Here is a 144,179-nt window from a genome sequence, read left to right on the forward strand (position 1 = left end):
TGCGTGTGTGCAGGTGTGTGTAAGGGGGGCCACGCAGAAATGACTAAGGGCTCTTCTACCAGCCCCAGAAGACACCTGCCTCCCCGCTTCCTCGCATCTCCACCTGAAAGTAAAGTGAGCCAGGTATGCCTGCCTCTCGTTTTCTCTGAAACAATGCTGAACAATTTCAGGGACACTCCCTATTTTTCAAATGTCTTTGGATCTTACAGTTCAGATGAGAAAGGCAGAGAGGGCAGAACATAAGCTACTCATAACATATGTGAAACCAGGTCTCATCAGACAATTGAAAACCTGTTGAGTTACAGCCTGTGAATTCCCAGAGCCAAAAAATCACTTATAAGTAAAGCTGAAATTCTGACTTCAGCCTCAAGGCATTTTACATTGTACCTGAAACAGAAGTGATTTTACCAGTGTTTCGGCTTCAGAAGAAAGGTTAGTAGTTCAATGATTTTCTAAGTTCCAGACAAGGAAAGGTATTAGCTCCATCCTATTTTTACCTACCTTCAACACGGGGTCTGGCCCGAGTCTTAGGTTTATAGTGCTGATCGTAATTCCAGGAATTAAAAACAGTTTTAAAATTACTAGATCCCAGGGGCCTCTGGACTTTTCAATGAAGTTTAGCAAGAATTTGTAGAGTTCCTCACTAGAATTTGAAGTAGCAAAAGGAGAAAAAAAAAGGTGCCAAAAAGATCACTGAAGCTAGGTTCTTATGACACCTGTAACAAAATATTGTCTGCAAACAGCATTTGAAATACCGTAAATGTTGGTGACTTAATTGGAGATGCCATTTCAAAACACAGGTATAGCAGCAGTGTAGACTTGACTTTGAAGGGAGCCAATGCCTTTGAATGTGCCTGCTACTTCAGTGGTTTATAACAATTTCTTTTAACTCAGGAAGTTTAGCATAAAGGTCAAAGTATAATAAATTTTAACAGACTTCACCAGGTAAATATTTATTAGTTATAGAGGCTATGCTATTCTTTGGAATTAATTAAATCAGATAGCATAAACCAGTTTTTAGATAAAATGCATGGATACCCTTGATATCTATTCCTAGAAAGAAAAGAGACAAACAACTTAAATAGTTTAAATACACTGAGAGAGTTTAGTGTGCCAATTTAAATATTTTGATGAACTGAACCACATTCAAACTGCTAAAAGAACTAAGTGTTGCCCTAGTAGGTTTTGCTCAGTGGTTAGAGTGTTGGCCCACATACTGAAGGGTCTCAGGTTCGATTCCGGTCAAGGGCATGGACCTCGGTGGCAGGCTCAATCCCCGGTCAGGGCACGTGCAGGAGGCAACCAATCGATGTGTCTCTCACACTGATGTTTCTCTCTCTCTCTCCCTTCCACTCTTTCTGAAAAGCAATGGAAAAAACATCCTCAGGTGAGGATTAAAAAAAACCAAAAAACTAGTGTTGACTCATTTAAGTAGAAAGTCCAGTGGGAGGAGAGGTCTCAGACTTGGGAGGGGGTAGGGCAGAGTGTGGTGACTTATGTTACCCACCCCCATCTCACTGTCACCCAGTGTCAGTTTCATCCTCAGGCTGACTCTAGTCATGATTCTGTGACAGCTGTGAGAGTGATAGAGGCCAAGGGCTTCGTCTTCCATATCCAGAGTGCATGTTCTGCCCAGCATCCTGATCTGGAACCCGAGCATGTCTGATTGGAGCAGCTTACATTCCACGCCAATGCCCAGTGAGTGACTGTGGCCAGGGAAATGGTTATGTCTACTGGCCTGCACCAATCGGTGCAGTTTGGAGCTTGGGATACAGTCATTTTCCAAGAAGGACATAGATTATGTGGAGGACAGGTAGATACTAGTAAAAAAAACAAATAGGGGAAGGGAAGAAAGAATACTGGGTGTTCACTACAGGAAAATCTGGTCTCAAAGATAATAGTAAGCCCCAATTTTACTGAAAATTACTGTTGGAATTACTAACAATAGTAGCCTCATTACAAACTAACAACAGCAGCAACAACAAAATTCCAAGGCCAGTATGTTTCTTTTATTATGATTATTTTTATGTTTGACTTAAGATGGTTGAATGATTTCATTTTCATTTATAAACATTACATTAATTCCCATGCAAAACCCCAGGACCACCACATATGCCTGATTTCAATCGAACCTGTAAGTCTGGACATTCAAGATCAAAACCACAATGTTGCTTGACTTTCCCAATAGTAGACATCGAGGTCATTGTTTGAGAGATCAGCAGGCCCCTGACCTCTCAACCACCACAGCTGGCAGTGAGTCCGTACCAAAACGGAGCCAATGCTTTGTGGCACCTACGCATGGCAGGAAATTTTATTCATGAAGATGGGATAGCTCTACACCATGGCTGCTGCCCACAGAGACATCCTGGTTTCTGCTCTATAGCCGACCTGCTTTTGAACAGGCATATCTTCTATTTGGGGATTGTAAATTCTTCCTGCCAGTTTTCCTCAAAACTCTCAGTAGAAGCAAAGAGACTTTACAAAAAAAGCTTACCCTTATAACCCCAAAAGAAATACATACAAAGACACCTATTCTATCAAGTATATATTTTCCCAGCTTCAGGTAAAGTCACTCAGCAGGTATAAAGCTTTAAAAAGTTCTCTCAGTAAGACAGGAACCAGGACTATCAGAGAGGGCAAAACAGGAGCCCACAATTAAAGAAGTAAACAAATGTAAAGAATCCCTCCACTGATTGAGAGAAATGGGCTAAAAACAAAAAAGATAGCATTTCAACAGAGAATGTCAATTTATACTGAAACACACACATGGGAACTCTGACAATGGCAATGGTTTCATTAGTGCAAATAACAATTATAATGGTATGTTCTTTAATAAGGTTTAAATAAGGCTTCAAATAATTACACACACTAAAACTACCATTTGGGAACCTTAATTCTGTTTGGAAAGCTGTCAAACACACCCTCCAAACCATCCAAAGTTCTGATTTGAGGACAATTACATTCAATGAAGTTGCTCCAAAACAGAATTGTAGCATTATCAGTTTCGAAGTCGACAGTGTTTGGTGGAAAGGGGAAACTACTCTGGCCACTGGTGAAAAGAATTCGATCCGCCTAGCACACCAGGTAGTTCCCAGGTTCAGGAGATTCTCAGATAGCTGTAGTGATGACAGCTCATTAAAAAAAATAAAGACAAATAAACCAAAACAAAAAATAATAGAATCCTTATGTGTCAGAAAGAGGTCTATTTCCCCATTCCCATTAACAAATTCGCAGAAAGTATGAAACAGGACAAAGCAAGAGAATTCATGGGCATCTTCGTCTATGGCTCAAGTTCTTCTTTAAAAAAAAAACCAAAAAACTATGTGACAATAACTATAAACAGTAAACAAAACCAGAGGCAGAATAAGAAATAGTAATATACTGTTTCAGAGCCTGCACCGTCCTGCAGAAACAGGAGACTTCAACTGTGTCCTTCACATCCAATCGGGGCTGGATGTGTAAAAACGGAAAGACAGCGGAGCGGCACAAACCACATGACACAGGATGTGAGTTTCAGAACCAGGAGGGGGAAAAGGCAGCAAAATGCTCAGAAAAATTTATCATCAATTCTGAAATGGGGCCTTGTGACGTCATCGGGGTTAATAAAGACAGAGATGGACTTCCCCGGGTTCTCAGTCACCAGCTGCTGCAGTTTTTTGGCCAAACGGTCGTCGGGCTGGTTGGGGTCCCCTCCGTCCGACTGCGGGGAGGGGATGCTGGTGGTGCTCCCTCGCCTCTGGAGCTCCAGCGTCAGCCGGTTGGCTGCCTTGACGTGCTCGATGGCCGTGCGCAGGTGCTCCGCGGGGTCTGAGCGCACGGACGACAGCTTCCGCGCCTGGAGCACCACGGTCTCCTCCGACAGGTGCTCCAGCATGTTGCACTGAGGGATGAAGTAGTTGGGGCACATCTTGTTGACCAGACAGTGCTGCAGGTCATCAATGAGGCCCAGCAAAAAGTGGGCTGCATAGTCTTCTTGAGCCAAGTAGTTGGCGGGCAGTCTGTCGCAGGCCCAGAGCATCATGCTCCGCAGGTGATAGGGGCTGATAGCCTTGGGCCGGGACAGCAGTTTAATGATGATGGCTTTGCACGCCTGGTAGGCCTGCATGAGGCTGCTGGAGATGCACTTCTTCAGCTGCACCTCGCTCCTGGCAAAGGACAGCCGCCATTCGTTGTCCTTTTTCCCCTTGTAGGAGCAAGCAGGCACCAAGTAAAACCCACTGATGACCTCTTCCTCCGTGATCTTCCCATCCCAGAAGTGGTTCTCCATGAGCCAGCTCTGGGCCACCGCAGGCCAGCCTTTGAAGGACACCACCGGGACAATGTCGTACAACATGCGACTGCTCCCCACACCCAGAATGATGGAGATGATGGTCCCGTTCTTCTCCACCTTCTCCACCTTTGGCATCCCGCGCTGGGGTTTCTTCTGGATCTCCGACAGGACGATGCTGATGGAGTCATAGAACCAGTCAGCCACTCTGGTTGGGGAGAAGAAGTAGTTGGTGGCACCGTTGATATGATCCACGATGGTGCAGCAGTCTTTCCATTTACTGATCGTCCCCTCGTCGAAGAGCCGGAGGCTCAGCCAAGAGTGGCACAAGGCTGAGTGGCGCATATCGAGTGTCACAGGCTGATTACGGTCATGCAGCTTAAGGGCTGGCACCAGAAGGGTAAAGTCCATATCGTAGTCAGTACCCCGGGCATAGATATTAAGCTCATCTAAGTCCAGGTCCACCACGCCTTCCCGGACTCCTCCAGAGAGCAACAGGTACTCATTGGCCACTGGAAGCTTTTGGTCCAGCTTTTGCACCATTCCTAGAATCAGAAAGAGAAAGTACTATTACAGGAAGCAGACACGAGAGCCACGCATTAATACAGAATGTGCGGAGCCTCCAAAAGCCACCACTCGTCATCAGTGCAAAACCAGACCTTAGGCTCCAGCACCGGCCCAGCTTGAATCCACCCTTTTCCAACTGGGAGAATTATAATAGATTTCTCTCAGTGACAGCAGAAGCACTTCCAATCATAAACCAGGGCTCCTCTTCCCCAGTCATCACCTCGGTTAATGGTATCGCCATTCACTTAGTCGCTCAGGCTGAAAACCCCAGTAAGCTTCAATCCTTCCTTCCCGGGTCTCTCTCGGCTGCCGTCAAACAAAGCCAGGCTCTCTGGTCTCTTGCCAAAGCAGCCTCCCCCCCCAGGCTCTCCCTGCTGAAAACGGTCCTCTACACCAGCAAAAGTCAACCTGGGCTCCGAACGCACTGGAAGTGGGACACTTTCAGGGGGCAGTGAAGTCACAATTCTCTTCATAATACTAATGTAGTGTTTGCCTTTTCACTGTGTTGACACTTGAACTGATGGCACAAAAGCAATGGGAAAGCAAAGCTGCTGACACCTTAGCACTAGTCACGGCGGTGGAACCAAACCGTTCGAGCAGTCACCGGATTCTGTGCTACTGACATGCCCTGGCATGAAAAAAAATCCAGTTTCACTTCAGAAAATCCTTAATGGGGAAAAAGAAAAAAAAAGATTAGTTTTAGTTTTGTTAGATGCCAACTCTTGAGCCACCTTTCGTATATCCTGATACCCTGTGTGAGAAATGGGAAGGAACCACAAAGCACTTCCTCTTCATACTGAAACACAAAAGCTGTCTCTAAGAAAAGTACCCATGTGCTCTGGCCGGGTAACTCAGCTGGTTAGAGAGCCATCCCAATACACCAAGGCGCAGGTTCAATCCCCGGTCAGGGCACCTACGGAATCAACCCATGAATGCATAAATAAGTGGAACAAAAAGTCTATGTGTTTCTCTCTCTCCCCCTCACATCCTTTCTCTCTAAAAATCAATCAATAAGTTTAAAAAAACATGTGACTCTGAGCTGTGGCCTAAATTAGCTGCTTTTCTCCAGGACCATTTTTACTTTAAAAACAATTGATAAAATATGGGTATTCAGATGGGTATTTGATAGACATTTTCATTTTTAAAAATTACCACAATGAGCCTGTCTTCATGAAAACAACTGAAATGTTTATTGCCGATGTAAAAACTGGAGCTTTCAATAAAAAATAATAATTTTTAGAAAACTGATCTTCATCATGAACCTAACATTTTCTCAAATAGTATACTCTTCTGATGAGACTGGTGGTAACGTTACAAATGTGATTTTTAAAAGATATTCTGAGCTCTTTGAGAGTGAGAACCACATCTCATTAAGCAGGCATAGGGGTCCGGATGCAGGAGGCACACAAGTGAAGCTACTATGACTGAATGACAAATGGCTAGATGGAATTAACAGAGCTTAAACATGAAGTGCTGAAATAAAGACTAGACATAAGTGACGGTTCCATGAACAGCATACAAACCTACCATCCCTGCCTCCTGTGCTTTACTATCGGACAGACGACCAGCATCACTTTCTGTGATTTATTCAACAACTTTTGCCCATCGATTGCAAAGAACTACCACAAACTACAATGCCATTATTCTCTGAAATTACATTTAATCAACATAGTTTGTTATTCATAGGACAACACCGATGCAAATAAATAAACCATATATACGTATCTGTGCTACCACTATATATTTCAGAATTTAACACTTACTTATAAATAAAAAAAATTCTCATTTTCATTCTTTAAAATCCTATTTTTCAAACCACATTAACCATGAAAAAGTCTCTTATTTAGTACCATCTCCTTCCCTACAGATTGGAATATAGCAAGCTATCAATTTCTTTTTAAAGCAATCAGTAAGTTATCCAATGGTAAAGAGGCAACAATTTATCAAAAAGAAAATCCAAAGTACCTAATTTTGGGAGCTCTTTCTCACCCAACCTGTGCTAGATGAGCCACCTTCTTCAATAAAGGACAGCTTGTCCCAGCTCCTGGGGGTGCTGTAACCCCTTAATGACTGTGTGAGCTGTAAAGAGCCACCTCAACCAAGGCCCTGTCCCGTGATTGGGGTGGGGGTGGAGGGTACACATCCAATAACTGATTGGCGTGGGAGGGCTCCAGTTCAGGGTACTCTGAGGAGTCATGTGAATGCAGAGTTCCCGGTGGGGAGCTAAGGCTGACCCTGGGCCCTCGGGGAAATCAAACTCCCTCTGCCTGACCCTGCTTCCTTCCCCTCCCTGCTCCTTCCACAGGTGCAGGGCCAGGGCTGCTCCTCAGGAAATATCCCACGTCCATTATAGGGGCTGCTTCCTGGGGAACCCAATCTAAGTCACTATATCATACTAAGGAAGAAAAGAAAGAAAGAGAGAGAGGGAGAGAGAGAGAGAGAAAGAGGTCAGGAAAAAAGAAAGATACAACATAGTACCCCAAGCAAAAACAGCCTTCCCTACAAATCAGTGTGGAAAATTTATGTTCCTTTTAAAAGTGTTTTTAAAATCCAAAGATTAATAAGCAGGATTTAAAATTATATAAACACCAAGACAAAGGCTCATTTCTTTTTTTTAATCCTCACCTGAGGATATTTTTTCCACGCTTTTCAGAGAGAATGGAAGGAGGGGAAAAGAGAGAGAGAGGGAGGGAGGGAGAGGGAAACACCAATGTCAGAGAGACACGTCTACTGGTTGCCTCCTGCACGGACCCTGACCGGAGCTGGGGATCGAGCCTGCAACTGAGGTACGTGCCCTTGGCAGGAATTGAACCTGGGACCCTGCAGTACGCAGGCCAGGGCTAATTTCTTAATTGTCATCATGTTTCAGTATTAACCTCATCTGACACTGGCACCAACACTGCCGCCCCAAGTTGCAGCTTAGTGGTAAGAGGGTAATATTGACTTCTCAGAAGCCAGAGTAGGTTGTGAAAACCATTTTCACTATTTTATAGAGTTACATGTAGGTACTGTTACATTAAAAGAGAAACATCTGATAATGAAATAATTTCCTCACCTTTGTTTCAAATATTCTTTCACTGCACTATTTGGAGTGCCACAAACATAAATGGGGGAAAACTGCAAACTGCCGTACTGTGGTTAGTAATCAAGATCTGAATCAATGGAGAGCGGTGCTATTATTTGGGTACAACGCCATTGTCCCCTTTTAGGCATAAAGAACTCAGTCTTCCGTGCATCCTTTTATAGACAGGATCACACTGGCTCTGAGCACAGTAACTAGAGCCTGTCTTTACAACCAGAATAACTCAGGCAGTAACGGGCTGGGCAATCATCTGTTTACAAACATGTCCCTGAATTTTGCCTGGGATTGTCACAAATTTGGATAGTCATAGGTGAGAAAAAGCTAAAACTCCCTTCTGCCCTCTGCTGGACTAAAGGAATATTTTTCTACCTATTATCCACTAGATGACTCCTTTTTCCTCCCAACTGCTGCTTAGGCACCCAGGGAAAATGTTGGCCCTTCTTTCAAAAACAGGCATATCAAGTATTTGGCTAAATGCTAATATTGAGGAGTTAGGGTAATTTTGAACACTTCTTATTCCTTTAAAGCACAGAGAGAACTTCAGCAGCAAATAGAATATGGCTGAGGCTCATTTGCTAAGCTCCTAAAAAGTTAGAAACGAAGTCCCTAAGGCCACACTGTTCTGAAAGCTAATCCCCTGTGATCCGCATTTACATTTCCCCTGCCAGAGACCATTAGTCTGCAGTTTTATGATTTGGTAACATAAACCGGAGCCTTCCCCCAGCATTATGCAAACTCAAGTGCCCATCTTGAAAACTTTCCTGGGCCAAGTTTAAGTGAAAATGAGCTGACATCAGCTATCACAGCAGATGGGTTGCCACGCAACTAAAACACAGCCAGGGGCTGGGAAGGAAAAAGGGGGGGAAATGCAGTTGTACGCTTTGGCTGTAGGCATCAGTTCCAGCCAGTGCCACCCCTGAACTGATCCAAGGATGTTTGCGCAACTGCAGGGGGGTAAGATTGAGAGCCTCTGGCTGTTTAGGTACCAGTAAGTTATCCAACAAAAGGAAGACGCTCGCAGACCACCGAGCTTGTTGGAAGCAAAGAAAAGGTGGGATGGAGAAAGAGCTTATTCCTCTCGGTGGGTCTTTTCGTGGAAGTATTACCATAGGTCTGCTCTTAAACCACAAAGTAAAACTGCCTCAGTTCCTATCACTGACTCCTCGACTTCAGTTTATTTCATAGTTTCTGCTTAAGAAGGCCTTAATATTACTGGGGCCTTGAAGGAATGAGTTCCCTGTCACCCACTGTGTTTTTTGCTGATTTTCTTTAGAATATAGGGTACAAAATGGAACTCTGTCCCTGACTCCCTTGTACTCTCATGAATAAAACTTTAGCACATTCCATTGAATTCAAATTACTAACCTGCATCCCTCAAACACAAAATGCCAGAATACTAATAACAGGGCACAGGAACTAGGCATCATTTGAAATCAGACAGGTAGCTTAATAAATACCAAGTAGCTGAGAGAAATTAGTACTTGTATAGATTCCTTAAAAAAAAACACACAAAAAACCTGTTACATATGGTGAGCAGAGAAAAATCTATCAGAGGAGTAAAAGGTTTATGTCTTATCATTAAAGCACAGAACCAGATACATTTTATCTCTTTATCTTTGCCCATATATATAAAAAGGTTTCTATGTAGTTAAAAAGGACTTGAATACCTCCATATTATTTGTTGTTTTGTAAGAAAGTGTTATTCCTTTTGCCCCAACTGTGGCACCAACAACAGCGCCTTCTCCTGGCAATGACTCTTCATGGGGGGAGGGTGCAGAATGGGACCATGTTGACAAAAGTCCTTCTGTGATTCTGATACACTCCCAGGGGAGCAGTTTCCTTGGTTGTTAATCAACAAAGTAAAACCTTCCTATAAAAATATTATGATTTATGATTCAAAGGGGTAAATATCCTTGCCAAGCTTCCCTGACATTCTGAGAAGTAGGCATGGCCACCTTCTTCTAACAGAGTCACCCATCTATGGGATTTTTAATGTCCTCAATTTGGGGAATATTTTAACATTTCCCTCATTCATAACCAGAAATCATATATATGAAGTTCCTCATTTTAACAAAGCATGTTTGTAAAAAAAACACTAAGGTTTGAAGAGGAAAAATAACAAATTCAAGGTCACACAGCCCTAATGACAGATTAACAATGTTGTCTTCTTTCCACATTTGTGGCAAAGGTCAAAATGCCACATACATACTGTTCTCCCAAGACAATGACCCAACTTGCCATGAATGCAGAGTGGCCCTGAAGGGGAGTAGCAGAGGTCACAAGGCAAAGTGCCAGCTTTATGCTTTCGTTGGTCAAAGCTGGAATATAACCTTGGACAGGCAGAACACATCTGACCACCCACATTAATTATAGGAAAGAATGGACCTGACCCGGCTTGCAAGAAGCTATTAGTACTGTACTCTGATATAAATATACTATTAGACACAAGCAATACAGAAGACAGACACCAATAGAGATTCCCAGCTTTTCAATAATATGCTGAGTGGTCATTAATATTAATAATTATAGTAATATGTTCATAAATCAAAGAATCAGTTTTATTTGGCATGATTTCTGAGATAACTGAATGTTATTTTATTTAAATCCAAAATTGATTAATTCACATATGGTAATGACCTACTGACCAAATTATATATAGTAACAGAAATGATTCAAAAAATGCCTCTTCAAAGAAGTCCTCCTTGATCTTTCCTCATTTTGACACTAATATGTGTGCAAGAGCCTGTCAGAGTAAGACAGGCTTGGGTTTGAATCCTAGGTTTCTCATTTACTACTTAAGTCTGACATGTTATTTAACCTCTCTGAGCTTCCAATTCCTCATCTATTTAAAACAAACAAAAACCCTATAAAATTGCCCTTTTCGGGTTGATATGAAATGTCTAAGCAGATAGTAGATATTGCATTAATTTCCCCATATGTTCTTCTCTTTCTCTACCACCTATAAAACTGGATTAACCAAATAACACCTATTCCCCAGAGTTGTTTTGAAGATTTACCTGAACAAGATAATCTACCGAAAGCCTCTAGCACACGTAAGGCATACAAAGCATGTTAGAGAAAAGGAAAGGAGCGGGCAAGCTCTCCCTCGGCCGCCCCAGCCGGCTGCTGGCCTGGGATCGCCTGCTCTGCCGGAGGCCACGGCGGAGGCCAGGCGGGTTCCAGCCCCTCCTTGCTCCCTGAGGGCCACTGCCCTGTGCAACACGTAACCCGTCCCCTCTGGGAGGGTCTTGATCTGAATTCTTACATCAGCACATTCTACACCTACTATCACAGGGGGCTGTGCTCACGGTTTATTTTCCCTCCTACACGAGATAACAGTGTAAAACATTTGGCACAGTAACTGGCAAAGAGGCTCGGCAAATGAAAGATATGATGATCATAGTCAACAGCCTAGAAGCCCGGGTAGTCAAGGTTTCATCACTGCCGCGGCTAACCCGCGGCTAACCCAGGCCGTGGGGGTAGACGGCAACTGCTTGTTGAATGTGCGGTTTGTTTCCTTCAACTCGTATACCTCACTAACCAGAACCCTGGGATCATGACACTTGCTACAGGATATAACATGAAATATAGTCAGCATATGTCTAAGAAAATCACTTATTAATAATCCAAGTCAGGTGGAGGAAAAAAGCCTGATTTCTCATTATTTTCATTCTTAAAGTTAACACTCAAGTTCTAAAGACTGGCCGGCGTTTTGGAAGTCTACTAAACCACTGTGCAGAGAGCGCACACGTGGGTTAGGCCTGGATTCAAGTCCAGTTCATCTATGGCCAACATAATCAACACCCTGGGCCTGTTTCCTAAATGAAGTTGTGGCACAGGAACAAGGGGAGGCACACCCAGTCACTGTGTGGTCAGGTGCTTAGCTGGCGGTCAGTGAGCGGGGGGCTCAGCACGTGCCCACACACGTTATCAATATATTCTCCCCATCCCTAAGGCCTGCCCTCTCCTTTCTTTTTAGTTCTTAGAATCATTTCAAAGCTCACGGTTTCTGCCAATCAGAACTTACTGTGAAGACGCAAAGGGGAGTCTAATTGGCCCCACTTAGCAGTTTCCCGCAGTCATCCCAGGGCACAAACGCTAGATTTTCCATTTACAAGGAGTGCTCACTTCAGAAGGCTCATCCTTGACAGATAAAAACAATAGCAGGTGAAAAGCAAGAGTGCTGCCAATATGGCATCAAGGGGCTACAGAAGGATACAGAACGTATCAATGATGACAGACTACCTTTCTCAGGAACAGAGAAGCAATAAACTTGTGATGGAGATGTTCTGAATTAGGTCAACTGTATCACAATCACCTCTGCCTGGGACCCAGCCCAGGGGGGTTTCCATTTTGCATTCCTTTCTCGTTTGATAATGTATATGCACTACTCTAATATGTAAACAAAATTAATAGTAACTCCCTATTATTATATAGGCTTCCCTTGATTTTACCGTTTCCTCCTACATGTGAACACATGAGTATGTTTCGGTGTGTGTGGAGGAGACACTGTTGATGCCCTGCCCTGCGTCCCCAGACTGCTCTTGATTTCACTTGCAGCTTCATAGGTAGTTTCCTGCACCTGGCAGCTTCCCTCCTCAAGGCCAGTGGTTCTACTCCAGGATCTACCAGGATGTGCAGGGGAGTCAATGCAGTAGAACTGGTGTCACTGGGGCAACCCTCAGCCAACAGAGGACAGGAGTCAGTGGGCAAATGCCCCAGCTTCTCCAGACTCTGGTGGGAAAATTCTAAGGTGGAAAAAAAGGAAAAGAAAAATTCTAAGATGGGTTCTACACAAATTACCAGGGGGTCTGTACACTTAGCTCATGAACAGACCCCCTTTGTTGACTTTTCCTGCTTCTCCGTTTCAACTGCTCTGCTCTCTCACCTCCCAAATGAGCTACCACACCATGGCGGTTCTTTCTAAAACTGGGCGGGGAGGGGGGGGCAGGCTCATCTCTGCTAATAATTCTGGATCAAATCACACCTCAGATGTATAATTGGCCAAAAGAACAGAAGCATAAGCCGATGATACTGAATTACTTGCTTTCCCACATCAAGCCTCAGATCTAGTACATGAATCTTATAAAACTAGATCTGAGCACTGCTCTCAAAAAGAGCTCATCAGCTGCCTCCAAAAAGCAAATGTGTTTTCCGGTGCATTGAGAGGTAGCACCTTGCCTATTCATTTTCTGCCTTGCTGATAACCCAGTTTTTCTCATTTCCCAAGGGACATTCCAAAACCTCTTCCAGGTCTGGAGAACTTTGGAGAGATGTAACTTCATACATTACTTCGAGACAGGCCTTCTTCCTCATACTACAAAGAAAACAATGGGGAGCAAGGTTTGAGGAGAAAAAGTTGAAACACAGGTGAGTGCAGCTTCCCAGTTTATTGCAGGAACCAACCTTTAGAGTGGAGACTGTTCAAATGGACCCCCTTCATTCAGATGTAAATGTCTCAAGCTGTATACAAAGACCGAAGTACCATTTCTCATTTAGCCTCTGTTTGAGATTATTCTGCCTGTTTCTCTAAATTGTATGGGGAAAAAGTCCAAATGACATATTTAATCTCTCCATTCAATGACCTTTGTCCACACCTTCTTTAGTGTAGTGCATAGACCAACTATCCATCATTTGTTGACCTGTCAGTGTCCCTCTGTCTGATGACCTGTGGACTATCTCCAAACCTAACACAAAAGAAGTTAGTTGGAGGAATGAATGAAGGTATCACCTAAAGATAGAGTTTACGGGAATCATCCAGGATGAAAATGTCAGGGCGACATAGATTGACAGTGTCACTTCCAGACATGATAAGACTTCAGAGCCACTGTATCTGCAAGCAAGGAAATCATACTACCTACTCAGAAGAGATGGAAGGGAGAAGCTAGGAGCCTGTTAATGAGCTGACCACAAACTCTATGGTAACTACACAAAGGCACCTCCTCTTGTTCTCTGAGAATAATTTAACTCTAGGACATTTCCCAAACTACCAATTTTCAGTCAACAATCATAGCCGGAGACTAGGAGAAAAATGACTATATAATTATAGTGTGATCTAAGATCAAAGTCTAATACGGTATTTTTGAAAAAGATTATGACTACACTTTTCCTTTGATGTGCAAGAACAGACAGGAGTAAAGCAAGTCTGTCTTACTAAGCAATTCCCAATAAGTGCCAGGAGATGGCACCCTCACTCCATCCATTCACTGAGAGATTCTAGAAGGGCTCCCAAGTCCTAAAATCCTAGAATGAAAGCTCTGGGGAAACAGAGGCTTAGCAAGGAGTTAAGACTATATTAAAAGCATCACCCCAGGGCCTGTTTGTCTCCAGGTACCACCAGTGACTCACAACTTTGCCTTTTGTTCTCCCACAGGGAATCTAGTCACTCTGGCGCTGACGGGCACCATCTAGGCTGACCCAAGGCTGAAAGCTGCCCTGTCTGGGCAGGCAGTGTGGTTGACAACTGAGTCTCAAAGTGTATTGAAGACTTTGTTGCAAGACACAGAGTTTCAGCTCTCTCATTTGCTGCAGCTGAGGTGAAAAAACAAAAACAAAAGACATGAATAAAGCTTCAGGTGCCAGGAATAAGGGAGAGAAAAGGCAGAAGAAACAGTCCCCGACGTCATGACGATGAGGCACTCCTCTTTCTGCAAAACGTTAGATTCTGACTACAGGTAAATACACTGAAAGATGTAAGGAGCCCAGATGATTAATAAAAAAGTTGATTTTTTTAAAACTTGGTTTCAATCAATGAACTCAAAACAAACATTGCTTTACACTGTATGACGCTCGGCAGTTCCCAGAGAGCGGCCACAGTCATTTTCTCATTGGTTCTCAGCAACAATTCTGGGAAGAGCATTACAGTTCTCATGGCACAGAGGTGGAAACTGAGGCTCTTGGTGGCTGACTGGCCCACACACGTGCACAAAATAGGCATAATGTAGTTCTTTGACTTTACCTAGACTGAAAACTAGTCTGACCATACACTATTATTATGAAGGAAGGAAGCATACCATTTGGATTCTTCACCAGGTTATCAATTTGTTTTTGCAGGATGGACAGAAAGGGATCAAAATGCAAAGCTGCTCTGCCAGGGGCAATCTAGAGATGGTAAACCCAGAGGTCTCAGTCATGCCTACACTGACTGGGTTACTACAAGATGGCCCTCTTTCCTTATCTGCACCAGCAAAATAGACACATACCATGCCTAGAAAATAACTTGTCTTTAAGTGTCAAATCAACAGTTATTAATTTTCCATATGGCTCACTGCTGTAATACCGAATATATTAATAATGGTGACCTATATTGTCTTTATCTTCATTTAAATGTTACTTCAAACACTAATAACCTCAATCAAGTTTCGAAACAACAAAGTAGTAACATCCAAAAATTCTGCTATTTCAAGAAATAACTCCATTAAGAAGTCATATAAGTTTTTCCATTGTATAAAGCTGGAATATTCCACATAACACTTCAGATGAGTACAACTACACCTATACCCAAAATTTAAGGAAGGGCTAAGGTATCAAATAAATGTTTCCAAGGAAAACAGGCAAGAAAAAGAGTACTGACAGCCTGAGAGACCAATGAAGAGCAGAGTCTACTTCTGAGCCACAATTCTCCACCTGGTAATTACTTTCAGTATCCAGGTAAAAACACTTTATCGTTTGAGCTCGAAAAGGTTAACATCAAAAGAAATCAGACTTAAAAAAACACAAACCAACCAAAGCCCTGTGGGGAAGCTGAAATTTGCGGTTTAAAAGCTTGAGTAGAACATTTGAAAGAGGGGCCGATTGTTGCAATGTTTTGAAATCCGAACCTGCACAATGAGGGAGGAAAGTCAAAGGGAAAGTCAAAAAGCAAGTCTCTTCATGCTGAAGTTGGAACTGGTATTTTGAGAAATGGCTTCTTTCTCTCACTTTTCCTCCAACCGTCATAAAACAGAGCACAAATCAGTGGTTTGGGGATATAAGAATGGAAACTCGATATTCTAGCCAGAAATTGTGAACTAAAATGCTGCCTATTTTTTTTTAACTTTATAGTGTTGAAGGATGTTGTTTGAATCAGTGGCCAATTCTGTAAGTCTTGGACTCCAGCAGATGAAGTGTAAGTTGTATGTGCAGGCTCCATCCCCGGCCTGGTCGGGGTGTGTGTGGGAGGCAACCAATCAACGTGTCTCTTGCACATCGATGTTTCTCCACCCCACCCCCACTGAAAAGCAATGGGAAAAATATCCTCGCGTGAGGATTTAAAAAATATATATGTTTTAAATTGAGACTGTCTGCTCCCTCCCCCTCAAATTCAAAGCAGAAAGTTTAATTGCATGGACTCAAGAAAGGCAAAGCTGTCAAGTTAGAGGGAGGGACTCACTGTACAGTAACTCTCTAAAATTTTCAAGAGCTGAGATGACCTATTCTTCAAATCAGGAAAGACAACTTTGGCGGAACTTTTGGAAATGTGACAGTAATTGAGATTCAGGAAAGATAGGATATCTCTCATTCCTCACAAAGGGTGACAGATAAATAGCTGGGAGGTGGGGATATTAATTTTGCTTTGAATGAAAAAGATCTACTTTTTGCTCTGGATATTTTTTCACACCTTCTATCTCCCTCCACCCAGCAGGCAGTGGCTGATTTCTGTCCTCTATTCAATCTTAAGCTTGGAAAAAGCAATTGTATAACAACCAAGACTCCTTAAGGGCTCTTGGCGCACACCAGCCCTCACCTGGGAGCACATATGTGGGTTAGTGCGTATCAGCTGTGGGGCTGCCTTGGCAGTCAAGCAATAAACCGGTGGTGATGGGCACAGTGACAGCCCAGGCCTTGAAACCGGAGATCGCACAGTTTGAATAGAGAAGTATACAATTTCCAAAGCTACCGACTGTCCTGGAAGCAAAGTTAGACACGATCGATTAAATACAAACACCCACATTCAGACAGAGTCCCTTCCAAAAAATCCAGCCAGATTAGGTTTTATACTGGTGAGAAAAAGACTAAATGACAAACATTCTTTTAAAAGATGGAGCCTGTGAGAAAGTCATTAAAGGACTCAAACCCAAGTGCAGTGTGAATCTGAGATGCAGAAATCCCATTTTTAAGGTGGTGACAAAAAATAGCATTTGTGCACAGACCCAAGACTGGTCAGGAGAGTAACGCTCAGATGAAAAATTCTGTAATTCCATTAAAACAGGAAGAGGGGAGTTTGGAGAGAAACGCTCGGACAAAACCACATGGAAGTTCTCAGGGATTCCACTAGAGGTCACGCCTTCCTAATTTTTCTTTCAGTTGCTGCGCAGGCTCTCACAAAAAAAACTAAGGAGAGGAAAAGGGCCTGCAGGTTGGGTACATATTTTTTAAATTCATACCTAATCTTACCGATGTGCTCTCGAAGTGAGTCAGGAATGAATTTGGGTTCCAGAAGCGGTGCTTCTCACCGACACGGCCCAGATGCCCACATGCTGTCTGCAGGGATCCTACTGAAACGGTGGGGTGTCATACAGCCACTGATAAAATACCATTGCTTTGAGATGAAAAAAGGCATATGGAAAAGAAAGCTATCCTAAGAGATAGCATGGATAATGTGATGGAGATATTATGAGTTTAGGATACAGAAAAACTTGAATGAGAACCCCAGCTGCATGATTTTTTAACTAAAAGACATTTGAATTAAGTTGATTTTTTGAAACCTTAGTTTCCTCACTTTTAAAAAAATGAGGGTGATACTACATCTTTCACAAGGCTATTCTGAGATGTGACAGAAACAGGTACATAAAGCTCCCAATACAGTTTCTGGAACTTTACAGGTGCTGAGAAAATGTACTTTTTCATTTCTAAAATAGCATTCTGTTCACACTGCTCCAAGTCAGTTAATAACACTGGTTTTATCTTGCTACTTGGGCATGTGACTTTTTTTTAAAGAAATGGCCCAGTATTTATCTATCCAACCATCTCCCTCCCTCCCTTCTTATTTGTTTTCCTTTGATTTTACTGCCCCCGTGCTTTGTAAGTGTCAAGCAATGGGGGCTGAAAGGACAACTCTACCAGCTTCGCAAGGCACGGAAACCCTTTCAGTGAAAGGTTACCACAAAGTACCTGGTAGGGAGAAGTCACAGAGAGAGTGGAAAGGGTGGGAAGGGAAATAGGGGGGAAAGAAAAGGCAGAGGCACTACTGTTACGGTCAGTTTTATAATACCATCTTTCCTGCTCGCTGATCAGTTTGAAAAATGAGTAAAATGTAGTGAAACCCTGGAGAGTGAACAGATTCCGTACGGTTACCACAGTGGTTCTCTAACCAAATGCAGAACCACCCAGAGAGCTTGTGAAAGCACAGATTGCCGGGCCTCGGCCCCCAGCGTTTCTGGTTCTGTGGGTCTGGGGTGGGCCTGAGAACCTGCATTTCTAACAGGTTCCCAGGTGATTCTGATGCTGCTAGTCCAGGACTACACTCTGAGAACTGCTGGTTTAACACAGTCACAGAATTTACAACTCAGCTGCGGGAAAGAAATGGAATCAGATTGAGAAACCCAGGCTCTAGGGTTTATTAGATGTGTGACAGAGAAAGTCACACCTGCCCTGACTCCATTTGCTTACCTGTAAAGAGGAACAATGCCTGGCTACCAATGAGGTCATATGAGGCTCAAAAGAGGAAATGGGTAAATTAAAACTTTGAAAAATTAGAAAATGCTCTGTAAGAACAAAGTATCATGATCAATAATTCCAAACAGCCTATGACAGTTAATGAGAGTTGTCAGCTTGTCTGCACCAGGGGCACCCCGATTTCTGGTCAAGTATTAATGAGTGTGTCTGTGAGTGTGTTTCTGGGTGAGACTGGCATTTGAATGGTGGGCTCAGCAGTCTGCCCTTCTCAATACAGGTGGGCATCAGCCAATCCTTTGACGGCCTAAATAAAACAAAAAGGTAGAGGAACGAGGAATTCACCCCCACTTTTTCCTGCTATGCTGTTTGAGCTGGGACATCTCATCTCACAATCTCTCTTGCCCTCAGACTGGGACTCACACCATTGGTTCCCAGGTCCTTGGAATCAGATGGATGACACCACTGGCTCTCCGGAGTCTCTAGCCTGCACACAGCAGGTAGTGGGACTTCTCAGCCTCCATAATTATGTGAGCCAATTCCTTGTAATAAATCATCTCTATACACACTATTGATTCTGTCTCTCTTGAGCACTCTAATACAAAGAGATTACTCACAAGATTTTCTCAAGATTAGAAGTGACAGTCCTAGGTTCTAGTCTGGGTTCTGCCTCTGACTTACCCTGGACACACTTGACCTTTTTGGGCGATAGTTTTACATCCAGCAAAGGATTTGGAGATAAGATTATTTCTCCAGTCTTTCCAATTTAAAAATGCTATGGTCCTACAATCAGAACATGACCAGGGATTGGGCTCAGGTGGGCAGGTCTGTCAATAGAGGGAACACCCTCTCCCCTCCCAGAACTGAGGGCAACCTCTTTTACTCTGCCTGCACGGATCACCTAGCCGTAACCTAAGGGTCACAGCTTTGTCCACATTTCAGTACAGACCAACCAGAGTCCAGGTGTGCCGTAGGCCCTGCCAGCCTCAGCATGAGCTCTTATACATTCCAAAACCAAGCTTCCTATTGGCTATCATAAGCAAAACCAGTAAATCTCTCATCGTGAGACAGGTACAAACAGAGCCCTAAACCATCAATTCAGTTGATAAATGCTTGAGATTCTGTCTCTATGATGTTTGTTGCACTGTGCCCTCCCCGCACATCCCGCCGCCACTGTGCGTCATTGTCACAGTTGAGCTGAGGCCCTCACATCTCCCACAGGGACAACTGCAACACCTCTTAATTGAACTCTACTCACCCAGCATAAGCTGCCAAAGGAGCTTCTAAAAGCATGACTCTAATCACATCACTCGTCTGCTCAAAACCCTTTGTAGTCAAGGCCTCCCACATTCTGAGCCAACTACCATTTCAGCCTTTACCTGACATGTCCCTCAGTGGCTCCAGCCCCAACGTGGAGCCCCCATACGACGCTGGTTCCCCCAATACGTCCTGTGCTTTCTGGCTCAGAGCCTTCGCTCACTATCTTCGTTTTTCCCTCCACTCTTGCCTGGTGAAATCCTGCCAATTCTCCTCCTCCTAACATCTTTTGCCTCCTAAACCCCCCACAATCAGATACTGTATAATTTCCTGATTCACCTGATATTTTGTATGATTTACAGTGTGACTTGCATTGCAGAAATCCCATGTCTCACACAAGAATGTGAGTTTTTTGAGGTCAGGGATGGAGCCTAACTCGCCAGTGTCCCCCTGAGTTCTCTGTCTGGGGTTAAGCTCCTGAGATCTAGAACGGTCTATCCTGATACAGAATGTGACACTGTACTAAGAACTGGCTTGTACAGAACTGGCAAATGGTGGAATTACGTCAGCATAATGAAAGTAGTGTCAGCTTATATGCAAGTTTCCCAGAATGGTAATATTTTGTACAACCAAGGAAGAGCAACTAAACCAAATATAATCACTGACCTGGAGAGAGATGATACACACACCCCTCCTGGCTCAGAGGGCATGTGGTCTGTGAAAGAAATGCTGGGTTTTGTTTTTATTGTGTATATATTTATTATGATTTTAGTCCATTTTATTCTTATCTCTAAAATTAAGCACCTGTATCCCTTCTTTACAACCCTTTTTATCGAGCACCTTTAACCTTTTTTTAAAGGTAAAGTCCTACCTTAGAGTAATATTTATTTTTTAGTATTGTCATTGCTTTTCTTAATGTCCTGGTTACAAAGTCAAATGGGTTTCTAGTGATTTGCTCATAACCCTGTTTTTTCCACAATCCCTGTTGTTTCTAGAAGGCAATTTTGCAGAACAGGAAGATGTTAAGGAATGTGTACACTGTATTGTTACATAAATGTCTAGACTAGTCTTCAACCAGGGACAGAAGTCAGCCTGCTGGTCTGAAAAGGAATGATTGCTGATTGTGAAGTCCCTCTGGGCAATTACTGTGAATGTCAATTGCTCAAGCCAGCTCTCATCTAACTGAAAATCAGAGATGCTGGGGGAAGACAGAGCTGACCTGAGCAGACACTAGAATATAAGTGACTCATAGCTTTCCTGGAGAGCTGAGCACGTCCACAGAATGCTAGAGCCAGAGGCCACTGGGCTCCTGAAGAGGGAAAGGACATCTAAGGGGAAAAGGCATAGAAAGGGGGAAGGAAAAGAAAAATATAGAGAGAGGTGGGAGTCAACATTTCCAGAGTGTCTGCTATGAACCAAGCATATTATTTGTTATCTCAATATTTACATGCAAAAACCTTTCAGTTTGTGGCTTTACCCTCAATTGACAGGAAAAGAAAGCCAGGCCCAGTGGTTACAGGATTTGCCTAAGGTAAAAAACACAGGGTTGTCTGAGCTCCAACACTGGCTTTTCACTGCAGTGGTGGCTTCCCAACAAACGCAAGCGCCGAGCCTCTCCTGGAGTCCTGTCATGAGTGGAGGGTGCGGGCAGGTGAGAAGCACAGGGAGTCTGTGTGCCTCCCCCCGGCACCCCAACCAACTTCATTCCTTTCACGTGCTGGGCTTCCTCTGATGCTTCTATTTGAAGTAAGAGTCCTACAGTTTTAAAAGGGAGGGGAGGAAAGGTTTGAAAAACCACTGCATCAAATCTAGCTGGCTATTTCCCAATTCTGCCTGAGGCTGGCCTTCAGCGGAAAAATAAATCAGTGCTTACAAAAGATCTACTCTCTACAGAACACCGCTGTGGGGTCCCCAGCTCCCTGCTCTAATCATTCCAACGCTGTCTAAAAAGGCTCACCTTGTGCCAACTCTCCTGGCTCATTTGACTATCTCTCCCCCTTTCCAGAAATTCCACCACAGCTCAGGAGTCTGTGGAGCTGCAGGCAGCTAGGAGAGCAGACCCTCCATCTGCAGCCCACGCTCCGGGGACAAGCGGTGGATCCCTAGGAGCTCTGAACTTGAAGCAGGATGCCCAGGCCCAGTCCTGGTGCTCCCGAGAGGGTGTCACTTCCCCTCTCCTGGCCACTTCCTCACTACCAGAGAATGGTTGGACTAGATCAGCGATTTCCAACCCATGCACAGCAGTCAGGGGCACTGACCTCAAAAAAAACATGCAAAAGCCAACACAATAGCTGCCCAGTATGAATGTTGTCAGATCAAAAATTTCAGTAATTAGTTTACCTGCGCCACGAGATGAAAAGGTTGAAAATCGCTGAACTAGATGGTCTTTAATGTTCTTTTTGACTTTCAGGAGTCTATGCAGAAAAAGAGTTTGTGTTTCCGTGTTGAGGGGATGGAGGAGGAGATGTATTAAAAGTGAGTGTAGACTGAATCAGAGCTAATAGGTGTAAAGGGCATGCCCACAGACACATACAGAGGCAAACAGACCCCTCAGACGGATTATTTCTCTAAAAGTCATGAGTACTAAAGAACAGATGGGTGAGAAAAGATGATATGAATGCTGATATAGCTCACACAGAATGAAGCAGGATACATCTTTAATCATCCTGAAAGAACAACTCCTAACAACACAAAAGGTAACTGCAGATCTTCACAAAAGACCTTTCGAAGTCCTGAGGTGAGGCTCTGTGCTGCAGGCAAAGGACTTGTGTGGAAGTCTCTTTAAAAGTGGTTACAAAGAAAATAACGGGCACTGGATTTATAGCCAGTCTCTGGGCAATGAATGATTTGTCACTTCTCCTTCTGGTATTGATTCTCGCCCCAGACCTACGGCATTTGACTGTTGATGAAAGTGCGTGCATCTCAGGGCCTGCTCTGCTGGGTTTGCAACCCTCCTCCAGCACCCTGCCTGGCTGTCTGCAAGGGCCCCATGCTCCTCAGAGCAGCTCCGCTGGCCTCATCTGTGTACATCTGGAGGTGCCTACATCGCAGCTTCACCGCTTATTGGCCATTCCCAGAAATCTATGTAAACCAAACAATACTCTGACATTAGCCACCCTTCAAATAACAACATACCTATCACTTATTAGAAAACTCTCTTGGGTGCTGCTGCCTTCCAGATATTGCCAACGCTGCTATCGAACCATTCCTGGCCTCTTAATAAGCTATTAATTGAGCGTCTACTTTAATCAAAGGGTTTTTTATGTACTGTCTTTCATTTTTATGATGCCCCTGAGTAGTGTGAAGAAATTTAACTCTGAGGTTACTTACCAAAGTTATAGTCTGTAGGTCTGATTTTTGAACCCAGACATCTGGCTCAAAAGACAGAGTTGACTTACAAACATCTCACGCAGGTATGTGCTGACAACTCTCCACGTCTGCTTTCCCCCACTCCTCCAATCATCCCCACAACTTCGCTGTTTCCCTGGGAGATGGCAGTGTAACGGGCTTTCAAAGAGGAAATGGAAGAGCTGCAAACACAGGGCGGAGAAGAACTGACCTGGAGACACTTTCAGGCCTGAATTTTCTGTCTTTTCCCTCTCCTCCTGCCTGAAATTCTACCCATCCAATTCATTTTCACAATAAAACAACAACAACAGAAACTGCTTCTTGGAAGTTAAGGCTCTAATTACCATATACTCCTGAGTATAAGTGTGTTCAATCAGCGTGTGACGTTCTCACCACCGTGGAGACCAGCTGCCCTGCCGGAACGGGTGATCTGACTGAGTGGGCTGATTTATAGATTAACAAAGGACCTCGGTGGGCCGCTGGAGTGCAGGAAGGTCCGACAGAGGTCAGAAAGGGGGCCTCAACAGGCAGTGCCACGGAGATGATTTGTTAACTTCAAAACAGTGCTCATCTCTCCTCCGCTTCCTTCCTCCTGGCAGACTCCCACTCCCCAGGCACAAGCTAATAAGATGAGTATTACAGCTGAGCTGCAGGCGGCGTTGAAATGGCACCTGTGAACCTACAAATTCTTTAGAATGTTTTACGTGGAACTATGTGATCTGCTGCTGAGCAATCAAATATATGGGGGGGCAAAAGTAGATTTACAGTTGTGAGTATGCGCAACAGAGTTTATTCTTGTATTCTTATTAATTATTGTATTATTTTCCATATGAACAACTATATACCTACTTTTGCCCCACCCCATATATTCATCATAATCCTAAATGTGCGGCTATCAAGCGACATTCACAGAAAGTCACAAGCTAATCACAAGCCCCACAAGCAAGCTTCACAGTATTAATCCAAAGGAAAACGGGGAGTGGGGAACCTGCTTACATTGGTCATTCCTAGTAGAAGCAGTTTCGGGGAAAGCCTGTAATGCCCTGGGGAGTGGTTTCTTCTGTTCCACTGTAATTATTGGTTTCTCCCCAAAATGAGATTCAATAGAAAAAGTAAGAGAGGTTCATTTAAGGCACCAATTTTGATTGGCATGGTAGGAGAGAATTATTAAAATGGGATCTTGCCAACTTTATTACTCTCACGCCTTTTAAATATCCACCTAGAAGTTATCCTAACAGACATAACAGCAAATGCAAATGACTGGGCTTCGTAAACCATAAAGTCCAATGCCAGGTAGGTGGTATCAGGGTGACTCTGAGGGAGCACGAGATCCAAAGGGATGGGGAGGACCGGACTTAAAAATCTGAAAGAGCCTGACCTATTCCTTTTGAGCTAGTGACACTCTCTGTGGCCACAAGCAGGTCACATATCTTATATGGCTTTTGCTTCTCTGTGTACAAAACAGAAGGAAACATTCCATCACTCATATTCACTCATCTCAAAAGCGCATGGGCCCCAAGAACATCTAGTCTACCCGCTACACTTTATAGATGAGAACTCTGACTGCTAAAACCCACAAAGCTAGTGAGTGTCAGAGCCATGACTAGATCAAGGTCTCCTAACTCTTCACCCACTGCTCTGATGCCCTAAGAGTATAAGAGTCAAGTGTCACCACAGAGAGGTGGTGAGATGGGCTATAAACTATAAACACAAATCCTTTACAGGACAGCCTGACCATGATTAGACTAATGCCAGCAATCAGCTGACATTCACTTTCTACATTTTCCACTACAGACATGCCAGAATATGGTAACATAAAATGATAGAAGTCATGTGGATACATTTATAAGCCAGGATAGTATTCACTCAAAGTTGGTTTGCATCTTCATACATATTTTCACACTGAATAATCTGAGTTATAGTTTATTTATAGATGGCTTTAAGCAAACACATCTTTTTTTTTTTTTTTAAAGCAAACACATTTAAAAGAAAGAAAATCAAGATTACCTATAAGGAAAATCTGTTTAAAATAGGTTTAATTCTAATGAATGCCAAACAAAAACAGATACAATTTGCTTTAAAAACACTCAGTAAATAAACATCGAGAATCTCTAAAATGACTGGCAGCTGGAGAATTCCTAATTATGTCTACTGACAGCTTAAAGAAATGCATTTCTCCAAGGTAAGTCTACTCTTCTGACTGAGAGCTGAACAGACAGGGAAAAGACTGTTCATGGCTGGCTTGGACTTCTAGGTACACATTCGTATAAGTAATTCAAATCCACTTGTTTTTTAATGAAATTGATAGAGAAAAAGGATGAGAAAATATAAAAATCCTGGAAATAATTGGCTCCTATTCCAAAACATAAGAAAAATACTTATACAAGAAGGGTATCCCACAGACAGCCTGATGACCTTCAGGGCAAGACGACAATTAAAAATCACTGCACCTCTGCTCTACGCTGATATACGTTCAGTAGGAATTCATCTGTGTGAGAACTCTGTAAATATAAGTAGCAATCTCTTGTGTTGGCAATATACCCAGCTTTACCTAGTCCCGAAAGGTTCTGATCACTGAGGGACTTAAATCCCAAAGGGAGAGCTTGAGATTTCATTCTTTAAGGCCTGTTATCCATCTCCTCTCTTAGACTGCAAGCTTCTGAGGACAAGAACCATGTCCTCAGTGCCTAAGGCCCCTGATGTAAAAGTCTAATGCACACTGGTCTGATGAAAAAAGAAGAAATTACTGAAGAATGCTGGAAGGTGTAATAAGACCTCAAATATTTTGGCAAAGAATTCAGGTCATTTTTTAAAATGAGGGAAAGTTTAAAGTTGGGGTTTGTTAGAAAATAAGGGGAGGGAGTCAAGTATGAGAGAAAGCGTTGTAAAGGAGGTAATATCTTGAGCAAAATTTTGAAAGAAAGTGGTTTGAGGATGTGGGTGGATTCTAGAGCTGGCTCTGCCAATTAAACGAACTTCTGAAAAAAATAATGAACTTTTCTGGGCATCAGTTGCCTCATGTGAGTATAGACAACTTAAAATACAGGGTGTCCCAAAAAATGTCTACATGCGGTAACAGCTGATGGCTCCACTTTGAAAATGAAATGTATTTTAATAAACACTGCCCTTATAATTATTCAATGTGTGTATATACATTTTTTGGGACACCCTATATTTTTCAGCTCTGGTGATCTGTTTAAAATAGATGACGTTCATAAAGATGTGCTTGACTTCAATTGTGGTCCACAGACTCTATTTAAGGAGGAAATTATAACATCATTTTAAAATTTTCATTTTCATTTAAAATTTTTAAAAAATATGTTTTATTGATTTTAGAGAGAGAGGAAGGGAGAGAAACATCGAGGGAAACATTGATTGGTTGCTTCCCATACACACCCCAACCGGGGACTGAACCTGCCAACCCGGGTATGTGACCGGGAATCAAGCTGACAACCTTTCAGTGCATGGGATGACACTCAACCGAGCCGCACCAGCCAGGGCTCATTTTAAATTTTTAACTTTGAGTGTTAATCTTTTGTCATCCCTTCTCCAAAAATCATTCTTTCTTCTCTCCACACCAAGCACAACCTGTGTTTTATCACATTCTGCCATATACAGAAAAGGTGCTAAAGAGTCCTGGGAGTTACACAGAGGACAGTCCATTTTCTTCCCAATCTTCACCTTATTTTAAGGAGCAACTTAAAATATGAGATCATCAAGTAGCTTTCCTTGAGTATGTCTGACTTAAGGGTCCTCCTATGTGCTTTCAGACTACTGTGGGCTCCCCCTAACATGTCGCTGAAACACTACTTACTTACCTATCTCCCTATTAGAATGTAAACCCTGCAGAGTAAGGGTCTGGTGGTGTTCTGGCCTATTCCCTATTTTATTTCTAGTTCCTAGCACAAAGTCTGACACACAGTAAGCATCCAAAATGATTACTGAATGAGGAAATGAATGGGGAAAATGGAGTTCTCCATCAATGTGTGTGAGGGGAGGGAGGAATGGAATTCATTGCAGGCAAATTCTCTTGCCAAGCAAGTCAAGAAATGGAGCATGCAAGAGACCTCAGAGATCATCTGGTCCAACCCCCTCATGTTCCAGAAGCCAAGGAATCTTGGCATAGTGCCGCATGACATATAAAAGAATGCTTCAGGAAACATATAAAAGAAAATTAGGTAACACAAACATTCTCTCTAATAAATGAAGATAGCAGCCCACATAACCTGCAAGGGGAACTTAAACTCTTCACAGTGGTGATTTTAGTTGGCCTTTATTAGTGCCTTCAACTGTGTCCACCTATTACCCAGGGGTGTCAAGTCTATATCACCCAGGTTCGATTACTTAGCATGTAGATCAGGCAAGTCTTGTCTCTCTCCCTCCCGAGTTTCTCCAGCCTTTCAGCGCTCATTAGCACCTCCAACAGAAGGCTGAGGAAATGAAACTCCAATCTGTCACTGTCAAATGTTGAACCAGCAAGTTGTATCAGTCCCACCCCCACATGGAAGTGTTTGGACAATTCTGAATCAACAAGATGTTGGCAGCTGTGTCCCTACGGTTCAGTAATTGCATTGTTTCCTACTGTGCTCTATGGGTTGTGGAATGAATTTATTAAATAACCTACACAAAGGAAACGAGGTGTGGGCCAGTGAAAACAGCTCTGGGCTGGGTGTTGGAAGACTGTCTTTAAAGGCTCACTTTGACCACTAGCCTGGACTCCAGGTTTTTTGTCCTCAGGCTCCAAACTATTTAAGAGGGTAATAATTCTGCCACGGGCAGTAGGGAAATCTCCGGCACCTAAGCCATGTTTGCTTACACCGCTTTAACATGTATCCAACTCTCTACACGCTGGAACCCACGATGCTTACTCTCAGCCTAAATCATGCCCTTTGAGGAAGACGGCCAGGGCACAAACTGCACCCAGGGCACTGGCATCTCAAAGTCTAACTGGCCACTTCACACTAGAAGACAAGGGTTAGGAAAGCAAAACTGAGCCCAGGTACAAGTGTAAAATGAAGTGATTTAAATACACACAGTATAGAAACCAATTCTATTGTCTTTGGTAAGTTTGCCAATTGATATCTGCCAGGTGTCTTGGGTTATTAAAACTAGTTGGTGTTGCCCTGGCTGGTTTGGCTCAGTGGTTAGAGCGCCGGCCCTTGGACCAAAGGGCTGCAGCTTGGATCCCAGGCCAGGTCGGGGTGCGTGAGGGAGGCAACCAGCCAATGTGTCTCTTTCACATTGATGTTTCTCTCTCTCTCTCCCTCTCTCCATCTCTCTCTCCCCCGCCCTTCCCTCCCTTCTTTCCACTCTCTCTAAAGATCAATGGAAAAAATATCCTTGTGTGAGGATTAAAAAAAAAAAATAGTTGGTATTTTGTAAATCTAGGTTTCTACTGGCTATGTGAAGGAATAAGAAATATTTTCAAGTGAAATGGAAGAAAACTTGCTTGGTGAAGTTTCATAAAATCCACCCTATTTCAGTTAGTGTCAAACTGGCTACTAAATCTCAGAAGGCAGACAGGGTTGGAGATTGCAGAGCATGTCCCCAGAGAGTCACCTGCTGAGGGGCACGTGGAAAGACTCCCTGGCTCTCTGGGGTTAGCCGGGCCTTAGGTAGTACAAGGATTCTTGGATCGTTGGGATATTTTTTTCTGGACAAAGAGAGAGGAGGCTGAGTGAAGATGTGATCGAGGAGGGCGCCTTCTCCTCACCCGGGAGCTTGGCACTCCCTCAGGGCCCTATTGTTGGCCTCAACTGTCTTTCCATTCTTTCCTTAGAAGCAAAAAATATAAAATAATAAATGAACAAAATTGAAATAAAGCTCTCTCTCAAAGTAAGAAGCAGAATTTCACTTCTTTCCAACCTCCCCAATCAATTATTTTATAAATAGAGGTCACTTCAGATTCAGTCCTTTACTGGAATCGACACGTAGCCCAGTGGTTCTGGCCAGGTGGTATGCTCTCTGACCCCTTACCCTGGGTTTGACGTCTCCACAGTGGGGATTACGACTGTTAAGGTTTAGATAGGCATGTGAAGCACACAGCCCAGTCTCAGCAGACTGGAAAAGTCTACCCTAGGTGGGCTAAGTGCTCTATCTCCCAATCTCTGATTTAAACCTCACAAAAACCCTAGGAGGCAGAAACTGTCACTATCTCACCGAGAAGTTAAGTGACTACTTAAGGACCTAAAGTCAGATAGTAAAAGATTTGGGAATTACACCAGGTCCGGCTCTCTTTAGCTCTTGCCTGCTTCTGAGACAAGAAGCTGGTGTCAATTCTGGGGCATGTTGGTTTTTCTATACTAACCTGGTGGCAGTGGCCTACAAGGCACTCTATGAGATAAATTAACGGTACTGTTTTGCCTCTTTTCACCTCTCTCAAGAGGAGGAGAGTGGTCCTGGCCAGTTTGGCTCAGTGGTTAGAGCGTCGGCCCACAGACTGATGGGTTCCAGGTTCAACCCGGCCAAGGGCACGTATCTCAGTTGCAGGCTCAACCCCCAGCCCTGGTTGGGGTGAGTGCGGGAGGCAACCAATCCATGTGTCTCTCTCTTGTCGATGTTTCTCTCTCTCCCTTTTATTCTCTCTGAAAAGCAATGGAAAAAAATATCCTCAGGTGAGGATAAAAGAAGAAAAGAAGGCTGGAATATGGACACAGAAGAGCTCTCCAGCCAAGCGCAGGCCAACAGCCCCACGAGCAGCGCCGCAGTGAGTTGTGAAAAGCCGCCCGCAGCGCCGCGCTGAGTGGGGGATCCGGCCTGGCATGTGCGGGGGCCCAGGACAGGAGGCCAAGGTCTCAGCTCACTTCTGCCTCAGGCCTGGGGCCAAACCTGTCCTCCCAACTCTCACACCTGCTGTGGGAAGTCACTTCCTCGGCTGGGGCCGGTTTCCCTACCTGGAAAGTGGTGGGTTTGAACCCACTGATATATATTTTTTAAAGCCATGTTTTTTTAGGTATGACTTATGTCCTTATGCCCCTGTGCAGTCAACCCCCTCCCTGCTCAGGCCCCAGGCACTGTCCGATCTGATTTCTCACCCCATAGTTTTTCCATTTTCTGAATGGCACAAAAATAAGAGTATGTAGCTTTTCATGGCTGGTTTCTTTTGCTTAGCATGATGTTTTTAAACTTCATCTGTGTCGGTGAATTAATTAAATTAACAGCTTGCTACTTTTTATTGCTGAACAGTATTCCACTGTATCAATGTGACACAGTTTGCTTATCTACTCACCAACTGACACCAACTGGGTTATTTTCAGTTGTTTTGGATTTTTATGGTGTTTTGTTTTGTTCTGTTTCACTAATATGAGTAACTGTTGTAAACACTGTATGTGTGGCCTTTGTGTGTGGACATAAATTTCCTTTTTTCCCCCCAGGTAAATACTCAGGAGTATGGCAGTTGTGCCATTTGTTAAGTGTATGATGTGTGTTTAACTTTCTTATAAACTTTCTTATATCTCCAGCCATGGTGGGAATATCGCACTGGCTGATACTTAATGGGTAGGCTCAGATAATAACTGTAATTCCTGGTAATATGTCATTGATGTATAGACTCTTCTGGAGCAAAGGTCCCATGAAATGCATCCCAGGAACCCCAAGCGCAAAGCAAGTGCATAGACTAAATGCCGAGAGTCCTCCCAGCTCTGATAGGCTCAGTGTCCTCCTCTTCCTTCCCTAGGACAGCTTGTTCGGTAGACACTAAATACCAGCTTTAGGTTAAAACCTGTTGGAGATGGACTGCGAAACCACCACCTACTCGTTGAGTAAGATAAATGCTCTCACCTCTCACAGGCCTGGTTCCCTCCGCAAACTGCAAGTGATCATTACCTTACTCTCAGGTTGCTGGGAGAGTAAACGATGTAATGTATACGCTTGGCACACAGTATATGCTCAGTAAATATCATTCTTAGCTCCTACAGTTATAGACTGGCATGGCTGCTAAAGAAGTGGGAGGTGATAAATTTGATTCCCTTCCAACCGGCCCTAACAACCACTAGGATGTGCAAATGAAGTTCCCTGTGTCCCATAGCAGAGACCTCACTAGGTTATCCAGCTAATTTCACAAGGTTCAAGAGTCCCCCTCTCAACACATTATATTGGTTTATTCATTATTCTATTTATTTATCATGTATACATATGTGTGTGTATTGCAGAGAGAAAGAGAGAGAAAGGAACAAAACAGACACAGTTCCTCTCTTGTTGAGCTTGCAGCCCAGTATGTCCCTCTTAACTGATGCAGAGGAAGGCACAGGGCAGAAGCTGTGCCATGGGTAAGAAGAAAGGCAGAGCGCCAGGGCCAGCACTCCAGATCTCAGCCAAGCAGCTTCAAGTGTGGCAGCAGTTATGGGACTGTGGGTTTAGAATTTTTCTGAGTGTGTGCGTGTGCGTGTGAGAGGAAGAAAGGAGAGAGGCAAGAAAGGAGGAGGGGGGATCCATTGACGGCAGTGAGCTCTGAATAATGCATTGACACGTTTCATTTTAAGCAGTTTGTGTTCCATCCCACCCCCACTCCCTGCAGGCTAATTACCTCCCCATTTTGAGCACCCAGCTGTTGCTGTCTGAAACCTGACCTTCACTGTGAAGCGGCTCCCAGCTAGAGGCTGCCTACCTAAAACTGCATGGACTCTTCTCTGCTTTAACCTCTCCCCGCCTTATCCAACTTAGTGAAGTAGCCGGTTTCCCTAGTTCCTCCTCCCCAAACCATTTGTCTTTCTGCCAAAGCAAACGGGGGAGGCAAGTACCCCTTGAGGAAAAAGGACTTGGTTGCAGTGCAGCCCTGCAGAGAGTGCTGCTGGAGGCCTGCTGGCTCTGTTCATTTTGCTACTCAAAGCCTGGCTCACTGGCCAGAAGAAAGGGCACCATATGGGAGCTTGTTAGAAGGCAGAATCTCAGGCTGCATTCTGGACCTCCTGAACAGGAGACCCAGGGAAGTCGTGGGTACATCAAAGTTTCCAAAGTGTCAGAACAGGATAGAAATCCTAAAGACTTTTCATTCACTCAATTTAAGAACTTGACCTAAGGGTATGCGATGGTCAAGCAAAACTGTACTGGAAAGACAGTGTGGTGAGAAACAGCCAGCCCCCAGTGAGCCTCACTTTCTGATATTCGTGCCCTTGTGTGGTCCCTTTGGACACTGAGTCAGGGTTGGTCTGTGTGGCAAATCAAATGTGTAGAAATGACAGTGTGAGGCTTCTGGAGTCTGGCCATAAAAGGCATTGCATTTTCCTAATGATCACTGACACTGAGCATCTTTTCCTATGTCTATTGGCCATCTGTATGTCCTCTTTAGAGAAGCATCTATTCAGGTCCTCTGCCCATGTTTTAATTGGATTGTTTGTTCTCTTGGTGTTAAAATCACAATGGAATATCACCTCACATGCTATCACCAATAAATCAACAAACAACAAGTGTTGGCGAGGATGTGGAGAAAAGGGAGCCCTCAGGCACTGCTGGTGGGAATGCAGACTGGTGCAGCCACTGTGGAAAACATTTTGGAGGTTCCTCAAAAAATTAAAAATGGAGCTGCCTTATGACCCAGAGATTCTACTTCTGGGTATATATCTAAAGAAACCTAAAATGCTAATTAGAAAGGATATATGAACCCCTATATTCATTGCAGTGTTATTTACAATAGTCAGGACATGGAAGCAACTCAAGTGCCTATCAACAGACAAGTGGATAAAAAAGTTGTGGTACATACATACAATGGAATACTACCTCGGCCATAAAAAAATCTTACCATTTGTGACAGCATATGGACCTAGAGGGTTTTATGCTCAGTGAAATAAGTCAGAAAGAGAAAGACAAATACCATATGATTTCACTTATATGTGGACTCTAAAGAGCAAAATAAGTGAACAAACAAAATAGAAACAGGCTCACAGATACAAGAAAAAACAGGTGATTGCCAGAAGGGACAGGAGTTGGGGGACTGGGTGAAAAAGGCGAAGGGATTGAAAAGTACAAATTTTGGTAATTACAAAATAGTCACGGGATGTAAAGTACAGCATAGGGAATATAGTCAATAATATTGTGATAACTATGTATGGTGCCAGGTGAGTACTGGAAATATCGAGGGCAACACTTTGTAAAGTATGTGATTGTCTAACCACTATGATGTACACCTGAAACTGATACAAAATAAAACTGAATTTAAACTGTATTTGAAAAGTAAAATTTTTTAAAAAGGCACTGCAGTGTTTTCCTGCCTTGGTCCCTTGGACCACTTGCTTCTGGGGAAGCCAGTCACTATGCTGTGGACATTTTCAAGAACTTGTGGACAGGCTCACACAGGGATGCACTGAGGCCTCCCTCCCACTGACACCAGCATCATCTTGCCAGCCATGTGAGTAAGTCAGCTTGTAATGAAACCACTGGCCCCAGTCAAGCTTTCAGATGACTATAGGCCAGCAAATACCTCATCTGAAATTTCATCAGGGAGCGCCCCCCCAAGCCAGAACCCCCCCAGCTAAGTCACTCTCAAATGCCTGACTCCAAGACACTGTTTGATAGTATTTAATATTACTTTAAGCCACTAAGTTTTAGGGTACTTGGTTACTCAGCTATAAATAACTAGTACAAAGACAGAAAGCTGGGTCTGAGACTGGGCTCCTCCAATCAGCAGTGATTTTCCAGTCACGTCACCTTTTATAGATGCCTCATCTGTAAAAGGAGCAACCACAGTTCATCAAATGCTCAACACTGACTATGCAGAGGCACCATTATTTCCTTTATCACTAGGACAGGGAAACGGTGTCATCAAATTTCTACATCATCGATTCTAAAATGCATACTAATTTAGAGATTAAAACTTGTAGGAAAATGTGCATCATAAAATCGATGAAATATGGCCTTATGTTTGTTCTGCCCACCACACAGACATGCTATAAGGGTCAATGGTATAACAGATGAGAAGGCACCTGGAGGGGCCTGATGGGCAGCATCCTGAAGCACCAGGACTTGAAAAAGGGAACCAACATTATGGTTCCAGACCAGCTAATTAAGCTGGCTCTGCTGGGGTTCATCATCTCACTGTTAATGCTATTGCTTTGGGCTCCTATCAAAATTTATGCTTAAATGACTGTTACGAAGCCCAACAGCAATCAGGGAAAACCTCCTATGGCAGTGTTGCCTAAACTTGCTTGGACATAAGAAATCACTTGGTGCATTTGTTAAATATACACCCAGGCCCCTTGCTAGAGACTTTGATTCAGCAAATCTGAAATGGGCAGGCACTGGAATTTATGTTTTAACAAGGGCCCCAGGCAGTTCTTATGAACACATGGGCTTTAAAACACTGATCTAAACAAGATAATATCCATCCACTTACTAATATTTTTCCTTGCATAAAATCATAATAGAAAATAACAACCTGGTTTCCTTAGCTATGTTCCCATATAAAAAAAATGCCTTCATTGCAGTACAAGATTTTATTGAGGGTCAATGTAAACAAACAAACAAAAACAAACAAACAAAAACTGTCTTACCAACTACAGTTTGCCATTGACTGGAAAATTTATTGAAGTAACAAAAAATTAAATTATACTCTTTAATGTTTGTAGTATAAAAATCCTCGTAACAAATATATTAAGGAATATAGCTCCTGACAGGCTGACCGCTTTCCTTTTTCATCAGTTAATAACAGTTGCTGGGCAACCGTATTTCCTTTTTTGCTTAGACTGTCAGGAATTTTTCACCTAAAATTCATGCCCCCAAACAATAAAAATATTAACAATAGTTATATGCCTTGGTTAAAAAACACACCCAAAAGCATAGCTGCTACTATCCAAACCTTTCTGTGAGGTACTGGTTTGTCCCGTATTTTAATAGTCATGTTATAGTCATGCCTTTTTTTTCCCCAGACCTTCAAGTCCTTTTGGAAGTAGTAGGAAGTACATTTTAAAATCAATACTGTTCGTTTTGTTTTGTTCTGTTTCTCATCACATTTAGACTAAGCAATGACAGCCCAATTTCTAGCAGCTCTTCCTCAAGTTGTGTGGGTACCTCCTCTCATGCCAACCCCATGGCCAGCTTTAAAACACCGCAGGAGTGCCAACCCTATCTGGGCCAAGAAACTATTTCTTATTCAAGCCAAATACTTAAAGACAATAAACAGAAAATAAATTTAAACTAGCTTCTCAAAAGGCTCTTCTAGTCTTTCTCTGGTAGATAAAATAATCTTCTGACAATTTGACCCAACTATGGCAGCAAAAACAAAGCCATCCTTCCCTGCCAAAACAGAAAAACTTCCACTTCACTTTTCAACATTACTCATGTGCCTTCAGTTTTGCACCACAAATTCATCCTTGACCTGCACTTCTAAATACCTCACAAACAATACTTTAAGTCCCTGGAACCCTACTGTGAAAAGGGCATCTCCTGACAGATGGGAAAGCAAACCAAAGCCTGTCAACCGTCGCCACCCTTCCCAGCCCCACGGAGCAAGGAGACACTGGGCAAGGATTTCCGCAATCGACCCTGGGGACCGGGTGCACACGGCGTGTCAAAAGGACACGACGAAGTTGCAGGACTTCGGGAATATGAAGCAGTGCTACCCGCTGCTGTCCCATCCCGGCTGCCAGCCCAGCTTCACTCTGATCTTGTGGAAAATGGTCTCACTGCATGAGGTCCTCGCGACTGTCCCTCTCCTCCCAGTCTCATCTGTCTTTCCCACGACCCTCAGACATTCACACCGTGGCACCTCATTTGTCTGTCTCAAATGTTTGTCTCTCCTCCTAGATCAAGCTGCTTGAGGTCAAGGATCCCAGTTAATTCATCTCTGACTTGCAGGACCAATCAAATTACCTGGTACATGGTAGGTGCTCGGGCAGTTTGCGTGAATGAAAGAATCTAGTTCAGGCATTTTGAGGTCCCTAAAATTCCTGACTCAAATTCATTCGTTATGCAAATAAGGACACCAGGCCCAAAGAAATGATTTTTCTCCCCAAAGTTACACACACACACACACACACACACACACACACACACACACACAACACAAGACAAAAATCCAATTCTCTCATTCCCAGCCCACTGCTTTCCATTATGTCACCTCTTTGCCTGTGCTGTTCCCTCTGTCTGACCCTTGTCTTCTGTCACCGCCTCGCAGACCTTCCAACTTAGCATCTCCCTCCATCCATCATTTCTCAACCCACAATCAGTCCTCAGGGGAAGCCTTCCAGCCTTATTTATCTGTTCCCATGTCCGCCATAGTCATGTTCCTTTCCTTTGGAGAATTTACCCCAACATGCACTTACACTTTGAAAAGGACAATTATTTTATGAAGGCCAGCTTTCTCACTAAAATAAAAAACCCCTGAGAGTAGAAACATGTATTCGTTGCTGTTGTTCCTGCTATATCCCTAGAGACTAGCACAGGAAGCTTCACTAAACATGTATTGAACGAATAAATCATTTAAGAACTCTCCAAAAATAGAGAGTGGGTCTGTGGTACAAATATTCTGTCTCATGAACAGCAGATATACAATAAGTCACAAATTGTTCTTGTAAAACATGAAAAGATATTTGTGTTTGCATTCAGGTAATTCGATATGTAAATAGCATGTAGCCCACAACTCAGATGTGCCTGTTTCAGACTCTGGGAAATGTGTGGGCAGTCTTTCTTTTCTCAGGGGGTTCACCACAGGAAATGCTACTTATTTCATCATCAGCGTAAGACAAACTGGGTCCACCAATGTTATGCTCACAGAATTTCTTTTCCAGGAAAGACTGAAAATTCTGTTGGATTATGTAGACAGTTGCTTTCTTCCACAGGTAAGATATTTGAGAGGATTATTTTTATTTGATTTGCCCCCCTCAATCTTTTAAAAAATGTCTTAAAAGTTCACAACAATTGCACATTTTATTCCAGTTAACCCAGAGAAAGGGCGAGGTCACATCTCTGATTCCCAAGTCACTTATGGATTCTACAAAGTATGGATGACAATCTGATGTAATTTCTTAAAACACTTTTAAACAGTCTATTGGGTCTAAAACTACTTAGACATCAAAAATCATTTTTGGTACTAATTTTGAAATTAAACTAAAGAAGTGGATCATTCTATTGTTGTTTCTCTGTTCTTTACCTGTTTAAATATAACAAAACTTCTAATTTGAAGATTTACTAGCCTTACTCCTATAGCTCATAGTAAAAAAAACCTACTCTCCTTTGGAAGACCAAGAAAGTGTTTTTAAAAAAAAAAAAAAAAAAAAGCCCTCAGACAAAAAGCTTTTGATTAGAGGATGTCATCATTTTTAGAAGTTCTTAGCACATTCCCAATGAAGTGCTATCATAACCTTCCCTCCTTGGAGCATGAAAAAATGTCATGCTCCTCCTAGCTTGGGTATCTCACAGGTGCTAGAGAGGCAGTAGTGAGATCAGAGAACATGGCTATATGCACTGATCTGTCTTTGAGTGGATGGAATTGGGTTATAAATCAAAAGACTTAATTACAAACCCTGTACAATTCCCTCCTTGGGCCTCAGCATCCTCTAATATTAATAAGGGCATCTCTCAGAGTTCCCCTTTATAGCCAGCATTCTGTGATTCCAACTTTGACTCTACTAACACATAGGGATAATCTCTGAACTTGTTTCTGGAAAATCGGGGAAAAGATCAGATGTCTTCAGGTGTTTATCTGTTCTACCTCTGTTATAGACACCCGGGGGGGGGGGCCTGCACCCACCCCAGCCATTGTTCACACTAGATCCATAACACACAAAAGTAATTTGTGTGTAATTCGTAAGCTGTGTTCCTCCAAAATTAATATTTTGAAGCCCAAACCCCTAGTTAACTCCAAACGTGACTGTATTTGAAGATAGGACCTTTAAAAAGTATCAAGTTAAAATGAGGCCATTAGAATGGGCCCTAATCCAATCTGATCGGTGTCTTACAAGAAGAGAAAACTGGACACAAAGAGACACCAGGAATGTGAGCACACAGAGGAAAGACCATGTGAGGACACAGTGAGAAGAAAGCCATCTGCAAGTGGAGAGGAGTCTCAGGAGAAACCAAATCTGTTGACACCTTGACCTTGGATTTCAGCCTCCAGAACTGTGAGAAAATAAATGTCTGCTGTTTAAGCCACTCAGTCTCTGGTATTTTGTTACAGCAGCCTTGGTCAACTAATACAATGCTGAATTGATTCATCTGTTTAGACAAGAACTTGGATCATCCCTATATCTCTCCTTTCTCTAATGAAAAGATTTAGTCTAAAGCAAGAAAGTAACTTTCCCAAAGTCACATAGTTACTTAATGCCAAGAGTTAGTAGAACAGAGCTCTTAGGGGGAAATAGTTTCCCTCAACCACTCAGACTTTTTCCTTTAAAAAATGCAGATCACACAACAAAACATTAAAATTTGGCCTCGTCATCCAAATGGTGCACATCAGAAACCATACCCAGTGTACAGTCATAAAGTTGGAAGGACTAATTTTATATTAAGATTATGATATCTCCTTAAAGAACTCAAAACACACACTGAAATACGCCGTGTGTGTGCAGAGCATTCTGTCAGCATCTATTGAGCGGAGTAGGTACCAGGACCTCCTCCTTCATCCCAGAAGGCCAAGGTCCTCCCGTGAGTGCTGCCACAGCTACTGACTCTCTGCTGTGCTCTTTTCTTTCCAAGCAGGCCTTCTGAAGTCTGTATACACAGAGAGGCACTCAAACATAAACATGCCTGTTTTTAAGACTAATACCAGGTATTAGATTCAATATTTGCATTGGAACCTATTTCCATTCTTGGCTCCTGGTCACACACGTGCCGGATCGGGGACACGGCTCCACGCCAAGCACCAGATGGGGCTCAAACCGGATCTAGCTGCAGATATAACAAGGGTGCAACATCCCAAGGCATGCTCCTCTACTACAGATGAGGTTAAGATCAGGCCCTGAAAGAGAGCTAAAATGTAGTTATCCACAGCAAGCCTTCATTACCAGAGCTGAATTGAAGAAAAAGACAGGGTTCTACTTCAGTGGCTCCCCAAGGATATTCCCTGGACACGTTCAGGCTGTCTGCATCTGACTCACCTTGAAAGGGTTTTTTGTTTTTAATATAAATTCCAAAACCCCATTCATAGGATGCTCTGTTTCATAGGTCTGGGTTGGAGTTAGGGGCAGGGATTCGGTGAAGCCAAAGAAGATAAAATACACGCCAGTACTGGACCAATAACTAAGTGCTACGCATACTAATAACTATGATACTAACATGTTTATTATAAGCCAGGGCATACATATCGGAAGGTGACAGGCCAATATACCAGGACACCTTAATTCCTTTTACATACACCCTCTCTGGATTCATGTAACTTCCTTCTAGGGGCAACAAAGCCCCTTAGTGTCTCTAGGGAAATTCCAGCCACAGGGACAGCTCCCTGCTTCAAACTGTGTTTTCTCTCTGGTGGACATGTCCTACCTGTGGTGTTCCTAGCAATTATGTTTGGACAGCGCTGCAAAACAACTGCCCAAGCTCCCTGATGAGTAGTAACTCCTCTTGAGGACTTACAAGTGCTCCCCTGAATTTCTAAATGTCCATTTATGCTGAAGGTGAGAGTAAGAAGGAATTGCAAATAAACATGGATGTTTCTGGAAATATTTTGTGCTTGCTGGTATGTCTCCATATATATACTTAAGCATTATTTATCTAGATAAACATATGAATATAGATATACACAAAATGAAAACTAAATAGTGAGACAGAATTCTACTGTGACCACAATGGGATCTTCGTCAGAGCTCCAGAGAAAAGAATTTGACTCACAGTACAACTGCTAAGAAAATGGCAATGAACAGAAAAAACAAGCTTACAATCACCTAGGAATATGAAAGTCTCTGAGAAAGCTCATCCCTAATTCTTTTTCAAATCCCCTTCTCATCCTCTCCTCCCCCCTAGTGTTTTTGGACTCTTTGAATTAGAGAACCAAGAAATCCCACAGTTCAGGAGAAACTCGTTGTGGGAAGGCATGTAATATTAAAGTACCCCATGGCTATTACTGGAAAAAAAAGTCTATCCATGCAGAGATAAGGAAAGAGCTGAAAAAACAATACTCAATACTTTTCGAAGCATTGGGGGGTGGAGGACATATCTAAATCAAATAGAATTTTTTAAAAATCTATCTTTAGCCAGTAAGTAAAAAATCCAAAGAGAATTACAACAATAAGTCTGAATGTCCCCTGCGGACATAAAGGATGATCATGAGAGGGAACACAAAAAATTGAGGGGTTCAAGTTTTAGAAAGCCACCTGCAGTGTCCCTCTTTCCACAGAGAATAAAGGGAGAGTGACTGAAATTAGAAACACTTACACTCATTCCACACTTTGAAAGTGAACAAAGGGGGCCAGAGTTTAGTTCAAAATCAAACAGAAAATCAAAGCTCCTCAATTCAACCACCATAACTTTTGAGCTTGAGGGTATAGGTACAATGAGAACTTTTCCTCTCTCTTTTCTTTCCTTTTCTTTTCTCTTTTCTTTTCTTCCCTTCCCTTCCCCCAATCCCCCCCAACACACACACACACACACACACACACACACACACACACACCACCCTCTGAAGCTAAGTCACACAGCATATCTAGGGCACTTTATCGAGAGATTCCATTTTAAATTACAGCCCAATCCCACCAAATCTAGAAAACCCAGTCTGTTTCCAAGAGCCTTCCCTGTTTGAAACAGATGAGCAAGGTTTTGTGGCAGGAAGTTTCTTGTGGTGGGAGGTGACAGACTAGATCTCCCCAGATAACCAAGTATAAAAAACCCTGCTGAAGCATGGCACTCTGAGGAGCCTCCTAAGCTGCCTTACTCAGTAGAGCAGTCGGATGAATCAGAGGCATTGATTAGACAACTGCTGAATAAATAAAGGCCAGGAAGATGAGGTTTCAGTTGATTTAAACAACTTCTTAGAAACTTTTCCTATCTTGGAACTATAATATACAAATATTTCCCCATATCATTGGGTGCCATCCAGTTGTTCCTCTTAATTATCACCAAAGCTTACAGACTTCATAATGGAAAGAACATAGGTTTGAATATGGAAAGAACACAGGTTTGATAATGGAAAGAACACAGATTTTAGATCAGAAAGACCTAGTACTGAATTCACAAGTTCTGCCACATAACTCTTCCAGGCCTTAGTTTCCTGCATTAGTTTATAAAAATGAAAAATAAGAAGACCAACAGGTTATCATAAGACAAAATAAACATATCCATGAAAAGCATTCTGTATGAATTAAAGGAGTCACAACAGTGAATGAGACCAGCCTCTGATCTCAAACAGTCCCAGGCTATCTGGAAAAACAGAATATACACATGCAAAAAGACAAGGCAAGTCCAGCCCTGGCCGGTGTGGCTCAGTTGGTTGGAGCATCATCCCGTACACCAAAAAGGTGGCAGGTTCAATTCCCAGTCAGGGCACATACCCAGGTTGAGGATTCGATCCCTGGTGGGGGCACATGTGGGAGGCAATCAACCAACGTTTCTTTCTCACACTGATGTTTCTCTCTCTCCCTTCTCTCTCCCTCTCTCTCCCTTCTCTCTCTTCCCCACCCTTCCTCTCTCTAAAATCAATTAAAAAAAAAAAAGAACAAGGTAGGTCCAATAAACAGCCTCCACCCCCAATGACTTTACTTTCTGTTAGTCACATCCTTGAGTGGTCATCTCCCACAGTGTGAAAGGGTTGGTCAGTGTGACCAATAGAAGTGATGGTCTTTACCTTTACTTCCCAGATTAGATTACAAGCACCACTGGAGCTGCCATTTTAGTGTCTCCCCGCCCCTGCCCACACACACACACCAGTCACCTTGGGAAAGCCAGCTGCCACATCATTGGCCCTATGGAGAAGAACTGAAGTCTCCTGCCAAGAGCCTCTTGAGTGAGCTTAGAAGTGGTTCCTCCAGCCCCAGTTAAGTCTTCAGATGACTCTGGCCCTGGCTCACACACTGCAACCTTATGAGAAACCTTGAGTCAGAACCACTTACCTAAAGCACTCCTAGATTCTTGACCTTCAGAAACTGTGGGAAGTAATATATGTTTGTTGTTTTAAGTTGTGAGGTAATCTGTGGCCATCAATCAATAAATAATACATTAGCCTGCACTAAGAGTTGCAAGGTTTGGAAGAGGGAGAAACTCCTGGAGGCTGGAAGTTCTTTGTCCAAAAATAGGTTTTGAAGGAGAGATGAGTTAGTGAGAGGTGAGGGAGTGGTAACATGCCACGGACATGAGTGAGCCAGGCAGAGGGGCAGGAAAGTATCAGACAAGTTCAATGGGCAGTGCAGAGACAGGGACGCCAGACCAGCATGTCGCCCACTTCTGTTCAGGCCACGGCCAGCAAGCAAGGGTCCTTGAGCAAGGAAATGACTAGGTGGTACCCAGGACCGAGTTCCCACTGGTGGGAATGTAGAAAATGGATTACCTACGTGAAGACAGAGACAGGGAAGTCAAGCAGGAGCCCTCCGTAATGAATGGAGCTGAGCCAGAATGCAGCTGAAATAGGGATGGAGAGAAGAGCTGAAGAGAGGTGCATGATGACTGTGGCCCACCAGGTCACACTGGCCTCCCACGGCCACCTGCCACAGCTGGAGGTTTCCACACATTCCCTTGGTCATTTAATCTGTGTGCATCTTAGTTACACATCTGACAACAAAGCTACCAGGGATACATCCTTCTGTCAAAGCATCACCATTCATGCATATAACATGCTCTTCTGGTACACAACGCATCGCGCTACAAAATTAATGCCGTAAATATTGTAGATGTTACAAACACAAAATCAGAGTAAATGTGTAAGCTTTGTTTTCTCTTAGATCATCTCAACTGCAAGAACTGACTCCAAATTATACTGTTATCTTTAATAAAATAAAGTCAAGTACTGATAAAAGAGGACTCACTGTGGAAGTGATACACAGAAGATTCAAAAACAATCTCTCACAGCAGTGACAGGTCTGAGGAAGGAAGCACTGAGAAGCAATATTGATATTATCAATCTCGTCCAGTCATCCTATGTAACAGGAGAAAAGTTGTCAAAATGCCAACGGAGATTCAGTGGGGATCTTTGGGATTCTCTGGGAAGTGGACACTGTTCAACTACTCAGAGGTTGTCAAGGTTGCTACTCATGCTGAGTATCTGGCCATTCTAGTGAAACTTTAGCAGAAAAACTGACAAAAGGGCCCTACCCTTAGGCAGACTGTCTTTGGCAGTTTTAAGGGCCTGGGAAAAAGGAAGGAACATGCCATTGGGATGGAAAGAACACATGTGGCCTCTCCTACTGCACATCTGTTTGGCATGTACGGGGGGAAGGCTGACCCACACTCATTTTGCAGTTGGGAAAAATGAGGCTGAGAGAGATGTAAATCTACTGACCCAAGTGACACAGGCTGGAGAGTCAATCAGGACGAGCATCCCAGTTTCTCTACCCCCAGCCCAGCACTCTTCCGCTTTCACTTAATCCCATGCCGGAGAAAAAGAAGAGGAAGGAAGATTCTCCCAAAGAGCCTCCAGTGAATGCACTATGCTCTGAGATTTACTGATCTCATTCGGAAACAAAACTTGAACCTGTCTCCTATAAACGCAGCCAGCTGCTAGGTCTTGTGAGGTAGAGATGAGTACATGAGCTTCTGGAAGCAGGGATGGGTCAGTTTAGTAGAGAAAGTGGTCAAGAGTAAAGGGGGAACAGAATTAGAGGAGAAAGTGACATTCAAAAGGTGGTTACTGTCCTGCTACAAGGCTTCCAGCATAGGCCCTATGGAGGCCTGGGAGGGAGATTAATAGGGGACCAGTTGCAAAGGGAGACACAAGGCAAACTGCAGAAGCTTGGAATTCCAGAAGTTTGAACTTGGCCTCATAGACAGCGAGGAGACATGGATGCTTTTACTTAGGAAGTAACTAACAGGATTGAACCCTGGATAGGGAGAGGCTCAATCAACCGCATCTGTAACTTGCTCAAGGACTATCACTTAGTAAGTCCCATCGGCGAAACTACAAAAGACAAGTGCTAAAAGCAAGCTCCTTCCTGTCGCTGCCATGTTGTAGCAGTGTGCTGATCTGCCTTCCTATGAGGGAAGGCGCTAGGAACCCAGCTTCAGGAACCTGTCTCTCCATCCACTATGATGAAACAGTACTGTCATCACAGCTTAGGGACAGTTCTGCTGACCCTGTACTGTGTTGGGACTACAGAGACACTGAGCGCCCTTCCAGGTTCAAAAGCAATAGAGGTAGAAACATTTGCTCATAAAAACTGAACCTGATAAATTCACAGAAACATAAGCATATCTCTATTTGTGAAACAGTGAAATCTGTCAAAGGAAATGTATTCAGTTTGTACATGTAAAAACTAGAGCTGGGTCAGAAAAGAAAGAGCTCAGAAAACCTGTATTCCCATCCTGGCTCTGCCACTTCCCAGTAGTCAAGAAGACTACAGGAGAGAACTGCTTCCATCCCCAGCCCAGGCTTGTGTGCAGCCACGGCCACTCTGTAAGCAGAATCAGACTAAGAGCCCCTGGAATTTACTTGTATACTGAGCCCCACTTGTATACTGAGTCCAACTGCCAGACTTGGGCCAGAACTCCTGCCCTCCCAGCTCTAGAACTACCTCCTTTCCTTTCATACCATAGCACATCATTGTTAATTATGAAATATGCTGCTATCGTCCTGGTTCTGACTCCTGCTCAATGCCGTTCTTTCTAGTTCTGCCTCCCTTGGCCAGAGGCCTACACTGAAACCGCCTGAATGGGGCCCCCACCTCGCCAGCTGGAGGCGATCACTAATGCAGCCTGGCCCTCGCACCTACCCTGTCCCTGCCTCTGTGATGATCGGGCCTGAACACACCGTGCCCATCCACATTCAAGTTTATTTTTATTTTACCTTCGGACTTTTTATAGAGAGTGAGTTTAGACAATTTTTGTTACAGTAATGCTCGTTAGTGCTCATGGGCATTAAATCTCCCAGATTTCATTGTCCTGGCGTCAGGTGGATGGATGCCCACACTAACGTGTTATTTCACAGGCAGAAACACCCTTTCCCTAAAACCTTTGGAAACTGGCAGTCATTATCCCCTTCCACAAACCGACCAACTGTGATGCCAAAGCTTCAAATGCAACTCAACAAAGGAGGTGGGTAAACAAATGGCATCACCCACTTCTTTACAAGGAGGTCTTCTGGTCATTTCTTTCTGCTGGCAAATGAAGCCAGCAAAACACACTGAAAGAAACTTGGTGGAGGCTTAAGACACCTCTATAACAGAGCTCCCATATTCTAAGAACAGGGTGCGGACTCCAGAGAGAGAGAGAATGCTTCCAAGCCCTCGCCCCCAACACGGCCCCTGCCCCACATCAGCTCTCAGGGCCTGGTTCCAGCCTGTCCCTTCACAAGGACACCATTCACACAAAGCCATATGTGCCTGAAAAAGAGAAACTGGAATAAGCAAAGGGCCCTCCTTTGATCTGCAGGAGAAAGTTCCCTTCCAACCTCCCATCTCTCAGCCAGGCGGCTGGCAGCCTCTTTCCGTATGTTCCTCCAGAGGAAGGCCAACAAGATTAAAGCTCTGGCCTTTAGTTCCCACTTGGAACTTACACAATCGGTGATTAACAGCCTCTTTAAAAAGAGTGATCCTCTACTCTATAGATTTGGCTGCTAAGTAAATCTGATCCCGAGTGAAAAGAAACACATGTATTCATTGTCCTATTTCCTTGGGAAGCTCGGAAGTTGCAGACCAAATGGTGAAAAAACCTACAGCATTGTAAGAGAACCATTACCAGGACCACCACATATTCTTCAAATGACATAATTTACTGAGCAAGGTTTTCTTCCCCTTGTAATTAAGAGTCAAGGAAAGAGTAACTTCCATCAGTTACAACTCCCAGAAAGAACAAAGCACCAGCCATTGCTAGCTCAGGGCATCCAAAAGGCTCTCCTGCCACGGTACTGAGCCCATGGTGGAGGCCTTCTTGTGTCAAGAATCAAAACTGCCATTCGAGAATGTTCTCTCCAGCCCTGCCTTGCTAAGCATCCCCACCTATGCTGCAATCATAAACGGCTACCACAGGACAGAAAGTTCACGAAGGTGGGCAATTCTTGGCCTCCTTAACCTATGATTCACACCTCGGCAGCTCAAGCTTCCTGCCCGACAGCTGCCAACCTCTGCCGTCCCCACCAGAGCACTCGAGAGGGCCTCCCGGGAAGGGCGGTGCAGAGTCTGAAATGTCAGATGTCGCTCTGGACCACTCCCTTTTCCCTCCACCAGAGGCTTGGAACAAGTGGCACACGGGAGTCCACGTTCACTTTACTGTCTTAAATAATGCCTTTAGCAGAATCATTATAAAATTCTGAGTGAAAACCAAACATCCTCATGTCTGGTTTAGACCCTAAGTGCAGTCATCTCCTAATTCTGTCAGTTATAAATGTTATGAAACTCACACAGCATCTTATCTTACTCACAAGCCTCACTCTCATGTACATTTGATATATATTTATATGTAAAATAACAGCAAGAGTAATAATAAAAAAGCAATATTAATTGAGTACTTACTATATGCCAAGCTTAGAGCACTTCATATGTATTATTTCGGAAAATCTTCATAATGGTCATATGACGTAGCCTGCTTTGGCATTTTGTTGGTTTTATTTTTTTAACTAATTACTGGGACTACCCCTTTCCATTTCCTCCCCCATGCCACAAACCACACACTTGGATCAATGTTCTTATGTGCACATACCCAGATCTACACCACTGGCCCCACTCCTAGCATAGCTCACCCCACTCCTAGCCCACTCCTAGTCCTCTCATGGAATTGGGAGATTTGGGATCCCAGACAAATCCCTTTCTATTGAAATAGACCAAAGCTACCCTGAACAAGCTAGCCATGCAGTTTCATTTAAAATCAGAGGGCCCAGCAGGCATGGCTCAGTGGTTGAGCATCGACCTATGAACCAGGAGGTAACAGTTGGATTCCCGGTCAGGGTGCGTTCAGGGGGACAACTGACTGATGTTTCTCTCTCACACTGATCTCTCTCTTTAAAAAAAAAAAAAAAAAAAAAATCAATAAAAACTTATCTTCAGGTGAGATTAAAAAAAATTATTTTCTTTAAAGAAACACTAGATATGTCCAACACAATCCTTCGGTATATCTTGACAAACATCACCTTGCTCCCTCCTTAGAGTCAACCAAAGACAGTGAAAAGAAGCAGTTAGGGATCTTAGAAATTCTGTCTCTCAAAGGCTAATTCTCCACATTATAAAATAGGAATAACATCAACTGACACGATGAGTTAGGATGAAACAAGATGGCAGGTAACAAGATGGTTCATGATACATAGTAGGTCCTTTATCTTCACTTCTAGCTTATAACAATGGGACACCATTCCTCATGACAGCCCAAAGTGTAAGTTCCTGCCAGACAAATGACCCCTGATTCAACACAGCAGCAGATCAGTTTCCAGACTCTGCAAACTCCATAATCCACCCACTTAGCTGACAATATACTTTAACTACAATATCCTAAAGCTGTTTGCAGGGCACTTTTCCCCCCAGAGGAACTACAGTTGGAAATGATTATTTGGACATGATCTGAAAAATGTAAACAGTTGTATCCACTACACATGGAGTTAAAATATTCTAGCCAGTAAGGGGAGGTAAAATCAATACACAGATGAAAGCTCCATCAACAAAATTCAAATAGAAACTCAATTTGGGCTTAGCTTCAAAGAACCGTACACTCTTACAAATAAAATATAACCAACACAAATATATTTATGTCTACAGCTGTAACATTAGCATTAGTGGCAGCTTGTGTACACTTATCGGCCAAGAAATGCTCTTCCATCTGGTCACATACCCGGCATTATATACATATTTTAAAGTTATTCAAATATTTCCTACGTGAAAACAGAGAGGTTATTTCACGTAGACAAATTTGGAAGAAGTCAAGTGCTAAATATGCTGCAAAGATCTGCTTAACCCACAGAAACTGGCATTTTCCGTTTAGCCTGCCAGTTAAATGCCTACTCTGCTTTTTAATTCATTCACCCATCTCTGCAAACATTTGAATTGACATTATGCCAAAGAGCTATCGCACATATCTCTAATGGGGAGGGGAGAGGGAGTACAAGAGCTCGAGCATGAATTTCACACACGGAAGGTATCTTCCACACATTCTGCCCCAGAGAAGGCCCCACACCAAGCCAGATAAAGTAAGTAACATTGGTGCTTTTATACAATGCTACTAGACACTAATGCCACAGAGGCTGTCCATTCACACAGTAGATAATGTGACTAGTGTTTGAACCATTTCCTACTCCCAATGGGATAAGTTGGCATTGTGTAACAGACAAAGTATTTTGCAGACTAAAAGTATACTTCTGAGTTTATATTTCTAACCTGAAGAAAACCTTGTGAAATAAAATAAACCAACCTATAATAGCACCCAGGAGCATATACTATAAATGATTCAATATTAATTGCTAAAACTTCCCAGGACAAATGAAACCCTTGGCTGGTCATGTGTAGCCAGTAGCAGGAGAACCCACCGAGCATGCCTATGGCATGGCTAAGCTTCTGCCGTAGGAGGTGGTGACTTTCCCTTGAGGCTCTGATTGACCAAAGGCAAGAAAAGAAGCAAAAGTATTCAGAGGGCCCCTAGAAGCCTACAGAGTCCTCCAGAATTCCCCATTCTGGACCCACCACAGTCATGATTTTTTATTTGGTGAGTAGTTCATCTGTTTACTCAAAGAAGTGCACTTAACATATTAAAGGTTTAATATCATTCTAAGATTCTCAAACCGCATGTACAGATGTGTCAGTCTTGTATTCAGTCCTGAAATGCTGCCATTGCAGTCAGAGGAAAAGCCCAGAGTCCTTGCTCCCACCACTGCCCCTGTGCAAATACTAGCTACACTGGCCTGCGTGCTATTCCACCAACATCGGAATTCTGCCGGGGCTGGAAGACACCTCCTCGTGCACTTATAGCCCATCTTTAACCACCTGCAAGTTTTTGCTTCAACATCACCTTCTTACTCTATTTAAAATGCCCACCTCTTCCCATCCCCTTTTATTCTGCTCTACCTTTCCTTTTTTAAAAATAACTTTCACTGTATTAAATAAAATAAAATAAAATTTATTATGTCAATTGTTGATTGGCTCTTTTCCCTGATAAAATATCTAAGTTCCAAGAGAGTGGGAGTCCTCCATTCTGTTAATGATGCTGGTCTCAAATGTCTAGAACACTTCCTAGCACATAGCAGGGTCTCAAATATTGGTTGAATGAAAAACTGATCTGCCAGAAACAGAAGCATTCTATCACAGAACAATTCCCTGGGGCTGTACTAGGGTAAAGACTCAGCATGGGAAGTTCTATCTCCAGGGCAGTCACCCTATAATGCAACAGGAAAGAACCTGCAAAGGAACCCAGACAGCTGCTGGATAGAAGCTCAGGCAGAGTAAGAGAAATATGTGCAGACTCGGGCAGGACATATACCACCCAGCAAGCAAGCGTCTCATCACTCACTGCAGGTTTCAACACCTTCCAAGGCACCTCACTGCATGGACTCTTCAATTTGCAGTTCAGGGCTCTCTAATCTGGCACCCGCCCGTGGTATGTCTCATTCATTCGGTCACTCATCACCCGTATGGTGAGCTGAGCACACCCTCAGTCCTGCAAGTACTCCTCTACATTCCCGCAGAAAACAACTGCTTGCTCTCCAGTCCCTGCCTGCCCCTGGCCCTGCCCCACCCAGGTACACAGACTACCTGAAAACCTCAGGCCTCAGGCTCAGCCCGCCCACTGCTTGAGTCAGCAGCCGTGACCAACCCTGGCAGTGGATCAGGAGCCCCACCCCATCTCCATGCAGACACATCACTTTTGCTGGCCTCAAAGCACATAACCAAAGGGCATCTAAGAATGGTTCACACTGTATCAGCCACTCCCGAACCACAGGCCACCCCAGCTCTGAGCTACTGACCCCACAGTAGTCACTTAAGACCTTTGTAACGTTCTCCATGTTTATAATCATTTTTCAATGTCTTATAGCCTCTGAAAGGGGGGTGGGGATTACGTGGGGATTAAGAGCACAGACTGGGGTTAAACCAAGCCTGCTCTGCCAATTATTAGTTGTGTGACTTACCGATGCCCACTTCCTTAGGTATCAAATGGCGATTACAGTTGTATCAACAAAGTAGGTTTAATGTGAGGACAAATGGACTTAAAAAGGTAAAGCTCGCCTGGATGGCGTGGCTCAGCGGTTGAGCATTGACCTAGGATCCAGGAGATCGAGGTTCAATTCCTGGTCAGGAAGGTGTTTTCCTCTTCTTCCTCGGACACTATGGGCTTCTCCAGGATGGTACCCAAGTCTTATCACTGTGTTCCCTAAAGTCCCCAGCAAAAAGCAAGACAAGCTAAGCGTCACATAAACTAAGTAACCAATGGCAAATGTGGAGCCAAGATTTTCTAGGAAGTAGCAACAAAGACTAGAACCACTGAGCAGCTGTGAGGAAGGACTGGCCAACTTGGGCAAAGTTCTCTCCCCGGGCCCTTGGAGCAGCGCCAGCATGCACTGATTCCCTGTGGCTGAGGGGCAAAGGCAGGCTCCGCCGACAGGGGAAATGAGTCAATGGCAGAACTTGGACGAACCAGTTCAGGGAGAAAAGAGGCGAAAAGGCAGGATGGGCGTGGGGGTGGGGGCTACCTCATCCTTTAGTTGGGTTCATAACCAGAGACTGCAACTGGCATGCACAGCATCATTTTCCAAGAGGCAGGCCTATTTATTTATACAGTCTCTCTAACTGATGCAATGGCTACAAAAATAAGTGAACTGGAAAGGAGAGAGAATGCCATGGGAAACACATAGGCACATATTTCAAAGCAACAGTTTCTTTGCTTGAGCTGGCAGACAGTAAAAAAGTCTTCAATATATTCTACCTCTCAGCTGAACCATCCTTGCAGCCTGTGCGACATACATGTCCTTAGCTGAAATGTTCAACGGAGGAAAAAACAGAAGAAGGGCAAATGAGACATAGCCTCAAATACGAGAAGGAAAATAGTCTATTTTATGGTGGAAAGAAAAAATTCTTTCTTGCCATTTGCTAGAAAAGTTGTAAATACAGGAAATTTAAAACAACGAAAACAAGATAAAATTTGTCAGTAGGACTGACATAATTAGGAGATGGGTAACGAGCAGGTGAAGCTCAGTTGTCCAGCCAATCCTCAAACTGTCGCTTACAGAAATATTCAGAACGAACTCCCCACCACAGACCCTCTGCACAGTCTTTCTGGGTCATTTCCATCCAGATGCCTGTTACTCTCTGCCTGTAGCACTCTTACCACCTTTCCAAATTACTCGGGTTTGCCTATTTCTCCCTTCATCACCACCCAGAACTTCAAATTCTTTTTCTTTTTAAGTGCTTTTATACCATCTCATCATATTTCATTTCTCTCAGCTACTTTTCTTTCCATTATCAGTGCCCTGAATCCAGCCCTCAGCATCTCTCTTCCTTTGAGACTATTTTACTTTCCATTGACCTGGTTTATCTTCAGTCTATTGACTCTTTGATACACCTTCACACACCCCAACATTATAAATGAACAAAACAAATGAAGGAAAGAACAAAAGGAACGAATGAATGAATGCCTGCATGCATGCAGCCTAAACTCTTTAACCTGGCCTTTAAGACAGAACGTGCCCACCAACCACATCAGCCTTCCAGCCTCTTCTCCCACTTCAGGCCACTTCACTCCACATCCCTACACCATCCAGCAGTCACTCTATTCCACGATGACCCTATCAGAATTCAATACTCCTTTCTCTATGGGGCACTTCTGTGACAAGCAATTTTCCACACTAAGGTAGTAATGTGGTTTTAATACAATGTGGTTTTATCATTTGACACTCACCAAGTTTCAGGTCACCACAAATGCAACCATGTCTTATCTACAAAGCCTTATTGACTTCCTATGATAGGTCAGACCTGGGGTTATAATAACAGTGTCAGGATGACAAACTGAGTATTGCTCAATATATGCACATTAAATATGTAAATGAATAAATAGCCCCATATAGAAAAATGATACCTGTAAATATTTTGCACCATGCTAAATGCCAGATACTGTATTAAATGCTTCACATATGTTTCTGGGTTTTTTCATGTTTGTTTCTTTGTTTTTTCAATTAAATCCTCAAGTGACCTTTCGGGTAGGCACTATCATCTCCATTTACAAATAAGTAAACTGAGGTTCAAGTTTCTAAGATCACAGAGTCAAAACACAGCAGTGCCGGGATTCATTAGGCATGTTGACTCCAGAACCCATTCTCTGGAATATTAACCTCCTCTCCCTTTCTCCCTCAGTCTCCACCCCCTTCCATTTAATGGATTAAAAAAACACACACAAAAAGGAAGCTTGGAGAAGTTGTAAAACAAGACAAATGTACCAGAGATCTACATGTCATAATGTTTCCAATGCTCTGAATAAAGGAAATCAGAGGAACCTCAATTATACTCAGGAGGGGCTGCCCCCCACAGAGTCTTATCAGAGGTCATGTTTGAGCAGGTAAGACATGGGATGTCTTCTTTAGCACACAGACTCTAACACTAGCCTTGGAGCCTCCACATGTGGGTTTAAAACTCAGCTGAAGCCCTGGTTGGTGTGGCTCAGGTGGTTGAGCATCTTCCCGTGTACCAAAAGGCTGCAGGTTCGATTCCTGGTCAGGGCACATGCCCATGCTACGGGCTCAATCCCCATTACGGGGCGTGCAGGAGGCAGCTGATGGATGTTTTGCTCTCACACGGATGTTTCTCTCCTTTCCTCTCTCTTAAATAAATAAATAAGTAAATAAATAAATAACTTTTTAAAATAAAACCCAGCTGGTGCTTTTTAATTGTGTGAGCTCTTACAGATCACTTTAGCACCCTTAGTCTGTTTTCTCATGGGTTTAATGAGACACAGTGGGTGCCCCACAGGAGAAGTGAGGAAACATGGAGGAATCCAGACTCTAAGTACAATGAGCAAAGAGGTCCAGTTTGTCTTTTTCACAGCTGGCATTGCACTTGGCATGTTTTCTGAAATCTGGGTCATGGCTTCCTGAATATTTTTCTTGTTCACTAATAACCTTCTGCCAACTTGATATCTAAGTGCAGGCACTGATTGAAAAAGAAAAAAATTTCATCATCATCATCACCAGGACCCCAAAACAGAAGGAAAAAAATTAAGCAAAAAATAAAAATAAAATACCGTTCACTATAGCAAGAAAAAGAAGTACTTGCATTTCATTACAGCCACATGACCACATGCTTTTCATAATGGGACACATTTAAAGGCAGAAATGAGAAAGGCAAAAGAAATATGAATGAATAGATTAAGAAACCTAACTGATATCCTAAATGTGTAATCAAAAAGAACAGGCCTTGGAATATAAATTGAAAGATCTGCTCTGAGAGAAGCAATTGAAAGCCCAAATTGAACAGTCTCAGCAATTTGTGGGAGAAGAGATATTGCGAAATGGCATAATGTAGGAACAAAGAACCAAGCATTTTTATCTGGCTCCCAACAATTAAATGAACCTACCAATTCCACATGAAAGATGGGCTTTAAAGAACCACAGTTAGAGGAGCATTCAAAGTCAGTCTGAGTTCATTAGATACAGGGGAGAAGCAGCTACAGATTTCAGAACCAGTGTCTCCAACCCAGGCCAAGAGGAGCCCGAGGCAGACCAGGGCCACTGCACCCTCAAAGGGAACCACTCTCGTTAACCCATCCAGCCTGCACATCTCGCCCAGCTTCTGTACCTGTCCACATGCCCACAGTCCCCATGGTATCACAGAAATGAGGCTAAGGAAGACAAAGCCCTGGCTGCAGGTTATGAAGGCATGTGGTCAATTTTCCCCCTGCCTCTCATGCAGAGAGGGGAGGGAAATTCCGCCCCCTGAGATAGTCTCAACTGTGACAGGGAAAAGGTGAGAACGAATCACATCAGGAAATCAGGTTCTAAGTCAACGGATAACGCAAAAATTACATATGTTTAAAAAAGGTTTGGAAATCCCTAAAATTACGCAAAAGGTAGGGCCAGTGTATTTTAATGCATATACCATGAGAGGAACATGAGACTTGAGGCCAAAGGAGAGAACAGACCTCTCCACCAGCCATCTCCTGCCCCTAAGGACACTGCTTTATGGTGGGACTCTAGACTCCAAGTCACCAGCACCATTGAAATTGCTCTCTCAATTTTTTCAAGTTATATTATCACACTCCATAATTGAAAGAGCACAAAATATATCATCATATTATAAGTCCTACGTCAATCATAGAGATGGCTAAAGATCAATATGGTAAAATAGATGTAAAAGTCCCATGAAAACAAAAAAGTGCTTAGCAAAAAATATTATTCATCTGACACGTGAACTTCAGAGAACTCAGAAAAGTCTCTCCAGTATCTACTACAGGGCTATCAAACTTTCCAGGTACTCAATAAATAATGGACAGATGAGTGGAGCTATGAATCAACTAACCCTGCACACAGTCTTCTCCTGCAGGCTACAAAGGGGACAAGGTATGTCCCCTGGCCTGTCATACCAGGGCTCACAAACCAGCTGGAGAAGACACTTTCCCAGGACACAGAGTACCAAAGACAATACACCTGTAGATGCAATTTTCAGGGTACAGAGCAGAGCACTCACAGTGGCACAAGCCGTGAGCTGGACTCATCCACAAAGGATGAGACTTGAACAAGGATTTCATTACACAAAATGGAAGAACTCTGGAGCAGAGGGAGCTCTTAGGAGTCAGTTATTCAATTCCCTTATTTTAAGGTTGAGAAAACTAAGCCTTTTAAGGGTCTTTTGGATGCTAGGCTCAGAGAGCAACAGCAGCACCTTCACCAAAGACCATGGATGCAGAGGGGTCCCTGATCCCTCCCAGAACAAATCTTGCTTCACCTCACTGGGAATACCAGGAGCACAGGCCTGGCCAACAATATGAACTCGAGTCATTCATTAAGCACTATGGAAGTGTGTACACACACAGACGCACACATCTTTCCTTCTCCTTCGCTCCCCTATGTCCTCCCTTCCTCCACAGTCCCTGTGCACAACAGAGCTGAGAGCGCGCCAGGAGCCGGTCAGTCAGAGCAAGAACACAGCTCTTCCATCTTCAGATCCCAGCTCAACTCATCTTCCAAGTGAGTCCTCCCTCCTGGACCATTCTATCAAATGACAACCATGCTCTACCATCTGACATCCCATATATACCTTTTCCCCTCTCTCCTCAGAGCAGAAGGTAAGGACCATGAGCAGTGATGTTTTCTTCGGTGTTTCATCCACAGCACTGGTCACATATTATGTACTCAATAAAATGATAATTTCAAACAATGAATAAACGAATATCAGAAATCAGAGAAGGCTTCAGGAAAGACAACATTTGATCTCATCTTTAATGGGAAGTGGTCTTCAGAGAAAACACACACATTGCCAAGAAGTAGGGACCAGAGTAGATACCACATATGGCAGAAACAGTGGCACATCACACCAGTGAGGGGTTCCTTTGTCTGAAAAATACAATGTATAAAGAAAACTAAAGCAGAGATAACGCAGAATGAGCCCCAAAGGTCTGGTAAAGTACATACACACAATACTGTATACATAGGGGTAGAAGGCTACCACCCAATCTCAGGAGGCCACTTTGGTGTCCCCAAACTCACAGAGGCCTTTTAAGAAAGCATTTCAGCTGGGAGGAAGGGGGTGGGCCAGGGGAGAATGATTTCTGAATGCCAATGCACGTAGCACAGGCTTCAAGCTGTTGCTCACCAGGCCAAGAGACTCTCTGAGACAAACCCCGCCTCCCTCTTCAAGCTGCCTTGGCTCTGGGTTGGGCCCCCCCAGAAAGGCCAGCCGGGTCTCCCCAGCTCTGCAGAGTTGTGTTTTCCACCCCTATTCAGATTCATGCCCCAAAATTCCAGGCAGAAATTCTCAAGGTGATGTAGGGAGGCTTTTTTTCTTTGAAAGTTTTTTTGTTTTTTTTTTTGTTTTTTTTAACGTTGCAAAGACTGATTTGGAAAACAAGCACATTTCAAAAGGAGAAAAGTCAGTAGCATGCATAAAAAATGAAGGCAGCACAATATTGATGGTGGCAATTTAGGAAAGCTGGCACAATGCACCTCTCCAATCCACAGAAAACTGAGAGAAAATATAGTCCACATTGTGCAGTAAATGGAGATAACAGGACCTCAGGATGCAGGCAGGTGCTGAATGTGCACGTATAGCCTCTGCACTGTGCCTGCCCCGTGACCAGCACTCCAGGGCTGCCTGGCAGAAGCGGGTGGCATTACCAAGGTCTGGGCCATGTCTTCACTTATGTCCTGCCTCAGAGGGCAACCATTCCCCATCAGTAATCCAGACACACCTGAAATAAACCCACAGGCATGACTGAGAAACTCAGTGTTCAGGTGAGAAAGGTTTCAAATACCAATTTTATTTATTTCCCTTTATTTATTCTGTAAGTAAAAGCAGATTGGTAATAAATAACATAATCTTCAGGTAATCAGCTCCAAGTCCCTTTTGGTTCTGACCATCTATGGTATTCATTTATTTATCTGTATCAATCCATTCAAATGGAAAGGGGTGGGACACCAGACTCAACATGCACCCAACCAGCACTCAAGTGTCAGAGATCTCCCACCCAATGGTATGAAGGAGCTGTCCCCTACCTCGTTGGCAAATCAGAATAAGAACAGAAAACTCTGAAGCGTTTCCCACAGCTGGCCCCAAAGCATATATGGGTTCTGTTCTGATCAGCTATCTGGGGACAGAGAAGCAACACGATGGCCTCTAACATAGACCCATTTCTAGTGAAGGCCCCTTCCTCTACCCCCCATTGAGATCCCTACAGTGACAACTCAGGGATAGAGGTGTTTCAGCCATAGGCCAGTGCAACAGGCCAAGTGCAACCGAGAAAAGTATAACCATACAAGGGCCAGGTCTGCTCTTGGGGTCAAAATGCTAGATAAGAGGAGAGCTTAGCAGCATCACATGCCACCAAGAGCAAATTCAAATGTTTCAAAGGTGTGCACTGGCCACCAAGATAGTGGGATTGAGGCTGCAGGAACAGAAGTGTGTTTCCTGGAAGCAGATGTGCCAGCTTAGATCTATGCTCATACCACACCTGGAGATTCTCATTTAGTTTCACCCAACACATAGACAAACAGGGAGTTCCATCAGCATGGAGGAAGCCTGGTAATAAAACTACACGCTGGATGATTTGAGAAACTGGGGAGATATAGAGGGCAAGAGCCTTGTAGTTCAGGAGCACCATCTTCAAACCCTGAAAGCTCCCCCTCTTTCCCTAGAAAGGAATGAGCTTATTATTCCATATTCACGCCGAATGTAGAATGAAGGAGGTGGCAGGTAGGTAGAGTTGGGTCTAATAATGGGAAAAATTCCCCAACAGTTGCCATTGAAATATAGAAAATTTGCCTCTGAGTGAAGTAACTTCCCGGTGCTAGAGATGCTGAAGTGAGGCTGACAACCATTGGGAAGGGAGGCTGAGGAATGACTGAGTCCAGATCCCACAATGGGAGGTCAAAGAGTTGTGTGGGTTGAGTTGTATCCTGCAAAAAAGATACATTCAAGTCCTAATTCCGCCTGTCCCCTTATCTGTGAATGGGGCCTCATTTGGCAATAGGGTTGCTGCAGATGTTCAAGTTGATATGAGGTCTACTGAATCTGGGTGGGGTCTAAACCCAGTAAGAAGAGGTGTCCTTCTAAAAAGAGGGAAATCTGAACACAGGCACACAGAGGGAAGGCGGCTCTGTTAAGATGGAAGCAGCTACAAGACAAGGAATGCCAAGCACTGCCAGCATTCACCAGAAACTAGGGCGAGGCAAGGAAAAGGTTCTTCCTTAGAGCCTTAGAGGGAGCATGGTCCTGCCACCTCCTTGATTTCAGACTTCTAGCCTCCAGAGCTGTGAGAGAATCGATTTGTTTAAAGCCACTAGTTTGTGATAATGTGTTCCTGCTGCCCTAGGAAATTAATACATATCCCAACACCTGAACCTGGTGACATTCTGTCTATGCCTTAGGAACTGACGGTTGTTTTCTAAATAAAAATTTTGATGGGGAACTACCATGAATTCTTGAATCGGAGGGATTTCAGGAACCTGCTTTAGTTTTTGTCTCTTTTTAACTCATTCATGCAATTATTAGACATTCGCTGCATACTTAATACGTGACCAAAATTCTGCTAAGCCCTGGGGACACAAGGATGAAGGACTAATGATTCCTTCAAAGAGCTAAACACCCACCTTCCACCATAACCTGAGAGATGTCGGTACATCAGTGATGGGTGCTGTAACAGAGGCATCTACAAAGAGAGAGACGGATTTGTGACTGTGTAACAGGGGAGAGTTTTATATCTACACTAGGTCTCTAAACATAGGTGTGCTCCTGCTGAACAAGGTAGGGAAGGAGCCCATGCTCAGAGACCTTAGAGTAACTTCTCCAGATATGGGCAGATGTAGAGTAAAAGGTGGGACAAGAGATAGAACTCAAGAGCATCCCAATTTGTACACGAACTAGTCCTGGAAACCTCACAGGTGCTCGGATCTTTGAGCCTGAATTTTAAGAGTCCTATTCAGTTACTCTCCTCCCTCCCAGAGCACAATGTCATTTTCAAGTTTCATTTTAGAGTAACTAGACCACTATATTCTTTCCCTACACTGGTGATGTGCCCACCTTGCAGTTTTAGTGGGGATATAAAAACTTAAGATTCTCACTGATGAAAAACTGCGCAGAAGACACGACAGATGGTCTCCCCACTCCCCCAAATACTTCTAATCCATTCATTTCCCCTCACTCTGACATCTGGAGAAGGGAGAGGCAGAGATGAAACTAACACTGCTTCCCAACAATGGAGGAGCATGAGAGGACGTCAGCATGTCACATCTGACAGCTGTGAGCATCCTCCAAACACAATTCCATAACCTCTCACGTATAGAGCTTCCCCTTCCAGGGCTCTCTCACATGTTCTGGGTTTTATTCTTACAGCAACCCAGGGAGCTGAGTGGTGTCGATGAGGCCAGAAGGAGGCCCAGGGGTTAGGTGAACTGCAGGTTAGAGGCTGACCCAGATTAGATCCCAGTCTCCTGCCCCCCCGGATGCTCTTGCTATCATAGCTTTGTATTTTTCTTTTGAAGCATGTAAAAGGGCTTCTGGGATTGTATTTTGGGAAAAGTAATTCAATGGGAGTAAACTACTCCAACGACATGACTGAAGATTCCAGTGAAAGGACGGAAAGATCAAGTCCTGCTCTCCTTCATCTTACAAGTAAGAGGCATTCATGCATGTGATTGAAATAATCCACATTCTGGATGTGGGGGTCTTAAGAAATGAGTCAAAGGTAAAGCAGGAACAGAAGTAGTGGGCTGCATGAGTTGTGATGGATCTCAGGGGGCAGACCTGCTCTACCAAGCCCCTCTAATGCCCCTCTGAGCCCCAGCTCCACCATTCTTCTGTGTTCAATGTATGACCATATCTGCCCCCTGTATAAAGCAAGCACCCAGAAGTTGCTGATATCATGGGTAATGATGTAATCAACTCTTCAGAAACAGAACAAAGCCACTGACCCTTGTACCCCACGGACTTTTCTTTATATAGCAATATATTAAGCTAACTGTTCATTTCCAGTACTCAGAATTTCTCCCAAATGTTCAGGTTAAGAAAGCAAATGTAGCCCTGGCCAGTGTGGCCCAGTTGATTGGGTATAATTCCATGCACTAAAAGGTTGCCAGTCAGGGCACATGCCTGGGTTGTGGGCTCAATCCCCAGTATGGGGTGTGCAGGAGGCAGTCAATGGATGTTTCACTCTCACATCAATGTTTCTCTCTCTCTCTCTCCCTCCCTTTCCCTTGCTCTGTCTCTAAAAATCAATTAAAAATATTATTTTTTTTTTAAAAAGAAAGCAAATGTAAACTTTCAATACAGACTAAAACTACAAGGTACGAGTGCAAGCAGAAATTACATTCTTCCCATAAGAACTAAAAACATTACTGGCATTGTCCCTTTACTTTGCAAGGATCAAAAAACAAAAACTGTCCATTAAATCACATCTTCTGGTTATGTTTCTCTAATTAAGAAGGGAATTAATTCAAGGTAATAAATGAAGGCTACATTTAATCAATCTCCTCACCACACAATATGTGTGCTTTAAAAGATGTCTTTTTGCCTGATCCATAATGTTAAAGACACGGTGCATCTCAGCACACGTGGGCGCACTCACATATACATGGGAGTGCTCACATATACATATGCACACACATGATTCTGAATTGTAATTTATTCTTTTCCAGGTGCCCAGGTTGTAAATGAATTCTAAACTCATTTAACTGTCTTGCATTTCCATGAAGACAGTGCTTGCTTTTGAGGCATTTGAGTGATCACATGAAACATAAGGGCATAAAAAGCCATCTGTCCTCACACCAGGTATAAGGTAACTCAGAGGAGAGAACACAGTTCCCATCCTTAGGAGAGGAGAGTTCACTGATTTCTGGAGAAATTGCTACAATGCCCTGCATAACCACCTTGTCTAACCATCTCTCTCCTCCTTCCTCACACACCTAGAAATGGAGGCCAAGCCCTGTGTGAGGAAAGGTTGTAAATTTTCCCAGAGGGAATGGAGAAAACTATTTCCAGTGCTTCTCTTAGGGCATGCATGCAATCAGTTGGCACCAACCAACAGGTTGGAGAGGAACAAAAGACAGAAAATACTGAAATACTAGGTTATGAAATGACTGACTTTCAAACAAGAATATGCCAATGGCCCACTCCTGTGGGAAGGCTGGGGTGACGGGAGGAAGAGGCAGCTGGGGCGAGCAGTGGAATCCTCAGTCCCTTCCACCCCGACCCCAATCCCCTCCCACGGAGAAATACAACAAGCAAGGGGGGATCCTCTACAGCACAATTCAAACAGCCTTATTCTCTTTGTTCCTGGCTGAGGAAGGAGTCCCAGCAGAGCCCAGCAGCCCAAGGCTGATCAGAACAGCTCCCTACAAACTGACAGGCAGCGTTCTGTCAGCATCTTATTTGCGGAGGAAACCATATACCTTGGCTCACCCTGCTCTGGGCCCCCTGGCTCACCGTACAGACAAAAGGGGAAGGAGCAAAAGGCGGTGAGTACAGGAATTCTGCCCAGAATAAGGTACGGACTTTTATCCAGGTCGTTGCTTGTTTTCATGTTATTTCTGAAAAGAGGGCAATGAGAAATTAGATCAATCGCTGCTTCTTTCAGGGCCTCGGGTATTTCATCTGTGAAGGAGGAGGTCCTCTCCCCTTGAATGTTGGTGAGCTCTGTGGCTGCCTGATCGCTAGAATACCACGGAAATGACGTTCTGCAGGTTTTCAGGCCCAGATTTTAGGAAGGTAGCAGCTGCCACTTTCTGTCTCTTGAAGCACTGTCTCTGGGAGCCTTCACCTTCCGTGTAAGAAGTCTGACTTACCCTGAGGCTTCCATGCTAAGAGAAAGGCCAAGCCAGGCACACAGAAAGACTGGAGGTGGGGGAGAGACTGGGAGTGAGGGAAAGAGGTGTCTACCAGCTCCCAGCTGAGGTATAGAAACCGGAGAGCAATCACAAACCACCCCTTCTAGGCCCTGTCTGAAGGGGTCTCAGGATCCTCAAATATAATAAGTTGTTACACTTTAAGCCACAAGGTTTTAGGGTAGTTTTTATGCAGTCATCAATAACTGAAACAGGGACCTATAAAAGTTCTTCCAGCTCTAATGACTGTGACCTTTATGTATCTCTGTGGTTCTCCACTTCCTACCCCATCGTCACTGGGGCAGCCAGAAGTCAGAGGTCTGGGTGCATGGTGTATGTTGGACCTTCACTGTCTGAGTTTTCCCCATATAACAAGATTTTCATTTGAAAAACCACCCCTCCCCCACTCTCAGTCCACGTAAAAGGAGGGGACCCACCTCCCACTGCTCCAAGGGTAACCCCACCCCCTATGCCCAGTGGCCTGATCATCCCTCTGATCACAGTGATTGATTCAGGGGTGGGTAACTCACTTACTCAGAGCCAATGAGACATAATGAGGCTTTTGCTAGGAATGCTGGAGAAGCAGCTGAGCTTCCCAAAACTCCACCACCCCCACCACCACCACCACCGGACTTGAAACAGAGAAGAGGCAGGTGGAGCAACAGCAGAAAATCTCTCTGAAAAGGGAGTCAACACACTGGGAGACAAAGCCAGGACAAAGAAAGAAATGAGGACTGAGGGCATCATTCGACTCTTTTCATCAAGCCAGCCCCACTCATGGATTTGTCAGTGATGCAGGGCAATAAATTCACATTTTGCTTAAGTGAGTTTGTGTTGAGTTTTCTGATATTTGGCTACTGATGAAACTTCTGACAGTAAATGGAGAAGGGGCATCACTGGTCCTTGCGCTCTTCCATTCTTGGCCAATCAGTCCCCAGTGGCAAAGAAAAAAATCGTCTTAAAGTGAAGAAAAGACCTACAGACAAAAATTTTAAGCATGTCAGGGCTCCAATGTCTAGTCCTTTTCAAAATGAAAAGACTGGACTAAACCATGTCCAGGGAAGGAAGGATTCTAACATCCCTAGGATTCCGTGAGTGCAACTCTTCCACACATTCACCGCCACACACAATCGTGAAAAACCTTAGATAACCCAGCAGATTGGTATTAATGGGTAGCTAAGCAAACTGCTTAAGCACAGTGGGAAATGCTGAAGCTAATGAATGGTAAGTTGGGGACTATGCTACTAACTGAAAATGTATTCATAAAATAAAACACTAAATGATTAAGTAGGCCACAGACTAGTTAAATAAATGTACTGTGTTTAGTAATAAAATCAGAGGAAGAAAAATAACATGGCAGTACTGGGTAGTGGAGGAGATGGACACAGTGAATGAAAACAATCCAGAATCTGAGGCTGACTCCAGCGGAGGTCTGATGGGCTAACCATCCTGTCTTCCCCATCACTAGAACAAACCCCATGCTCAATTATCCGGAGTCACTTAGCATGTGGCTAACCCTACCCAGGTTCTCATCATGGTTGGGTTTCACAGGAAAGTGAAAGCTGCCAATTAGCCAGATGAAACACTTTGCTCTGCAAACCTCACCCCACAACCCTTGACCTCAGCATGCACTTGGGGCTATGGCCAGTTCCACAGGAAGGAAGAGTAGCTGCACCTACTGCCATCTATGAGTCTGTACCAGCCTGCATAGGCCAAAGCCATCAACCTGCCACTAGCACCATGAATAAAGGAAAAGACCACTGCTCTCCAGGCAACCACTAGCACTGTCTACAATCTGAACTGAGCTCAAAACAGAAATCAAACAGCAGGAAAAAGGGCAGCTGCAGAAGTCATGTTATATTAGAGGCATACGGCACAATTCCTAAAGGAAAGTAAATTATACAGCAATGGCACTTGGATGGATGATGCCTGGGTGGAGCAAGGGCCTGAGACTTATCAGAATGGTTTGCTGAAAAAGGCCAATCATCACCATTGTGAAATAAATTACACAACCAAATACTGATGATCTTGGCCTAGAACTGCTTGCACACAATGATCCCAAAACTATGCAATCAGGGCCACCCCTCATTTGGGGACACAGAGAGGACTACCTCAACCTGAGTCAGGAAACTTGGATCTGAATCCCACCTCTACTCCCCAGCTGAGTCTCCAGGTAAATGATATCCTCTGACTCCCAGCTTCTCACCTGTAAAATGGGTAAGTAAACCAAAACATTTAAGGCATAATAATAACTGCAATGAGTGAGCACACTGGATCAGCTGAGGGTTTCATTTTATTTTTTTAATCCTCACCCGAGGATATTTTTTCCATTGATTTTCAGAGAGAGTGGGAGGGAGAGAGAGAAAGAGAGAGAAACATCCATGTGAGAGACACATCAACTGGTTGCCTCCCGCACTTGCCCAACCAGGGCCAGGATTGAGCCTGCCACCGAGGCACATGCCCTTGGCTGGAATCGAACCTGGGACCCCTCAGTCCGCGGGCTGACGCTCTAACCACTGAGCCAACCTAGCCAGGGCAGCTGGGGGTTTCAGTCATGCTACCCTTGTACTTAAAAAACACAAAACCCATGTTGAGGCAGGCAGGTCCAAAGATAGTTTCTCATCAAATGCCTTGTTAAATGACTTCCAAATTAAGAATGGTCTCCTGTTGCTATAACTCAACACCTTTCTCCTTCCACTCGGTGTGCCCTGACTGATCATCTCCATCCTCAGGGCAACTTCTCGACCAGACACTATTCAGTCATCATCATCATCATCATCCCCACTCTTCAAAATGAAACCCCTCCCCAACCCCATCTGCCTCCCCCCACACCTTGACAATGGAATGGGCCCTTTACACAGTTACTATTGATATGATTACATTAGAGTCAAGTAAAGATTACCAGTACTCGAGTGTATAGCTTCAGACACTACAAGGGGAATTTCTAGAATGACAGAACTTTATAACTGGAAGAGCCCTGGACACCCCTAACTTCCTGTCATAGCACACAAAAGAGAGTGACAATATTTGTATGATACTGGGGTGAAGAGGAAGAGGCTTCCGGGGCCAGAAGTAACTAGTCTCAGGAGGCCTCCCTGCCCATTCCCTCCTCCCCATCTACAACCCATCCACTGCCCAAAACTGAACAACTGAGTTCCATTCAGTCTGCCCTCCCTTCCCTCCCTCTTCCCCACCATCCAGCCAACTTCACAGCTGCAGAAACCAAGTGGCGTCCTTTGTGCCCCTCCCCTATCACCCTTCCTCGCCCACCCTGACCTGCTGTCCTGTCCGCGAGCTTCACTCCCTGGAGGTGGAAGATCCCCTAGTATATCAGCTCCCTTCACTTCAGCATGAACACATGCCTGCCTAGCACACAGAAGGTGCTTTATAATGTTTAATTTTAACATGTCCCCTCCCCCGGTCCCTTTAGGTGAGCAGGTTCTTTAGTCACAAGCGCTAAAGAACTGCACCATCCCACTGGTTTCCCTACACTCGGACCACACCTTTGTCCTTACGGGAAGCCCCCCTCCATTCACCCTAACATGGGTGTGCCGCCTGCTCGTTCCTGAGACCTCGACAGATACAATGTCGAACAAGTAGTTATGTTACATCAACACCAGAACAAGCTGCATCACGTTTATTAACTCAATACTAAGTCTTATCTGCAACCTGTTAAAATGTCACCCACCCACCCATTACCCTGTTCTTCACAGGTCAGCTTCATGAAGACACTGCTCTACCCCCTTAATACCATGTGGAGTATCTGGCAACTATGAGAGATTCAGATGTTGGCCAAATGCAAGAACGAGTGAATGAATAAATGAACCAACAATATGGTAAAATATCTGACGAGAAATAAAAGTTAGAAAAGTGAATGTAAAGTAGGATTACCATACCATATGGATGGGGAAAGGGAGTAAAAGAAAATAAAGCCTGAATTTTATTGTTGTTATGTAAAGACTGTGGGTGGATTTTTAATTTTTAATTTTTCATTAAATTTGCTTTGTTTATACAGCAATAATACTTTAAAGAGAAAATATTTTGTCACTAAAATCTGGAATGAAAATGGAAATGTAAAAAGGATGCATTTATATATTTTATGGGTGCACAAGTGGAACACATTTCAAATAAACTTTTTCAAGAAACAACCAAATGATTAAACATGAAAGTTGCCTCTCCCTCTGTACAAAGCTATTAAAGAGTAATTAAGACTTTCCACTGTGTGAAGCAACCTCTTGCCTAACAAAGTTGCCATAATCATGTTAAGACAGGGCAGATGGCATTGAATGATATGTAAATGGGGCACAGTCCCCATGCGGATTCATGGCCCACATTTTCCATGTCAGCAGTTCTTCCCGAGAGGGGGACAGCATGGCCACATATATTTATTTCTGCACACTTTTCAGATGTTCAAATCAACAAACAGGAGTGTTTCCACTGCTAGACAGATGGTAGAGACTTAGTTTCGAGATCCAGGTCAACCAGTAAGTAGCTGCGTGACCCTAAGCATTTTCTTTATGCATAAAATCAGAGGTTCCTTGGCAAACCTGGGAATCCCTACAGTTCTGACATTCTATGTTCACTACCTGTGGTGTCAGGATACCCAATGGCAAAGGTGGAATGTCAATATAATTTCATGGATGTTCCCCAGCCACTGCCAACTCAACAGGCCCAATGCCAAGCTCTCTATCTCACCTGGAAACTTGTTCCCCTTTGCTCTCCACACTCCTCGTCAGTGAATGGCTCCACCATGTGTTCCTGTGCCCAAGACAGCAGCCTGGCTGCTACCTTGGATTTCTGCCTCTCCTTTATCACCCACATCAAAAACAGTCAACTGATCAATTTTACCTTATAATTCTCTCTTGAACCTGCCTGCCCAGCTTTCTCCATAAAAGGCCCCCATCATCTCTCTCCCGGACTAGTGCAATACACTCCTCCTTCAGTGACTGCTCCCCACTGCCTTCAGTTAGTCTATTCACATTGTAGCCACAGTGGTCTTCCCAAGGTGCATTTCACTCCCCCGCTTGAACCCTTCGATTGCTCTTTATCTTGAGGATGATGCCCTATATTTTGAGGTCAGTGCACAAGGCTCTTCATTCTCTAGCCCTTTCTTACTCTCTGCCTCACTTCTTGCCACTCCCTCCATTCACTCCATTGTCAGTCATACTAAGCTACCTGTGGTTCCCCAAGGGCCATGTTTTCATTGGGTTCCAGGCCATTGAATATAATATGCCCTCTGGCTAGAACACTCTACCTTTTCTCCACTTCTCCATCTGGTTCCAGCTATTTCCTACCACTGGCCCTTCAGACTCCAGTCTTCTCCAAAATCTTCTTTAGGGCTACAAAACTGGGTAAGGTGCTCTTCCTATGTGCTCTTGTAGCACCTGATACGAATCACTCAGGATTGTAGTTGTCTGTTTTCTGAGTGAAACTTGAGGGCAGAGACTTGTTCATTACTTATTTCCTGGATCTAGAACAGCATTTTGCCCGTGGTAATTAATATATGCTCGTGGGTGGATGCACAAAAGCGAATGACAGCGAGAGAAGAGGAAGAGAGGGGTGAAAAGCAACCAATTTTTAAGCAAGCCCAAGACCCTGGACTACAGAGAATGTATACTGGCCAGGACGACAAGGAGTCCACAAAGGCCTTGGCTGCACACTTACATTTTCTTAGTTTTCTAACTTAGGAGATGAAATGAATTCCAGACATCACCATATTTATTTTGGGGAGGGGGGGTGTTTTTAACCATTTTTAATTCATTTTTTTATTTTTCAATTACAATTGACATTCAATATTATATTAGTTTCAGGTGTACAACATTTACTGGAATTTATATAACTTATGAGATGATTCCCCCAATAAGTTTAGTACCCACCTGACATCATACATAATTATTACAATATTATTGACTATATTCCCTATATCTATTATTTTGTATTCAAGCTGTATTATTACCCTCAAATCATCTTAGATGATTCCAAGATCATCTTAAAAGAACACACATACTGATGTAGGTCCTAATTTTTTTTTAATCTGAAGTTAAACTTTCAAAGTAATGAAATCTATAACAATCCTTCTGAGTGTTTAGAACCATTTCAAACTAGGTGCCCTCCACCAAAAATGTCATGCATGTACTTTCCCAATATTGAAACTTCCTTCTCGCCATTCCCACTCTGAGCTCTGCCCATCTCAAATAAAAGGCTCCCCTGGCATCCATGGCTGTGACAGTAACAGTACAGTTATCTCACTGTCTTCCCACATGCCTTCATATAGAGATCTTACCATGGGCTCCATGTTCACCTGTAATCACTCAAATATACATTGTTAACCCGTAGTTACATAGTATGTGTGTCACTTATCTGTAGTTATGTTTGCCCCAGGAATCTAGCTCAAACTCCCAGCTAATGGCACCTTTATTAACAAGAGTAACAGCTAAGTGATAGCAGGCTCCTCAGATCGGGGAAGGGAGGGTTTTGTAAACTCACATGCAAGTATTCCAGATCGATGCATATGTTTCACACATCTTTCATTCCAGAAGTTTCCATATCTAAATTCTGATGGACATTTTTGTTGTCAAAACTTGGAAGGGTTAAAGATTCCGGTTGTTTGGAATTTGGGGTTCTCAAGTGAACTATAACCCCCCTTTCACACAAACCTATGGTTGCAAAAGAAACACACACACACACAAACAAAATACAGAGAGGAAGCATGATGGTGGCGAGAAGACTTGGAAGAGGTAGGGACTGTCCTACCACATGCTCACCTTTAACAGTCCCTCTCCTTCCTCCCATCTCCCACCACACAAAATGAAGGCAGTGAACTAAATGACTTCAAAAGACTTTTTGACTCTATGGTGTATTATCTACTTTCAAGTTCTCTTCCCCCAAGCAGGACTGTCATTAAAAAAGTGGACACAGATGAGTGCCTTTATATACCTTTCTCCCCGACAGAGAAAATTGAACAGGGAATAAAAAGCTTAACAACTTCTTTGATATCAGGTCTTTGCCTATTACCTTTTACAGAATAAGGACTCATTCGGCAGCATCTTCTGGTCTAGTTTGCCCTTTCAAGAAAAAATAACTTTTTATAGCTTTGAAAAACATCCATTAAGCAAGGGAGGGTTTTGAATGTCTGCATTTATATGAACTGTGTCTTGCAGACCTCTTAAGTCCTCGCCGGCATACCTGCTGATCACGAGGTAGGCACTTCGTGCTGAGGAGGAGGATTACTGTGTCAGCACAGCTCTAAAGGAGCACCCCCACCCCCCAAAAGAGAGAAAGAGGTGCTAAAGAAGCCATGGCCAAGCCTAGTGCAGGCCTTCCTATCTCCCTAAACTCACACATATTCTAAAATGCACACAGCAGTTGCTGGCTAAGACCGAAGGTTAAAGGCACTACAATAAACTGAGTCTTGGGGATTAAGAGGGTGGATCAAGAATGACTCTCTAGCCCAGCCCACGTGGCTTGGATCAGTGGCCGAACGTCAACCCATGAACCAGGAGGTCACAGTTCGATCCCTAGTCAGGGCACAAGTCAGGGCTGCAGGCTGGATCCCCAGTCGGGGGTGTGTAGGAGGCAGCCGATCAATGACTCTCTCTGATCATTGATGTTTCTCTCTCTCTCCCCCTCTCCCTTCCTCTCTCTGAAATCAATAAAAACATTTTTTTTTTAAAAAATGACTCTCTCTCTGCCTCCAATGGTACTTACTAGAGAGGAGAGATTCCAAGGGACACCAGAGCACGTGTGGCTCTTTTTAAGCCAGATGTCACCAGCACAAGAGCTGGAACCACAAACAGCCTTAAAATGAAGGTCTCCCTGGGGCCCTGGAGAAGACGGAGGCACAGGGTCCATTGCTGCTCCCAGCATTAAGCAAGACAACAAAGCCTTTGAGCAAATGCAGTGACTGGAACAAACCCCCATCGGGCTTCAAAAAGGCATCTCCTGCCATCTCCATCTCCATATGCATTTCAGGCTGACTAGTGAAATTATAATTTCAGTTGGAAATTAAAGAGTGATTCCAGAGGTTATGCAAATAGGGGACCTCAAGAGAGGAAACTATTCATCTTGTGGCAGGTTGAAAGTAAGGGGGGAGAAAAGGGGGGTATCGGTTAGAGATAAAACACACACACACACACACACAAAAACCCTTCTTAATCAACTCCTAGGCAGGAGCTTTCAAACTGACATAGAGAAATTTCTCCTAAAGCGGATAAATCTTTCATTGATTAATGTCACAAACAATTAAAATAGATTTTTATTGTAGAGAATGCCATAGCAAGAAAGCCTTTTAAGTTTTCCCCTAAAACCACAGAGCGGTCAGCATCAGCCTGGCCTAAAGCCAAATTCTTCAAATGCCAAACTTCTGAGGAGGGCTAGAGAGGACAGGGTGAGCTCACTCGGAGGAGGAGGAGGGGATTAGGGAGATCCGAGCTGCAGATGTCACTGGCTCCCAGGACTTCACTGCAGGAGGGACTGCAGTAGCCGGTCCTGCCAGTGGTTACTGAGCCATTCCACAAACAACAAAATCGACTGCAAAATCCACTGTTTCTGGTTGGGTTCTCCAGAAGCAGAAGTAGAAGCTGAGATGGAGTTTGTGGTCAAGATGTTTATTAGGAATGGACCTTTGTAAAGGAAGGTGGAAGCAGATTGGGCAGAAGAAGAGATGGGAATGCCAAAGCAACCAGAGAGAGCCTGAGCCTATGGGTGGGGTGTTCTGGTGTCTGGGGAGCCTTCATACCCCATGTCGGCAGATCGCATCAGAGGCAGGTGCCCCATGAAGGGCATGGTCAGCAGTGAGCACCTCTCCACACAACTGCAGCTCAGGTGGACCCTCAGGGAACTGCCAGCTAACACAAGGCTGTCTGCAGACCTCCTTCCATCCAACTGCCAGCAAGCCCTTCCCGCAGAGGATACCTGAGGGGAGCATCTCTGTGGTTAGCACACCCACCTCTTCCAAAGACATGACCTGTCTTTGTAGTTATGATTAACTTAAAGAATATAAAAAGTTTAAGTTGTATGAATGGGGATCTCTTAATTGGAGTAAAATACAAAGCAATAGGAAAATATTTCCATTTGTACTTTTTAAGTGGACATTTTTCAGATTAAAGAAAAATCAATCACAAGAAAATGTTGCTCATCCCATTAACTGAAAATTATATATTTACACATACGCACACAAATACAGATGTAAATGCATATATGTATACAGAGGATGGTCTAGCTCTAGAAGGATAGTCCAAAACTGTTGGGTACAGTCATCTCAGGGTGCTGTGATTTCAGAGGATTTTTGTTTTCTTGTTATCTTTCAGTATTAATTGAATTTTCTGTAACCAGCATCTATCTTTGCTAACAGATACAAAGGTGCAAACTCAAAACAAAGCACTCTGTGGAGGACCTCTCTATGCCACCCAGGACTCCAGGCAAGAACTACTCCACTCTGGAAGAAGGAACCGAAGCCTACAGCAAAGTCTCGATCCAGGAGTGACTTACCACAGAGAACAAAGGCTAATCTCTGGCCACTCTGTACCTCAGTTTCCCCACCTGTTAGCTGGGGGAGGGAGGAAGCTCAAAGTGCTCTGCAACTCCTTGCAGCTCGATGTTTTATGGTTCAACGACAAATGTCAGCCACTCTGCCACCCCATTATTTTTTGAAATGAGAAATTAAATGTGACAAACATCCAAAATAAATGTCTATATTTGCTGTAAAAAAATTGTACTGACAGCCAGGAAGTTTGAGCTCTTGGTTATTAAAACCCTTCTGAGAAAAGCAGCTGCTCTCGGGTCTTTGCTACAGACGCTGCTAAAGTTTATGTCACAAACTGATCAAACCAAGAGTAAGCGCATCTGTACCTGTGGTGGCAAACAGAGGAAGGCGTCTGAGAAACATGGCAGGAGGGCCACTGGAAGCCCCCATGTCAGGTGGCAAAGTCTGGATCCTGTGAAATGTTACCACTAGAAAGGTATAGATGAGGGGTGAGCAAGACTACGTGGCATCAGTGTTTGTCTGCTCTTGTCCCTGAAAGTACTGGGCTCTGGTTGTCATTCTCTGTAGTATTTGTGTTTCTTCCTGGCCTTAAAAACACTGAGACCCAAAGGGACTGTGAGCCCCAAAAGATCATTCCCATTGCTTCTGATTCCTGAAAACAACGCCTTGCCTCCCTATGGGGATGTTCATGGAGTAGCCTCTGAGGCCCAAGAGAGCATGATCGTCTGTCTCATTCATCGGCTCATCTCTAATGCCTGCTCTACTTACTACTTGGCTCAAAAGTGACATTCAGTAATTGTTAAACAAAATAAACAAATAAATGAATGCATAGGATCCTTGGCTAAGTGCAGTGACACGAAGGATGTTAGAAAACATTATGCAATGCTTGAAAATGAAGCAAAAGGAAGGCAGTATGTAGTTTCGGTGCCAAACTGGAATGTTATCTAATGGACACACTCAAGGATTATTTGATTTCTAAGGGATGTACCTGGTTTGATTGGCAAATTACCACTGATTCGGGTTAGGATTTTGTGAAGTTACATGTAAATCTGTGGATTTTTATCCATTATAGATGCATACAAATTCTGATTAAGAATGAGAGCCCCAAATCTAATTGTTTCATTGCCCTGTAGGACATTAACCACTGTTGCATCTAACCTAGCAAACTTATTCCAATATTCTTCAGTGCCTATAACTACACAATTCCTCAAATGCTCTTTGAACCAGCTTTATCTTCCTACTGATTCCCTCATTTCTAAGCTAAATACTTCTTTTGACATGCTCATTTTATATTCGTATGAACATAATGTTTATAACTTTTTTAAAAATTACACATTGACAGGAGAAATGCTAGAAAAAAATACCTAGTTTCTTGCCCAATGTGAAGTAAAACGCGTTAATAAACATTTATATTTTAGGTTAGAAAGGGTAGAACTGGAGATAGATACACCAAAGTACAGGGAATTAAAGGAATTGCTTCTAGCTTAATTCATGCCTAGATTTTCTATTTATTATAAAGGATATAAATCCTTGACATTCCCTAAAAGAAGGGGGGAAAGGAAGCAATACATTAGAAGGTACCTAGAAACACTACACAACAGCTATAATCTTGGCTGCAGTTTCATGGGAAGGGTCCAAGACTGAAATTTCAGTCGCAGGGCTGCTGCTGTCAAACAAGAAGTCGCTTCTCTCTAAATCCCGGTTCCCAGTTATGTGATTATTAAATAGTTCCCTGACTTGGAAGAGTTAATTCACTTCTGTTGCAGCTACCTTCATTCTGTGTAGAGGAATCTCACTGTGCTAGCCAAAGACAGGAGAGTCTTTCTTTCATTTGCTTTAAAAAATAAAAATAAAAAAATCGGTTCTATTAATGACAGTGCTGCTGCCTGAGGGCATCAATCAATTCTGATGAAATCTCACAATCTTCTCAGGCTTGGCCTGTTTGTATGGTTGTCTCCCGGAATCTCAGTCTCCTTGTCACAGTAAAAAAGCTGGACATGAGTCAAAACCACTTAGATTCACAAGGACACAGATTCACACACATGAAAACCCAAGTTTCAAGTCTTGGCATGGGAATGTATCACACACATCAGATGAGACGTCCCTTCCTTTTCAAAGTCAGGGTCCAGGGCCTATGCAATGATGTTAGCATAGAATCAGACTGCATTTCCTTGGTTGCTACTGTGTATATCCGAAACCAATCATTCCTTAACTTCCCCACCATTCAAACATAGTAAATCATTCTGTGATTTTGCACTAACAGCTCTCCCTTTTAACTATCTGCAATTGAAAATTCAAGTAACTACTGTGGTAGGAGGTCGAGTTAAATAGTGGAAAATGGGTTTGTGTCAAAATCAGCGATCGTTCCATCCTGATCAAAGTCAAACAAAAACTGGTTGCGCTGAGAATCTCTTTCTTACCCAGGACTCCGTCTCCTCGAGAGCATCTACCACAGCACCCTACACAGAGGACGAGCTCAGTAAATATGTGATGAATACCTGGGTGAGAGGGCAAATCCATGAATCACTTAGAGAGAGAGGACAGGATCACTCCTAAAGAGGTAAGAGCTGATGCGAGAAGATTTAGTGCCATGTAAGAGCCAGGAAGCAATTCTTCTGCTACATCTGGCACAATTCAGACCCTTAAAAGATAATTATATATGTTTCTGGAAGATTAGAGATATTTGAGAGTTGAGATAAGAGCAATAAATATGATTGAGGGGACAAAAATCGGTTCTGTGAGGGAAATAAAATCATAATTGCAAGGGTTACATTAGACCAGAGGCAGACCTTCGGGCTGTCTTCAGGTACCGGATGTGTGCCTACGGTTGTGAGCCCAGCTTAATTACTAACAATAAAACACCCACAACCAAGGGATCTTGATGTTAGACAACCTGCAGGAACAGCACATTATTTAAACTCTTGGCAAGGAGGATTCTATCACTTTTGTCAATGTGGCTTAATTAACATTTCTGCTCCCCACCCCCAGCACACATACTTCGGTTTAAAAGCCTGAATCTTCCCAAATGCCAAAAAGAACATCCACATTGATTGGTTTCAGTTCCATACTCATGAATAAATATCCAATGTGTGACCTTTAACACACCCTCCAGGCAAGGATTATCATCATGAGATGGGTGATCGGTTGTCCCACTAGGAAAGCCGGGATGAGAGGAAGGCCAGAGTGAAGGAGAAGGGATTAAGCACGCAACAGTCCTCCAGGAAGCCCCAAGAAGCCCTTCTCGGGATCTTTAAAACCACCATCTGTCTCAGATGACTCAGAAGCACTGCTATCCACAGATGGGGCAGCGACAAATGAAAGGGAGAGCCACGCGCAGGCTCCGTGATGTGAGGCCACAGGCCACAGCAGAGCTGGCACCCTGTCACCTCAGATATTCCTTGGAAGCAGAACTACAAATTCCAATGAAATAAAAAATGGCCCTAGCCCAAGGTTATAACTCTCTGGAACTTCACCAGACTCCACACAGATCAGGTGGGCAGGGCACACAGACCACTTCAAACTTGGGACAATCTCACACACTTCACAAGGGGATCCTTTTCATTTCAATGTCTTTAATCCTAACAGGAACCCCACCAGTTACATCATTTTTGTAATTTTTGTACACAGTACCCATTTTTTCGTGATAAGCTGAGGGTAGAAATGTATCATACTTACTAACATTGTTGAGTACTTGAGTTTACAAACTATTTGCACATAAATTGATCGGTTTTTAAAAAATATTTCTTTTGCAGTGTTTCCAAACTACATAACAGAAATAATACCACGAATACCCATGTATCCATCAGGCAGCATTAGCGAATCTTGACACTTTGCCACACTTTCTTCGGAATAAAATAACAATAATAACATTTAATAACAAAAAACCTACAGATTCAATTATTCTGTTCTACTCTCCTGTCATTTAGAGAGGCGATTACTATCCTGAAATGTGCCGATATCGTTCTCAAGCATTTTTTCATACTTTTACCATACATGTGTAGTCATAAATAATATATAGTATTGTTTCTGGTTTAACACTAAATAAATGGTGCTGTGTGGTACAAATCATTCTGTAACTTGCTTTACTAAACTTTATGTTTTGAGATTTACCCATGTTGGAAATATGACTACTTCATTCATTCTAACTGCTATATGATATTCCAACTTAATTCAATTTTCACAGTAACCTTGTGCCTGAAATGATGAAAGAGTCACTATTTTGCTCAAGTCTAAGAGGCAATGACTGACTGAGACTTAGTTCTTCTTACACAGAGTTCATGCTCTTTTCCCAGCAAAACTCTTGATTTCTCAAAATAGAAGACGACTGGAAATTACAAAATCTTTACACAAAATCCTGCCAGGCTACAAGTTAGAGGAAGAAAAGCCTCCACTCTCACCACTGTCTCTAGATTCTTCATTGAACAAACAAACAGAGCCATCAACTTCCTGTAGAGAAGATGCTGAACTCAATGTCTTCATTTCTTTTAGCTGAAGTACAACCTGGGAAACTTGAACACTGACCAGGTATTTGATGCTATTAAAGAAATAATATTGCCCGGCCAGGCGTGGCTCAGCGGTTGAGCATCGACCTGGGATCCAGGAGATCTTGGTTCGATTCCTGGTCAGGGCACATGCCCGGGTTGTGGACTCGATCCCCAGCAGGGGATATGCAGAAGGCAACCAACCAATGACTCTCTCATCATTGATGTTTCTCTCTCTCTCCCCCTCTCCCTTCCTCTCTCTGAAATCAAAAAAGATATATTTTTAAAAAAAGATGCATCTTTAAAAAAAAAAAAATTTACTTTTTGAAGTGTGACAATACTGTGGTTATGTTAAAAGGAAAGAAATGTTATTTAATGTCTGTAGAGTTTGTTTTGCAAGATGTAAAGTTCTTGAGGTTGGGTGCACAAAAATGTGAATGTACTTAACACCAGTGAACTAACTGTACACTTAAAAATGGTTAAGATGGTAAGTTTGATGTTATGTGCATTTTACCACAAATTTTTTAAAAAGGGCAAAAGATATATGTAGGGATAAATGACATGTCTGGAATTTGCTCTAAGATAATCCTGGGTGGGGTGGGGATAATTGATAAAACAAAATTAGTTGAGTTGGTAACCCTTGAAGCTACGTGATGGGTAATGTGGGTTTAGTATACTAGTCTCCCTACTTTTACATTTAAAATTCTCAAAAATAAAAAGTCTTCAACAAGGCTTTAGCCCAAACAAAAAAATAATTTCATCTCACTAACAAGTTGGTTCACATTTAGGTGGAAATAAAAAGCAGCATATTTTTCAAACACTCATGGTCTGAGACCTGCTTCACCTGTTCTAGAATGGAGGGTGCTCTCCAACTCAATGTGCACACGATTTGCCCTGGAGCCTGTTATCATGTGGCTGCTGTTCAGCAGGACTGGGGCAGGGCCTGAAAGGACACATTTCTAACAAGCTCCGGTGCAGCTGCCGCCATGGGTCACCCATTAAGTGGCATGGAAGTAGGGAACCTGAGGGCAGGGAACAGGTGGGGAGCAGCTTTATTCAGATTGCTTCTCTGGGGACTAGAGGGGCACCAGCACTGCTGCTCAGTTCTGGAGAAAGGTCTCCCCACCCCTTTGCACCCCAGCACCAAGCACCACGACTCACTCAGTGGCAACTACCAAAACGAAGGACAGTACAAAAACAAATGAATCCTAGCTACTGGGTTTGTTCTATCAGGGTCAGCCTCCTTCATCCAAACTCATTAACTAACAATGAGAAATGACTGCTCTAAAAGATTTCTGCTCCAGAATCTATTACGTAATGACTACACCAAAGACACATGTCCAGAAGTCAAAGTTCAGAGGCCCAGGCAAGACATGGGAATCATTAACATACCTTGAGGAGGTTAAAAGAGCAAAATAGCTTGGAAACTGTTAAATTCCATCTGATAAAGAAATAAAATCTATTTACATATGCACGTTCCTGAACAATCATCAAATCTCTGAAAAAAATAAAGCATTTCTACCTATGAAAAATATTGTCCCACAAAATACAAGTAGTCCCTCTAGTTTTATGGTCATCAGGTGGACCTGACCAGAATCTTCTGTACTTAGAGATTGCTCTACTATCTGTTAGACTAGCCATGCCCAGAGGGCGGGGATAATAATTTGGGATTCCCTCAATTAGCCAGTCCAATTTGTGATTAAGCTGTTACCACAGGACCATATAGTTTCCATTTGTTGAGAGCTTGCTAAGGGCTAAGTAAGCACTAAACAGTTTATGTGAATTATTTCACTTAAAATGCTTTGTCTTTACTCATTTTCTTCTGAAATCTAATTATAAGCTTCCAAATCCCTTCACTCTTTGCAAATATCTTTCCTAAATTGTTAATTCTTGCTTTTCTCAACAGGGCGTGATGTAATGGAGAAGGTACTACACCCTCTGCCCTGTGAACTCCAGGTCCAAGTTCTCCAAAGTTCAAGCTATCCAAAGTCTAGAGCAGCGATTTTCAACAGGTGTGCAGCAAGAATTTCTAAAACATGCGCTACCTGACTATTTAGTCTGGGGCACTGACCTCTTTTCCCTTAGACTATCAAATAGAAAAATGACAACAGCCAACACAATAGCAACCCAGTGTGAATCAAAATTATACCTTTTTTTCTGTCAAATTGGCAAAAATATATTTTTTGGTCTGCTGCAGAATTTTAGTAATTCATTTATGTGTGCCATGAGATGTAACAGGCTGAAAATTGCTGCTCTAGAGAAACGGATCACAGCATGCATGCCCTTCCTTCGCCACACACACAGGCATGACAAGGACTAGCCACAGGGAGGGGTTACAGAAGAAACCCACACTGTCCCTGCCTTTAACAAACATCCAATCCAGTGGAAAAGTCACCAGCAAAAAAATGAAAATATATTTATTGATTTGACACACACACACAATTCCGGTAGAACAGGCAGAGGGAATCCTTCTGACGAAAGAATTAAGGAGGTCTCCATTAAGATCATTTTTCAGCCTGAGCCCTGAAATATTCGTATAATATGAACTAAGGCACTGAAGCATGTGAGAACCTAGACCCATGAGCTGCTTGGAATGGCTGGAATGCAGAGGCTCAGACTGCTGGAGCTCCCTGGAGAAAAGAATTCAATGAACTGGTCACTCTGAGAGGTTTCTTGGCTCTGAATGTTTAATTTTGCACTTAATACTTAATTTTTACATAATATGGATTATTTTTAAGTTTTGTTGTGCTTAGCCCCAGAAGCATTTCCTTGGGGCTGTCCCCTGCGGGGAAACTACAAGACACCTACCTGCCCAGTCAGGCCCTACCTGCCCTACCTACCTGTCCTAGAGTGTCCTAGAGTATACCACACAGCTGATAACACAGATGATAACAAAACGCACCCACACAGTTTCTAGAGGCATGTTCCAGGGCTCACAACACAGCCAACACTGTCATCCAAAATACTGAATGAAGAAGGAAAACAACACGCATCCGGAGAACAAAGACTTGAAAAGTGTCTTACAGATTATTTGCCAAGTGTGCAACCTAACACTAACATATTATGGTTCAGGTGTCCATCCCCAATGAGAAAGAACTCTACCATTCCTCAGATTAAATTCAGTTCAAAACCCTCTGCTACAAAGATTCCGTTCAGGAGCTGAGCACCCGCCTCCAGAGAGAAGGCACTGAGTTTAACAAAGTAAAATAATAAAAATGCTGCTGCGTCAGTAGGAAACCCAAAAGAAACCAAAGTGTGGACTTTAGAAATGTCTTCTCTGTGAAGAATGGATTTCAAGGAATAATAAATGTCTGATGTCATTTGTGAAATGACAGTGAGTAGAAAAACAATTCTTTTGACTTTTTCAAATTCCCAGAAAACACAGAAACAAGAGCAACCTTTTCCTTACATCCTTCAGCGTTTCTGTGAAAACAGCTCCTTGGAACAAGTACCTGAAGAATGCTTCCGACTCCGGTGTAGGAGAGGTGTGTGGATCAAATATTTAAAAGCAATTTGTTAACAGTAACGCGCAGAAACAAACCAAAGTCTCATCAGTGTGCAGACAGTCAATTTTCACAGGTCACAGTTGTCAGGGGAAATTCCTAGGAGACATAAAAGGACTAAGAAGATTTTTCCTAGTCTTTTCAACTTTTTGGACTTAAAGAGATCATGATGTGAGTGAATCTTAAAAATTCAAAATAAAGAGCTTGCAGTTGCCCTTTAAAGAAAGCCTGGGTTTGGGAGGATGGGGATGGGTAAGGTTTTAATGCCTGAAGAGGCATCATAACAAAAGGTAAACCGGAGCCTCCTGCATGATCATTTTCTAGACATTGAAAAAGTCTCGTGCAATCTACATTGTAAAGAATTAAAGAAAAAAAACCTCACCTATAAAGTTAGCAGTTGGCATGCCGCGCCCCCCCTTGACTGCACAGGTTACAAACTCATAAATTCTGAAAGCCATGGAGCCAAGTGGTTGTGCTATCTTATAAAAACCTTTGAAACAAGTGAATTTCAGCAAAAAAAAGGTACCTAGTATGAGACTATGGCATACAGTTACAATGCGGCCCTCACCCCCCCATGGCAGGTGGTTACTGATGCAGGATGTGCGTGCCTTCTGGAAGTCCCTAAGTACCAGGTCCAGGCAAAGCAATGGCGAGAGGGAGAAAGAATGGCAATTTTACAATACTACCTAATAAAAATTCCAAAATTGTCTTGAGTGGGGGGGAAATTATGGTGACATGCTCAAAGTTGTGTTTTTAGAGGTCATTTTAATCATTTCTTAACAGCTTATCTCAAAGAAAAACACCACCACTCGGGGGAAGATGAAATCAAAGATTTATTTAGAATACAAAACATACAACATCTTCTGACTTGTATAAAGTTCCTCTGGAAGACCCCTGCTGAAATTAATTGGGTGAGCCATTTTATCTCAAAGAGGTAGGCAAGAGAGCTGAGAGAGCAAGGTGGTATTCGACTTGCTTTCTTAGCTCTCACTCCCCCAAAGAGGCAGCTCAATGTTGGCCATAATAAGTACACACCTCCCCCCCTTCACCCCCTCCTCCCTTCCGTTCACCCCCACATCAGGAGGTATCAGCACCAGCTCCACTCCCCAGAGTGGGTACCTTTGACCGTCCATCCCTGTCCCTCCGGGCTTTCATTTCCTTTCTGTAACAATGACGGCTGTCATTTTCCTTAGATACAAACTACATGCTAGATACCGTGCTAAAGATGTTTTATACTTAATCTGAGCCTCACCCATAGTTAATGAATTGCCATGAGGGCCAAGGAAGCTAAGACTCATGCTAACAGTTGGACAGGAAAAGGCAAAGCAGGGATTCAGACCAAGGACTGTCCAACTCCAAGGTCCTTGCCTTTTGTTCCTTCCCACACCTCTACACGGCATTAGGAAAAAGAAAGTGCTGACCTGATGTCTGCTAAGGGCCCTTCTAGCTCTGACCTGTTATTTCCAATAGTGTTAATCTCTAGGTCTAGAAATTCCACGCATAGGACCTCATCTTGTCCCTGCCTGATCATTTGCCTCCAGCACGCTCTGGGTGGAAGGACATGGATCAGAGCATCTGGGCAGCTCTGTCACTTATATGAGTTTGCTTCTATCTATCCGGTGTCTCACACTGGAGTTCTGCGGCCTCCTGTCACCTGCCTGTCAGCATACCTACTAGCCCTGGCTTCCCTTCATCCAAGAATATAGACTGTCCGCCAGTCTGTGTCCAGGAATAAGTTTTAGAAACAGCCTAAAATAAAAACTGCAAATGTTTTAATATATGCTTACACCCTGCTTGATGTTTTCTGTGCACTAACTCAGTAAAGTCTCAAAAATCCCCATTTATTTATTCACTCATCCAGCATAAAAATATCAAACACCTTCTCTATGCCAGGCACTGTACTGGGTGCTGGGAGATAACATCCACTGCATTTATATCTACTACATGAAAAAGGCTCAGAGAGGGTAAGTGGCTTGTCGAGCTAGGAACAAAGTGGCAGAGAGCAAAGATCTAAGAAGTCTAAACTTGAAATGATGACAAGGTGCCAATGCTCTCAAAACATCTCCAATAGCTTACTGATTCAATACCCAACGATACACAAAGTGCTTTCACATACATTATCTCATTTAACTCATCAAATCCACAACTAGTTTTAGAGAAAACATTGGTTCCTTATATTTCCTTATACTGTATAGTACAATAAAAGTAATTTTATCAAGAGTAGGTCTAAGTATCTCACCTTTTAACTTCTGACAAGTCACGAACCTTCAAGTAGCCGGATAAAGCCCTTCTTTCAAGAATAACAGGTTAAGCCTAATATGCCCACCTATGCAAAAAGTACCATGAGAACAAGTTACTTCACAAATAGCTAGTATTCTGGTGCCAAACTAAGCCTATTTCTTAAACTACCAACTTGAATTCAACATACACTACGGAATCTCTTCTCTATGCCAACATTTATTTACTTTTCTATGTTACAAAGAGTATACACTCCTAGCAATCTCAGTGTGGTAGTTAGAAAGGGAATGGAGAAAAGAGATGAGAGGAAACTGAACATCATTCCTGTCTACAGGGAGTAGTCTGACACTGGTATGTGAATAAGCAGATCCCGTATTGCTACAGTTTCCAAGAGAAAGCATACAACCAGTTTTTCTAATAGCCACCTGAATTCTTAGACGGTGCTAATTCAATTGCGTGCTTGTTTTTAATGCAATCAAGGCCAAATATAACAGGCCTACGAGCCAACTTCAGGTTGCAGACAGTTGATGTGTAACAGCTGGATTAGAATAATGACTAATAGGAGAAGATGAAAAGTATCCTAAGAGGCACTGACTCTGGCTGTTTCCAAACGGGCGAGAGAAAAGCAAAAGGCAGGTACTTGCAAATGGACTGAGAGAGAGGGGAGGCGATAGGAGTTCCCACCTACAGGACATTTCCAAGAGCTTCCTTCCCAGGGCTAGTGCACCGCCAAATGAGGTTCTGAATGGGCATTATTTAACACAGTGCCTGGCACCGAGTACACAAACAAGAAATGTTAATGTTCTATTAGTAGCCGTAGTATAGAAAAAGCTCAGATGGGTCTGCCACGTAATGTAACCTTCAGCAAGCTACTAAACATCTCTGCCTCTCTGTTCCCCTCTCTACAATGCGCTGGCACAGGCCACGTTTTGCTAAGCATCAGCTATCATTCCTGTGTTAGAGGGGATGGGAAGCCCTTTCCAAGGTATAATGTGACAAGTAAGAAAAGGAAAGCTCGGAAGGCTGTGAACACAGACAGAAGTTTTAGCAGATTATTTTAGAACAGTATAATCTGATTTTACGCATATTACCTAACCCATCTGCACCTAAACTGCTCAGTTTGCAGGATGGGAAAATAAAAAACTACTTTCCTTACAGGGCTTGGGGGTAAAATCACATTGTACATGTCAAATATAAACAAATGCTAGCCCTCATATTCAGTATAAAATTTCTGTTCTAGGAAACACAATCATAAGACCACCCAGAAGCGCACGAGAAAGTGGCAGCTTCCTGTTGCCTACACTTCATGAATGGTGCTAAATAGCCAGCGACCCTCGCTGCTCAGCATCTGCATGGTCCATCATCAGCTTCCAAAGTGTTTTCACTCTCAACAGGCTCAGTGAGCCTCACACCCACCACTGACTGGGAGTTCAGACAGTTTCGTCCTCATTTTACAGATGCAAATTTAGAAACTGAGTCTCTGAACATCTAATCCAAAGCACATCCCCATGTATCAGTCTGCCTGCCTGTAGTAGTCCATAAGTGCTAGGTAGAAAGGCTCAGAAAAATCTTAATTTAGGAGCCTGCTGAATTCCTCTTAATTTTCAGTCATTGCTTATTAATATGGCCAGTACAGGCTGACTCGGGGCTAATGTTACAGCAATTGAAAAGTAGAAAGTAGCTCTATAATTACCCTAATGCTTCTAATAGTTACACAATGGGCATAGAATTAGGTACAGAAGGGGGAAAATTGTATTAGACGCCTCTGAACCTTTGAAATTGCATTACTTAGAACCTTGGCAAATGAGCAGTAAGTATTTAAAGCAGATTAAGATGCATTTCCCATTTGGTGTGCTATTTAATTTGCACGAAAATATTTGGCTGTCACTGTGGGTGTACACCGCTTGGGGCCTTTCTCGGCGCCTTCCACGGTGCAGTCACAGCAGCTGAGTGGGCAGCCCTGAGCTTCTGCACCACCAGTAGCAGCAGGGGCCAGGTTACCAACCTCGGAGCCTGGGCCAAACTCTCCTGGAGCTCAATGAGTCATCCTGCTGAAAGCCACAGGAAGGGATCTGAGCTTCCCCACTGTGTCTTGTGACATGACGCCATGACTTCCTCAAATGAGAACAGAAACTGCTCTCCAAACATTCCCTCAAAAAATAAATAGCCCCAAACCAACCACTGTAGCAAATCGCCACATCTACCCCAGGAATTTCAAATGTATAGCGATTTGATGCCAAGTTTTGATACCAGTAAGAGTAAAATGACTGTACTTACAAAATCCTAAAATTATCGACCAGAAGGGCATCCCAGTTTCCTCATTTGATGGAAGGGGAAAGTGAAGGCTGGAGAGGGGAAGTAATGCTGAAGATGACATAATATGGTTCAAATGCCCATTACACGACAATACTCCACCTCCTAAAAGACCTGCAAAACATCCCTTACAATTCTTAGCCTTGTTGGGACAGGCTCCCTGACCATCTCTCAGGACCCAGCCCAGGCATTCCCCATGCCCAGGCTCTTTTCTCCCCAAATGGTTTTCAAATACAGTTTGGTCTCCCCCAGATTTCTTGCCTGCCCAGCCTTCTACCTGAACCCTCTGAAGACAAGTACAGGCCTTTTTCATATTGGAAATCTCTACCTCTCATCACAACAGAGGCAACAGGTAATTGGAACAACAAACTCAAGAACATCTAAAAGCTGCCAGAATCTTACAAACCTTGCCCATGGTCCACAAGGTATAGTCTAATTTTTTTGAGCATTATTACACCTTCTTCTATTCCTGATAAAGCTCCACCACTCAGTTCTTTAAGATGCTCCCTTCTCCCCACCCAGCACCCCATCCCTCCATCTCCCACCTGAACAACAGGCATTCTTAGTAGTGCTGTACCCATCTCACAGGGCAGCCAGCCCTCAAGGGAAAAGACAGGTTTGTTCGTTTTGTTTTGTTTTTAAATATCTTTTTTTATTGATTTCACAGAGAGGAAAAGAGAGGGAGAGAGAGAGATAGAAACATCAATAATGAGAGAGTCATTGATCGGCTGCAGCCCACAACCCGGGCATGTGCCCTGACCAGGAATCAAACCCCGATCGCCTGGATCCTAGGTCTACGCTCAACCGCTGAGCCACGCCCGGCTGGGCAAGACAGGCTTGTTTTCATCCAATCACAATAAAAAAGGAAGATTAAGAAGCAAGATAATCACTGATAAGAAATCTTCTCTTTGTCTAGCATCTCAGAACACATTCCCAAACTCTTCTTAGTCTTTCCAAGATTCTTTTTGGTATCCAGCTCCTCAGCAAGGTCACCAACCCCCTCCACACAACCCTCCAGTCACAGAGTCCGACAGAAGCAGGAAAAGAAGGAAGTGGGTGGTGGGTGGGTGAGTGGGGGCCGGCCAGGGAACACTCCACAACCCCCACTTCTCAAGAGACCTGGAGGAGCAGAAGTGTCTTACCTACTTGACATCTGGTCTGGGGCCCACCTTCTTCATTTCACCAGCAGGTGCCCAACCTCCAGCACACCCTAAATTCTTAAAAGAACTAGTATAATCTTCAACTCCATATGCAGACTTTCACGTGGGAATTCCACATTCTCCCACACCTAAGCACATACGACAATCATCTTTAAGTCGGGTCTCCCTAAATCATCTCCCTTTCTTCTAAGTGACAATTGTTAATATAAGTATGAGCTGTACTTGAATCTAGCCAGGAAAGAGGTTTCAATCCATGCAGCCCACCACTATGGATGATGGGGGAGGCTCTGTCCCCTCTTCAGGGCCCCTTGAGTTGGGTCTACAGAGTGCCCGGGTAAGCATCCTGCTTGGTCAATCCTACACGTTTTTGAAATGTCTGGGAAACTATTCAGGTAGAAGAAATATCTGTTAGTTTCCTGGAAAAATCCAGCTTTCATTTATTTACAAAACAAAAGAAAAAAAATCAGTAAGAGCTCCATTCTACCTACGTAAGAAAATGTTGAGCCAAAATGTTTGAACAAAGAATTACACTAGATGCTAAATCATCATGATTATTATTCAGATAACTTTTTATCCACTTCTCTGTTCACCGGCTGACCCACTAATCCCATTTCGAGGAGGTAAAAAAACAAAACAAAACAAAAAATGATTTTCAGAAAGCCATGGGAGAAAAGGGCAGTTGCATGTACTGTGTTGCTCATTTAATATGCTACACACCCGCTCATTTAATCCTCAAAACAACCCTGTGAAGTTGGCATTCTCATCAAAATCCTTACAAACTAAAACAGAGTATAAAATTAAAAGATGAAAAACATCTTTTTTTTAATCACAAATGGAATTTTGTCTGTCACCATTAAAAGTGTGAATTTTAGTTTAGCACCTGCCTCATCCCCAGGAGCTTTTCCAGAACTGCCACCTTCACCATGAAGCTCCAGGACATCTTTTACCCCTGTTTTATTAAAGAGAAAACAGGCTCAGAAAGGATAGCCTGCCCTAGGTAACACAGCTATCCCCTCACAGCTAAATTCTGACTCCAAAGTCTACATTCCTTCTTCCCACTGCCCCACCCTGCTTCCGTCACCTCGGAGACAGACACAGGCGTGTATTTCCTATTTGTGGCACTGATACCAGCCCTCCCTTCCCGATTCAGGACAAAAGCACTGGCATTGTTCCTCTCAAACAATAAAATCTTACGCAGAACCACGAATGTTGCCAACAAGGATGTCAGCCTGGTGTCCTGTTAGCATTTCATGGATTTTTGCAATGCCACAGTTGGCCAGCTGCTATCTCAACAGGCAATAATGCAGCTACAATTCTTTGATATTCGGAACTCAACTTTGGGGTGTCTTGGGTGTCACTGCAGCAGTTTGCCTATGGCTATGGGACCGCCAGCCGCAGCAGAGGACATGAGATGAAAGGAGCAGAGCTGCCTCTAGACATGAGGAGTAAGAAATAGTGGGAGAGACAGCGAGGGAGAGCCAATCACTCCCCTCTCATATTTCTAAAAGGAGCATCGAGGTACAACAATAAATAATAAATCTCCTCCATGAGAGACGAAAAAGACAAGGAAAGAGAAGATGGTGTAGTTATTAACAAACAGATTCCGTCATATGAAATAATTTTCCCTCAACAGATCAAACAACTCTCTGGTGGCCAGGAGGTATTTACTGTAAGTTGGTGACAGGTGTCAGAGAGGTTGCATAGCTTGTTCAGTGCCCTAAAGCTGGTAACGGTGAGGAGACAAAGACCCAGGTTTCCTGGCGGCTCTTTCTGCTCACAAGCCTCTGACATGGACAGGGGGCCTCACCCACTCCGGAGGGAAGTCACCGGGTTGCCTGTTACCGCTCATACCAGCACCTTGCTGTGTAGCAAGAGAGAGAAGCGAGGACTGTGACAAACCTAAGAAAGAAAGGGTGGCACTTCTAAAGGAGGCAGCTGCTGTTCAAGATCAGGTGATGCGGGCCATAGAGGAAATAAGGCCTAGTCCTCGTAACGTTTTAAGCTGGAAATCTGGTGCTGTGAAAAATCTCCCAACTTTTTGAAATGTGTGCTTTCAATTTTCAAAAACACCATGCTGGTCAAATCAAACACATGTACAGAGGAAACAGAGCTCACAGGTAACCAGTTCTAGATAGAGCAAAGAGCCGAGTCAGATGCTGGTTCCTGACTGAGCCATCCCAGGGCATGGAGTTATTGATGCTGTAAATCCACATGTCCACCACGCACTGTCTCTCATGAGTGCAGACTACTATTTATTTTTTCAAATATATGTAGATGCTATTATGAAAAATGTCAAAGTAATTTACATGATTAACTAAATTCATAGTAGCTCTCTATAACTTCTCATTTCCCACAATGAACTGACAGTAAAAATATAACCACTATCATTTGAATCCTCATACTTTTTTTCACTGAAAAAAGTGATCCTTATATTTAGAAAAGGTTGGAAGCGATTGGACTAGGCAATTAATGCCCATATTTTTATAATTCCATGATTATATGCTGCAGAGAGGTGGGAAACTAGGCAAGGAAAAGAAGCCCCCTAAACACACCAAGGAATAAAACTCAGCACACACATGGCCATCATCATAAACTGCATGCCAACTAACTGCTAAGTTCAAGAATGAAAGCAAAATAGCCAACAATACCAGCCATATTTATTGAGCCCCTCTCAAATATTTACTGAATCATGTTTCAGGCAAGCTAAAAGAAAAGACAAAGACAGATATGTGCTAGACTATAACTGAGTTTTTATGGGGATGGGAAATGTCAGAAATCAGTCACAAATAATTACAAATTCATAACTGATCAGTGCAACTAAGCAGCCTGTGAAGCTAAGATGCCAGTTTGGGAGAAACTGACCTGTTCTGTGTCAGCCTGAAAGGCCACCAATATTGAGAAACATTGATTTGAATGAGTTGAGATCTTATGGGTAAGTAGAAGTTAGTTTTGTGGGCTGTGGTAGGAGGGATGGGACATTCCAACAAAAGGCCTCAGTGGGAGGGGACGTGGTATTTCCAAGGAACTGAAAGACCAGTGTGGCTGAAAACAAGAGTGAGGGCCTCTGAGGTTTGAGTTGAGGCTGAAGAGGTGGTTGAAGAGGAGTAGAGCATTGAGGCCTTCTAATCATGTTCAGAATGTCTGGGTTTTAAGAGAGATTGCAACGTCCATACCTCCCATGATGCCTACCTCATAGCAGGTATGCAAGAAATATATGGTAAAACTGAAGCCATGGCAGGAGATGAAGCTGGAGAGTGAGCAGGAATTGCTGGGTCTTTGAAGGCCTAGTAAACCAGACTAAGGAGTTTAAACTTCACTTGAAGAGGGACGGGCTGGCCCAGAAGGTTTCAGGTATATTTAAAAGATGACTTAGCATGGAGAATGGATAGAAAAGATGCAAGAGTGGAAGGAGAAAACCCAGGGGGAAGATTGTTACAGTAATCCAGGAATTAGGTGGCAGTGGCCCGGCCTGGGTGGTGACGGTGGGACTGGAGAGAAGAAAACAGTCTAAAGAAAGAGGCAGGATTGACAGGCCTCGGTTCCTCTCCAGCACAGGGATAGGAAGGTGAGGGGAAAGCTCAGGGTGACTGTAAAGCTCCTGTCTTGGGCACTCCGCTGAATGGTGCTGTGGCTGCTAAGGAGGAACAGGTTTGGAGCACAGAGAGACTCCCCTTGGATAATTGATTTGGGGCATCTTTGGGACATCCAAGTGGAACTGTCCCAGAGGCAGCCAAGAGATCCAGATGGACACAGGTTTGGGAGGCAGCAGAGACACTGCTGTAAAATGGGAGGCTGGAGAAAGTGCGAGGAGAGAAGAGACAGAAGCAGTTATGGAGGGTTGGACAAAAGAATATAGGTCTGTCCTTTATGGGGACATATATGGAAGCCAGGGGAGAATTCAGGAGAGCGGCCAGCAGTGTCAACTTGGAGAAGGAATGACAAACCCAGCCCCTTGTTGTTTTGTTTTGCTTTTTTCCTTTAGGTTACTGATCATAATCTGTACTTTTTTTTCTTCTTCTTCATTGTCCACCTCCTCCTAAGACTTTTAAAACAAGATGAGGGTCTGTTGCCCTTCTTGCTCCTGCCTGGCAGAGGACTTGTTGTACAGAGGTTCTCCAAGGTCTCTGCTGAAGGTTTGAATGGAGAATACTGCATGAATGTTTCGGAAGCAATCAGCAACGAAGGAGAAATGGCAGGTGAAGGGGGCGGGATTAATCCCCAGGGGCGGTTTCTGAGCCAGAGAGAGAAAGGGATCCAGGAGGCAGGAACAGGGGTTGGTTGGTCTTGAATTCCACAAAGATACTTAGTAAAATCACTTCCCACCAATCCTCTTCCCCAAGAACCAGAGATTATAAAATTCCCCCCCATGAGTTCTATGTTGTCCAGGTGGGTTTGCCAATCTAGGATGTTTCCATTCCCACTGATCTTTTATTGCAGGAAAACCATGAGTAAGTAGGCTGGAAATGAGGCTTCTCTGAGCATTCCAATTCCAAGCCTCTGAATCATGAGCAGCACTAAGATCTCAAGAAGTTATTTCATCCCAACAACAGATTTCATAGCATGATGCCAACGTGCTTCAATGCTTTAAGACAAGTCAATGTACCAACATCTGCCCTTAAAAAGGAGGGCAGCTAGACAAGTTTATTTAACAGACACTCATTTTTCAAAAGTAGTCACAGCACTAAAGAGGCATATCCCTTAGTTCACATAAAACCCAATTCAATTTATAAGTTTTGATTTCAAAGTAACTTTCTTAAGAGTACATTTTGGCCTCTTTCACTGAAAAAAGATCTGCTCCCCATTCTCCCCACAATGGTAGACTACATTAACTATGTTCTAATTAAACATCCTAAATCTGGAATGAAAGCCACTTGGGGAAGGGGGGGAAGTGGAGGAGAGAAAGGAAAAAGCCTGTGCTTTCATAAGACTGCCCTAATTTACTTAGCATCAAGGGCCCAGTTGACCTTTAGAGAGCCTTAAATCAATCAGTTAGCTAGGCCACACCTTCTTAGTTTCAAAATGAAGACTGTGGTAAGATGTGATTTCATACAAAGGACTTTCAATAAACAAAAACCACAATCATCCAACGAATGTTTGCTCTGAGGGCTGCCAAGGCCAAACGATGGAATGAAGAGACTCTAGCCCAGGAGCCACAAGATCCATATTGGCACCTGGCTTCCAGGACAGTAAAACCACCATATTTTCCACCCTGCCCGCTATTCCCACACTTCCATCACCCCCCTCAAAGTTTAGCATCACCTCATGTTTATATGCCAGCAACCAACACAGAGCCTGGCATTGTGATGGCACTTGGGTTTTAGAAAGGTACAAGGGACAGAGTTGGACTGCCTAGGTTTGAATCCAGCCTCTATCACCAGCCTGAGCAATTGACTTAACTGCTAAAGTTTCCTTATCTCTAAAGCTGTGAGGATTAAATGAGTTAATGATTCTAAAGCAATGGAACAATACCTGGCAAACAGTGAGGAAGAGTTTCCCAATATCTTTGTCATCCTTACCACCATCAGTCTGACCTTGAGTAAGTCGCTATCCACTGTGGGGTTAAATTTCCCCACCCATGAAATCATGGGGTAGATGAACTGATCTCAGGAAGATCCCCAGTGGCTTAGCTCCACTATAATGCTTTGAATCCTATTACAACTCTAAATCCTGCTCAGGCTCAGAGCTCTCAGACCCGCAGCAAGAAGGGAAGGCAGTGCTGGCTCCCCTTCAGGTCCCTGAGGCTCTCTAGCCCAAGGAGCTTCAGCTCCTCCCACCCATAGGCTGGCCCAGAGTCCTGCAGTCCACCTTCCATATTACAGACACAGAGTGTTCAGAGATGAAAATATTTGACGTGATCCCTCAAAGCTGTGGAAACAGCACAGGCGTGAGAAAAGGACACTTCAAAGAAAGAAACCAGAGAGGGAGAGATGGGCCAATCAAGACAAAAGCAAACACACAGACCAAAAACACACTATACCCATGGGGTTGTTCATCTAGGATCCTTTGTCTTACAGCAATTAAGAGAACTTCAAACTACACGGGCAGCTCTGGAGCAGCGGGCATGTTCTTACCTTGAAGCACAGCCCTCTCGGAGGGACAAGCCCTCCTTCAAACCCAGGCAGACCCTCCCTGGGGAGCAAACTCTTCCGAGTGAAGAGTCTCAGGAAGCAGTTACTTGCTGGACATTTCCCTAACCTCCACTCGGACCAAAAGCAAGACCAGTGTTCAGGATGATCAAGTCCCCTTTCCTTTCTGGCCTCAGCTTCCCCTTCTGTAAAATGGAGGAGGGAGGAATTCCAGCCAACTCATTTCCAAGTTTCCTAGTGTTGTAGGCAGCAGAAGGTGTTAGTCCAGTGAGGTCAGACGGGACCTGGGTTCAGCAAGCTCAGTACTTCAGTTCTGGCTAGAAAAGAATTCAGAGCCAAGACTCCAACTGTAAGAGAACATTTATTTATAAAATCACAGAGGTAGAAGAAGTAATTTGTAGAAGAAATGGGCTTAGGAACAGGTTATAGAGGCAAAGGAAGGGCCCCAGGAGCTTGGGGGTCAGGAAATTAATGGTAACGTGCGGGGGGCGGGGCGAGGGTGAAGGGAAAGGGAAGGCAGGGGTGCTCCTAGGAGGGAGAGCACTCCGGGTCCTTAGTCTTAACTAAGGGTTGTAAGGGTGGAGATTTTAGGGGAGGTCCTAGGGGAAGACCTGAATATTCAGCAGCTTTCCAGGTGTGTCTTTTCAGGGTTGTGGTCTCCACTGATTGATTGGTCTGCACCAGAGCTGGGGGTCATTATTCAATGCAGCTGGTCCTGAGGTCAGCAAGGCTGGTTTTGCTGCTTTTCTGGGCCTGGAGCTGAAATACAACTGAGGCCCAAATGTTATCTCTACAGAGGAAAGGTCAGGAGGAAAGGACACCCTGGGGGCAAGGTCCCACCCAGCAACTGTCCTATGCTAGGCACCCAGGGCTTTCTGCCCTGGTGACCTTCTGTACCTGGCCATAGTCCTTGCTCTGCTCATGTCTGTCTAACTGCCTACAACATCAGCAGCATTAAAACTATAGCATTCCCATCAATGGCTTCCACTTTGCAGGGGGAAAAGATCCTCTTTAATGAGATAAAAAAGACGGTTTAGAGTGATTTGCTATTTTCTGCCTGAACCTAGACCTCCTGAGTTCAAACCCCACTCCACCGGTAGCTCTGTGAATTTGGGCAAATTACTTAACCTCTCTGTGCTTTGGAAGTCTTGTCAGTAAATAAGAATAGGAAGAGTAACCCTTCCTGAGCGGGTTGGCATTAAGATTAATTGTTTAAATACATAAAGTATAACATACTAAGAATTGTGCCTAGTGTGGTTATTATTTTCAAAGTTACATAGTTTTCTATTCAAAGGGAATACTTGGGAGACAGTATGCTAAGATTAACACCAGCACACACACACACACACGCACTTGGCAGAGAGCTAGGAAGTCTAGGTTCTAGGTATCATTCTGCCCCGAAACTAGCTGTGTGTTTATGGGATGAACCAAAGCACTGCTCCTCTCCGGGTCTCAGTTTCCAGAGCAGGCACATAAGGTTGCCCTAAAAGTATTCAGATCAGAGGAGATACACTGGCAGCCACAGTGTTCTGTTTGACCTGCAGTTTTAGACCACATATGTTCCTTTAAGATTTGATTTTTATTCTCAGTATTTAAAAATCTGGAGATTTTCCATAAACAACCAGATTTATCGTGTCTCTTAAAACATCTGAAGTTCTATCAGCCCTGGCCCCTTTAAGCAATGGTTCTGAAAGCGTGGGTTCTGGACCAGTAGCAGCTGTATCACCTGGAGACTGACTAGAAATACAAATTCCTGGGGCTGAATCCCAGACCTGTTCAATCAGAAACTCCAGGAGTGGTGCTGGCAATCTGTTCTAATAGCATTGCAGTGGAGGAACAGCTGGCAGGGGCTGGGAGCAGTGACCCTTTTTAGAAAAAAGATGTAGCCCTAGCTGGTTTTTCTCAGTGGTTAGAGCATTGGCCCTCAGACTGAAGGGTCCCGGGTTCAATTCCAACCAAGAACATGTACCTCGGTTGCAGGCTTGATCCCCAGCCCTGGTCGGGGTGGGTGCGGGAGGCAACCAATCCATGTGTCTCTCTCACATGGATGCCCCCCCCCCCCCGGCCCCACTTCCACTCTCTCTGAAAAGCAATGGAAAAAATATCCTCAGCTGAGGATTTTTAAAAAAAAGGTAAATAGATGTAAAAGGTTGTCTCACTCCCCAGTGCACGTCCCCCACTCCCAGGTGTGCCTGACTCTGACCCCAAAAACCAGTTGGCATTTACTGAGCTGCCCACCACTCTCGTTTTCCTTAAACTCTTTTTGTCCCTATTGTCCAGTCCCCGGTGGGCCTTTGGCTCACCAGCTCCTATCTAGACAGACCACCCCTTCTCACAACAGGGCTATGAGCCCCTTGGGCACTGATGCCAGTAGGATTATGTCATTCCAAATCAGAGCCATAGCCTGGATGACAGCAGGCTGCATACACCAAGGGCACAGTTAAAACTGTTGAGTTTCCTTTATTAATCACAATCCACACAAGCAGCTGCTATAAGAACAGCTGCGGCTGCTAAAAGGATGATCTTGAAGCAGCCTAGAAAAGTGCTTAGGAGTTGAATACCAATAACAGACATGCGCAGGCTTGTAACCTATTGACTTGGTTCTTCCTCCAGATCTTCCCTGCCTCCCTCTGGGCCAGAAATCCTCCTGCTTCCACACCCTGGGACAGGGTGGGTGGGTAGGGGAGAAGGTTCTAGGTTAGCGTAACACAGATAATTTGGGGTACCTTTAAAGGACTTGAGTTTGACCCTACCTCGATCCTTTGGTGACCTTGAGTGAGTTACTTAACTTCTCTTGACCATCAGTGTCTTCCTATGTTAAGACAGATACAATAATAACCTACTTCATATGGTTGTTGTGATGTCAAAATCAGATTATGCATATAAAAGTATCTGGTAAACTGTAGAGGACTAGATAAAAGGCTTATTGTTGTCCCATGAAAACTGCTGTTTGACCCATAAATGATCTAATGTAGCACTCACTGCTTCTAGCCTAGGGCTATCAGGTGAAATCAGAGAATCACATGACTACAAAGGGCCTTCTGAGGATCTGTAACCCAACCTTCCAACACCGCTTCCCTCCCCACCAATCCCTGAATGCCCTGAACAAGAGCCAAGCCAAAGGGTGGCCCCACATGGAAAACCTTCACCTGCAAGAAGGCCACTCATTCCAAGGAAAGCGGCCCATTCTTTCCACCCCGGGCCTAATCCGAACACAGACCATTCCTCTTTGTGGAGGCCAAATGAGACTTGCTATCATTCAAGCAGCCCTGAAAGCTTGAAGCCCACCTGGGGCCTCTGCACATGCTGTCCTGTCCACCTGGAATACTCTTCCATCTAATCTTCAGGTGGCCAGGTCCTTCTTGCCCTTCCATTTCAATGTCTTTTAGAGAGGCCTTCTCGAAGGGTCTTCACTCCATCCTACCAGTTAACCTCCAACATCACACTCTGTGCTTTGTTTTTTTAATAGCACACATCCCAATTTATCCTTGTTGAATCCCCCAGAGAACAGAAGTCCTATAGACATAGTGACCTTCCTTCTCTGATTCAACACTGTGCACTTATCTAGTAATTGTATCACAGTAATTACACTAGCACATGGCAGGCACTGCAACATGTGTTGAATGAATTTATAAATGACCGAATCCTTCACACCATTCTACACACATTGTAGATATACAAATACTTGTTAGAAGAAACAAAAACCTAAACAATACTTACACCAACTCCCACTACTAACTTAACTCATTTCACAAAGAGTAATCATGGCTTCTTGTGTTGAGAAAAAATATATAAAAAATAAACAAAATTGAACAACAGCTCCCCATGTCAGCTTTATCCACAGTGGCACTGGCCCTAGTTATCTGTTTCTTTATCTTGTATAGAGGGAATTCATGAAAAGGCACTTAAGTGGACAAAAAAACAGATAGCTGTTTCCTGGAGAGAGGGCCTCATAATGGCATAATTATAAACTGTCCTTAAAGAAATGACTCAGCTGCCAAGTGCTTACCCAAGTCCATTGTGAAACTGACAGGGACCCTAAGAACTAGTTGGGCAGGGCCTAGCAATCAGATGTGGAGAATGCATACCTACAGGGCATGTACTTACCCATTTCATAGTCAATCAGCCTCAAGGGCTATATACCTGTGGTCAGGGGGAGGGCAGAAAAACCCAGACAGGAATGAAAGGTGCTACGCTGGCCTTGTCTGAGAATATAGACTCACCCCAGCAACCCATGAAAGATGCCTGAGGGTAAAAAAGCCTACAAAAGCTCTGGGCAGGCTGTGTGCTGCAGGAGACACTCAGATCTGGGTGGATCCTGTTCTATGACTTACTTTAGACCTCCCACTAAGTCACATCACCTCCAAGTCTCAAAACTAATCCCATCTGCAATGTGGGTTAATAGTTCCTACACAACCTTTCTCAAAGGCCTGTCCAAAGAATACCATGCCATACCAGATGTGAATATTTACTGTAATCTGTAAAGCACTGTACAAAGGTGGGTTATTGAGGGCACATGATAGTAGTTTATCATAATAAAGTATCACTATAATTTGGATTCCAGAGTAGGCATATGCACACTTGCAGGTTGACTGATAAGCGTGTGGAACACCTCCAGGGGAAAGATGACTTATGCTTTGTCATAGCTTCTATAAGGCCCCACCTGTGGGCATGCTGGAGGCCCACAAGTACCCTAGGTGCCTATGAAAGAAAAGTCAAGGTCTATAAGAAAAGGGACATTTCCCCAAATCACTGTTTGCTCTCAGTCAACACACTATTGCAATCACTTGGGACATTTCTTAAATTGCCCTGTGGTAAGTCTTAAGGACCTTATTCTTGGAAGGCAGAAAAAACTCTGCTACCACATAAGGAGATCAGATTAAGATTTTCTTGACCCCAGCAAAGACTATATAGCATGGCTTAAAGGAAAGGGAAAATCATAAAGAGACAATGTCAGAAAGTGCTGATTCCTTAAATACAGCCTGAAATAAGCTCACACAGAAGGTCTCCTTTAAAGTGAATCAAGTCACAACACTGTGAGTACCTACTGTGTACATGACCCCAGTGGGTGCTGCAAAGATAAATGAGCCAGGGATTCTTTAACCCAGGGCATGAGAAAGAATGTGCTAAGAGATAGAAAAGGGGACCAGGTGTTAGGAAACAGAGGAAAGGTAAATTGTTTTCTCCTTGGAGAGAGAGGAAATCTTCATGAGTCAAGAGGCATTTGAGCTGGGAGAAGAAAACAAAGCAGAGATAAGGTGTCAGAGGTTGTGTTTAGAAGCTGAGACTCTTAACTACCTCTGTGACAGATATCTTGACAGGCTGGAAAAGCCAATGAATCCGAGCAAAAAACAGTGTCTTTAAATGAATATGATGAAATTACACAGGACCTCAAAGAAAGTAGTATTAAAACACAAAATGCATTTAAAGAATAAATTTGTGATAGAGGACCATGTGATTCATGTGATTCATGAATGCAGTAAATAAAATCCAGTAGCAAGTCTAATAGCCACCATAATTTCAAAGCAGCAATAAATGATTTTTTGAGATATCTGTAACAACTTTAATGTGAAATGAAAGTATCTGTGATTTCTGTTGGTAGCAAAAGTGAAAGACATAGGTACTACTATGCTTTGTTACCTACTTTTATAATGGAAGGAAATGCTATATTTCAGTTAGAGGTTAATGAAAATAAAGATATGGCTTCTTCTCATTCAAGTTCATAGACTCCATGCTGTTGTTTCCATGGACCCAGGTTAAGAAATGCTGATAGAGAAAACAGCCTAAGCAAAGGAAGAAAGGGAGAAATATAGTCAGTGTCACATGACCATGCTGAACATACAAAGACACAGCGAGGAGATGACATTGAAACCCTCAGAAGTCACCAATACGAAGGTTCATCATCCTCAGTTATTAAATCACAGAATGTGCTCTAAGTTCCAGAACAGTATCTTCTTGTGGAATAAAAGAGGAATGAAAGAAGCTAGGAGAACATCTTTCCACAGGTTTCAAGTTATAGCTTCATTTTAAAAGTATGGTAGATGTGAGCATGTTGATGAATTTACCAAAGAACACATACCCAATAAGAATACTGTTAGTAAGACTTTATGCATGTAAGAATGAGTGGGTGTAAGCATGTTTATAAACACAGATGTCTAGAAAAATGTACATAAAATATTAACATATTTAGAATTTGGGAGTGATTTTACTTTCATCTTTGTATTTTCTGTAATTGGAAAATGGGCAAAAAGAGGTCCAAAAGAGGTTAGGAGACTTTATTCAGGGTCACACACACCATACAGTACAAAATAGAGCTGGTACTAGAACTCAGACATGTCCTTCCTTTGTGCTGCACAAAACTTTTCAAATTCAGAATTTAATGTTCCTGGATGCATAAGGTAGGTAGTCGTGTGCTGCACAAGGACATTTCAGTCAATGGTGGTCCCATAGTTATAATGGAGCTGAAAAATTCCTCTCACCTAGTGACGTCATAGCTGTTGTTACGTGGTAGTGCAATGCATTTCTCACGTGTCTGCAGTGATGCTGCTGTACAGCGTTTCTAAAGCACTGTAGTGTACAGTAGTGCACAGGAAGGTCCCAGGCCTTCACATTCACTCACCACTCACTCACTGGCTCACCCCGAGCAGCTTCCTGTCTTGCAAGCTCCATTCATGGTAAGTGCCCTATACAAGTATACCACTTTTCACCTTTTAGACCATATTTTTACTGTACCTTTTCTATGTTTAGGTATGTTTAGATACACAAATACTACGGCGCTACAACTGCCTACAGTATTTAGTACAGTAACGTATATACAGATATGAAGCCTAGGAGCAACAGGCTACCCATCGAGCCTAGGTGTGTATAGTAGGTTATACCATCTAGATTTCTTATAAGTATACTCAATGATGTTTGCATGACAAAATCACTCAACGATGCATTTCTCAGAACAGATCCCATTGTTAAGCGACACATGACTAATTATTAGCCCCAACTTACATATTCAGAAACCGAGGCTCAAAGTTTGTTAAGTGACTTGCCCAAAGTCACACAGCATGTAACTGGAAGAGTCAGGGCTAGAATCCAGGTCTCTTCCCACTCCTGAGGGCAATAATACTAGTGTCATTGTTAAAAGCAAGGGTTGCATTAGCCTGTCCCAGCTATGCCACTTACTTGCTTGTAAACTTAGGAAACTCCTGAATTTTTCAAATCCTATTGTTCTGCATAGTCCTTTACTTCCAAGTGTTAAATGATACGATGATGTAAAGCCCTATTACAACCTCTGATACAGGGTACCCTCTAATCATCTCAATCACTACACCTCCCCACCTCTGTCCTGGGTGGAGGACTCCAGTTCCAGGAGCCAGTAGACATATCTGCTCTTTAGGCTCAGCAGTCGGGTTCTAGTCTCAAAAGTCAAGTGGGACCATGCTCATTGCGCTAGGAGCAGCTCTACTGAACAGGGAATGCACATCAGGTAAAACACAGGACAAGATGCCAGGGTGCTGAGCAGCCAGTTTGGGGATCCTAGGGATTCTGATTCAGTAGATCTGAAATGGGACCAGAGATTCTGAATTGTTAAAAAGCTCAAAGAGAATCTAAAGAGCTAACATTCAATGACAATTCTCAGCCTGACAAGAGGGAATCTAACATTTCTGCGAATATAAAAGGGTCCCAGTCTAATCTAGAGCAATGCATTATCCAGTGGGCAACACGAGGACATCCGGGGAAGACCAGGATCATCAACAAATCTAGGGCTCTTCTGTCAAAACAAAGGGCAGCAACTGCCCAGAGCCATGGAGGTGAAATGAAATCAACCCAAACTAGCAGCAAAAATAAATGTTCTGAGGGGCCTCCCTGCCCTAGATGCATAATGTTGTCAGAGCTGGAATAGGCTTCACAGATGATCTTGTGCATCATACAGATACAGCACATTAGCAATTTGAACTCTAAAGAACTTATCAAGACTTGGAGGCCCACCAAGCAGTGATTCGCAATAAAGTCCCTCAATAAATAAATATTGCTGAATGAATTAAGAGAAAAGTGGCATTCAAACACCGGAAAAACAGGGCTTCAAAATGACCTAGTGTGAAGATACAGGAAGTGTCTAAAAACATGGTAGGTCCAGCATCACTCCAAAGTACCACACCGTAAGTTTAGAACTTAAAAGCGGCCATGTGGTATTTATGGGCCTGAAAAGAGACAAGAGCCAGCAAAACTATATTCCTCAAGTTGGTAGCCAGAAAGGAGAGAAGGGTCTCCAAAAGCCCATATGAATTCCAGCTTGGGCTCACTATTTCGTCCTTAGGAACCTGCATACTGCTTGCAGGCAGTGTAACATTCAGTAAATATTTGTTGAATGCATGAAAGTAAGAGAGGGAAAGAACGAGATAGACAAAGAGAAACCTTCCCTGCTCCTAGAGGCTAAGCAGGCTACTGAGGGCAGCAATCCCCAGGGAGGGGGCCTTTCTGGTTGTCTGAACCAAGAGGGAAAGAAACTGATTACTAGTACAGTGGAAGGAACACAACCACTTGGGTTCAAATTCAAACTCTGTATGACCTTGGCATAAGAACTAGACTTCTTTGAGCCTCAGTGTCTCATCTTAAAAAGGAGATAATACTTCACCTACTTCACCTCCAAAATAGGCATGATATTTATCCTTACGAAGTTGTTGGAAGAAAATTACGTGAACTAATGGATTTGTGCAAAGTAGCTAGCACAATGGCCAGCACACAGTATGAGCTTAACAAATGACAATGCATGTTAGAATTAATCATGCCCGCTGTAGCCAGAGCCTATATTCTCCTGGGCCGCCTCTACTCATACTCCATAGTTTTTTCTGATACCAAACTGTAGATATAATTCTAGTTTAAGTTCACTAGATTTCCTAATAATGTCCATTTCTTGAAATAAATATTAAAATCATGTATACATTCTTTTTCAGTTTACAAAGTAACTTCACATTCACACATAATTCTGAAATGATGCATTACTGTTATTCATATTTAGTAGATGAAAGAACTTAAGACCGCTTAGCCAGCAAGAGGCAAAGTGGAATTGTCAGAGATTTTAACATTTTATTATAATGGCCATCATTTTCTTAACCAGAAATTCAAACAAGTCATTTTATTGTGGAATAAAATACTGCAACTCAGACGGCTCCAGAAATCACATCAGATGCTGCTTGGATCATCCTAATATTTATAGCTGATATCAGAAACAAAATCCTGAAAGAAGCAACAGTAGTACTTTTTTAAACAAAGGCCTTCCTCTGGTCTTAATGCATCTATTATAAATAGTCTCAAGTAGGAGAGGAACATGTCAGAGTCAGGCCAATAAGTGTTTTAGCAAGATCGCTACCATTTATTAGCCATAGGGCCCTGGATGATTCTTAACCCCAGTAAATTTCAACATCCTCATCTGTGCAATGGGAAAACATTGCTCCTAAGGTTATATGAAGTTCCTGGCATAGGGAAGACAAGCAGTAAATTATAGCTATCTAACAATCACGCCATGGTACTGACCATTCATTCAGACTACAAGCAGTCTAAGTGATTACTTGTCTCGCTCCTGGCTTCTCTAACTTCTGCATAGCCCCTGTTCTGCAACAGGGGACACAACCAGTCTCCACCCGACCTCACCAGGGAATGAAGATAACAAAGGAGCTGGCGGAGACATTATGCAAATACTAAATATTATTAAAACATTAATGAACTCTGGCAATTTCCCTGAATTTTGATAAATGGTATGTATTATGCACTGTCAGCCTCTCACACAATCTGGGCTCTCAAATATTAACCAGATATAACAGCAATCACTCTCCTCAAAGACCAAGGTGTAGAGAAATAAGGAGTCTAGATGATTCCAGATAATACCTGTCTCCGAAAGAATCGGAATCTCTGTACAGAGAATGTCAGGACAGGCCACGGAGATTACAGTGACCACCAGCAGATTCTGATCAACTCTGCAGTCTATGCAGAACCCAGCTTAAACAGGGCAGTGGAGTTTCTTGCTGCTGAAAGGTCACTGATTGTGACAAATGTCTACCACCACTTTGCTCTTCTGCACATAGTTGCCTCCAAACTAGAAATAACAAAAGGGGTTGGGAAGCTGAGGGGTGGAGGGGGTGGGCTTCAGTCAGGACTAACAATCGTACATAAAGAGTGGCTGCCAATTGCCTAAAAACAGAGATAGCTCATCCACAGCTCCAGGAAAGAGGCTTGCTCTGCCATTTCATTCTGTGTGAGGGAAATAATGTTTTTAAGCTGCTGACAATCCTCAGGTACAGCTCAGAGGCAGAACAAAGCCAAGAGGATGCGCCCCTGCCCCCATAACTCCAAGAAATAAAGGCCTGGTGCCACCCCAGAGGTACCTTAACAAGCTGAGGGTCATTAAGATACCTCATTCGAATATTCATGAAAGATTCAAGGCTGTGGCAAGTGAAACAAAGTGACAAAAAGAGATTTTGGGTTTTAAGCCAAGCGAAAATCTGCTTTAGAAAAAGTAAATCCACACGGGGACCCTTGCTGTCTCCAAACCTTCAGTTGTCTAGAGCGGCCAACACCTCATTAAGGGAAAGCAAGGAACTCACAAATGAATGCAGCACCACACACAGGCAAGCTCATTTCACCATCTGCCTTCTAGTGTCCAGAGGGCAGAAGGCTTAAATGACACACTTTCCTGATTTTTCTCCTGCAGGTGGAACTATCAAATTCCCAGGGGGCAAGAAAGATGTCTTTTGCAAGGTCAACTGAGTAAAAAGGAAGAAAGGAGAATTTAGTTCACCTGTCAACACAATGCCACTCATGCCATTAAACACACTTGTAAATTAAGCACCCAGGAATAAGAGACCCTTCATACCTGGGTAAAGGCTTTGCTCAATCAGTGTATCAGCCGTGGGGTTAGCACAGAGGTTCCTGATGTGCTGGGCATTTAAACTTACCCCTCCCCACATTCTCCCATTTTCTGTTCCCAAACTATCCTGACTGGTGGTGACCCAGCATCTTTTTCCAGTGAACGACGTAGGGCAGGAAACATCGGAACTGATGCAGGGGCTATAACAACACAATGTCAGACTTCCATTATTTGTGTCAAAGAGAAAAGCCATCCTCAAGCAACTTAAATAACTGCTCTGAACCTTCTCTGTGTGTCCCCCCCTCCTGAGAATCACTGTGCTGGTTTTCAGATCTGGTACTTTGTAAGCTTGTAGGCTTCCCTCTGGAAGCTCACTCCCACCAAGTTCAGCGGTTGTGTTAAACAACAAAATCATCTTCATTTCATCTCAAGAGTGGCACGGTCAAATCAATAGAGAGCTTTTCAACCGCAAACACAATCTAGGATACACGTGGGGAGTGTGGACCAAAAGGTAAAATCCAGCCCCAAGTTTTATCACGCTTTATCCAACTTCTGAAAGCATCACTCCTGGAGTCCGCAAGTTCAATTTTATTACCCGCCACTTGGGCTGTGGGGAGGAAGAAAACCGTGGAGGGAAAAGGTACCCCACAATAGAACCGGCAGCAACAGACACAGAAATCCAAGTAGCTGTCCGGAGAAAGCCAAGAGCTCCGTCTTCCCCCTTCAGTCAAAATTTCCACTGCCTGGGAAACCGGCGAGCTTGCATTTGTGGAGAGCGCAGGGAGAGACCCGCGTCAGGGCAGCGCCACCCTCGGGACCCCAGTTCCGCGCGATGCTAACCGCCAGGCCACACGCTGCGCGCCGGCCACGGTGGCACCGTGGGGCCGCGAGCTGCGAGGCGGCTCCCGCGGCGGGCACTCTCACTACACCCCACAGCAGCACCCGAACCACGGGACACCCGAGGGGGTCGGTCTCCCAGGCCAGGCTCCATTCTCTCACGCCCCATTCAACCGTCAGGGCGAGGACCTGCAGGTGCGGGGCTGGGGGTAGCAGCGGGCGGCATATTCCTAACCCCCCAACGCCTCCGAGGTTCGAATCTCAGGGCACCCCTCGCGGCCAGCACACAAAGAGGAGGGGCCGGCGCCCCGCGGGGCCGGGGAATTGGGAATGACGAGCTCCGCCGGAGCCCGGGGGAAGCACCGGAAATGCTTCCGACCGCTCACGGGGAAGCCGGTCTGCAGATCGGAGCGGCGAGAACTCCGGGCGCCCAGCCTGCTCCAGAGGGTAACGAGGGAACCCCCAACAAGTTTGGCCGCCGAGGGCTCTGGCATGACAGCGCCGCGCCGCAGGACCACAGGAGCAACTTGTCGCTCGCGCGCCGAGCCAGAGCCCCAAGCTATCCCCGTGTCCGAGCTCAGGACCTGACCCGCGGAGCGGCGCTGGACAGGCGCAGGTCCGAGCCTCGGGGCCAAACCCCCGACTGCGAGGCGCCGCCGGTCCCACCTGGACCGCGCCGCTCCCAGGGGTCCCCACCCGTGACACCCTTCACCAGGATCCCGCCACCTGCCCGCCGGCGCTGGCCGGTGAGAAATTAACAAAAGAGCCAGTGAACGGGGGAAAGGGACCCCGAGCAAAGTATAGTGAGGTGGGGCGCTAAGGGAGCTCCACCTGCCGCGGGGAGCAGAAGCGGGACGGAGGCGGGTCGTGCCCCGGCGCCCGGCTCTGCGCAGGGAACCGAGGGGGAGGAGAGCGCGAGGGGGAATGGGCTCGACCCCGCTCCCATCACTCGCCCACACCTCCCCCTTTTCCTTCTTACCCAGCATGGAAAAGATGAAATCCTTGGCTGTGTGAATCTCCAGCGCTCTCTGGTCGTCGTATTCCCGCTGGTCGTGCTTCGTGAATTCTTGGATGAGTTTGTTCAATTCCTCCACCCGAGCTCCGGACCTGAAATCCAGCTCCGGGAACGTCGGCTTGTTGTTACAGCCCAGAGAGGCTGCCTTGCTGGCGGTGGGAGCCGCCATCTTCATGCAAAACGCGCCGAGCAGCAGCTCCGCGGCGGCGGCGGCACCCACCCCGCCCCCCACCCCGCCCCCCGGGGCCTCCTCCCCTCGCGGGCTCCGCGGCGGTGGCCCGGGACCGTGGGCGGGCTGGAGGGCGGGCGGTCCCGGCTCGGCGCGCTCCGGGCGTCCCGGCTTCGGAAGGAGCTGCGCTGCAGCGAGGGTGCGAGGGTGGCCCCGACACCCTTTCCTGCGGCCCCACGCCGGCCCCGGCACTGCAGGTCCTTGCCCTCCCTTGCCCCTGGCTGGCGGCGGCGACCGCGGCCGTCCGGCCGACCGGAGCCTCCTCCAGGGCTGGGAAAGTGAAGTGGAAACAATGTGAAATTCACCAGCTCTGAAATCAACAAGCTGCCGGCTCCGCGTTACGGAGCCAGCAACAGCGTCCCCATTTAAAGGGACAGCGCACCCAGTGGAGAGAGGAATAAATAAATGACCGAGGTCTGCGCGCCGATGCCACTTGGCAATCCGTGCTCCTGCCGACGTGCGAAGTGCGGACCTATTCCTTCGCCGCCTCCCCCCGCTTGGGGAGCAGGGCTTGCCGAGCGCATCCTAGGAGAAAGGAGTCTTCCTCAACCTGATTTTGAGGGCGGTATTCTGGGCGAGGACATCTCTACGGGAGAATTTCCATCTCAAGAACCCCAGTGTCTTTAGGTGGTGAAGGAACTTGCCTTAAGGATTATGAAACCAGTCTTCTTCCCTTTTCTGAATAGGTTGCCAAACAAGATAGGATTAAGAGCCTCAAAAAAGAGAGTGCCCACGCCACCCCTATATAAACTCATAATAGAAATTAGCCACTAAAGTATCCCTTACCTTTGCCCTAGGTAATTAATTTTCCTGGATAATATCTCATTCAACTTAACATATAATAAGCCAATAAGATTCAGTCTGCTCCAACATAAAGCTGGGGAAACGAAAGTGGGGTGTGGGTGTGGGTGTGGGTGTGGGTGTGGGTGTGGGTGTGGGTGTGGGTGTGGGTGTGGGGGAGGGGAAACAGGATGAATTGTTCCAGGTTCCAATGAATGTCAAATGACGAGGTGAAAATTCTCTCCTTCAGTAAATACAGTTTGAGAACCCACTGTTTGCCAGGCAGCGTGCCAGAATCTGGTGGTCAGTGATAAGCCAAAGGGCGTAGTTCCTGCAGTGGAATTATACTTATTTGACAAGGCAGGTTCCATCTAAGTCAAGGTGCTTTGGCTCGAATAGGATAGTGTTTATGAGGTTTTTGACTCAAACACTTAGGAGGCCTATTGGTTCTTAGAGACAAAGGTAATTCCTCAATATCCATCTGTTCTCTAGATTGCAGTCCCTGACTTATGTAGTACCTTACTTATTTTTGTACCTGGGTTCTCATGGCCAACAATACACACTGTTTTGTTAGACCAAGAAATTAGTCCAGGATCTTCCATGCCTTCCCCTATAAAATGCAGATAATAATTCCTGTCTCATAGATTGTTTTAAGGACTACATGAGAGAGAAAGTGGGTAAACCTCTTAGTGCAATGCCTGACACAGTAAGTACAGTACTTAAATGTTAACTGCTACTATTGTAATAAACTTTTTTCCCACAGCAATTAGCCCTGCACCGGGATCCTCAATATTTGTTGAGTCAAATAATGTGTGAAGAACTTTGGCATAACTAGTTAATTTATTTTGCTTTTTGGTATCCTTCTCTTTGAAACAAGCTTTCTCACCCACTCAATATTAAAGAAGGGGGATACATATGCCCAGGTAAATGCTAGTGGACTAATGAGGTAGCTTCTTAAAACGTCCAGTTTCTGCAGGTCTGCTGCACTGCCATGACTTTTCATCTGAGAGGGTATTACCATTAATTGGGCAGTAGCAGAAGCTATACAAGTGGTTGGAACGTCAACAAAAATTGATCCATTCCCAGCTGCCAATGCTTCTCTCATGATCAATCCATCTGGGAGACAGCTGGCTGAGGCACAGTCATTACATGAATCAGAAGGATCTTCGTTTACCCATGTAAGCAACAACCTCCACCCTACGTAATACAATTTGAAATAATTCAGGCAAAAAGGTCAAAGCACTTTTTGTTAATTTCCAAAAGCATGAGTGAGGCATTGCTCCTCCCATTTTCTACTTTTCTTGTGATATCTATATTCATAGAAAATAGTTAGCAGGAAGTCTTCTGATTGTGCCCAAGCCCTAGTTCTTGAATGTTTTGAATGAGTGAGTCAGTGGTCTCTGTTCTTTATTGTCAGTCCTATACTCCATCAGCCATATCGGAATTCTATGAATCATTGACCTTCCATGAACCTGTATATTTAGAGAATGTACTGAATAGTTAACTAAATACCTTTTATGTGCTCTTTAGAACTCTGATAAAATGGTATAAATATCCCTTATTAAGTAAGCAAAATAAGACAGGAACCATAATTTCCTGAATTGGTCTCTTGGGAGACTTTTTAACCTCTGGGCCCTTAGACTATGAGCTCCTCAAGGGCAAGTGTTATGTCTCTTGACCTTTGTAAACACTGCACTTAACAGAGTTTCTGGCCCATCTTATAACCTTAATAAATATGCTTGAATAAATGAATGAACAAACTAACACCATCCCTCAAAGTCCAGGAAGCCAGCATTAGGTGATATCTGCTACAGTTAAATATCTTAATGTAAGTTATCTATGGTCTCCCAACAATCACTTAGGAGCTGTTATAAGTATTTCTGCTTGACTTTAACTAAGTGCTTCTATTTTCATGCCATTTTTTCCCTGTGTATGTCATATGGCCTAAGAGAAAGAAGGGTAATGGAAAAGCGAAGAGAGAGAGAGAGCATAATTATTAGAAGAGATTAAAGAGTGTCTTGGTCTTGTAATAAAAGTGCACATTTCTAGAGTTTTGACAAATGATGCAGGAAAGGTCAATGGAGTCGACCATCTGAATGAGCACTAAGATAGGTTTTCTGTGACTTGGTCCTGCAGGATGAAACAGACCAAAGAAACACTCTGCCTTTCCAAACTGCTGTCCCACTCACAGGTAGGACTACCCCTCTACTTTCCACTCCCAAATTTTATCAGCCTGTGAAAGAAGCCTTCTTCTGGCTTCTCTGGAGCTGCTTGTTTTTAAATACAGCTCTAAAGTTCTGTGGTAAACTCTCAGCCATGAATAACTGGACTGTGCAGAGCATGTATTAAAAATAGTAAGTTCCACAACCATATGATGGATTAACAAAATGTAATTTTAAACAAGGTTTCTTTGGTCAGACAGATTTAAATAGCAGCCCAGGCTTCAAGATCTGGCCTTCAAGGGCAGTTGCATTTTCAAAAGAAGTCTAACAAAAGAAAGTGGCCAGAATTTCTTATGATTTGAAAATGTGGGCAGGGAAAAGAGAGGCAAACATCATAGACGTGTGGAATGGTAACAGCAGAAGGCACTTGAGGGATACATTTTACCCTCCACCTTCATTTTGCAGATAGGAGAGCCGAGGCCAGAAAGGAGAAGGGAACTTGCATAAGTAGTAGAGACAGTGCTCTTTCTATTTTTCATGCTAGCTTCAAATTTAGTAAAGATTTATGGTGTTTCCAGACCATCAGAGGGGACATGAAAAATGCCATGGAATTTAACCAGAATCATAATGAAATCAAAAGAGGAGAGTGGGCAAAATGCACTCATTGCACTTGAAAGTTAAATTTCAGTAAACCAGGACTTGCTGACATTTGGAATTACTTGGCTACTGCTTTTTCTCGCCAGTAGGTGGATAATCAGGACTAGAGCTGAATCCCCTTGTTATCTCACCAAGCCATACAGGTGCACACAGCCCTGTTTTGGGCAAGTTGGGCAATTTTACCTCTGGTGAGATTAGGCAGTTGTAATATCAGTGGGGTTCCCAGGACAGTGGGGATAAGTCTCCTGACTCGCTATTGCAGTCTAACAAGCTGAGCTTCCAGTGAAGCCCATCCTCTCTGTCGCATTCACATGGTTCACCTTTTTCCACCCCTCCCAACAGTGAAGGTATGCATGGTTTAGCTGTGAAGAAAGTGTAGCAATATAAATCTCTCCACCCAAATCTGTCATTTGGTTCTCTACTCCTGTTATTCTCAGGGGAGCCAAATCTACAAAAGAAGAAAGGGAAAAAAAAAAAATAGATTCTAGGGTTGGCAATAACATCTGATAGCAATTATTTACAATTTGTTATGCCTGAAAATGATAGAGCATTTTAGGTTTCAACAAAGCACTTATCATAAAAATGTGTTGTTTATCTGGTCATCACACCCTCCTAGAAAAGCAGGTTAGTCTGGACTGTTATTGTTATTCCCATTTTAGAGATAAGAAACAGAAGTTCAGAGAGATAGTAATCTTTCAGAGTTCAACAGCTAATAATTGTCATCCTTCTGCTCTCTATTTAGATGTAATTTCTGGCAAATAGCTTTTGTTGAACCAACTCTACCCCACATACCAAAGTCTAGGTCATGTAGGCTCTCATCACCATTGGACTCTCATGGCTCTTCCTCAGACTTTATTGTAGCTGTCTAATTATTTACCTGTCTCTTTAACAAACATGTGTGCTTAATGTGTGCAGATACCGTGTCTATTTTGATCATAGATGTATAACCAGTACCTCTCACTGGGTCTGAACATAGTAGTTGTTCAATAAATGTTTGATCAATGAAAGAGTAAATGAATGAACCAGGTGGCTGGCTCAGTTCCCAAACTCAGGTCTTTTGATTTATGACCCAGGTTCTTTTCATCAAATTTTACTGACAGTTGTTAGCAGCCAGAGTATCCAGAAAGACACCAACAATCTCTTTGGAGAACTTGACACTTTGCCCAGCGTTTCACATATACAGTCTGATTCCAAAGCTCAATTCAAGTTCCACAATGGCAAACAAAGCCTTTTGTTCCTCTTTTTGCTACCTTAAAATCTGAGCTCAGGCCATTTGCTCAATAAACTATGTGAGAAAATAACAAAAAAATTTAAGTCCAAATTTTCAATTCTCTTTCTTTTGGGGGAAATCCAGTCGTCTTGACCTCTACACATCAGGCAAGAAAAAGCAAATTGATTAATTGCTCTAGAAATCCTCTTCCTATAGGAAAGCCTTCACCTCACTGAGGGGGAACTGGACACCCTCTCACCGATGCTCTCACGTAGCTCCATTCTCTTCCAGCCCTTGAACTTGCCAAAGTCTGGGCGGTGGGTTCTCTACACCAATTCATATCCCGCCTTATATGTACCTTGGGCACTGGGGCAGGTGCAGAGGGTACAATATCTTGTCAATAAAGACTAGAGATGTGTGGTTTGCTTTCCTGTGAGCAATTAAACAAAAGGCCATAACAGGGGAAATTAATTTATATTTTTTGAGGGGTGACTATAGAGGGTGGAACCAGGAGAGATGTGGCAGTTAGAAAAATACAGGCTTCAGCCCAGGATACGGAAGCATTTTCTAACAATGGGAGCCACGGTGCACAGAACATGCTGCCTCATGAATGAATAAACTCCCCGTCACAGGAGGTGTTCAGAGCCCTGTTACTCATCTGTCAGGCTTTCACTTGAGGGAGTTCCTGAGCTGGTAAGGGCCGTAGGCTCTGGCTCCGGAGGTGACTTTCAGCTCTGAGAAGCTACGACTCTATGATTCTTTTTCAGTGAGTGTAATAATTGAGAGCTAGTTCCCTACAAACATCCGCCTCAGAACAGAAGTGTGTTTTGCACTCTAAATACAAAGTGTTTTATATCCATGTTCCCATAAGGTCCCATGATCAAGGGTTGTATCTTTCTTTTTCTAGGGTTAAAATAGAAACAGATCTCATTGTTTCTGGCTTTTCTACTGTCCAATTCTAGCAGGCTATTTCATTCTACCCCATACAAAGAAATGCTGTGGTGCCCCAGACATCTCACACATATTCCACACCCAAATTGCATTCAGAGAAGCTCTCAGGAAAAGAAAATGAAAGGTCTTCCCTTTAACACATTTATTTACACACTCACATTGTGATGATAGAAGCTGGCTCTCTGAGCAGGCATGGGGGATGGTAGTAATGCCTGCTTGTTTTCTAAAGCTTGTCAAAAACTGATTCTCCATATCCTGCACTATAACAAGTTTGTTTGAAAAACTTGGCTCCCCCCCCAAATTTATTTATTTATCTGAATAAATAAATTCAGATAAAAGTAGTAGGCTGAAAGTCAGGAGACTGATTCTAGCCTGGCTTCTGCCATTAGCTGGTTTCGTGATCAGAGGACAGTCCTCCCCTTTCTCTGAAACTTCTTCTCCTCAAGTGTAAATGCACAGAATAAGGTATCACCCAGGCGTGACATTCTGAGACTGTGACTGACATAAAAAGACAAATAAAGCAATCTTGTGCTCAGTACAATTTCTTAACACATTTTATTTACTTGTTTATTTTTCCCCCAGTCTATCCTTGCACTACTTGACATTCTATAGTAGGATGCTCCAAGAATTTTTTTTTTTTAATCTGACAATTAGCCTGAAATCACGAGAGGAGAATCTGTAAGTGCATTAAGGCCCCCTCCTTGGCACATCTTGGCTAATAACCTCCTACTCTCTGCTGGCAGGCGATGAAGCAAAGCCTGGTATAGGGCCTCTGGGTCCTTAGGGCCCAGCCAGGGCTCAGCAGGTAAGTTCAGACCCCAGAAATCCTTCTTCCCACCGGATGAGGGGAAACAAAGGCTGTCTGTAGAAAGCACCCCAGGAAGCATTTATAAGAGGCTGCAAAACAGTTATAAAATAATTTCCTGTCCTAAACTTAGAAGCAAAGGTTCAATGTTCTGAAGACCAGGTGCAGCATGAATTTATTTATGGGCTTTTATAGCCGGCTTATAAAGCCCTTGGGGACAAGGAATTGTGGTTTAGGCAAGAAGCCTTAAGGAATCCTTTTATCTCTTTACAACCATGATATGGAAGAAGTTTGGTCCTAGGTTTTCTTTAAGTGCTTTGGAAAAAAGTAACTTTATAAATCTCAGGTAGTAATTGACGATAGCATGATTAGTAATAAAAGTAATTACAGTCATCATGCAGTGAGTAATATTCAGGCACGTGTGATGACAAAAATACATGCAAGGTCAAGGATATCATAGTCCCGCATAAAAGTCATTGACATTAAAGAAGCATAGGGAGCCTGGCCGGGCGTGGCTCAGCAGTTGAGCGTTGACCTAGGATCCAGGAGATCCCATATCAATGAGGACTCTCTCATCATTGATGTTTCTATCTCTCTCTCTCTCCCTCTCCCTTCCTCTCTCTGAAATCAATAAAGATTTATTTAAAAAAACAAAAGTGTAGAGAGAAACTCAGATTTCTACCCGATTAAAATCTTATTAATACAGGTGACTAAGATGGGGTGCAGAAAATAGAAGTGACTTGCCTATGGGAACACATGAGAACACACAGGTGCAGAACTGGGGTTTTTTCTGTCATACATGTTAACACAAGAGCCCAAAATATGTGAGGGTAAGTTTAAGCCCAGTAAATAGCCAGAAGTTTTACTTTCCATAAAGTGTCCTTTTATTTCTTTACTCATTCAACAAATATTTATTAAATTCTATTATTTGTCAGATACTGTTCTAAGCACTAGTAACAGCAGTGAACAAAGCAAAAATTCATGTCTTCCTGGATCTTATAGTTCAAGGAAGTCACTTAATTTAAATGATAAACTGGATATATTGAGCTACAATTAACCTCTCCATCTTTATCAGTCAGGGTTCTCAAGAGAAACAGAACCAATAGCATATACATATATAAAGAGATTTACTTCAAGGAGTTGGCTTATGCAATTGTCCAGGGTGACAAGCTCAAAATCTGTAGAGCAGGCAAGTCCCATGTCTATAGGGCAGGCTGGCAGGCCGGAAACTCAAGGCGTTAATGCTGCAGTCTTGAGGTAGAATTTCTTCTACAAAACTCTGTTATTTTTAAGAACTTCCAACCGATGGATAAGGCCCATCCACATTATTGAGGGTAATCTCTTTTACTTAAAGTCAACTGCTTGTAGCTATTAACCACATCTACAAAATAATTTCTCAGCAACACCTAGGTTAGTGTTTGACTAAATAACTGGGTACTAGAGCCTAGCAAGGTGACTCATAAAACTGACCATCACACAATCTACTCAATAAACATTTATTAAGTGTTTATCACATGTCAAGTCCTAAGGTAAATCATTCACAGTCCCTGCCCTCTAAAAGAAGGGCATAAGTCATACTTAAATAAATACATGAAAATAGGAAGGATCCACAAATATGAATCTACAAATTCATGAAAGGTAGAGAACAGCAGCTGCATTTGAGGGTTTGAAAAAGAAACAATACTTCAAGGTAAAGAGATCAGGAAGAGCTGACAACACGGACAGTTAACCTTGTCCTTGGAAAATAAGTAAAATTAGAAAAAGGGACCCAGGAGGGTGGGTTCCTAGCGGAAGAAATGGCATAAGGCAAAATGCGGAGTCAGGAAAATGTGCGATGCATACAGAAGTGTTAAGTGGTTCAGTTGGGCTCGAAATATAGAACCTTCATCAAAACCTCTTTTATTTAGCCAGCGATTACTCAGTGCTTGTTCAAGCACCCATTCTAAAGATACTAAAACATTTGCAGATGGAACAGAGAGATCAAGACACTCCTCCAAAGGCCTCCAGGGAAAACCTTCACATACAAGCCAGTGCCACTTTCTTTCAAATACTAGGTACTGTTGACTCTTCAAAAATGAGTTTTATCATCCGTGAGAAGGGAGACTATGCTTTATTCTTTGTCGTTTCAGTTTAACTGTCTTTGAAAAAGTCACGTAATTCTTTGATAGATGGAAGAAATTTATCAGGCCCTAACTTTTAAGGAACATATAGGCATCGATGCCCCAAACAAGAGGCTTGGGGATTTATATATCATAAAATTAAAACTTCACCGCTTTCACCACTCAGTTAAGGGCATTTGTTCATTTTTGTACTATAATTAAATTGCTATTATCAGGGGAATGGTATGCAGAGAGAAAAGATATATAGGAGCCTCAGGGTTCACAAGAAAGTCAAATTCACCCAGGACTCCTGTTATTTCACAGTCGTCTGCTTCGTATATTCTGTTTATTGCGATTCCTTTCAGCCATCTTGTTTCCATGCTCTACGTGTCTCCCTCACTTCAAGGAGTAGCTGCTGGTTTAGTCAGTTATCATACAATAGATGTGGCCCACAACTTACCCCACAACCAGCTTCCCTCACCCCTGTATTCAACTCACCCCTCCTTTTGCCTGCATAGGAATTCATCGTTTTTGCTACTGAACTAACTAACCAGCCATGGGTTTGTTCCCCAAGCTGATGGTTTTATGGCATTCAAAACAATGTGCCTCACTTTGAGGCTAATGTAACATTTTCAAAAACTATGATAATGATAGGAATTAGAGGAATTCCTTTGTTTAGCTTCATAACACCGTGAATTGAACAGAAGGAACTGGACCTCTCCTTCCCCCTCTGTCCCTTCTGCTTCCCACTGTATGAAAGGGAAGCTGAGGACCCAGACTGGGAAATGGCATCATCAGGTGCCTGGTCTCATATCTCCATAAAGTACATTACTTGAATTAATTCTATCAAACCGACTAGTAAAAGGGACACTAGGGAGAAATGAAGTTATTGATCAGAGGTATTAAATAAACGGACATCACCGAGGAGTGATGTTCTCAGATGTGCAGAATGCTCGAGGGGGATCAAAGTTCAACTTCCTCAGAGGAGAGCTGGATATCTGTCTTGTGCCGATGTTCAATCATTTCTAAAGGTGAGGAAATCTAGAAAGTATATAAAGGCTAAGAACCATATTTCTAATTTACATAATGCTTTAGATTTATTGTACATGACATCATTTTAATGCTAATCCCCACAATAATCATGTTTGTAAACCATGGATTCACGAACTATTGGATCGCATTTTGGAAGGCAGTCAGCCTCCACAGCACATGAACAACACCTGGGTAGGTGTGTCTAGGAGGGTGCGTGTGCGTACTTCCCAAGGGCAAGTGTGGAGAGACAGTCATGGAGCATCTTGGTGAGGATAAGTGGTAATCACATCAACTAGCTAATGGTCTTTGTTAAATAAAATTTCCCCCCAAGAGTGGTAATAATCTAGTGTAACAAGGTTCAGTTTATTGTGTTTCACTAGTCTCAGGATAGACACTCTGTTATCTATCCCATTGGGTAGAAAAGCAGAGTATCTCCTCCAAAGAGTAGACATCCTCAGAGACAATCACCATGGCAGAGACAGGGACTCAGAAAAGCACTAAGGCCAGGTCCGAGGCAGACAGGAAAGAAGAAGCCTCACTCACCTGGGATTGGAACTTGAAGCTATGAAAAGTCAAAGGCACTTCCAGGTGGGTCAGGTTCCATTAGGCCGGCTGTGGGTGGGTGGAGGTGTGAGCAGGGTGAGACATCTGTTTCTTGCCGGCTTGACCCACCACAGGTGGGACTGGAAAAGCTGAGGTGTGGCTGATCATTCAAGGGGTAAGTGCTGCTGTGCTGGGAGAGTGCAATAGTGCTTTCGCAAGAAATGTCTCTGGGAAGAGGAAATCTCGGGTGGCACAGCATCAGCAGACATCCAGCCCCTCCACTCTGGGATCCTAATCTTGCCATTGCCCTCCTTGAGAGATTTTAGTCTGAGTTTACTCAGGTGATTCCCTTCTAGGTTCATCCAGGGATAACATTTCAGTGATAAACCCGTGGAGCTAGAGACTGCATGCCAGCAATCTATTCTTGATGTTCTCCAAAGGATGTTCACCACAGTGGCGGTCCTTCACAGTGCATGAAAGACAAGCTAACTCGTGTATTTAATCCAAATGGGGCTCGAAGTCGCTTTCAGGCCTGTGGTGATCACTCTGCACCTGGCTAACTCCCCAATGTTCCAACAACTTCGTCCTTAGTAGCTAGTATTTTCTGAGCACTTATCAAATTTCAGAGACTATGTCATTCGGTCTTCACAATCTCCTTAGGAGGTGGTAGGATTATTCCCATGTCCAGAGGAGCAAACAGGTTTGAATTGATTATGCGACTGTCCAAGGCCATGTGGCAGTAAGCAGCACACCTGGACTTTCGCCTGTGCCTACTTCAGTCCAAGTCCGTGATCTTGACCACCACTCTGGGCTGCCTTCCTGGTCGCCTCCCAGAACCTGTGACAACATACGGGGTAGAGCGCTAGGTGGGAAGTGTACAGCTGTTTTAGGGGGACTTGACACTGTGGGTTCGTTGTTTGGCAGCTGTAAGAACTTTAGGTTGCCTGGCTTCTCTGAGCCTCAGTTTCCTTCTCTGCAAAATGGATATTACTCTTCCTTCTTAGCTACAAAGTTTTTATAGAAGGAATGTGAAAAGATGGAATGTGAATAAAACTGTAAAAATACTTAAAAGATATGAGGAATTGTTACACCTTAATTTTAAATTTTCCTAATATTTCTCAGGAATTAATGAGGCCTGGGGTTGGGGGAAGGAATCTAAGGGAAGGAGGATATCGTTCATTCATTCAACAAATACTAGACACCATGGTGCCCCAGGAATAATGAAGAACAGGTGTTTCACAGCTTCAGGATAGCTAAGCTGTAAAGAACTTAATTTCTTTTTTTTACATTTAAATGAGACTACCACTTAGATCAGTTACTGCGAAACCATCTCTGAATTGCTGCCTGAGCTATAACTGTGTTGAAAATGAAATTTTAAAAAAGTGACCTTAATGCTGGCTTTCAAGATGACTTTGGACAAATCAGTACATTTTTCAAGCTGTAAATTACTCCCCAAATGGTCTACTTAGATAGTTTTTTCCCTCTCAGAAAGAAAAAAAAATTGTTGACTCTTCAAAATTAAAAGTCTACATCCCAAATAAATATCACTGTGGAAATGTAATTCAACAAGTATTTTCTGAGTGTTTTATGGGTTCTGTACCCTGCTAAGAATTGGATTGTTCAAGGGGGAGGGGTGCAGATGGTACTGTTGATTACCATGGTCTGTAAGACCTGGTCCCTACCCTCAAAGTGGTAATAATTCCACAGAACTGTGCTAACATATGTGAAATTTTAGAAGTTGAGACAGGTTAAGGCAGAAATGGACTCAAACCAGATGTCACTGTAAGAAATAAGTGCTTGGGCATTCTAAGGGTTATGTTCTTGGGTTAGGATGGTGAACCCTTTGTGTGAACGTCTGCAAGTGAAGCAGAGGAGCTTTAATTTGGCTTTGTGAGGGATTAGTGAGCCCATTAAAGGTTTTAGAACAGAATAGTAACATGATGAAAAGATATAAAAAATCTAAATCCAGGGTCCTATTTAGGGCCCTTTTAGTTTTGAAGGTTTTATTATCAGAAATAAATCAAATTAAGCAGAGAAAAAAAATTGATATAAGTGGAGAAATTTATTAGCTCATATAACTAGAAAGCTCAAGTAGTGGACTTTGGTCATGGTGGTCCAGGCATTCAAATAACGTCGTCAGCTCTCAGATTGGCTTCTAGGCTATCTTCATGCAGTAGTAACACAGCTCTCAACAGCTCCAGGCTCTTGTGGGCTTCAGAGGTTAGGGCCCCAGAGAAAGAGCCTCTGGAGACAAGACACCATAGTGAGCTCTGATTGGCCCAGGGAGGTTGTACTCATCCCTGAAAACTCATGGGCAGAGGGATGAGAGCTGCTTGGTTGGTCAGGACTGAGTCATACGAAATCCCCAAGGGAGGGAGGTGGCCCCCACCTCCTTTACCTGGAAACATTGAGTGAGATATTTACAGAATGAGGGTGGAATAGTTTCTCAAAGGAAGGGATATTATGCTTACACACACACACACACACACACACACACACGCACACATCACCCAACCTTGACTTTGACACAGTTACAAACTGAAATAGAACACCTTTCTTTTCTTTTCTTTAAAATGTAGTTTGTTCCTTTAAAAATTGCTTTTATGCTTTCATTTTGTAGGCACTCAATACTGTGAGTAATAGCTCCCATTTTTTTGTACCTAACACAGAAATTTCTCTATATGCAAACAAGTTAGGTTCTGAAATGTCAGTTGTAAGTCCACTTCTTTGTAACTGGAAGAAGAAGGTGCAGCAGAGCTGTATAGGGAGACCCCCAAAGGCCCTTTCACAGTGTAGGGTTGTTACCAGAAAGTGATGCCCAGCCTGGGCTTATAATCCTGCTCCTGCTCCTGCTCCTTCTTGCTGATGGGAGATATGAAGAGTGATGTTTGTCCCTTCTGGGTGGATGGTAAGAGGTTGATGTGTCCTCCCCACAACCCCTTTCTCTGTCTGTTATGTGAATGGAGAGGCTCCTAGGACCTGATGGACAACTGAGCCATGAAACAGAGAGTTCCTGGCTTCCTGCACATGAAGTGTCACTCTGAAAGCATCACTCACATTGAATCCTTCCATGAGTGAGAAATACACCTTTATTGTGTTAAGCCAGCGAGAATTAGAGTCTTACCTTAAGTTCAGCTGGGTTTAATCTCATCATCTACACCCTCTTTTGAGTGTGACCTTTGAAACTTTAAACTAAGTACTCACATTTTTCCTTACAGAGATACTTTTCTTCCAACCCCTTTTCCAACAATAAACAATTTACTCCATATGCTGGAAATCTGTTGAGTCAGGTCACCTTCCTCCCTAATTTCTCTAAGTATTATGAGAAGCCCTTTAGTACTTTAGTTACTGTGTCTACACTCACTCCCTTTTCACTAAGATCTTAAACCCACAAACTATTCATAGCTTGTGACAGGTCTCATCAGCAAGGTTACCATGCTTCACCTTTAAATTCTTTAGCAAACTCATGGTCTTCTCTGTTCTGAATGAACATATTGCTACTAACACTTAAATGGTATTCTGGGGCATCAGTCACTTCTCTTTTGCTCTTGATGATTACTGCTGATTGCAAAGGTACAGACAGATCCTTGCACCTGCTTCATGAATAGCTTTGTCTTTAGATATTTTCCTGCAGTCTAGTGAATCATGCCACTTAAAAATTTTAAATATACCCTGCCTTGTTTACATAATTATCATGTGCCTCTTATTAGCATTTTCAATACTTTCCTTGCTTTTGCATTTATTGGCCATTATGGATTAATAATCTTTGCAAAACAGCTTGAAACCTAGACACATAAAGCAAATATACAGGAGAGTATGAAAAAAACACGTTGGCTTTATGACCAAAGACAATGGCTAATGTCTCCTGTTGATGGTGACATTTACAGAATGAGGGTGTATTTTTACCTTGTTCTTAGCTTAATTAACGTGAGTGAACATTCCTAAATTGTAGAATCTTGGAATGCCAGACCTAGAAGGGTTATTCATCCAGTTAAACACCTACATTTTATACATGAAAAGAGAGACAGGGAGAGAGAAAGAGAGAGAGAGAATGATAAAAGAGAATAACAGATTCCTGGTCACACAAATAAAATTTAATGCAAATGTGAACGGAGCAGAATTTGATATATGAGGGGTTTTTAGGTTTCTTCCAGTTTGCCCCATCAACTTTTAATAAAGACAGTTTGTTTTCACCAGCGCAGCTTCTCCCCTCAGTTGTTTCAGAAAATACTATCTTGGCCTAATTCACAGGAGAAAGCAGAGAGAGAGATCCTGCTGGAGACACATAGGACATGATGTGGGTTCGTGTATGTTTGATCAATTCTTAGGTTCCGGGCAATGGGGAAAACATCAGAGAAACTGAATGGGTCTGTAGGATCAAGATCTGGGAGAGACAAGGGGAAATTTTTGGTGTGGGGTAAGAGACTGAAGGACTCTGCAGAAGCCAATGCTCTTGAGATAACTCAAAAATTGAAACCTACACTTTCACCTTTGCTCTCAGAATCCAGTGCTAATTAGTTGGAAAGACAGTCATTTCTGAATTATAGCCAATTATTCTCAATATCAATGAATGTTCCAAGTGTTGTTGAATAAATTAAATTGTGCAAAGTACTGCTTCTCCGGCTTTTGTTTGAAATATCCCTAATACCAATGGAAAGAGAAGTTTTATCCATGGGGCTGGGGATGAAGCCCAAAGAAAAACATTTCTGACACCTTTAAAATGTATTAGGATAAAGCCTATGAAATCGTCATCTTTATGGGCCAAAAATGGAGGTAGAATATTGGAGATTTCCTATGGATCAACCTAATATAAGAACTTTACTTTCTGTTCACAATATACTTGTGTTTATTTTAATATAAAGAATGTATTTAAATTCCTTATCTGTAGCTAGAATTATAGGCCAGTAAGACATGTCATGTGCAGCCTGCAGCTTTGGGTACCCTCTGGCAGGTTAAAGTTTGGAGAAAAGCAACAGGCCTCTCAGAGACACATGCTAGGCATCTTAAGAACCATCAGGAAGGGACCATCTTGATTCAAAATCAAACTCAATGTCAGGGTTTGCAGGATGGCAAGAGGTCGGAGTGTAAGAATAAGCAGAATAAAGTCCCTCCAACAAATAATAAGATCCCTAATTATTTTAGTTTTGTCACTTCCATAGTACTAAGTATGTTCTGTGCCAGCGACTCCTATAAAATTTCAGAGGTGCTCAGACTGGGGTTTTCAGAAACAAAGTTATACTCCTAAGAGCTAGGAATATCTGTTTCATCTTGATTACTTCTTCCCATGTGTGTGTGTGTGTGTGTGTGTGTGTGTGTGTGTGAGTGTGAGTGTGTAGGGGAATTTCTCCGTGTGGAGATTGGATCATGCTTTACTGGAAAAATGAAAGCAAAGGATAGGAAGCAACGTGTTAGGCTCTCAATCCTAGCTTTGGACACAGGCTCTACATAATTTGTAAGATGCTAGAAACTTTCTACCTTTCCCATATAGTTTCTGTTAGCTAATACCTGTTTCCTATTCAGATTGGTAGTGAAACTCTTAAAATTAGACCCCTGGTGACTTTTCCAGGGGATAGAGTGGGACAAGTTGGTAACATGGAGAAGGGGAGAGGCAATAGGGTAAGTTCTCTGAGGTCTAAAGGAATGAAGATAAAAAAAATCCTAGGCCTGAGAAATGGCCCAAGGGTTTAATGTTAGGAAGATAAACAGAAGGGAAGCCAGGTTCCTGAAAAGCCCTAGAAGGGGACACTCCAGTCACGAAAGTGAAATTATATCCACAGGCTGTGCGGGTGAAAGCCTTGAAGACCAATGAGTCAAACCTAGAAGGAGCCCTTTACAGGGAAGTACAGAGTATTTGAAACCCTATTTGTAAGATTTGAAATCTGACTTGTAAGCGAAAACCATTGGTCGCTGGTTTCCTTTTAAAGATCCAAATTACTTCAGGAAATCATTTTTTTCTATTTCTCAGAGTCATCTGTCAATTTTTTTCACCCAAATCTTAAAAGAGGGGGGCCACAGTCGAGAAAATGTTTTATCTAATCCAGACTCATACCAAACACTATGTATTTAAGTACGTATTTTATTTCCAAACGAGTTTTTCTTGATTCTTGGGTAAAATCCAATGTTTCTCCTTTAATACGATTTCTTGGTCACTGCCAGAACTTTAGAAAGAGCTCTCATTTGATTTTTAAGATAACTAGCAAACTGTGTATCTATACAAAAGTAATTTTGAGCCTCAGCAAAGGAGTGTAGTCAGCAGATAATTTACTCTTGTGGCTTTTCATTAGCTACCTCTCCCTTGGGGCAATTTAGAGGTTAAGACCAGACTCATCCACTTTCTCGGCTGCTGTTAGAATTACCGCTGCAATTTACCAGAGTCAAAAACCTCGACAACTCTCACCAGAACTAACCCTTTTAATTGAGCTAGATGTCATTTATTAAGTGTCTCATATGCTATTCATTTTACATATATTATTTAATCCTCTCAACAATCCCGTGAGTTAGAGCTAATCTCTATTTTAACCAGAAGGAAGTAGGTTTTGAGAAGTTAAGTCATTTCCCCAAGTCATACAGTTAATAAATGGCAGAATTGTCACTGTCTTTGTGACTCCAAAACCCATTACCGTTCTGCTCTGCTTCTCAGCTTCACAGCATCCCTCCCCTTTAACCTCACACATAGGATGAAAAACTCTGCCATCAACATAGCTCCTGGGATTAAGAGGGTCTAAGAGGAAACAAAAAGACTTCATCTGCTAAGGTAAATGCATGACCCCATTGCTATAGTGGTTTTCATCATTTTTAATGCAATGCAGTCTCACCCAGAACCTTCATATAAAGTAGAAATACATTTTATTAATGTACATTTATCTGGTAGGTTCCAATGTATAGCATTTGCTTAGTACAAAGAAGTGAGCTTATTTTTATAAATGTAAAAATTTGAAATTAGGCATAAAGATCGCATTTTAATTTTTATCAGCTTGATTATTAATGAAATACAAAATATTTGCTCCCTAAAGCACCTTCTGAAAAGTATTACTTTAGAATCCTTCCTTCTCCCTCCCTCCCTCTCTTTAAAGCGTTGGTACATTTAGCCACCTTCTTCTAAGAAAGAAAGGAACCCTGCTCTTAAGAGCTCATGTATTAATCAAAAGAGACATAGCATGATCACAATTAATGAAAGGACAAAAAGTGCCAAGTGAAGTAAAAATGTTATGGGAGTTTGAACCAGGGGTGACTATTCTGGCTGGGCATGGGGTAGGGATCTCGGGAGACTGTGACAAGGAGGTCGTTTTTCAAGGGTGGGGGGACAGTGCATGCTGCGGTAGAGAGAACGGCAGGGAAAGACAAGGCGATGGAGGAGAAGCGGCAGATGACAGAGCTGAAGGGCCATCATCCGAGTTGTGCCCGGAGGAGAGCTGTGAGAGTGGCACTGGACAGGTGAGCTGGTGCCGGGCGGTAAGTCTGTGACTGTCTTTCTGAGGAAGCGTGGCCCTTCTGCCATAGGTAAGGGAACATCAGAAGGTGTGAGCAGGGAAGTTAAGGCAATCGAGCTGCCCTTTTTATGAGCTTAGCCTGAGATCATCTCCTATGGGACGTGATGGAGGCCGGGGGAGCCTCCCGCTAAGGAGAACTGTGGAGATGATCACCCTGACGCCAGTGGTGGGGAGTCGTTCTGGGGGCAGGATTCTTCATGATGAGGGCAGGAGACAAGGTCAAAGCTACGCCGTGGGAAGAGTAAGGCTGCAGGGGTGTCCTGGTGTGCTGCACTGAATGGCATTCCTCCAAAGCTCACGTCCACCTGGAACTCGTGAATGGGACCCTCTTTGGAAAAAAGGTCTTTACAGATATAATCAAATTAGGATGAGGCCATCCCGGATTAGGTTGAGCCTTAATCCAATGACTGGTGCCTTTACAAGGGTAAGAGATTTGGAGACACGGAAAGACACACAAGGAGGGGAGACGGCGATGTGACAGTAGAGGCAGAGATTGGAGGGGTGAAGCTACATGCCAGGGAACGTCAAGGATTGCTGGTGACCATCAGCATCTAGGAAGGGGCACGGGATGATCCTTCCCGAGAGCTTTCAGAGAGCACAGCTCTGTGGACACCTTGATTTTGGACTTCCAGTCCCCAGAACCAGGAGAGAATAAATTTCTATTGTTTTAATCACCAAAGTGTGTGGTGATTTGTTACAATAGCTCTAGGAAATCAGTGTACCTGGGCAACCTTAGTGAGATTGCATGGTAGTGGTTACCCCTCAGGGACAAGGAGAGATTTATAAAAATCCAGTTACTAATGAGGATACAGCACCTTTCTATGCCAAATGCCACAGTGGGCTTTTGTGGGGGACACACAGCTGAGCAAGGCATTGCTCCTAAGTTGACAGTCTCACATACCAGTTAGTGGAGCCTGAATAATCGAGGTGAGCAGATACAGAAACTGAGACTCAAGGAGGAGAAGGGACTTACTAAAACCCACAGGAGCGTAAGGTGGCAGAATTGGCCTTGAATTCATCTCTCCTGCTCCTAGTCCAGCTCTGATGACAGATTTTCACACGAGAGTACAAGTGAGGAGTGAGGAATGGAGACAGAGGCTTAGAGAAAGGGGCTGGAGCTCTTCAATGATCAGCCCCTGTGTGGTTTGTTGTTTTTTTGTTTTTGTTTTTAAACTCTGTCCTGATCATGGAGAAGATGAAATGGAATAAAACATCGCTAAGGGAGTCAGTAAACGAGAGTCGGGAGGCTATAAAGGAGGTGGGGCGTTGGCTCTGCCTCAGTTCTCAGTGCTGCTATTAAGTTGCTAACCTGTTGCTAAAGTCAGCTCAGGGCTGAGCTGTAAACATCCTGGCACAGCAGCTGCATGGCCCATACAGCCTGTGTCTCCTCTTGCAGTTTGGCCTCCCTGGTTTGCACATTGGAATTAACCAGTCTTTGGTCACCTAGCCAGCAATCCTTCCATTTGCATAAAAGAGTTATACTTTGTGGCTTTTGCCTTTATAAACCCTGCCTTTCTTTGTTTTTTTTTGTTTTTTTCCTGAGCATAGTTTGGGTTGCTACCTGAATCTGCGTTTCTGGGATTGCAACTCTTTTTACTCAAATAAAGGCTTTTGTTCTGTATTATAGCTTGAACCTCTTTAGTTAGTTCTCAAGATGGAAACATGGTTATCTGTTTGCAGATTCCCAATTCCCCAGGCCCCAAACTCCCCTAGTGTCTGAGAGTGCTGTCCTATTTCTTTTCAGTCTCCAAAGGATGACTATGATGACTTAATTGCTTTGATCATTTTAATCTCAGCTGCTAAAAGATTGAAATTTAGAATAAGTAGGTCACCACTCTTCAGAACAAATGTGTCAGATGTTCCATTAGAGCAAAACTAGAAGAGTTCGCCAATCCAGATCACCAGAAAACCCTCCACCTTGGGAGAGGCATTTGGTACGTGTTTCGCATCATTCAGTAACATTACAAACTGGATTTTGGGGGAAAACATGCAGGTCACTGAAGTTCATCGTTAAAATATGAACCATTCAGAAAGGAAGGGAATCTGGCTGATGACAGTCTTAGTCTCTGGTCAAGGGACATGCTTGCTGGTTTCTAGACTGATAGAAATGCTCACTTATTTACTTAGAGAATTGAGTTAGTACTTAAGTAGGCACTACCTCTAGATTATCTCCCTTCGCCTTCAAAACAGCCTGAGAGATCTCAGTCTACTCTATCATTTTAGAGGTGATAAAGCTGGTCCCCCAGAGAAGGCAGATAACTTGCTGAAAATACATTAGCACAAGAGGAACTCTCATATAAAACACTTGGAAAGATGTTTGACTTTTTTAGTCACTAAAGAAATAAAAAACAAAATAATTTTGTGGCACTACTTTACATCTATCAAGTAACCAAACATTTAATATTTTAAATATAATGTAATTTTATCCCAATGATGATCAGGCAAGGAAAGAAACACACCCCTACACTGGAGATATAGTAAACACTTTCAATTGGTACAATTATTTTCAAAGGCAATCTGCTAATTTAAACCGCATGTCATAAAATGGCCCCACCCTATGATCCAGGACTCTACTTTTATGATTCACATGCTAAGGATTTATAAATTAAAAGAAGAACATGATTTGTTCAAAGATTATTAAAATAGTGTCATTCAGAATTTGAGACCACTGCTACACTCATGTAGTCTGAGCTCTTTCAAAAACAGATGAACAAATTGAGTCCTACAGAAAAATGATTTCCCAAGGTTCTGAGCCAGGGGTAGAAAGATTTTTCTGTTCCATCCTGAAGCATTTCAGTGAAAGGCTGAAAACAACTGAGATCTCCCCAAATCAAAGAGCCATTTAAACATCATTGTTAAGAAATCTGGCTTTCTGGGTTTGAATTATGACTCCACCAGTTACTAGCTGAGTGGTTTAGGGGCAGATACTCAATCTCTTTGTGTTCCATTTGTAAAACCAGTGTCATACTTTTGCATAGTTCAGCAACAGCTGCCGCACTAGGTTTATGTGGGCTCTGATCGACTTCACGACTTTGTGTGGGCAAACTACAGAGCACCTTGCCTCATGCCCACCTCTTGGCACCTACCCTGAGGCCTCCCTGCTGATACTGAGCTGTGGCATGTGCCAAACTGAAATAATCGTGTGTGTGTGTGTGTGTGTGTGTGTGCGTGTCGGGGTGGTGGTGGGGTGGATAAAAACTTTCATGGGGCAGATAAAAACTGGCAGATAAACAATTCCTCCTTTCTTCCCTGTATGACTGTCTGAGATGTAATTTGTGCAGCTCTTTTGCAGGATGATCTCACGGGGGGGCTGGTTTTGTGACATGGAGCAATTCACCGTACATGGCGGTAACCGGCTTGATAACACACCCTCAACCCACTCTTCCCCCTTCCTTGCCTCATATCACTTTTCCTTCACCTCTGCCTTGCTGGGATTGCCCCCAGAATAAAGCAGTGTGCAGAACCCTTGGCTTCGGGCTCTGCTTTCTTTTCCTGATAGACTAAGACAGAAAATACCCACCTCGGAGGGTGGTAGTGAGGAAACACTAAATGAGTAAAAATAGATAAAGTGCTTAGGAGAGTGCGTGACATATAGTAATTACTATGTAAGTGGGAACTATTCTTGTTATACTGTATGACTGTGTAGTTCTGTCAAATGGTAAATATTGAGACTGCTCTGCTACATGGAACAATGTTAACCAAAACCAGGACACCAGGAAGCAAGCATCACATGGATTGTAACTCCATAAAGATTATATATACACACTGGTGATGGAAGGGATGACACTGAGCTGGAAATTGTGACTCTGGGGAAGAGGTGCTATGTTTATGTTTCCCCACAGGTGTTTACTTATCCAAAGTGGCGTTTAAATAAACAGAATGAGTGTGGTCTCTGGGAGACTGTACACATCCCTGCTCAGAAATACAATCCAGCGCTACAACTCCTCATAATTGGAAAAGCCTTCCATGCAAGACTTTTTTTATGGTGCAGTTTTAAGCCAATTCTCTTTAATTTATTACTTATGAAGATTGAAAATCATGGGGCAGTAGCTTTGATGAAAGAACTCATTATACCTGCAAACAGAGCTCTCTGCCTCTATCTTTCATGGGGCTGAGATGGCAAGTTCCCAACCCACTCAGGGCCTGAGATCCTCTGCATTAGATCCTTAGTACACCCCCAGTTGAGGGAGAGACAGAGGGACTTCCCTCTCCTCTCAGTGCCCTTGGAGTCTGGGCGAGGAAGTAGTGGTAAGCAAATTATGAGGACTGAAGCCCCGAACATGCTTATTTAGAACTGTATGCTTATTTGCCCCTGTGCAGAGCATAGCTTGGTGTGGGCAGGAAACATTTGCGGGTGTGGGAACGGGGGTGGGGAGATTCGTTCTGCTCCCCACCCCCATTCGTTTGGGAGCACAGCTTCGTCTTTGGTCACATGACCCATCTAAGTTTAAACCCTCTAGTGGCTTCCCATAGTACTAAATCCAACTTCTCGTACTGGTTGCAAATTGCTTCTTCGACCTGCCGACATCTCAGGCCTTGGTTTATACCTCTCTCCCTCCCTGGCTCACTCCTTTATAGCTGCCTCAGGCATTTGTTGTTTGTTTATTTGTTTTTCATCTAAGGCTCTTCTGACGAACAGCCTAGAATGGTCTTTTCCTCAATGTTAGTCCATCTGGTTTCTTATTGTCATTCACATCTCAGTGCAAATGTCACCTCTTCAGAGAACCATTCCTTGGCCATGCAATCTAAGATACCTGAGTCATTCCTTACCCTCTACCCAATTTTCGTTCTCTGGAGAATAGCCATTTGGTTTAGTTCTTGTGTTTAGGTTTCACTTGTTTGCTGTTTGGCATAAGCTTCACAGGAGGCAGAACCTTTCGTATTCTCTCCTTTTGTTCTTCCTTAGAAGCTATAATGGTGCCCAACACAGGGATGCACTAAATAAATATGTTGCATGAATATATGAATACACAGTGTTTAGCAGGCTCTTGCAGGTGGTTCAGGCAGAGGAAAAACTTCAGATGATAGCCTTTTCCTCTTTCTTGAGCTGGAAAGTAAGCCAGACATATTGCTTTCTACCCCACTGTGCACCAAATAAATATTTTATTAACACCTTCCAGGTGGCAAAGGAAAAGAAGGCGCTGAGGCAGATCCACCTGTGCTGTTGAATTTGTTAGTTCAGAATAGGAACTGGTTGAAGGATAACACATAAATCCAGATTTAAAGACTTCCTGTAAAGCTACAGTGATCATGACAGTGTGGTATTGGTGATATTACAGACACATTGATCAACAAAACAGAATACAGACCCAGAAACACCCATACAAACATGGCCAATTGATTTTGACAAAGTTCTAACGATTCAATAAAGAAAAGATCGTCTTTTCAACAAGTTATTTTGGAACAACTGGATATCCATATGCAAAAATATGAACTTTGACCTAAACCTCATACCTTATACAAAAGAAAACTCAAAATGAATCATAAAGCCAAAGTAAAACACAAAACTATAAAATGAAAGAAATCATAGGATAAAAAATTTTGGACCTGGAGCATGGCAGTATCTTTTTTTAGTGACTTAAAACAACACAAACTTATTATCTTACATTTCTGAAGGTTGTGAGTGCTAAGTGGGTTTTACTGGGCTGAGATCAAGGTATCAGCAGAGCTTCAACCCTTCTGGAAGCTCTAGGGTGAAACTGTTTTCATGTCTATTCCAGCTTCTAGAGGATGTCTGCTTTTCCTGGCTCTTGGCCCCTGCACTTCATCTTCAAAGCCAGCACTATAGCTTCTTCCAATCTCTCTTTCTCCAACCCTGACCCTCCAGTCAGAACATCCTTAAACATGACACCAAAGATATGATCCATTAAAAAAAAGTTGACAAATTGGACTTCATAAAAATTAAAAACTTATACTTGGTAAAAGAGACTATTAAGGTAATGAAAGACAAGCTAGTTATTGGATAAAAATATCTGTGAATCATATTTCTGACAAAGAACTTGTATTTAGAATATATAAAGAATTCTTAAAACTCAATTGTAAGAAAGCAGACAACTCAATTTAAAAAATGGCCAAAAAACTTCAACAGACATTTGGTAGAGAGGAAATATAGATGGCAAATAAGCACACAAAGGGATGCAATAGGAAAATGAAAATTAAGCCACCGTGAGATACCATTACAGACTTAGTAGAATGGCAAAAATTAAACAATTAAAGAACAATAGCAGTTAACAACACCAACTGCTGACAAGGATGTGGAGGACCTGGAACTCTCATGCACTGTTGGAGAGTAAATGATATAGCCATCCTGCAAAATAGTTTGGCAGGTTTTTTAAAAATATAAGATTAAAAAAGCACTGACCATGTGACTCAACCATCCCACACCTACGTTATATTTGATGAGTTGAAAACTTATGTTCACACAGAAAACTGTCCATAAATGTTTAGAGCAATTCTATTCATAATCATCAAAACCTGAAAACAACTCCAATTTTTTTCATTAGATGAATGGAAAAACCCCATCTATACAATGGAAAACTACTCAGCAATAAAATGGAACCGACATGGAAGCAATGGCATGGATGAAGCTCAAAGGCATTACACGGAGTGAATAAAAGCCATTTTGAAAGGTTATATACTACATGATTACGTTATATCACATTCTCAAAAAGACAAAACTGTAGTGACAGAGACCAGACCAGAGAGCAGAGTTTGGTATGGGAGGGGAGTGTGACTATGGGAGTCATGTGCGGAGGGGTTATTTTAGGGTGATGGAGCTGTTCTGTATACTGATTGTGGTGCTGATTACATGAATTTATACATGTGTTAAAATTCATAAAATTGCACTTCAAGAAGGTCAGTTTTACTATATGCAAATTAAAAAAATTAAAATGAAGACAAATAAGAACTGACACCAAGACCTTGAATCCAGATTTCACTGTTTTCTAGCTATTGTATATTGGTGCAGGTACTAGTCTCTTTAAACCACAGTTTTCCTATTACTTCAAATGCAAGGAGGAGTATCCATATTTCATAGGATGTTTGATGAATTAAATGAGACAATGCATATAAAGTTGCTCACGCAGTGGCCAAGAGTGAGTACATGATAAATATTAGCTGTTAATATGGGGTCACTATTTTCAGAAGAAAAATCTTGAGATAAGCCTGCATTTCATGGTAAAAAGAACATGAGCTCTGTAGAGAGTCATACTTAACTTTGAATTGTTTGTCATCTTGGACAAGTTAATAACCCTCTCTGAACTTCAGTCCCTTAATCCAAAACACAGAAATAATAATATTTACCTTATAATATTGTGGTGAGTATAACAATTAACATATGTATAATACCTGGCACTTAGTTGGTGCTCAACAAATGATAGGTGTAATTATGATTTAGAGTATTTCAATAAGTAAAACATAATTTCTTCTGACACTGAAAAATTATGCTTACAAATGGATAAGCCCAAATGACTAATTATGCAACCAAAGAAAGAACTGGTGTCATGCAAAGTTTGTACTAGACTTGCCATTCACATACATTTTTCTGTTCATAGCCAAAATATTAATTGGTTAAAATGAGCACTGTTGCATTTTCATGAGCTCTAAAAGGGCAAACAGGTTCCTCCAACACAATGCAGAATCGATTTTCTATGATAGTGTGTATTTTTCCATCTTGTTACTTTAATTTGCAAATGAAGTCCACAGTTCTATAAAAGTGGCTTTCTTCATTTTATAATGCTTTCCATTTCCCAGCTCAAGGCTGTATTTGGAAGTAAATTAAAGGAACCCAGAGCCAGCTAGAAGCTGAGGAACCCAGGGCCAGTGAGAGGCCTAGTGGCCTCTGCAGGCTAGGAGCCCAAAAGCTGAATTCTGGATTCATGGTTTTCTAGTTTGCTATCATGAGCATTGTTTTTATCGACATTGTCATCATCATCATCAAACAGGCTCTGGTTAACCAAGAAGGGCTTCTTGCTTCTATAGCACCTCCAGTCTTCCTGAATATTATTTAAGCCATTTTTTTAACCTTTCTTCTTCCTTTGTTCATTACCCATGAAAAGGGAAACTGTTGCTTTAAGATGACAAAGCCTGCACATTTAAAGAAATGATGTCACTCTGTCATCCAGGTGTCTAAAAACACACCTTTAGCAAAAGTCATTTCTCAGAAGTTAGACTATTTTTCACTGTGAATAAAATGCTCTGAAATGGATGATATGGTTCTACTGTTGCTTATGACATTATGGAGGTTACTGATGGAAAATGGGGAACCCAGGACTCAGAGTATAAAGCTAGAAAATATCTTAGGAATTATAGCCTAATATTTTTATCCTATCAAAGGGGAAAATGAAAGTCTAAAAAATATCCTCGGCATGTGTTACCAACAAGTGAGAGGCCGAGTCAGAATGCGGACCCAGGGCTCCTGCCTGGAGGTGGGTTCATTTTCTCTCTATCACATCACCTCTCCAACAACAGCCCCCCCATATTTTCTTTTCCTCTCTCTCTTTTAACTCCAGACTTTATTTGATTATATTCATTTGTTTGTTGTTGTTAGTGCATGAAAAGACTCTCTCCTGTTCTGTTATTATGTATTTTCTCCTTTGCTCACAATTGTCATTCCTGGCCCTTTCTCTCCCCTAGACACACATGTGATCTGTTCATACCTATGTAAATACTGTTCTATGTATATGTTTTGATTTACTGAAATTTATTGTGCTATACATCTTCATTCAACATTATGCTTTTAGGCCTATTCGTGTGGCTATACGCTTATTTAGCTAAATAACTGACCGTGGCCTAGTATTCCATAGTATCCGCATACCACATTTTACTTATATTCCCCTTTGGTGGATACTAGGTGCCACAGTTAATTTCCTTGTAAGTGTCCCTTAGTGAACTCATGGGAGAATTTCTCTGGCTATACCCATTTGTGGAATTCTTAGGTCATAGGATATAGCCGTTTTTAATTTCACTAAGTGTTGTCAGATTTTTTTTACCCCAAGGCTATGTTTTACACTCAAATCAGCAGTACCTATTGTTCTGGTCTTCTCATATCCTTATCAATATTTGATATTATCTTTCTTACTTATTTTGCCATTTTGATGAGTGTAAAGTGGTATTGAATTGTTATAATTTGCAGCCTTCTGATTATTAATCTTTTCACATACTTCTTACATGATCTGTTTAAAGTCTTTTTATATCCTTTGAGGACTCTTCTGTTTTTCTCTCTTTTTTGTTGATATGCAGGAGTTCCTTACATATTCCAGCTATTCAGCCCTTCGCTGTTATAGATGTTCCAAATATATTCTTACAGTCTGTCTTTTGTTTGTTGACTGTTATGTCTTTCACTGAACAAAAATTCTTAGTTTTGATGACGTCAAACCCATTAATTTTTAACCTTACGGTTTGTGATTTGGGATGTTTCTTTAGAAGACTTTATCTTTGACAAAGATACCCAACATTCTCTTATGACAGCTTTATAGATTTAACTTTTAGGTCCTTAATCTACCTGGGACCCATGTTGGAATATGGCATAAAGTAGGGCTACACCTTTATATTTCTTCATGTAATATTAATACTCCTGTTTCCCCAGTGCCATCTAAGTAGTCCACACTTTCACCATTCTTCCACTCCAGTCCCATTTAAAATTTCCAGGATCTAAATATTTTCCACTAAATCCAGGAAGATATCCTGAACCACAGATACATTCTCTAAATCCAGAGAGGAATAGTCCGCATCCTAATTAGATATATTGTTGGCAACTCAGGCCAAGAACCAGGAGACAGGTTGCAAGGTTGAAAGTCTACAGGCTCTATTCATGGCAATGCAAGACTTAGCTCAGCGAAACGGAGGCTGCAGTTCAACAGGAGAGAGCAACCTTTCATGGCTACAGATAAGAGGACTAGACCTGATTGTACCTCCATGAAGTGCATTGGAGGTGCTGGTCTGTCTTGAATCCTCTCTGAACTTCATCTGCCTCAAGTAGAAAACTGACTTTTATTTGATGTAGCAAGCTCTCAGTTAAAATTTTATATGAAGAGTTTTTGAAACTGAAGAAAATTTTAGAAAACCACTGGTATAGATGATTTCATGAGTTTTTCTACATTTTCCTGTCAGGGGACTACCTCTGCTTTGAATATTAGTTGCAATCCATTATTAATATGACTTCGTTTTTAGTTCTACCTCTAAGTTGGCTATTCAGAACAATGGATGAGAACCACTATGGCATCCTGTGCTCTGCACATTGAGGGTCAATAAATATTAGATGAGGGGAAAAAGTTGATGATCCCAGGTAAAAGAAAAGGGTCATTTTCATTTTTTACTGTCAGTAAAACACAGAGGAGAAGGGCATTTTTAAAAAAAGATGAATTGGTCATTTTTCTTTTTTTGTTCACAGATTAAATAACACTGACATACTTTCTGAGAATGTTACATTAAGCTAACTCAATGTTTTGAAAGTTGATTATATGATGTGATGTGATGCAGGGGGAGAGAGTAACCAAAGAATTTATATGCATATATGCACAACCCAAGGACACAGACAATGGTGAGGAGAGGGACTGGGCAGGGGGGTGGGACAGGGTGGAACAGGTCATTGGGGAGGAAAAGGGACATCTGTAATATTTTAAACAAAAATAAAATTATATAAAAAAAGAAGAAAGTTGATTATAGAAACGCTTTATATAGCCACCCAAAGACGCATATTGTGCTGGGCTTTACTTATGAGTATACGAAAATCACTTGAGTGAGTCCTGAACTCAGCTGTTTTTGGAACAGATGATGATGTGTGTGAGTGAGTGTGTGTGTGTGTGTGTGTGTGTGTGTGTGTTGTTTAAAGGAAAGGAGATCTGTTTAACAGTCATACAGTCATAAATAGTTGGAAAGAAATGAATCCTCAACCTGAGCAGGGATGGCAAGCTTTCCCAGATGGAAATGAGGAAAATTGTTGAGAAAATGTAGTTTCAGTCCACTGAAAACCTCAGATTCCTGGCTACAAACCAAGCTTTATTCTTCAGCAAAATACCTTAGGATCTTTAATCCTCATTAAATTTTTAATGAACTCTTTAGCCAACAGGGTAGCTCAGTAGAAGATTCCAGTTCTGCTTTTACACATATGTGGGGAGAATCCACCAAAGGCAGAAAAAACAGCTCAATCCTTGGGATGAAAACATTGCAAAGGGAAGACATATGCAGGAAGGGCTTCTTTGAGAGACTGTCACAAGCCCAGTAATTGGACACAGTATATCTCCAGGACTGTTGCCCTTGAGAGGGTTTTGCAGATGTTTGCAGTCTCAGTTGCCATGGCTGATGGAGAAGCTAAACCACACCAGGAGGTACTGAGCTGGCCAGGAGACTGTTCAGAGGCTGCAGTGAAAGCTCCTCCTGGAAACCAGGGAGGAGAAAGGCAAGTTAAATATTTCTTATTTGATCATTCCTTTGAAATGTTTTGCTGAGGGGTATGAAGAGGAAGGATCCAGTTTCACCACCTCTGAGCCACTGGATCTGGAAGAGCTGAGGCTTCTTCTGAAGGGAACCCGACCAGTTAGAGTCTGAGGCAGATGTGCTTCCCTTCCCTTTACTCAAACCCAACAAAATATCGAAATATCTTCTGCCTAAAGTGATGCCTCGATGTACTTTCTCATTCACTCATTTACTCAACATGTATTGAACACTTACGATGTGTCAGGCACTGTGACAGAAGCAGGGGAATCCATGAGGATATGGCCACTGAAAGATTTCCCACAGCGGGAATTAGTGACAGGAAAGCAGTCGGGGAGGCAGGCTCACGTACTGTTGAGCATGAACTCTGGTAGCAGATGGTCCCAGTGCACACCCCAGCTCTGCCATTAGTAGCTGTGTGACTTAACATGAGTTCCTCCAACTCTCTGTGTCGCAGTCTCCTCACCTGTAAAATGGGGTCATAACTCCAACCTTGTAGATTTAGATTTGTTGTATGGATTAAATGATTTAACGCATGTGAACCATGTGTTACAGCACCCAGCATGTACTATGTGCTCACTTAAGGTTAGCAGTTGTCCTGATGTAGGCATTAAGGGAGCACAGAGGAGGAGCATTAACTCATTGTGGGAACAGGTGATGACCTACATTTATTAACAAAACCACGATGGATGATACCAGCATCTCTTGTGGGGGTATCTTTTATTGCAGAGATCCTGAAGCTTCTCTCCAGACCAGGGTCTGTTCTCCACAAAGATGATCAGGAGCAGTCCTCAGGGAACTGGAAGGCCAGGGATTTTTTTTTTTTTTTTTTTTTTTACAGCTGTAAACTGTTGCTCCCTGTCTTCAGTTCTCAGCTGAGCCCAGCAGTTTCTGGGAAAAATGAGGAAAAAGCAATTACTGTCATTTCCCCACCAAGCCAAAGGGAAATGAGTGACTCACCCCAGCATCATGGAATGTCTGAAAGGGGATTTCTCTCTCTCTCTCTCTATTTTTTTTTAAATATAAATATATCTTCATTGATTTCAGAGAGAGGAAGAGGGAGGGAGAGAGAAACATCAATGATGAGAGTCACTGGTTGGCTGCCTCCTGCACGCCCCCTACTGGGGATTGAGCCTGCAACCTGGGCACGTGCCCTGACCGGGAATGGAAACACGATCTCCTGGATCCTAGGCCGATGTTCAACTGCTGAGCCACGCCTGGCCGGGCGGAGATTTCTCTTTTTATCCGAAAGAAATCTGGGCACCTAAACTAGGCTACAGCTGTTTCCCCATCTAGGCAGCTTTTGTAAAGTAATTTATTTATTTAATACTTCTACAAACTTTATTAAATACTTACTGCACGCTGGAAAATGTGGGCTGCAAGATAAGAGCCTATATTTATTGACCACCCCCTGAATGCCAAACACTGTAGAAAGTACCTTCTATATCTAGTCTAATGCTCATAACACATCCTTATGAGGTAGGTTCATTATTACCCACAGGAAGCAACTGAAATACAGAGAGGTTAACAAGTAATTTGTCCAAGGTTATATAGCAAGAGAGGAAATGGTAGAGCAGGGATTTGAACTTGTGAGGAATGAGCTGAGAGCCTTAATGCCTAATAGCTACGTTTCCTTCTCTCACAAGATATAACCGCAGCTGCCTTTCCAGTGAAGGAGCCAGAAGAGGGAACAGATCATTAATATACAGTGTTAGCTGTGCTCCATAGAGGTGCGAACAGAGCACTGTTTGAGCACAGAGGAGGGAGTGAATGCTTCTCCCTGGGAGATTCCATTTTAGCTATAATCAGCAACGTACTTAAGATTGTACAAAATTTCCAAAATATGTACAAACCTGGAATGATGAAAATCTGTTGCAGTGAAAGAAAAGTTTAAACTCTAAGATGAATAAAGACTATAAGCAGACTAGGCAATCAGCCTCTAAATGAGCAAAAGTCAAACTAAAAATTCAAGTCTACTATGCCAGGTAGTATGTGCTTAGTGCTGCTTCCGAGTGACAGACCACAGGCTGCAGTGCTGTTGGCCAGAGTCATGTGCAGTAACCTCAAGTGCCAGCTCCAGTTCTAGCTCTGGGAGGGTAGTGACCATGACTTATCTATTATTTCCATGTACCTTCCCCTTTCCCACCACTCCAGGTGTCTAGACCACTGCCTGGCTCAAGGTAGGAGCTCAAAAATGTTCATTCTGACTCTTTTAAAGTTAATTATTCTACTGACCATTTGTCTAAGAATTTTTCTCTCTCTCGCCTTTCTTTGTTTTAATTTCACACCGCATTTGTATTTATCACAGATGTTGCAAAGGGGCAAATTCTAAAATTCATCCCTTTTGACGTTTGCTAGAGGGTCCATCAAAATGAAAGGTCCAGATAAATTCTGATAGTAACTTTTGGGTTTTCTTTATTAGTTATCATAAAGTATTTTTATCGGTTGTCCTAGATAGCCAAAAGTTAGCTTAAACATAGTGGGGAAAACTGGTCCCTAAAGTTTAAGGTCTGTCCTGACTTTCTGCTCAGGTCTGATTTTGTGAACAGCGGGGACCAACTAGCACACATCCTGTTCCAACCCTTAGCATCAGAACTATCTGCTGAAGGAGAGAAAGGAGAGAGGAGACAGGGGAGAGAGAAAATAAACAGGGATGAAGATAGTGAGAAAGGGTCTGTTGGTCTGAGCTCAAAAATAAATGGAGGAGGCAAGCACGCTCTGCAAAGGGCTGCTAATACAATTTTGTCACTGCATCTCAGGAAGCCAATTGCACTGTCCCCCCTTCCAGGAGTCAGTAAGAATTTGAGGAAAAATCTTTAGTAAACTTTATCTTTTTGAGTGCAAATCAGTGGGTATTAATACGCCTGATCAATCACCAGCCCAGCTGTACCTGAGAAATAGCTGTTACCTGCAGTACTGTGGGCGTCAGTTTTGTCAGTTAAGCTGCTCAGGTGCCCAGTCATTGCAAGGCTGCTCCCAGTGGCAAAGGCGTTGACTTTGACGTCCTTCAGACACACTTCCAGGACATTCAAGATGCTTCCATTAATTCAGATCTCTCATTGTGCTTATAATAGACCTCTGCTACTAAATATGGCCCTGCACCATCTGTTGCCACAGATTTTTCTTATTCATAGTTTCTTAGTAATTTATATCAGAGTAATAAGAGTCTCAGCATGTCTCAGTATCTTAGAGTGAGTTGCAAGTTTATTTTTAAACATTTTTACTAAGAAGAAAGTAATGTTTAAATATCTGCGATTTAAAATCCAAATTTATTAATGTATTTTATTTATTTTTGTTTGGAAATAGTTCTTACAGCTTTTTAGTGCCAGAATCTTTATTTACCATGGCCAAGATCATAGCACCAGCTAACAAACAACATTGTTTACAAAGATGTTGTGGTTTTTATGTGTTGTTCTAAATGCTGTTTTTTAAAATCAATGGCGAATTAGATACTCTTCAAAAATGTAGCTGGGATTTTAGAATGAGGACCCCAGGTTTTTAAAAATCGAGATGAAAATCATATAACATAAAATTAACCATTTTGGTTTTTTCTATAAAATTAACCTTTTTTTTTTTAAATCCTCACCCAAGGGTATTTTTTCCATTGCTTTTCAGAGACAGTGGAAGAGAGAGAGAAACACTCATGTGAGAGAGACACATTAATTGGTTGCCTCCCACCTGCACCGGAACCGGGGCTGAGCCTGCGACCGAGGTACATGCCCTTGGCTGGAACTGAACCCGGGGCCCTTCAGTCCATGGGTCGGCGCTCTAACCACTGAGCGACCCGGCCAGGGCGAAAATTAACCATTTTAAAGGGAACGGTTGGTTGGAATGTAGTGCATTCACATGGTTGGGTGGCCCCAACCCTAGTCCAAAGCATTTTCATCAAGTGAACCTCCATGTGCATTAAACACTTACTCTCCATTCTGTCGTCCCCTCAGCTCCAGACAAATATCAATTTACTTCCCGTCTCTGTGGATTTACCTACTCTGCATATCTCATGTGAATAGAATCATACGAAATGTAACCTTTTGTATCTTCTTTCTTTTACTTAGCATGATGATTTTCAGGTTCACTTTTAAGCATGACTCAGTGTGCTTTGTTCCTTTTTTTTTTTTTTGGTTTAATAATATTCCATTGTATGTATGGACCGCATTTGTTCTGCTGGGGGCCATGGAACCAAAGGAAGTTTGGAGGAACCCGCTCCTCATGCCCCGATGGTGGCTCTGAGGATGCAATGGGGGAGTGGCTCTGGCAAATCAAGGCTGCCTGATGACAAGGACGATATCAGGGATGGAGCTGCAGCCGGTGCAGGGTGTGAGATGGAGCCAGTCCCACCAAATGGGTGAAACGGCTGGCATGGCTATTTCCAGCACTTTGAATCACACCGTGGGAAGCAGGATGAGAGACTTAGAGCCTGCCACCCCGGGATTTTGCTGAGGCAGAGAACTATATAAAAGGAAGTTTCAGAAGTGACATTTCCATGCTATAGCTGGGGCATAGATGGCCACTATCCATCAAAAATTTGTATTTTCTTCCATGGTATAGAGTTGTTGCTGAGAAGCGGCTGCTCAGTAGCGGACTGACTACGTTTCCCAGCCTCCTTATATCTAAATGGAGCCACATGATTGGTCCTGGCCAGTAGAAAGTGAGTGGAAGTGTTACATGTCACTTTCAGGCCATGGTGATTAAGAAGCTCGTGCCCCAGCAACATGCTCTGTCTTTCTTGACTTCACTGGATATCACAGTCCAGGGCAGCCCTGGAAGCCATGCGTTAAAGCTGGCAGGGCCTCGTCAGCCCTAGGTCCCTGAGTGACTTTGTAGAGCACCCATGTTGGACTGTTATGTGAGTGAGAAATAACTTTTTGGAGGGATTCGCCATTTGATATTTGTGTTTGTTGTTTACTGAAGCTAGTGTTATCCTAGAGCAGTGGTTCTCAAACCAACTTTGGCATACATCAGAATCACCTGGGGGCTTGTTAAAATGCTTTTTTGGGCCCCATCTCTGAGTTTCTGATTCAGTAGGTCTGGGTTGGGGCCCAAGAACATGCACTTCTAACAAGTTAGCGGGTGTTGTTGATGCTGCTGATCCCAGGGACCACACTTTGACAGTCACTGTCTATAAAAATGCAATAATACATAGAGTCAAGGGAGGAATGTTTACCAATCTGATCAGAAGAGCAAGAAAATTAAAATTAATTTAGCAATTATTTGTTCAGCTGTCTTTTGTGCCAGGCTAAGTCCTGGAAATAGAGTGGTCAGCTCCTTGGGCAACTTACCATCCAGTGGAGGAGAGATACCTCAATCAGTACAGAAATATAATACTGGATTATCAAGTACAATGAAGGGAAAGGGCAGGGAAATGTGAGGCCAAATATTAGAAAACCTTCTCCCGTATAGGATAAGGGTTTATAAGGCTCAGAAAAGGCTTCTCTAAGGAAGGGAAGCCTTTTAAGGTAAGCCATTTAAGGTAAGATTCTAATGTATGTAAAAGATAAGGATTTTACTTTATTTTTGCTTTCTAAGAAGGAGAGTGTGTTCTATGGGGGAGAGAATGCACAAGGCAATCAAGAAACTGGAAGAAGGCCGGTATATTTGGAAGAGGGAAGCGAGGGGAAGAATGGTAAGAGACAAAATTAGAGAGGTGGAGGGGAGCCAGATCATGCATAGGATGGTACGTCATGTAAAAATTTTTATTTTTATTCCAAGAATGGTGTGAAATTATTTGAGTGTCAAAGGAGAAGAAACAGAGTTTGCACTTAGAAATAATTTTATTCCTCCCCCTCCCATGTTCCTATTTATCCTTTCTTAGAATTGAAGGAAGAATTGATAACAAGTTCTTAGAAATACAGAAACAGAAAGACAACTCTTGTGAGCTTAGTGGACTGAGGTCATGAAGAATGTCTTTAGGATCCTGCTCCTGAAAAAAACTCCAGACTCAAGAGCTTACAGAATGGCCCTCTGCCCTGTCACCCCACTCTACATTCTCAGAGGAGAGCCTTTTTACCTGGCTTGGATCACTTTGGTGTTTATGTGTGGTGGTGGTGCAGAGCTTGGGGAAGGAAAAACTGGACACTGCATTTGACAGTTCCACTAGGGTCACTTGGAAAAGAAGATTTACTGATACCATAAGAAGAAAGAAAGGATCGTATACAGACAAAACAACAGATGTCCTCTACAGACATCTGCTAAAGGGACTTGGAGAGGCTTTTGGAAGGGAAAGGACTCCAGTTAGGCTATAATAAATGGATAGGACTTGAAAAGGTGGATTTGGGTGACTAGGAGAAAGAGGACATTCTAACTGGAAGGAACAAAGGTATGGAGAAAGGATGAGTACGGGTATAATCATGACCTGGAAGTAGGGAGAAGGCTGTTTGGACCGTAAGGACATAAATGGAGTAAAATAAACAGGATGACTGAAAGGACGTAGAATAGAGCGCTAACTCACAGTTCAGGGTTATGAAATGATTGGATGAGACAATGAATATGAAAGTGTTTTGTGAACTCTAAAGTTCTTTGAAAACTATAATGATTTTTATATCTATGAATTGCTTTAATTCAAAAATACTCCTCAATAAATTGAATTTTTTACACTAGCATTCTCTGAAATATGTCATTATTTGCAAAATGAGAAATGTAAGTAGAAATTCTGTAATTCTTAAATAAACCAGCCTTAATGTGATATACGTCAATACGCAATCATGGAGAGTTTCAGATATGCCGAATTATAACTCATCTTTCTGAAAGATAACTTTCCAATAAATCTATGTATTTTCCAGGGATAATAAGTGACTTTATTATTTTTCTGAGCATCTATGACTACAGAGGTAATTTACAAACATTATGTCCTCAACAATTCTCACTGAATCTGCCAAGTAAGTGTTATTGTCCCCATTCTTCATAGAAGGAAAGTAGGGCTCAGGAAAGTCAGATCACTTTCCAAGGTCACATAGCTAGAGAGTGCCAGAGCCAAGACTCAACATTGGATCTGTCTGTAAAGTCAGTGCTGTTCTCCAGTCCCACACCAGCATTATACTTCCACTTAATGTTCCTTGACAGGGGGACGGGGCCTAGAGTGGGTCTGCCTTGGGCCAACTAGTAGTGTGTGGGTTCTTGACTTTCTGCAGGAAAGATTTCACAACATGAGTCCAGGTAATTTTGAGAGTACATTTATTACAGCTCGGGACAGTGAAACGAAGGAAGGGCTTAGGATAGAAGAAACAACGAGAGAGCCTATGTGGGGCTGCTTTAGCTCTCTAGAAACGTTATAGAAAAAAAGTACGCCATGCTGGGTTGCGTGAACTCACTGAGAACTAAAAGTCACAGTGACTGAAGTGACCCAAGGTGGGACTGCTCTTCTTAGCTCACTGGAAAGTCAGAGAAAAACAGGGCCTTGGAGATCGGTTCAGAGGGTAAACCTGCGAGGAGCTGCCACTGTCTGCTGCTCCCCTGGTTGCAAGTCTCATGGGGACCTTTAGAGTTTAGGAGAAAGAGAGCTGAGATATAAGAGGTGGATGTGCTCTAGCGAGAGCAGACCATCGGTCCTTTGTCTTGAGGTTTTTTATCTTTCTTTAGCTGGCAGGAATCCTAGGGGAGGTCTCAGGAGAGGGTCTTAACAGAATATTCATTAGCTTTTCAGGTGTGTCCTTTGATATGTTGATTCATCAAAATGTGTGTATAGAGGGGTCAGGGTTATTTTCAGGTTAGAGGAACTGGGACAGAGGCCCATCTGCCCCCAGACAGTCTGGAATGTGTCAACTATTTGCTCCTAAGTGTCCTTGGTTAGGGAAGACCAAATCTTGTGATTCATTAGTTGGCTGTGAATTGCTCAAATTGTTTGGCCTTGTTTAATTATTTTGTTTCAATTTCCGTTATTCTACTTGTCAAGGAATTTCCCTAGCTTCTTACTATCTTGCCTCACTCAATATGCCACCAAGTCCCATCATTACTATCTAAGCCACAGGAAGAATGCCAAGGCACCTAGCAGGAAGGTGTGCAGTCCCTAGTGTGGTTTGAATCAGTAAAGGAATAAGATGACTGAGAGATGGGTGTTCGTGATTTCAAACATTTAGAGGAGGAGAGCCAGTAGTTAATGAGTGCCACTTCGGGGTCCGGTACTGTGCAAGATACTTTCTCATATTACTTCATTTGATCCTCAGAACACCCCTGTTACATGGGAATTATTCTGCCTATTTTGCAGTAGGAAACCATGGCTTAAAAATATGCCCATTGTTCAAATTAAGTGGTAGATCCAGTTTTTAATCAGTCATTCATTCAAAATAATTTTTGAGCACTCTGGGTCCTTAATACATATGTGAACTAAGTAGACTAAGATCTTTACTGGGGCTTACAATCTAGTGTGGGTAATATGCAAAAAACTTAACACAAAATCATATGGTAAGTTAAAAAGTCAAAAGTACTGCAGGTAAAAAAAAAATAGAGAAGGGTAAAGGGAAGGAATAGCTTGAAAAGTGGATTTTAAATAGGATGGTTTTCTCACACTATCCAGAGTTCTAAAAGTTGTTTGTCAAGGAGTAATCTGTTTTGCTTACAGGATCTCTAAACTTAAGGTCTTCCTGACTTTGTAGTTACAGCTAGTGAACAGGCAGAATTGAAGGGTCTTTTTCACAACTCGTGCCTACATGCATGGGAATTTCAAGGAACTAGAGACCCCACTCCACCCCCACCTTCATCATTGCTAACTACCACACTCATCTTGAATTTTGCCTGGAATTCCTTCTTTAACTCAACAAGCAATTGATGTGCGAGGCTATTTGATGAACTGCCTGAGAGCTGCAAAACCTGGGATCTAATTTCAGGTCTGCCATTAATTAAAATTTGACCTTGAAAAGTTTTCTTCTCTACTCGGGGCCGATATCTCCATCTGATAAATGAAAAGTATTGGCATCTGAGAACAATTCAGCTTTAACACTTTGTGGCTACAAAATTATGCTGGAAAAATTCTAGAATGTCCCAGTTAAAATTGTTTTAGCAGAGAAACTGGGCCTTAGGAGAGAAATTTATGTTTTCACATATCTTAATGAGGTTTCAGAATCAAACTTCTCTTTTAAAATCAACCCAAAACATCACCTGGCCCAGATCACAGCCCTGCCTTCTTTTGAATAAATAGTAGGAGCAGGTGCTCTGCCATGGATGGAGCAGCCTAACAGGACTGCCTGTTCATTTCCAAGGGTAGCTCAAGGTGTTGGAATGACGCCGCAAGGCCCCATATGGCTTGGGACCTGGTTACCTTAGCAATCGCTTCCCTCCCAACGCAGTGTCAATTAACAGGCAATTAAAACTCTCAACTGCTCAGCTAATGGTCCCCAGATCGAAGTACCAGAGCATGAGAGGCAGGAGGTTTTCATCCTTTAAAAAAATTTTTATTATATTTTTAAACTTCTAACATCCCCTTGGTTCTGGAACCTGCCACATTTATGAATTCCAGGATTGATATATATTTCATCATTTTTATTTGTTATTTGGTTTGTACATTTACTATATTACTTACATGCTTAAAAAAGACATGAAACTTTAATGGCTTCCAATCATTCATGGAAATAAATCTGAAATTTTCTGCTTAATTTTCTCTAAACCCTCCTTAACATAGTCCCACTCTCACTGACCAATCACATTTTCCACACATCCTTTCAAGCACTCATTATTTATATTCCTTCTACCCCAAAGTCTACATTTTTGTCCGCCGGGAAAAATCTGCCAATTTGGTAAGCCCAGCTTTGGGCCAATATTATGATCAGTCCAGTTCTCAATTATGATTCTGAGTATCAGGTGTAACTAGAGTTAGAATAATTTTATTTCACTTATTCATAAAAATTATCCTTATCAATTTTTTCTCCACAAACAGATTAAGACTCCTGGAGGGCAAGTGCTATGTTTTATATTTTATTTCTGTCCTCAGACCCTGACTAGCACAGTGGCACTCATCATTGAGGGCCACTTAATAGGGAATTTAGAAATTGTTGCTATTACATGCGATTTGATGGAACTGGACATTTGGATATTTGGGGCAATGAGCTTAGAATCATGCAATCTTAAGCCTTTAAAGCATTAGGGACCTTTGGGATTAATATACCAAATTTGTCATTTTACAGACCAAAAATACCCCAAGATTTAAGTAGAGGCAGTGACTTTCCCAAAGTTAAACTATAAGTAAATCAAAAGCTTGAATCTAATCCCAAGTCTTCTGACTTAAAATTCATGTTCTTTTCCCATCCCCAGGAGTTTGAAGCCTTTCCCCTGGGACACGTTTGACAGGCGATGTTCGCTGACCAGGCTCGCCCTTGGGCACAGCCGGAGTTGCGTACAGGAGCTGGAGGGGCCACTGCGGCAGACCTCTCTCTACGATGCCCAAGGACGATGTCATGATGCGAACGGGAGTCACGTGAATACAGCTGTCACCTTGCTGCTTCTCTGATTTTTTAAAAGTTGCGAATGTCTGTACTTCAAATATTAGAATCAGGTGACCTCTAAAAAACCGTGACTCTGCACGTGAAGCTGTGTCTTTTGACCACCATTCAATAATGTATCACGAACTCACACTGTTAAAATTTCACTTTGTGTCGTCAGCTGGGTAGGCTGCCGAGAAGGTGTAGGTCAGGTCGAGGCTGATTCTTCCACAGCCTCTGACGTACAAATTCCAAAGCACAGGCAGGACACAGAAAAATGGACCCCTAGGGACGTGGCCGGTGCGGAGAGGGCGCTGGGGCAGCGGGGAAGGGAGCCCGGGGCCGGGTGCGGGGCTGTGGGCGCAGCTGCAGGGCCGTCGTGCGGGGCAGGCAGACAAACGGGCTCAAGGAGGCGGCCGGGAGGCCCAGGGGGGTTAGGCATGAGCTAGAGGGGCATGGGAGTGGGAAGTAGCAATTACTCAGCTTGTGAGTGGGAAGTAGCAATTACTCTTGGGTAGAAATGGTTAGAAAGGCAGAAAAAATGTCACGATGAAGGTGGGATTGAATGGCTGGGTGCGAGAAAGGAAAGACAGACAGAGGCTGCTCGCTTCGGCAGCACGTATCCTGAAACTGGAACGATCAGAGGGGGTTAGCACGGCCCTGCGCAAGGATGGCACGCAAATTCGCGAAGCCTTCCATGTTTTTTCTTTGGAGAGAAAAAGGGACATCTGCAATATTTTAAACAAAAATAAAATTTAAAAAAAAAAAGAAAGCTGGAGGGAAGAAAGAAGGGAAGGGGATTTTT

The 144,179-nt window shown here is 43.1% G+C and overlaps 1 protein-coding gene across 5 annotated transcripts; it reads right to left on the minus strand.

Moving 5' to 3' along the window:
- Positions 1 to 1,979: 1,979 nt before the first annotated feature.
- Positions 1,980 to 103,806, minus strand: MB21D2 (Mab-21 domain containing 2). Of its 5 annotated transcripts, none has more exons than XM_081137731.1 (3): positions 103,542 to 103,631; positions 91,482 to 91,640; positions 1,980 to 4,812 (listed from the first exon to the last, which is right to left on the minus strand). In XM_081137731.1, the coding sequence occupies exon 3, from the start codon at positions 4,808 to 4,810 to the stop codon at positions 3,548 to 3,550; it is 1,263 nt and encodes a 420-aa protein (XP_080993857.1). In that variant the 5' UTR covers positions 4,811 to 4,812; positions 91,482 to 91,640; positions 103,542 to 103,631; the 3' UTR covers positions 1,980 to 3,547. The 5 variants fall into 5 exon arrangements, with proteins under 5 accessions (XP_080993857.1, XP_080993858.1, XP_080993855.1 ...); XM_081137732.1 differs by having other exon boundaries at positions 91,482 to 91,629; positions 103,542 to 103,625; XM_081137729.1 differs by lacking the exon at positions 91,482 to 91,640 and adding an exon at positions 101,732 to 101,925 and having other exon boundaries at positions 103,542 to 103,618.
- Positions 103,807 to 144,179: the final 40,373 nt, after the last annotated feature.

The sequence above is a fragment of the Miniopterus schreibersii genome (genome assembly GCF_964146895.1).
Source record: "Miniopterus schreibersii genome assembly, chromosome: 5".
Lineage (NCBI taxonomy): Eukaryota > Metazoa > Chordata > Mammalia > Chiroptera > Miniopteridae > Miniopterus > Miniopterus schreibersii.

Coding starts and splice junctions, on each gene's coding strand:
- MB21D2 (XM_081137728.1), bottom strand. CDS start 103,752: ATGAAGATGGCGGCTCCCACCGCCAGCAAGGCAGCCTCTCTGGGCTGT. Junction 4,813..103,541: donor TTTCATCTTTTCCATGCTGG/GTAAGAAGGAAA, acceptor TTCTGATTCTAG/GAATGGTGCAAAAGCTGGAC.